The 144179-nt window shown below is 34.3% G+C and overlaps 1 protein-coding gene across 1 annotated transcript; it reads right to left on the bottom strand.

The window, feature by feature from the left end:
• Positions 1-34769: 34769 nt before the first annotated feature.
• On the bottom strand, positions 34770-36240 carry LOC130853524 (calmodulin-1). The gene has a single exon (XM_057735553.1). The coding sequence runs from the start codon at positions 36076-36078 to the stop codon at positions 35629-35631; it is 450 nt and encodes a 149-aa protein (XP_057591536.1). The 5' UTR covers positions 36079-36240; the 3' UTR covers positions 34770-35628.
• Between the last annotated feature and the right edge of the window lie 107939 nt (positions 36241-144179).

Raw genomic sequence — 144179 nt, 5'->3', positions numbered from 1 at the left:
TCTATTACTTGGACAGTAATGCTAGCATTCAATATTTCAGAATCCTCCTTGCAGCTTATTAATCTCAAAACCAAGCCCTTCTCTGGCCCAACAGCCTGAAGTTGCCAGTGCTGTGATGCTCCAGGTCAAGCACCTAACTGGGCCTGGATATAGCCCTACCCAACAGAAGACAAGTTGCATTAAGACCTGCCTGAGCCCACAGCTGACCCTGGATATGGCCATGCCCACCAGAGGGGTCAGCATCTGGCCTTACACACCAGTGGGCAGGCACTAAACCCCAGAAGACCAGGGCTCTCCAGCCACAGATCACAGGACCCAACTCTACCACCAAACTGCAGGCACCAGCCCAAAGTTCCCTGGGGCTTCATCCCACTCTCCAGTAAGCCTGCTCTAGCCTTGGGACCATCTTCACTCACCAGAGGACAGATACCAACTGCAAAACAATCAAAGCCCTAGGCCTACAGACACAGCTGACTAACCAACAGGTCAGAACCTGCCTTGGGACTGGCTGGCCCCTGGCTCCACCCACTAGCAGGCCAAGCTAAGTTTTGGAATATCCTAGACACCACAACCAACAGTGTTAGACAATGACTCCACCCACAAGCAATCTGACACCAGCTCTAGGAACTTTAGGCCCTGCAACCAGACCACAGGACATGAGTCTCCCCACCAGTAGGTGGGAACTAGACCCAGGACCTGGCTTTATCCACAAGTGGGTGGGCAACAAACCTGAAATCTTCTGGACCCTGACTTTACCCACCAGTGAGCTACCACTAGTCCCAGGACCCCCTGGGTTCTGCAGTCAGCTATCTTGTTATTCAACCCCACCAACCAGTGGCTGGAAACCTCTGCACAAGGCAAGTCCTGGCAACCAAATGGGCCAGAGACCAGCTGAGCCTACCAGACCACCTAGATAGCCAGCCTGCCACAACAGAAGAACCTATGCAACTCACATTGAGGACATCCCTAGAGCATATAGCTTTGGTGATGAGAGGGGAGTGCACTGCTGGAATATACAGGATATCTCCTAATAAAGGGCACTTTTCAATGTTGGAAAATGTAACCAACCTGCCAGATACATAAAATGAAAACAGCAAGTCAGGCAAAATGAGGAGACAGAGGAACATGTTCTAAATGAAGAAACAAGATAAAACCCCAGAAAAAAAAATAACTGAAGTAAGGACACCCAATCTACCTGAGAAAGAGTTTGGGGTATCATTTGTAAAGATGATCAAAGAACTCAGGAGAAGTGTGCACAGGGTGAGAAGTAAAAAGTTTTTAACAAAGAGTTAGAAAGTATAAAGAACAACCAAACAGACATGAAGAATACAATAACTAAAATGAATAATATGCTAGAAGGAATCAACTGTAGACTAACACAGAGGAACAGATAAGTGATTTGGAAGACAGAGTAGTGGAAATCACTGATGCTGAAGAGAAAAATAAATGAAAAGAAATTAGAACAGTTTAAGACACCTCTGGGACAACATCAAGCACACTGTTATTCACATTATAGATCTCCTAGAAGGAGAAGAGGCAAGAAAGGGACTGAGGACATAATTGAAGACATAATAGCTGAAAACTTTCCTAACCTGGGAAAGGAAATAGACATTCAAGTCTAGGAAGTGCAGAGAGTGCTATACAGAATTAACCCAAAGAGGAATACACCAAGACACATTGTCATTAAAATATCAAAAATTATATATAAAGAGAGACTATTAAAGCAGCAAGGGGAAAGCAACAGGTTGCATACAAGGGAACTCCCATAAGGCTATCAACTGACTTTTCAGCAGAAACTCTGCATGCCTGAAGGGATTGGCACAATATATTTAAAATGGTAAAAGGTAAAAACCTACAACAAAGAATACTCTACCCAGCAAGATCTCATTCAGATTTGATGGAAAGAGCAAAAGTTTTACTGACAAGCAAAAGCTAAAAGAGTTCAGCAGCACTTAACCAGCTTGATGAGAAATATTAAAGAAACTCCTCTAAGTGAAAAAAAAAAAGTCACAACTAGAAACATAAAAAATTATGAAATGAAAAAGCTAATCAGTAAACCAAATATATAATAAAGGTAAGAAATTATTCATGTACAAATGTAGTATGGAATTTAAAAGACAAAAGTAGGAAAATAATCTATATCCACAATAGGCAGGTAAGGGATACATAAGACAATTAGATGTAAAATATGATGTTAAAAACAGTAATCATAGGGGAGGAAAATTCAAATGCAGGATTGTTAAAATGCATTTGAAAATAAGAAATCAGCAACTTAACCACATTTATTTATCTATCTATAGGTAGATAGATAGAGAGACAGACATAGATGGCTATATAAAAACCTCATGGTAAATACCAACCAAAAAATTATATAGATACACACACAAAAAGAAAAAATGAATCCAAATCTATCACTAAAGATATTTATTAAATCGCAAGAGAACAAAATAAGAAAGGAACAAAAATGGCCTACGAAAACAATTAACAACAGGAACAACAAAATGTCAATAACAACACACATATCAATAATTACTTTAAATGTAAATGAACTAAATGCTGCAGTCAAAAGACAGAGTGGATGAATGGATATAAAAACAAGACCTGTATATATGCTGCCTACCAGAGATTCATTTCAGATCTAAAGACACACACAAACTGAAAGTGAGTGGATGGAACAAGGTATTCCATGCAAATGGATATCTTAAGAAAGCTGTGATAGCAATACTTATATAATACAAAATAGACCTTAAAATAAACATTGTTAAAAGAGACAAATAAGGAGATTGCATAATGATCAAGGGACAGTCAAAGAAGAAGATATAACAATCATAAATATATATGCACGAAACATAGAAGCACATAAATACAGGAACGAAATTGGGACATTTGTAGAGACATGGATGGACTTATAGACTGTCATACAGAGTGATGTGAGTCAGAAAGAGAAAAACAAATATCATATACTAACACATATATGTGGAATATAGAAAAATGGTACAAATCAACCACTTTGCAAGGCAGAAATAGAGACACAGATGTAGAGAACAAACATATGGACACCAAGTGGGGAAAGTAGAGAGGGTGGTTGGGGGGGAATGAATTGGGAGATTGGGATTGTCATATCTACATTACTAATAAGAAAAAAAATCAAATTGTACACTTTAAGTATATGCAATTTATTGTATGTCAATTTTATCTCAATAAAAGTTCCTAAAGAAAAAAAAAAGAAGAACATAAATACATAAAGCAAATACTAACAGATGTAAAAGGAGAAATCAACAGGAAAACAAAATAGTAGAGGAGTTCAACATCCTACTTACATCAATGGACAGATCATTCAGACAGAAAATAAGTAAGAAAACACTGGCTTTAAATGACAATTTAAACCATATGAACTGAATAGATATAACATTCCATCCAAATGCAAGAGAGTACACATTCTTTTCAAGTGCACAGGGAACATTCTCCATCTGCCTTCTTTGGATGAGTCACTATTTCTCTATCTCAAGACTCTTCATTAAAACAAATATCCATGAAGAGATTGTCTAAAATAAAAAAGAGTGAATGTCTTCTTCATGATACCTTCAGGTGGGGGCCATGATGTAAGACACAAAAAACAGGAAAGACCCATGTATAGTTGTCTTCTAACACTATTTTAAATGATAGGAATTGAAGGTACTTGTATCAATTGCTCAAGCCTTTACTCAATGTTGGATTAGGTATAAAGCTTTAGGTGTTTTAATTTAGAATTTCACCACCTTTAATTTGATAAAATTTGACATTTATGTATTTTTTCATTACACTTTTGCAGTTTGTCAGAATCTGTTCTCATTTATCATGAAACTATCTGTGGATGGATAAGACCATTTAGAATGGTTCACAAGTGGCAATGCAAATGGCCAGTCTAAAAAACACTGCACATCCATTCAACTGTAGCACAAACTGATGTGTCTCTTGGATGGCCTTCTATTATTTGTACCAACTGAATCACCTAATTAATTAAGATTGTAGACCTCATTTTTTATATATGATCTTAGAATGGATAAGCTTATTCTTTGTTTTCTTATAACACCTTTCCCTTTTTTACTCAGAAGGGAAAATTCTAAAGGCAAAAAAACTGGATTAATTATATTCATCAAATTAGATGTTTTTATTATACTTATATATGTATATATAAATTTCACCTAAGTTGCTAGTGACATGACAGGTCTTATGTGTAAAATACAGCATTTTATCCCATGGAAGGATATATTTTTAATGAATTTTTAAACAAGAATGCTTTAAAATAAACAAAGCCTTAAAAGAAGCAGGGAGTACATTTTCATTCATTTGCACACTGCTGAATGGAAAATTTATTCATTTAATGGTAGTACAGAAAAAACATACAAATTATGCATTGTGTGCAGAAAGATCTTGGTACAGGTGAAATTTTTTGGCCAATTGTGATCTGAAAAAAAAAAAAATGTAAGAAACTCTGGGTGGTAGGAGAAAAGGAAAGAATTGACAATGAATTGTATCCTGTTAGCCTGTAGTCTCCTTGGGGATTCTACTACTAATCTTTGCAGAGATACATTTTATTGAGTTTTCTTCTGAAGTAGAATGAAGCATTCAGTACTTCAAGAGACATAGGGATTAAAGGAAAGTGGAATATGACAACTCAGAGTGAAGAGAAAGAAAAATCACTATGGCAGTTTTTTTCATTATTTTACATATTTTTTGACCGGTTTAAGTGAAAAAGTCTTTTGGCACATAATGCAAATCAGTAGCAGTGGGAGAATATGAAGTTTCACAAATCAAACCTATAATTAGTATTATTTCAAATGGGGTGATTTTCAAAAGTACAAAGAATCATCTTAAGAATGCAACATAATAACCCTCAGTCATTTAATGAATTATGTGTGACCCAATCAGCAAATGGGTAGTATTATAAAATATTTAAAATGTAAAGCACTAAGATTATTTCTAGTTAATGATGGAGAGTTATGAATACATACATGTAAAACATAATATTCTATGATACAGTGATGTAATAATTTTTTTTTCAGTTAAAAGGAAATAAAGAATGAGAGCAAATAATGCATTCAGGAGGGAAAGAAATGGAGGAGACAATTATGGCAGTGATGAAAACAGAAAATGTTTAAAAAATAAGAAACAAAAAGAGAGAACCTACTTGCTAATCTCTTATAAGGAGGATAATTTACTGCACAGACTTAGCAAATATTTCTTCCAAGTAAAATCACTCAACTCTGATATGAGTTTACTTCTTCCCATTCCCATCCCACTCACCAATAGCATCTAAGAGAAGAGAGAAAGTCCTTTAGAGGTACAGTGGGCTCCTTTCAATATATTTACCATTTTTATTCTGAAGAAGATATAAAATGACCTAGTTCCTTTAATAGGGCATATCCTCATATGATAATCTTCCTTTTAGGTACAGTATGATATATATTTGAAAAGATCGTGAGTTATAAAAAAGAATCTCACCAAGAATGTCAGGTTCATAGTTTGTCTGCACCAGGCATTAACTGCATGAGAATTTGTACAAGTTACTAAATACTTCTGGCCTCAGTTGCCCTCAATGCATCTCATAAACTGGTGAAGACTAAATTAAATAGTAGATGCAAAGTGCTTAGAAAAGTGCCTGCAAGCTACTAAATATCAAAAATTAGTTTTGATTATAACTGTCATTATTCTTCTATAGAGACTTTTGGGGGCATAAATTGCTTTGGGGCATGAACTGTATTTTATCTTTTACTTAAGTAAAATATTTTATTTTACTGAAGTATAATATAGAAAAGATGTTTAGTAAATTTTCTCAAAGTGAATATTCCTTTGAAGCCACACCCTAACTACACAAATAAAATGCCAATTGAATTCAGAAATCTCTATTGCTTTCTTCCCAATTGTTACCATCCTAAGTTTGATTATGAGTCCTATGGCCATATATTAATTTAACTTGTTTTTATATATTATATAAATGAAATTATAGAGTATATGTTCTCTTGTTTCTGACAATATTCACTTGAAATTTATTCAAGTCAGGTATGAGTAGTATGTCAATTTGCATTGCTGTATAATATTCTACTTTGTAAATATACAACAAATTATTTATCCCATCTATGGTTGGAAAAGCCTATATTATTTCCATTTCATGGATATTGTAAATATTGTGCCTGTGACTATCTGTATATATCACACATATACATATATCAGTAAAATATGCATGGCATATATAATCATGTGTATAATTATATATTTTATCACATATATGAAAAACTATATTAAATGTATGTTATACATTGTCATATATATATTGAAAGGGGGTTCCCATGTACGTGGGATTGCTAAATCATAGCCATGTTCATGTCCAGTTGATAATGCACTCCAGGTTTCTGAAGAGATTTTCACACATTATGCTACAAAAAGCAAAAGTTTTATTTGCTTCTGTTTCTAACACTAATCTGCTATTTTCTGGCTAATTAAAAAAAATAGACTTCTGGTGGATGCAGAGTGGTATCTCATTATGGTTCTAATTTGCATTTCCCTGATGACTAACAGACTATATTGGGTATCTTTTCATATTGGCATTATCTACTTGATATCTTCTTCTGTGAAGTAACTTTGAGTTTTACTGTTTTTCTTGTGTTGACTTGTTAAAGAATTTCTCTATATATCTAAATACTTTTCTGCTCTGTGGCTAGCCTTTTCACTTTCTGAAATTTTTATTTTAATAAACACAACCTTTAATTTTAAGGCAGCCCCAATTTAATTTAAGTTTTTCTTATGAGTATTTTTGTTTCCTGCCACAAGACCGTGAAGGCTCCCATGTTATCCATTATAATTTTTATTGTTGTATCTTTCAAAATTAGATTCACAATTCAATTATTATGAAATAGGAGTCAAAATTATAAACCTTAAGTAGATATGCAATGACTTATGACAATTTATTGAAGAGTACCACTCCCCTCATTGCTACATTTTCAACTCTGTCAGATAGCAAGTTTACATACATAGGTGATTTTGTTTCTAGACTCTATTTTCTTCCATTTGCCTCTTTCTTAGTATTTGTGTTAATACTCCATCCCCATGATTGCTGTAGTTTATAATAAATCTTGATCTACTATGCAAGTTCTTCAATTTTGTTCTTCTTCAAGATTGCCTTGGTTCTTTTGGATGATATATTTTCATATAAATTGTAGGATTATTGTGTTAGTTTCTGCAAAATTCCTTGCTGTGTTGCTAAATGGAAATTAATTGAATCTAGATAGGGCATGACCATATAATCAGGCTTGCCTGGGACATTCAAAATATACTCTGTTGTCCTAGCATAATTATTAATATACCACATTTCACATTTAAAAAGTAACATAATGATAAATTATAAATTGATTTAATATCGATTATTTGACACTATTTTACATCTTTACATTGGTGTTCTAATATGTAACATATATTACTCAGTTAATTCAAGTATTGTTTAATTTCTTTCTCAATAATGGTTTAGAGATCTTTATGTGGGATCTTGCATATCTTCTGTTTGATTTCTTCCAACATATATGCTGGATGCAGTATTGAATAACATATAAAATATATGTAGGGTTGAATAAAAATAGTAATATATCATTCTCTAACTCAGGGAAAATGATTTTGATATGATATTTTCTGTAAGTCTGTTCATGTACATAACACTTAAGAAATTAAGGAATTTATTTGCCTCCTAGAAATGACAGTTATTAATATAATTTTTTATTACTATGAATTTTGAATTTTATCAAATGGTACTTCTATATAATGGAAAATCATATGGATTCTGATAATATGTTAAATTTTAGATGTTGAATTTTGAAAAATAACTCAAACTTGCATTAATGGGATAAACCCAGTTAGGGGATAGTGTATTTTTTTTTTTTTACTCATACTGGAGTAGGTTTTGATAATCATTTTATTTAACATTTCTGCATTTATGTTCATTAGTGAAATTGACCTGAAAACTCTTATTTCAAGTTTAGAAATGCTTGTCCTTTCTCTCTTTACTGAGAAATTTGTAAAATATTGCTGTAATTTCCTCCTTATATGCTTGGGGTAATTTACTGATAAAGTTATCAGGGCTTGGAGATTTATTCCAGGTGGGGAGCTCATTAAAGGAAATATTATTTGTTAATAGACTTAGAAATATTCACATTTTTTACTTAATATTTTTTAATTAAAATTTATTTATTTTATTGGCTGTGTTGGGTCTTTTTTGCTGTGCATGGGCTTTCTTTAGTTGTGGTGAATGGGGGCTACTCTTTGTTGTGGTGTGCAGGCTCCTCATTGCTGTGGCTTCTCTTGTGGAGCACCGGCTCTAGGTTTGTGGACTTCCATTGTTGCATCATACGGGCTCAATAGTTGTGGCTCAAGGGCTCAGTTGTTCCGTGGCATGTGGGATCTTCCTGGAGCAGGGGTCGAACCCGTGTCCCCTGCATTGGCAGATGGAGTCTTAACCACTGCGCCACCTAGGAAGCCCCTCAATATTGTTTTGACAAATTTATTTTTTCTGGAAATTTGTCCATTTTACTTAAATTTCCAAATGTATTAGCATAAACGTTTTCATTATCTTTTCTCACGTTCTTTATAATATCATCAAAATCTTTAGTGATAGCTCCCCTTTAACTCCCATTGCATAGTTTTCTCTCCCTCTTTCCTCTGCTTCGACCCAGAAGTTTATTCCTTTTATCCATGTTCAATTGTTATTTCAATAATTTTTTCTCTATATTATTTGGTTTCTTATACTTTGTGTTTAATTTGTCACTCCCCCTTTTTTGATATATGGAATTCAAATATTTGATTTTTCAGCTTTTCCCTTTTTATCATGTATTTAAGGTCATAAATTATTCTCTAAGAACAATAGTGCTGCAGTCAGTATAGTTGGAAAATTTAAATTTTTATCATTCTTTTTAATATACAATGTACTTTTCATTACATTTCGTTGATCCCTGGGGTATTCAGATGTATACTGAATCATTTCAAAGAAGGGATTTTTACAGTTATCTTATTGTAGATGAGTTACAGCCTACCTCTTTCATATGAGAGGCTAATCAATATGATTTTAGTTGTTGAGCTTTGCTTTTTAATACATTTCATGGTCCGGTTATATAAATGTTCCAGGTATGTTGAAAAATTATTTGTATTGTGCAGTTACTAGACATAGTGTTCACTACACATCAATTAAAAGAATAGTATTTAATATTTTCAAATATTTATATCCTTAATTTCCCCCTGCTTTTTCTATCAGTTGTTATTAGAGGGGTTTTGTTTGCCTGTTTGTTTTTAAATTCTAGTATAATTTGCATATTTGTTTCTTTCACCTTTTAATTCTGCCAATTTGGCTTAATATGCTTTGAGATCATATTATTAAATGTATACAAACATTTTTGGTTGAGTTTTTCCTTTGTCTTTATATAAAATCCTTCTTTATTCATGTCTCTGGCCTTAAATTCCTATGTCTGATAATAACAGTTTAGCTGCACCAATATTCCAGGATTTTTTTCATCTGTTTTGTTGGATTTCTAGATATTTATTTTTAGGTTTTAAATTCCCATATTTTGACTTTCAACCATTATGAATGATTTTTACATCTGGATTGAGGCATAAGTTATACATACAAATTACACATATTTAATATATACCATTTGATAAGTTTAGACATACACATATACCTGTGATACCATCACCATAATCAATCAATCAATCACCACAAACATATCAATCACCCCCAAGTATTTCCTTGTGTCACTTTGTGTTTGTTTTGTTTTTGTGGTAAGGATAATTCACATGAGGTCTAATCTTTAACAAATTAATTTTTTTTATTTATTGAAATATAGTTGAGTTACAATATTGCATTAATTTCAGGTATACAAAATAGTGATTTGATATTTTTATAGATTACATACTATACTAAGTTATGAAATATTGACTATATTATTACATTACATCTGCTATACATTGCATTTCTGTGACTTGTTTATTTTACATCTGCAAATTTGTACCTCTTAATCCATTTCACCTATTTCACACCTCCCTCCACTTCATCTCTTATGGTAACCACTAATTTGTTCTCTGTAACTGTGAGTCTGTTTCTGCTTATTACATTCGATCATTTGTTTTTAGATTCCACATGGAAATGAAAACATACAGTATTTATCTTTCTCTGTCTGGCTTATTTCACTCTGCCTGTATTATTTCACTAGCATAATACTCTACATATCTATTCATATTGTAGTAAATGGAAAATTTCATTATTTTTATGGCTGCATAATATTACATTATATATATATATAAACACTATATATATACACCACACTATATATATATATACATATTATATATATATATAACACAATATATATATATAACACTATATATATACATACATACACACCACATCTTCTTTATCCATTCACTTGTTGATGGATACTGAGGTTGCTTCCAAATATTGGTTACTGTAAATAATGCTACTATGAGCATTGGTGTGCATATATCTTTTCAAATTAGTATTTGCTTTCTTTGGATAAATTCCCAGGAGTGGAATTATTGGATTGTATAGTAGTTCTATTTTCCATTTTTTGAGGAAACTACATACATACAAGTGCACAATATGATACTATTCACAACAAGCACTATGTTGTACAACAGACCTATAGAGCTTATTCATCTCGTATATCTGTAACTTTAACCAACAACTACTCATTTCCCCCTTTTACCATCCTCTTCCAACCACTATTCTATTGTCTGCTTACATAAGTTTGACTATCTTAGGTACCTTACATAAGTGGAATTATGCAGTACTTGTTCTTCTGTGAGTGAATTATTTCACTTAGTGTAATGTAATCCAGGTTTATCCATCCTTTATAAGCAATTATCTATAAAATCTGTCTCATAAGTAGTTTTTAAATAAAGTACAATTGCTATGAATATTTTATTTTAACTGGATTATTTATCTTTCTGCTGATAAAAATTTTATATGTTTAAAGTATACACATGGAGATTTAATATACATGTATAGTGAAATAATTATTTGCTATAGTCAAACTAATTAACACATCATTTCCTCACACAGTTACCATTTTTGTGTGTGTGTGATGAAAGCACTTGAATCTCTTAGCCTATTTCTAGTATTCAGTACAGTATTATTAACTGTAGTCATTATGCCTGTACACTAGATTTCTAGACTTATTCATCCTATACAACTGCAACTTTGTACCCTTGACAAATATTTCCCCATCTTCCCCAAGGCGACTCACCCAGTCCCTGGTAATCACCATTCTAAACTCTGCTTCTATGTCTTTGAATTTTTTCTAGGTTCCACATATAAATGAGGTGATATAGTATTTGTCTTTCTCTGTTTGTCCTATTGCACTTAGCATAATGTCCACAAATTTCATCATGTTGTTGCAAATGGCAGGATTCCCTTCTTTTAAAAGCTGAATAATATGACACTGAATATACATCTTGCATTTTTTATTCATTCATCTGTCCATAAATGCTTGGATTGTTTCTGTATCTTGGCCATTGTGAATAATGCTGCAATAAACATGGGAGTGCAGATGTCTCTTAAAGAGTGATTTAATCTCCTTTGGGTATATACCCAGAAGTGGGATTGCTGGAACAGATGGTAGCTTTATTTTTACTTTCTTGATTTCTTAAGGAATTTTCATACTGTTTTTCATAGCAAAACTATTTCCATTCCTAGCAACACTGCACGAGGAATCCCTTGTCAAGATACCACACTTACATTTGTTTTCTTCTGTTTTTTCGAGAATAGCCATCCTAACAGGTGTGAAGTGATAACACGTTGTGGTTTTGATTTGCATTTCCCTGCTAATTAGTGATGTTAGCCACATTTTCATGTAACTGTTTTTATGTCTTTGGAAACTGTCTATTAAAGTCTTTTGCCTATTTTTTAATTGGTTATTCTTTTTTTTTTCCTTTTCTTGCTATTAAGTTGTATGTGTTTTGGATATTAACCTCTTGTTGGATATATGATTTGCAAATATTTTCATCCATCAGTAGTTTGCCTTTACATTTTGTTTATGATTTCCTTTTTCCTTTGCTGTGCACAAGCTTTTTAGTTTGCTGTAATCACAATTGCTTATTTTTGCTTTTGATGCCTTTGCTTTTAGAGTCAAATCAAAACAATAATTGCCAAGAACAATGTCAACAAACTTAATTTCTATGTTTTCTTATAGTAGTTATTCAGGCCTTATGTTCAAGTCTTTAATGAATTTTGAGTTTATTTTTGTGTATGGTATTAGACAGGGGCCCAATTTTATTTTTTTGCATGTGGCAATTCAGTTTTCCCAACACAATTTATTGACGAGATTATCATTTCCACAGTGTATATTCTTGGCTCCTTTGTGAAACTTTAATTGACCATATATGCATGGGTTTATTTCTTGGCTTTCTATTCTATTGCCATTGATCTACGTGTCTTTGTGCCAATACCATACTGTTTTGATTACTAGAGCTTTGTAATATAGTTTGAAATCAGGAAGTGTGATGCCTTCATATTTGTTCTTCATTCTCAGGATTGCTTTGAATATTCAAGGTCTTTTGTGTTTCTATATGAATTTTGAGAATCAAGAATTTGTATTAAAATGTATAGGGTACTTTTGAAAAAGAAAAAAATAGGGCTTTTGCTTTTATCAGAAAATCTCACACACAAAAGCTGAGTTTTCTTGAGGAAGTGATAGTGTGATTTTACCACGTGGTCATATATCCAATCTATGTTCTATGTCTCCTCAAGTCCTTTGATCCTTCCCTAGAAAGATAAAACTGATTGTACCAAGAATAAAATGGCACTTCTCTAAATTTTTCTGAAATTTAATGTTTTATTTAGCCCTTTTGTATTTCTTATTTAGTATTGCCATAAAATTGTGTTTCACTCATGGTGAAAGATTTTTTTGTTTGTTTCTTTGCCTCTCCCCAATTGAGGAAACTGCTTTTGAATTAGATATGCTGTTAAAACATGGATTAACATTATTTCTCACTCTTTAGTACAAAATAACATTGGCAACATTTAAAATCCTAGTGGTTTATCTTGCTTAGCTGATGCTCCTCTACTTGTTATTGATTATTTCTTAAGACCGGTTTTCCTCTTGTGTAAATCTTTTCTCAATCATTAAGAATAACTTACTTGATGGTTTTGGAATGGATTTAATTCTCTTTTTCAAATTTACTAAGTCTCTCAATCTCACCTATTAAAATGAAAATTGGTTTTCTCTTCCTTAGTGAAATATTTTATGGTTTAGCTTTAAGTGTTGGGAGGGGGAGTTAATAGTGCTTTGTACCTCTCAGCAATGAATTTAAGACCTATGAATAACCTAATTATTTTCTCCCAGACCTTTAACAGATAGATATTTAGCACTTGCTTTCATCATGTACTGTTTTAAGAACTGTGGATACAACAAAGCACCTACCCTTACACATACAATTATGTATTTGCTCTGTAAATATTTATATGTCATTTTTACCCAGAAAATTATTTCTAAAACCTACTATATTAAGGGTACTGTTCTAGCAACATTGATATAAAGAGGAATAAGATATGCTTCATGTCCAGATAGGGAAATCATTAAGAAGTCTAGTTGGGCAGCTCTAATTAAGTATTTCCTAAATGCAACATGGGATTTTAGAGGGGATCAATTTGTGTGTGTTTGTGGTGTGTGTGTGTGTGTGTGTGTGTGTGTGTGCATGCATGTGATGGGTTGAGTGGGCCGGGACAAGGAAAATTTGGTGGAAGCAGTTGAAGATTGGTGAAATTTCTTCCAGCAAGATTTATAAGCAGAGGTAGCAGTGTGGTTTTGCAATAAGAGAGAGAAAAAAAAAAAAAAAATAGTGTAAAAAAATAGTGTGTTTGCCAAAGGTATCTCTCCTTCTTTCTCCATGGTTCTCTCTTTTGCAACCTAGAAGTATTAAATTGTACTAGCAGAAGCAAAAACTCACCTTGCTTCCCATATTTCATATTACTTTCTATTCCACAGCAACATCATTGCTCTGAACTTTCTCAGTTCTCTGTTATCTTGCACCTGCAGAGAAATCTGAGGTCACTTTTACCCATTACCTCTGACCAAGGGTAACATCTCTACTATCCTCTTGAGTCTTTGTGATATTGCTCCCTTTACTTCCTCAGGGGCTTTGATTTGTTAGTCATGACAAATCTTTTCAGGATTCCATCCTGTTTTCTCCCTGGCTTAGTCCTTTACCTTATGTACATTCAATTCATTTCTATCTTCAAAAATGAACTATACTCCCAACTTGAATTCTTCTCTGATGATTGCACTCTTTCTTGCTTTGCACAGATAAGCTTCATGAAAGAGTAGTCATTGTCTCCATTTTACTACCTTTCATTAATAATTAAGTTAGTTTTCAAAAGACATATTGAGTGCATATGCTGTACTGGTCACTGTTCTAGATGCCAAGGGTACAGATGCTAAAGACACAGTCTGCTAGAGTGAGAGAGAGAGAGAGAGAGAGAGACAGATAGAAGACTAGATCAATAGCTTAAAAATGTCTGTTTATGTTCTTAAGGTCCAGAGAAGGGACTTTTAACCCAGATTAGATTTTTTTAGATTGAATAGCCAGTGAAGGTAGCATTTGAGTTTAGTCTTGAGAATGAGGAGTGAATAATAGGAAGCAAGATTATTTAGAACAGGCGAAAATATGCAGGAACCTAAACATTAAGTAGTATGGTATTTTCAGTAATTAAAAATAGCTATGTAATTTGAAGAACAAAATAAATAGTCAGAGTATTGGATTATTACCAAAACAATAAAATAAGTATCCATTAATTCATCTTGATGTAAATAAATGATTGAATGAATAAATAAATTAGGGAATTCTTCCCTATGGAAGAATTGCAAATAATAAATATAGAAAGGATTAGGGAAATATAAAACTATTACTAAAACACCACAATAATAATGGCTCAGGCAAGGAACACTGCTGGATGCTAAAGTTAGTGAGCAGAACTTTAAAGAGAAATAGGATATTTGCATAGTCCCAAAGGCTCTACTCTGAAGCACTTATAGCTTACTGTGGTGTTGTAACATATGTCCACACATATTTTGATACTCTTTTCTCCATAAGTGAGTGCTTATTTCTCCTCCCTTAAGTGTTACTTCTAAAATTGAAGTAAGGAAATGGGGTAAATAGTAATTTTATAATAGAGAAAAATGACAGATACTACTATAAGCAAATGATGAAAGTTAAAAATGCTACTGAATGCAGATTTGGCTGCTTGCTGCTTGAAAGCCAATGACTGAGAGGCAAGTGCCCGTAGAAAGGAAAGATGCTTTAGTTGGAAAAGCTGGCAATCTGGGGAGAAGGTGGTCTCCTGTTCTGACATGAACTGCAAAGATTCTGCTCAACCATGACAGTTTTTAAAGGGATAAAAGGGGGAAGAATCTCAGTGAATCATTGAGGCAAGAGGTATCATTCTCCATTGTGTGCAGACTGGAGGACTCTCTCTTCAGATGCTATCTTTCCTGGGTGATCTGCTTGCAGTATTGCTAAGGAGGCTGTTGGGAGTAGAGATCCTAGTCATTCTTTAACTACTTAATTCTTTATTATCACTTATTTTAATCTAGGAAAAGAATTAACAGGTTAGGCAAGGTGCAGTGTGCATTCAGGAAAGCATATGTTAGGAGTTAGGTTAAATTGCCTAGTGAGTGATCTCCTTTCTATAATTAGGTTCTTTTAAGTTTAGAGGGGAAAAGAAATGGGCAAACAGGAAAGGAACAAAAGAGCTGCCTTCAATTCCCCACTGTCAAACAACCTTCTATTTCTATGGGATTAGATGTGAAGGTCTGTCTTCTATAACTTCTTCATGCTGACATAGGGTTCCATATTCTCAGGATGGAAGATGTCAACATGGGTGTATAGCATCTCTTTGCTGACAATTTTAGTTGCCTGCTTACATATGTGGGCAGAGCAAGCTATAATTATTTTGATGCCCACAAAGATATAGATTATTATGAGCAATAATTTAATCACATTCTCTTGAGGTCAGTTCTTGGAATTGTGCTAGTCATAGATTTAGTACTGCTCATGATGGAATGGCTTATGTCATGGCTAGTTAGCTTTTTTCCTTTGGTGGCAGTTACAGTATCTGTAAAACAACTCAGGAATGTGCATCAGTGCACCAGACACTGAGTCTCTTCTCTATTGTCCTAATCATTAACTGCTTGATTTTGCATTTGGGGGGCCCTGCAGGGTTCTGCTTGAATCCAAAATCACAAGTAATAAGTTATTTTTATATTATATGTCCCCTGATGTGGTATAATGAGAAAGAAACTTTGCCTCTCTTATATTTCCCCTCAAATTTATGACACCAGTTATGAGAAAACAACAGAAAAAAAAGTTGAGAGATATTCTACAAAACACCTGACTAATATTCTTCAAAAGTATCAAATGTATGAAAAACAGGAAAGGAGTAGGAAACTGTCACAGATCTGAGGAAACTAAGCAGCCATGATAACTAATATGGCATCCTGAATTGGCTCTTGGAACAGAAAAAGACATTACTGTAAAAACTAGTGAAATCTGTCAAATCTGTAGGTTAGTTGACTGCATGTTCCAAAAGTTGGTTTCTTGATCCTGATAAACATATCTTGGTCACGTAAGATGTTATTTTGAGGGAAGCAGGATGAAAGATATACAGAAACTCTCTGTATCATACTTGCAACTTTCCTGAAAATATAAAATCATTTCAAAATATAAAAGGTATAAATAGTGGCTATGTGTAGCATAATGAGCATATGTTAAAGGAAAACATAAAAACAATAGCCTGAACAATCAAAAACATGATCCATGAGAGAAAAAGTTAGACAATTAAAATTAAAAAAAAAAAACTAAACTAAAAGTCTTTTCTGTAAAAAGAAAAGAAAAAGTGTTAAGAGAAAGAAAATACAAGCCACAGAATAGGAGAAAAGAATCACAAAACACATATTTGCTAAAGTACTGGTATCCAAAATATACAGTCCCTTTAAATATTAACAATAAGAAAACAACTCAGTTAAAAAAATAGACCAAAGTTCTGAGCAGACATCTCACCAAAGAAGATATACAGGTTACAAATAAGCATATAAAATATGTTCAACATCACATGTTTTAGGGGATTGTCAGTTAGAACACACCTATGAGGATGGCCAAAGTTCAAAACACTGATGACATTGAATGATGTTAAACACTTGGAATAACAGAAACTCTCATTTCCAGATATTGGGAATGCAAACTGGCAGAGCTATTTCAGAAGACAGTTTAAAAGTTTCTTACAAAGTTAAAGATAGATGTTAAGAGAGGAATAATTTTCCTCTACCCATCTAGGTTCTTCTGGCTGGTCTAATAATCAAATTGATATGAGGCAGATTAACAGGAGAAAATCAAACAAAGGTTTAATAACATGTATACATGGGAAAGACTCAGGAGAAGTAATTCACCAAAATGGCCAAAGCCCTCACTTTAAATACCATCTACAGCTAAGAACAAAAGAGGATGTCTGGGGTAGTGGTTTAGAAATTCAAAGGGTAGGAAGGCAGTTGACGTGAAGATGGAAAAGCAAAGGCATGGTAAATAAATGTGTAGTGTTCCATGCAGACACAATGGGACGCACAGAGGAATTTTAACAAACAGACTTTGCTAGGTTCCTCCCCATCTATAAACCTAGTTCATACTATAGCTATCCATGGCGATAGCTCCCTTCCTGGAACTGGTCCTCTATCTAAGTTTTTAGGCCACTGGGGGTAGGTCAAAGCTTCTTTCTGAGTCTTTTGGGCCTTGATGGTTTTCAGCTCAAAATAATCTGTATGCAAAAGAGACATTTTGGGGTGGCACATTTTGTTCCCCTACAGTCAATAATAATGAATTTATATTTCATCAGTTTTAACAAATGTACCATACTAACATAGGATGTTAGTGATAGAAGAAATAGAAAGGGGGTGAGGGAATTCATGGGAACTATCTATATTGTTCTGGTCAATTTTTATGTAAATCTAAAACTCTTCTAAAAAATAAAGTCTCAAAAATAATAATATTTAAGCAGGAAGTAGAGTAAGTAAAATGATGATTATTTCCCCTTGATTTTTCTCATGGATGGAGAGTAAGAGAATAAATAAGGTAAAGGTAACATTCTTGGTAGTGCTGAGAACAAGATGTGGGATTAGTGTAGTTTATGGTGGAGAGGAGTTTATGGGAGGACTTAAATGACTAATAAAAGTATAATTTTATTAGGAACAAAATGCCATGTGTAGTGCTGCCTTTCGTGATGCTATTTTCCTGTGTCTTAAACAACTCTTGTTAAAGGTTATGAACAAAACCACGTATAATATCTTGATTTAAATTTATTTGGAAATTCAATGAGCATTAAAATATGGGACAGGAAAAGTCCACCCAACAAAGAATTATCAATATCCTACTGAATATACATGTAATTGAAAAAAATACTTCTTACATTGTGCTCACCGAAAATCAACTCCATCATTTATTTTATGCCATTTTTTACATGAGTTTATGGTAAAGCTTCTGTTCTCTACAAAAGAGCACCCTTCTACTTGGCCAGTGTTTACCACCTAGAATTATAAGAATACACTTTCCCTTATCAGAGGAAAGGTCAAATTAAGGCTCACTGTGTGCTGTACTCCATTTCCAGTTGCCCCCTACAATCACGGTCAGTGATACTAAACTGGTAGCTTGAAACTGGCATCATGGAGGTATTTACACAATAGAAAATGATAAATATTACAAATTAGAGCATTACTAGCCATAGTATTAGTATTTTGGAAAGCAAAATTTTAAGCATTTACTAGAATAACAATGTTTAAAGCTAACACTAAACTTCCATCAAATAACTCTGGGCTATTTTTTCTTAACTCTTTAAATGTTGCAATTCCTTTAGCAATAAAAAGTGAGCCTCAAGCAAATAAGTAAAAATAAAAGGGTAACAGAAGATGCTTATATACTCCTCTAATAAATTATGATCCCCCTAGCAGTCTGTCAGCATCACCTCCTTAGATTTAATGAATCCACATCAGCCTCCTGGTTTCAGCAGATGAAGGAAGTGGACGGGCAAACAGAGCAAAATGGTAAGCTCCAGCCTGAAGCCAAAGGCCTCCGTGTTTGACACTTGGGGTGACTGCCCCATGACTCATCAATATATAATGTTACTGTGTTTTAAGGAGATTTCATCTATGTTTTATGCAGGTGGCCCCAGAGTTGGGACTATACAGAAGATGCACAGATTAGAAAAGGTATACCAACGTATAAATAGAAATTTATTTACTTGTCAAGTGTACAATCTTTTTTTGACTAAAAGTGCCCTTGGTTCAATGCTTACATTTTCCCAAAGAGACATATATCACCTAAAACACTAGTTTTCTCTCATTGTCATAGCAACGACTGTAAAGCAGTTTATGAGCTTCAATAATGCCTCATTAATAGAAACATTTCCTTTCCTTCCAAATTGGTCATAAGTACATACCTTAAATGGATTGAAGTGTTTTTAGAGCTTCATTTTGAGGGATTTTTCTGTTGTATCTGAATATGTCATTCGTGAGCAATGATTTCTCTAAGCTGCTCTAGTGGCTTTACATCTCAGGAATGCAGTGAGCTTCCTGGTAAATCAATTTGTGTTAGCTGTGCGGCAGAGATTTGCAACAGCATAATTCAGACTGACTTCTCCAAATAATACTTCCTCTGACAACACTTTTAAAGTAGCAAGAGAGCTTGGCAAAGTACAGAATTGTCTTGAGATATCACATCCCACAGCAGAATTCAAAATACCGCTGCAAGACTGACAAGATAGAACCTAAATTGTAATGTGATATAGTAAAGCAGCTGATAGATTGCCCTCTGCACCAAAAATTGCTAACTCAATGCCCATAAGAGAAACCACAGGACTGTAGCAACAGTAAAAGTCCTGAATTTACAGGGTGAAAAAAAAGCCAAATGAATATAAGTTGTATTTTCCAACTTTGTTAGACACTGAATGATCCTCTTTTTAAAATTACAAAGGTGGCACAGAACATTGGAGAAACTGTATGGGTTACCAGTTGAAAATTTGAAAATGCTTTTTAAATTGCCGTTTATTAAGTATTTTGTGCAATGCTAAGTTAAGCTTAAGGGAAAAGTGGTTTTAGCATGTGAATATTTAAATGTTATGTTTACTGTTAGTTGAAGCCTATTGAGAATTTACACTATCATTAAAAAAATCTTCTGCTTACTTTTGTAAATAACATTTTTTTCCACAATTAAGAATGCTCATGATATGAGGTGTTAAGCTATTGCAGAATCTTTTAAAACTATTTGAGTTTTTTTTTCCATTTGTGTGGTGGTAGAATGATTGCTTTTTTGAATAAGTGGGGAGCAAATAAATAGTCCCATGAGATGGCACGTCATAAATAAATGTTTTTGCCCTTCAGCTAATTTCAGATTTACTGCAATCTGACACTTTACATATAAAGACAATTCAAATTTCACTCAAAAATGGTATTTATTTAGTTATTATTGACAAATATTTTATTGCTGTGCAACTGAAAGTGCTTTGCTTGCTGATGTAGACATGCTTTAAGATGGATGTTCCCTTAGTTGCTAGAAATAATGCTAGACACATAGTAGATCTTTAATATTATTGATTGAATCATTGATTGGCTTCTTAAATCAGGACATGGAAAAGAATTAAAGTGAATTGTGAACCCCTAGAGGTTTGGCTTGTTTTGTAGAAGAAGCTAATGACCTTTACATCTCTCATTCTCATCTGTATTTCTTGAAGTTTTGAAAGTAGGTATTGACTACTGTTCTTAAATTCCATCTTATGTAGGGATAATCAGAGGGATGAGAATGCTTGTGTGATGAAATGTGATTGACAATTACTCTGTTTCCATCTAAAATGAAGGTTTTATCCTACTTTCTCTTGCCACCCTCAAACAAGACCATCTTAAAAATCAGGTTATCAATACATAGCTGAATTATTCCTTTCCTTTTTATTTAAAACCCATGATCTCCTACTTAGAACAATGAGTAGTGAGGACACTTTATTCCCTATCATAAGAAATTTTAGTATTCAGAGGAAAAAACTCAACTTCAGGAAGAAGAAATCATGTTTTTGCCTAAAAGAAAAGAACTAAATATTCTTATTTCTGCATTTTTAGCTTTCAGTATAGAGAACTTATTATATTTTTTAGTAATATACACATATGTGTCTTGTGTTACAGAAGGAAACAAAGCTAAGAGGGATACAGTCAACAAGATAAATGAATTATAGACGATAAAAGAAACAGTCAAAGGCAAAAAATATCCATATTGTCAAGGTAAAATAATTCCTGGGATGTGGTCAGTTGCAATTATCCATAAAGTATGCTCTTTTTTTTTTCAACTGGAGACATATAAGGGATTAAGGCTTTCTGGTAGCTGTCTACACTGAGCTGGGTGAAACTACATTCAGTGCCATCCTACAAACTGGAAATTACCTTCTCTTGCCTTAGACTTAAATCCATAGTAATAATGGACAGTCAGGATGTGTAATATTTTTAATGTGTTACCAATTTAAACAATAAGCAACAGATAGAAAGTATACCCATTTTTTAAAAATTTATTTATTACTTATTTTATTGGCTGTGTTGGGTCTCCTTTTTGCTGTGCGTGGGCTTTCTTTAGTTGCAATGAGTGGGGGCTACTCTTCGTTATGGTGCACAGGCTCCTCATTGCTGTGGCTTCTCTTGTTGCGGAGCATGGGCTCTAGGTGCATGGGCTTCAGTAGTTGCAGCAATGGGCTCAGTAGTTGTGGCTCATGGGCTCTAAAGCGCAGGCTCAATAGTTGCGGTGCAAGGGGTTAGTTGCTCTGTGGCATGTGGGATCTTCCTGGAGCAGGGATCAAATCTGTGCCCCCTGCATTGGCAGGCAGATTCTCAACCACTGTGCCACCTAGGAAGCCCCGAAAGTATACTCATTTTAACATTCTTATCGAGCCTTCTCAGAAAACTTACTGTGGCCTTTTGCAAAGTTCAGCTGTACATATCTGCCAGTTCATTATCATTGCAGTTGATTAGTTTCCTTTCCTGTTTTATCCCTTATGTTTCATTTTAAAGTCCATTATTCCCTCTAAAGTTTATTCATTGTAGATAGAGACCCTGCAACATTATGAGAATTTGCTGAAATCTACGATTGAGCATTTGTAATATTGTGTTTTTGTTAAATCATACAAATACCAGTATCTTCCTAAAGTCATCAGAATTTCTAAGGTATTGCACTGGAAACTGGAGAGTTATTTGACGTTTTTTTCTAGATGACCACTTTAAACCCTATAAAACTTTATAGACTTGCTGCATCGAAAATCAATGCATATTGAACTGTACCTGGGCACATCAGCTAAAAGAAGCTGAATAGCATGGGTTAATTTCAGCTAGTCTGGACTGACCACATGCTGATCTCCAGATCTGCTTGAAGCATGGTGGTGACCCTTGGCCAAGGCTAGAGGATCCACAAGCTAAAGAGAAATGTTTTGTAATCATGAACTTGTGAGTTGTTTTGAAGGCAGGTTGCATTCTCATGTCAGAATTGTTTGGTAATAACAACTGGATTTGTACCTGGTTTTGGTAGAACTGCTTTTAAGGCTGTGTGACCAGCCAAGAGACCTCCCCACCAGGAAATGACTTTGGGATTGCTGTTAGTGAGGTGTTTCAGGACCTGGAGGTAAAGTGTTCTCTGTGCAACCCAGTGGTAGGAGAAAAAAATTATACTTGACATTTCGAGACCCTTTTCAATGCATGCCCTTTTCTAGCTGTTGCTTTTTTTTGTGTTATTTTTTCCATTGCCTACAATAAAGCTTCTGTGCATAAAAACAGAGTCCTATGAGTCCCTTCAGTAATTTAACACTTAAGGCAATTATTGCATAATTAATGCAGATATAAACAAAAAAGCCTAGTAAATAGCAAAAAACAAAACAAAAAACAAACAAACAAAAAAAAAAACAAAGGCAGCAGAGTATTAAAGTGGACCAGCAATATGATTAAAGAAACTAGAGTGGATTGGCTTCAGGGCATTTAAAAGCATATGAATATTAACTGAGGTATATAAATTGAGGAAAGAATATTAATTAGCATAAGAAAAAAGAGGTGTTACTTGAAGCATTATGCTAGAAACCTGGAAAGGAAAAACTTGGTTGGATATCTTGGCAATGTGGTATAAATGTGATTAACTGAATAGTTTCATTTCTGGAATGAAACTAAGAGGTTCTACAGGTTAACAGTGGGTTTTCTAGAACAACTGAACTAAAACAAATTTGACTATGAAGGAGGGGGTGAATAAGAACTAATTGGCCTTTTAGAACTCCTTCCAGCTAGTCTTCTATACCTCCTTTATTTTATTAGCATATTTTCATGTTTACCACTTAATTACCTACTCTTAATACCAGAGATTACATATGTCCAAGGTGGACACCATGGGCTCCAAAGTGTTATTTAGTAACCATATGCAATTCAATTTGGAGGACCCATTCTTTTTTTATTATAGAATTATTAGAGTGTAACTCCTTCAACTAGAACATTTCCATGTCCTCAACCCTCACTGAGAAAATCAGTAAAATGAAAATCGAGTCCTTTGAATGAAGATAATAGAAAAACTGCCTGTCTTACTGTGCCCATCTGTGAACTTGGTCCTTGCTAGAAACTAACTGTGTCACCCCACAATTTTATATGTTAAGTCCTAATCCCAATGTGGTGATATTTAGAGATGGGACTTTGGGGACACTATTTGTTCAGCTTCATCGTGACAGCAAATTTAAGGCACTAGCACAAATTTCACAAATTTGATAAGCTTTATTTTTAAAAATTTTCATTGAATAAAAATATTTTCTAATATCCTTTGTAAAATTTTACCTACTATCTACGTTCATATGTTTTAAAAATTGACAGTATTTGAGGATTTTGCCAAATATCTTTACACTATTAATTCCAAATTTTATTTTATTTTGTCTGAGAGTGTGTTCTGTATGATTTCAATTATTTTACATTTACTGAGAATCATTTTAAGGTACTGAAATGTTCTATCTTGTAGAATATTCGTTCTACACTTAAAAGTAAATGTATTTTAGTGGTTTTGGGTGGAGTAATTATCAATTGGGTCAGGTTGCTTGACAGTTTTTTTTTTTTTTCATGAATTATAAATCCTGACTGAATTTCTCAGTAAGAAATTTTTACTATTGAGAGAGAAGTGTTGATATCTCCAATTGTAATTGGGATTGGTTTATTTCTCCTTTAAGTCTCTCATTTTTTCTTTAGAGTATATGAAATTCTATCATTATTAGATACATACAAATTTAGGTTTGTTTATTGGAACTGAACTAGTTCCAACAATGTTAAATGTTTGAATCCATCTGTGCCTACGTTTTTGCTAAAAATAAACTTATTTATGTAAACTGTAAAAAAAGAGAGATATAAATTGACTCCCTTTATCATGATGAAAACTACTGTTGTATAGTTGAAATATTCCTTGCTTTCAAATCTAATTTGCCTAATATTAATATTGTCATTCCAAATTTTGTATGTGTAATGTTTGAATTGTATGTCTTTTCCATTCTTTTGCATTTAACACATAAATGTCTTTATATTTAAGTTAGTTCCTTGTAAATAACACATAGCTGACATTGGTCTTTTAATTGAATGATTTGAAAATTTTGCATTTATGCACTATATTTACCAATGTTTAACACTGGACTTTTGCTAGTTGCTTTCTCTTTGTCCTACGTGATCTCAGCACGTTTTTTCTCTTATCCTTCTTCCTTTTTTTTTGTCTTTAACACTTATTTTTATTTCTATTCCTGTCATTAGCTAGATTGAATTGTTTTATATTTTTAGTGTTTTTGTTTTGTTTTATTTTTATGTTTGTTTTTGAGCTGGAAGTTTTAAAATTTTTAACAGGTTGGGGGCCATAAGAGGTGGTTCTCAAACTTCAAAATGCCTAAGAATCAGCTGGCTGCTTGTTAGAAATGCAGATTCCTAGTGTTAAATTCTAAGCATTATTTAATCTACCCTCTATTTTATGCAGAAATGGGGCAGGGAAGGCACAAATCCAAGCCAAATGCCCAAGGACACCAGCCAATCATCAGAATGAGGATTAGAATCTGGGTGTCAGTTACCATAGAATCCAGGTGTCTTTCACACTTCTCAGTTCACTTATGACAGAAATGAACAGCCAGATGAAGAGGTCCAGAAGGGTCTCAGAAAAGGAAACTCTGTTTCTGTGGAGTTGGGGTGTTCCACTCTCCCCAGATATGGCTGTGATCCACCAACTTGGAAACTCCCTGAACTTTGTTGTTTACGTGTTTTTATCAAGGTGTCATTGCAAGATTTACCATACAAATGTTTTTTAGTGATCACCATTTACTTTTAAATTGTACAATTTCAATTACAACTAAAAACCTTGCAAAAATATCCTTCCTTTATTACCCTCCCAGCCTTCATGCTATTTTTGTCACATATTTCACTTTTTAAAATATTTAAAGTGAACTATACTTGATTATTGTTTCTACTTTAAACAGCTTTATTTTACAGAGATTACAAATGATTAAATGCATCTTTCACATTTTCCCTCAAATTTAGCATTTCTAGTATTCATCATTCTTTTCTGTAGGTCCAATTCTTCTTTTGGTAACATTTTCTTGTTTCCTAAAAAACTTGTCTTTAACATTTTTCATAACATAGCTTCATACATACTTAACTTAGATGATAAGATTCTGGACTTTGAGCTGATGCTGCAGTTGAATGAGACTTTGAGGACCTTGTGGAAGAGGTGAGTGTATTATACAACTGGAATCAAAGTAAATTATTGAGGGTCAGAAGGTGACTTATGATAAACAGGTTCTAAAAGGGCTCCCAAAGTTTTCTACCTTCCGATATTTATGTCCTAAAATAACACCTCCTACTTTAAGAGTTTGACTTAGTGAACCACTTGTTTTAAATAGAATATAGCAAATGAAATGAGATATGACTTCTGAGAATGGGTTAACAAAAAACTGTGATTTTGATATTTCCCTATCTCTCTGTCTCAGAGCTCTTATTCTTGTGGAAATAAGATGCCACGTTGTAAGTAGCTCTGGTCAACATCCAGTGAGTACCCAAAGGGCTTCCAGGAGCTCTGTGAATGAATTTGGAAGTGATCTCCTAAAGCCTACCAACAACCATGTAAAGGAACTTGGAAGTAGAATTTTGAGGGCTTCCAAGAGGCATGAGAGTGAACTGGTAAGTAGATTGGGCCCCTAGACACTTGAAGACAACTGTAGCTTCAGATACTGCCTTGGTTGCAGTCTTGTGAGAGCCCCTTGGTCAGTGGCACCCAGCTAAGATATGCCCAGATGACCGATCCACGAACCCTGTGAGATTAAAAACAAAATTTGTTATTTTAAACCACTATGTTTGGGATAATTTGTGGCACAACAATAAATAACAAATACATGGACTATCTACCTTATATTTTATGATGGGATTTATTTACAATGATGCAGAAATTGACTAAATACTCAAGACTAAAGACAAAATATATTGTATTCCAGTTGGTAAATTTGTTTTTCACAAAGGCGTGTATTAAAAATTCAGAAACTGCTGTTGGAGAAAGAGATTATAAACAGGGAAGGTGTATAGGCTAGGATGACACCTAGAATGACAGTGGTGCTGGAATGGAAGCAGTATCAATACGCACTCATGTTTTAAAATATAAACACAAAAAATTAGAATGTTCCTTGGAGAACTGATTGATTCTAAGACTGGACAGGGGATATACAAAGTGAACTTGAGGAATCTGTGGTGCCAGAAGGTAAGTAAGAGGGCATATGAAAAAATATATGCACCTCAGAATTGACCTTAGAGCTACCAAGTGCCAAAACTGGAATAACTTGAACAAAAAAAATAACTGTAGTGTTGGATTTTAACCCTTCAAATGAAATAGACATTGTGAGCCTATACTGAAATAAATAAGTAAATAAATAAATAAGAAGTAACAGGTCTTCCTCATGGAAGAATTCCAATTAATAAATGCAAATGGAGTGAGGGAAATAGAAAATCACTATTATTCTACCACATTCAAAATTGCTGCAGGCAATATCTTCCAATGAATGCTAAAATGAGTAGGTGAAATTCTAAACTGAAACAGAATATTTGCATAGTCTCAAATAATTTTCTCAAAATATATAGTAATAATAATGGTAAGAATAATAAGGTCATTCTTACTAAGAAGGGTAGTTCTGACAGACACCAATAATATCCAAATGAGCAAGGTTAACATCGTTAGTACCATAAATAGACATCATGCACTCCCTAATACCATGTGCTGAGAAGAGTATATAACCTCTCTACCATCCTTTCCAACAATGTATTACCTCAGTCTAATTTTGAGAAAAACATTAGACTAACCAAAATGGAAGAGAATTATGAAAAATTATTAAAAAAAACTGACCAGTACCCTTCAAAATTGTAAAGATTAAAGAAGCATCTCTGGTTAGAGGAGACTAAAGACACATGACAACCAAGAACAATTGGGAGTCCTGGGTTGGATCATAAAACAGAAAAAAAATATGTATATTAATGGGAAAAATCACTGAAATTCGATTGTTTGTATGTTAGTAAATAACATTGTGCCAGTGGTAATTACTTGCATTTTATAAATGTTTTATTGTTATATAAGATGTTAATCTAAGCAGAAGCTAAAAGACAAGCCTGTAGAAACTCTTTGGACTATTTTACACCTTGTTTGTAAATTCAAAATTATCCCAAACGTGAAAAGAAATAGTTAAAATGCAGCAATAGCTAGGTGAAAATAACAGTTTAGAAAAATAGGACATCAATGATACTCACTCCCCAAAAAGCTTTAACAACTAGAAAACATTCTCCAAAACTGTCCTTTATTTTATACAAAGTTTTCTAACAAAAATTGAAAGTGTTTTAAGAAGAAATAAGCTGACTCTTTGGGGAATATCAATTAAAATGAAGAGATTTACAAACGTTTTTTCAGCTGCTATAAAGACCTGTTACTGTATAATTAACTAGAACAGTGCAGATTATTAATAAGGAAGGTGGCAAAGAGACTCAAGGACTTTCAGGTATAAGTATGATAGATACACAGAAGAATCATTGTGTCAATTGAAATTACTTTAGTATGGGTATGCAGAACAGATTCTAGCAATTCTTTTATAAGGATATTTGGCAGATGGTCTCATAGTGCATGTGTGTTAGTGCACAAGAGATTCTGCTAATGGACCAATAGTGCCGACAGCCGACACGTTCCGGAGATATAATGGTCCATCATATCAATGATCAGTGACCTCAAAGGCTATAAATACACTGTAACTGTCTCTTGTGTCAAGGATCTGCAAGCTAAAGGGTGCCCAAGCACCATAACTTGCAGTGGTACAGTCTCTAAATATGACTCTATGTGATGGACTGTGACGGCTGAGAATGAGCCGTCATCGTCTACTTCGTCAGTAATCGGCGTTGTTAATATTCATAGGAGTTGCACAGCAAAATCCTCCTTACCTGTCAGTAAAGGAAAAATACACATTTTGTCCTTCATTTGTCCAGGTTAATTTCAAGAAATGTCAACCACCATGTCTTGAAACACTGCTGTGAAACTTTATCAGTAATGTCTGCATTAAAGGAGAAAAAAAAATAATTCTTTATGTTGAGAAAAATCTTTCTTGCTTACTTGGACCATTCTCATAACATTTTATCATCCCAAGCTCGGCAGTTTCCAGAATAGCACTTTCCATTTGCTGTCTAAATATGCACATCATCCTTTTATTTGCACATTTAGTTATAAAAATGCAGGAATAATGGTAATCTTATTGAACAACAAACATCCATTTTCATCTCAATAATTTGCTTATCTTTTTCTGTAATAACTAGAAAATCACCTCAATCTTGTCTTTCTATTTTCATACCAAAATATAGGTTTTTCTCATGGGTACTTTAACATTATTTCAGAATGCTATTTCATCTGTTATACTCATCATTTAATTTTTCCTAGAGTTAGCAGGAGGGATCTAAAAGGATGTGTTTGGTACAATAAAAAATTAGTGTAGGCCATTGTATTGAACTCCAAATATTTTATACACATACACACACCAGTGGTGAGTAGTCATGGAAACAAAGGACTGATACTCTCAGGAACACTGAGATTAGTTGTCAAAGTGATCCTAAGAATGAGGCATTGTGAAGTACCTGGATCTTGACTGAATGTATTTGAAAGAAATACTCTTTTTCTTCTCTAATGGGCTCTTTAACTTGAATTATCTGAAAGTCACTATAACTTATTGATACCATAAAAATGTGAATTAGTGGCATCTGTGAAAACAAATATGAAAAAAATAGATAAAACAATAGAATAGGCAATAACTTAAAAACTAGGCAGGGAACAAAGTAGCTAGAATTTACGAAAATAATTGCAAAGTAAAAATGAGAGAAACAATGATTTATTTTTTTAATGTGGTATTGCATTAAATAATTAATTTTTATGGAAGGAAAAATTGCTTTCATCAGCTTACCCTTCTAAATGATTAAATATAACATCATTATGTCACAATCCTGCTTTTAGTAATATGGTAAAAGCCATTTTGACCACTACACCCTGATAAATAATTTAATGATACTTACCTAAAAATATGTGTTGTGCATGCTAAATTAGATGTTAAAAGTTCAAGACGTTTGTGAAGTCAATAGTACACAAGCTGCTTCTTCTACTCTGAATAATATGTAGGAAAACATCAAATATTTGTCAAGATAAGTATAAGACGTCTGCTTTGAGTCACTGGAAAACACAAAAGAGAATTTAAAAATAAGAATTATACCATACAATACATTATCTTTAAGGATATAAGTTATTTTCACTTAGTGTAATAAAAAGAATACTGGGTTCAGAATCAAGAACTGGATTTGAATGTCAACTCTAATAATTATGAACTAGATGTAGAGAATATTAATTTGTTCTCTTAAAATCCTTGTCTTCTAGCGTAGTCTTTCACATTTTGATATGTTATATTTTGTTTTCTTACATTTCAAATAGTAATTTGCCATGTGAGTTCTTGAGTTATTGAGATTATATGTATTACTTTCAAAATATTTGAGATTTTCAAGGTACCTTTCTGATATTGACGTCTGGTTTTAATTCTAGACATCACTCAAGAACATACTTTGCATGAATTCTTTTAAATTTGTTAAGTTTAAATTTGCTTTGTGGTTTAGAATGTGATATATCTTGGTAACTGTATCTTGTTCACCTTTAGAAAATACTTTTTTTTTTTCGTGGTTGCAGTGTTCTATGATGTCGATTAGGTTAATAGTGTTGTTCAGATCCTCTATTTCCTTACTGATTTTCTGTCTACTTGTATTATAAATAATTGAGAGAAGAGTGTTGAAGACTCCCATTTTATGTGGATTTGCTTATTTATCAATTTAATTCTATTAGTTTTTACTTCCTATGTTTTGCATTCCTGTTTTTAGGTACATAGATCTTTAGAATTGTTACATCTTTCTTAAGAATTGACTACTTTATCATTACATAATGTCTTTCCTCATTCCTGATATTTCTTGTTCGGAAGTCTACTTTAGTCATCACTAATATAATTAATCTGGATTATTTTTACTAATATTTGCATGGTATGTGAATACATATACATTTTTTCCATTATTTGACTAAATTATCTATATCCTTAACATACTCTTCCTCAATTTCTTTTCCATTTTTAAAATTGAAGTGTAGTTGATCTATAATATTATATTCATTTCAGGTGTATAGCATAGTGATTCAGTATTTTTGTAGATTATACTCCATTTAAAGTTATTACAAAATAATGGCTATAATTCCCTGTGTTGATCAGCATATCCTGTTTCTTGTCTATTTTATACATAGTAGTTTCTATCTCTTAATCCCATACTCCTCTCTTGCCCCTCCCCTCTTTGCCTTAATTTCTTGATAAGTAAACACACACATGCACACACACAGGCACCAAAAAACAAACAAAACACACACACACACACACACACATACACACACAAATGCACTTCATGGTTTTTGTGAAAGTCAAATAAAATAAACTATGTAAAGTTATTAGTTTGGTGTCTGACATATAGATAGTATTTATTTAATATTACTATATAATACAACAATGTTATCACCCTTCAATATTTGAAAGTGTAACTCACATAACAGTTGATTTTAATTACTTTAAAATTATTTATTCTAAAAAATCCTAGACAGGTTGTCTCCCTAAAGGCATTTCTAGTTCCAGTGTCTTAAATTTTCTGAATACTTTCTTCTGTCTGTCCTTTATTTCTCTCTAGTACTGTACCAAATCTCAGACCCAGTCTCTCCTAACTACTGCTTAATTATCTATTTATTCATGTCCTAGCCATTCCTCATAGGAGAAATGGCTTACACGTCATAGAATTTCACTAAATATTTGTGTGCAGTGGAAGAGAAGTTTCATATCTGTGCTGCTTAGGGTGGCTTTAATTGCTCATTAAATATTTACTCTCTTAAAAATCTTTCTGACCATCCTATCTTCATGATTTCACACAGATCAAGCTACTTCAAAGTACCATATTCATCTCCTGACAATTTGCTGTTTCTCTTTGACTTCTCACATACCTTGATCTTTTTCATTATTTTCTTTTTAGATTTCTTATAAACTACAAGCCCTGCATCCATCCATTTTGCAGAGTTAATTTTCTGACACCTACCTTCAAGTAAGCACCACTTATTCTGTATATATACTCATTCTTGTTACATTAAAAAAAAATCACTCTCTTAGTAGCACAAACTATTTACAAGCATGCTAAGTTTATAGGAAGAAGTTCTGTCTTGACTAAACTGTTTTAATATTTCAGTATGCTGGTTTTTCATTGACAATTTTGTGTATATATATATATAAATTTTAGAATTTGGGTTTAGAGGTCAAATGCAGGCAGACCCTTACATGAAAGTTATCCTCATTACTTGTTCAGGTTAAACACATTTAGATAATTCTCCAGTTGGAGAATTTTCTCTCCTTATGCTTTTATACTAATAATAATTAACCCTTGTGGAGATTGAAAAACATAGTTTCTTTATTTCTGTGAGTTGAATTGAATAATAACTTATCTTTAGTCTTCTCCACAAGTTTAACTTAATCTTTTCGAAATTTAACCCATTGTCTCTTTGTTATATTGTAATTGGGTTTTTGCAAGCTGAATTCCCTCACACCCATATATATTTGGAATGTCTATGTTGGTTACATTCAATTTAATTACCCATTTGTAAGTTAGAAAATTATCTGGAAAATTAAAGAATACATCTCATGCTCAAATTCGAAATGTAAATTTACTGTAAATTAGTATTAATTTAACATCATGCATATGCTTTTCATGTAATGCTTCATTAGGGTAGTAGTTGAGATGTCCATCACCTGTCATTTTATCTTTACTTTTAGGTTTAGTTTTTCTCCTCATCTCTGAGATCATTAAGACAAATAGGAACAAATACATCAGCCTGTGTGTTCTTGGGTTTATCAAGGTTTGTGTCTCTAGTGAACTGTGGGTGTAGAAATGAAGAATTGAATTTTCAGGGGAAGTATGAGAAGGGTATGCGAAAAAGATGCAATTTCCAAGTAATTGATATGGTACAGTGTGAAAACTGTTACAGTAACTAGGGGCTTGTTCCTTTCCAAAGTAACATTATATTCTTACTCCTCTTAGCTTTTCTTATTTATTTCTCTTGAATCAAAGGGATTTCAATTGTGTTACTGTGTGAATGAAACATAATACAACAATTCATTTTCATTAAACTCAACTTAGAAAGTGGCTTATGGAGCCTAGCAACAAGGAATAAAGAAAGAATTAACCAGAAGCTTTTCTATCACTGAATTTTGTAAGCCAAGTGTCATTAGTAGTTCACTCTGGAGAAAACCAATAACATATTTAATTCCTTTCTATTAGAACCACTTAGTGCTTAAAATAAACCTGAAATGCATGGTATGGGTAAAGGAAAAATATCTAAGACAATACATGTTCTTGAAGTAAAATCATTTTAAATAATAATAAGTAATTCAATGTGCAGCTATAACTCCCAAAAATGTATAAGAGAAACACATTGTAGTGTACAAGAAATATGGATGGCTGCCGTTTTGTGTGGATTTTGCAGTCTTGGTAACCATGCAGTCATTTCCCTCTCCAAAATATTCAGGTCAAAAAGTTTGGTAAAATAAAAGAAAATCATTAGGTTCTGGAACTCAAAATATTAATTAGTTTTTCAATGTTTTGTTCTCATTTCCTAACTGGTCTCTCTGTTTCCTGTATTGACCTGTTGTAGTTTATTATCAAAAGAGACCCAGAGTGATCTTTGAAAACAAAATCAGATCATATGGCTTCTCAGCTTAAAGAGAACTCAAGGGCTTCCCTTCACCAGCAGAATAAAACTCTACACTGTCCTCAACCATACACCACGCCAAAACTCCCAGACGTGACCTGAGCTTACCTCTCTGATCTCTAGTCTGATGATTTTCTGCTTGGCTCACTTCATTTAATTACCATTGTTTTTGCTATTTACACATGCATGTCACAGAATTATGACTTTCTGCTTGCTTTCGCTCTTCTTAGAAATTTCTTCTCTCTTCTCTTGGTCTATTTATATTCTAACAAGTGTGTTCTAGCACATAAATCAACTCAGAAGGAACTTCTTGCTACTCAGTTACTGTGTATCATGTCACTCTTTACATTTCTTGACAGTACTTATGACAATAGAAAAATATATAGTTTTTTACTTATTTATTTTCTTCTTCCCATCACTGGAATATAAAGTCTAGAGAATGAAGGAACTACGATGAGAAAAATTTTGTGAAGATGAGAGGAAGTCTTGTTGGTGTAGGACTTATGGAAACTGGCCAGAAATACAAGTGAACTTGATCTTAAAAAAATGGCATACTCAGTTAAATGTCTTCATCAACCTGTATGAAAAGAGTGACATAAGTATAGATCATAGAGACAAAAAAGGGTAATTGAGCTGGTTAGAAAAATATCCAAAGGCCTTGGAAGTGGTTGGAAATAACATGTGGCCACAATTAATGTCTCTGCATAGTGTCTACTCCCTGTTAGATATTCAAAGCCCAGTCATCATCAGAATATACTCTTATTCTTTTGTGTAAGATATTGCAGAAAATGTTGTAAGACAAATGAAAATATACTTGAGAAATATGTGACAAATATATACTGATTGAGGTCAGAGTATAGAGGAAGGCATTCAGGAGGTGGGCCTGTAATCATTTCTCTCTGGATCATAGATCATAGAAGTGGGAGATGTTCATGAGAAGGAAAGAAAGACTATATGTAATCTTCTTGTAAATATATTGATAACTGACCTCTTGATAAGTTTTAGACTAATGATATTTGCTAGAAGGTAAGTTTTTATGGGATATTCTTAGCAAGAAGTTCCTGGATTAAAATTCCTTATGGTTCATGAAGATAAGTTCTGTAGATTTATAGAACATGTCTCCCAGAAAAAGTCTGATAATCTAGGTGATTACCTGAAGTGTAAAATGAAGATATTTCATAAACTATATCCTTCTCATTGTGTGAGGTGGGAAGATCCACATAGGATGTTTCCAATTTCTCTTCCTCCTCCTGGCTTTCTTGATGCTTGTATCCTTGGGTTTATTAGTAAAAAATGTTACTGGATAAGATTTCTTTTTTTTTTTTTTTTTTAAGTTAATGGTCTTTTTATTGGGAAAAAAAAAAAAAAAGACTAGCATTTACAACTTGGAATGGACATAAATTGTCATTTCTTGAACAGCAATGTTGATGGTTGTGCTGAAGTCCACAGCCACAGCCTACTCTGCTGGCTCCAAGTCATGGTTCAGAAGGTTTTAAAAACAGAGAGTCCAAAGATGCTCCCTTGATAAAGGTTTCTTTTTAAAAATTTGTATGAATGGTGATAGCCTGACACCCATTCCGCTCTAGAACAATGCAAACAGCACTAAACCAACACACGCAGGCATGCCACCAGGGTGTGTCACGGTCACCACAGTCGGGGCACAGGGAAGTTACAAGAGGGCCATCCTGCTAGTGGGGCTATGCCTGGACAGTTTATCCTCCACAGCATCCTGAGGTAAACCAATTTTAAATGTCTCTTTTCAGTAAACCAGCTATGACAATTTATACTAACAAATTGAACTAGAACCCCTTTGAGTAGGCTTTAAATTTGTTTTTTCATTTTCCATTTTTAATACAAACGCCTGACTGTGCTCAATTGTCAAGCTGCATGCATGAAAAACTGGCCAGCCCAAACAGTGTATTAATCATGAGCAGATGGACCTGCCAGGAGTCCACTAAGTGGACTTATCATTAAGGTAGGACAAGTATTTATATCGGAAAACTGATGTGTAGCTTGATCTTTAGGGGACAGGACCACCAACCAATACATGCAGATTTTTTGTGTGTGTGTGGACAGAAGGTACTTTTGACATTCAGTTTTGCTATATAGAAACAGAATGAGTAAATGAACTTTTTTTTTTTTTGCAAGAGGTAAGTAAAAGATTCAATTTGATTCTTCTAGAGGGGGGAAAAAGGAGCTGAAAGTAGGTCTTCATTTTGCAGTCATCATCTGTACGAATTCTTCGTAGTTCACTTGTCCGTCTCCATCAATATCTGCTTCTCTGATCATTTCATCTACTTCTTCATCTGTTAGCTTTTCTCCTAAGTTTGTCATGACGTGACGTAGTTCTGCGGCACTGATGTAACCATTGCCATCCTTGTCAAAGACTCGGAACGCCTCGCGGATTTCCTCTTCACTGTCTGTATCTTTCATTTTCCTAGCCATCATAGTCAAAAATTCTGGGAAGTCAATGGTGCCGTTACCATCAGCGTCCACTTCGTTGATCATATCCTGCAATTCTGCTTCTGTTGGGTTCTGACCCAGTGACCTCATGACGGTTCCAAGTTCCTTTGTTGTGATGGTGCCATCGCCGTCTTTGTCAAATAGGGAGAAAGCTTCCTTGAATTCAGCAATCTGTTCTTCGGTCAGCTGATCAGCCATGGTGCGAGCGAAGGGAGGAAGAGCAGGGAGAACGAGGGCGGCTGCCCAAGCGCAGGCGCTGTGACCGCAGGGGTGCCTCGCCTACCGCTGCTGCTGCTGCTGCTGCTGAGGTGCGCTGAGCCCTGTGCCGCCGCCGCCGCCGCCTGCGCCGCCGCCCGACTGAGAGTAACGGCGCCGCGCCCGCGAGGCTCTCAGCACCAATGCCCAAGATTTCTTTTTTTAAATTAATTAATTAATTTATTTTTAGGCTGCACGGGCTTTCTCTAGTTGCAGCGAGCAGGGGCTACTCTTCGTTGTGGTGCACAGGCTTCTCATTGCAGTGACTTCTCTTGTTGCAGAGCATGGGCTCTATGCATGCAGCTTCAGTAGTTGTGACACATGGGCTCAGTAGTTGTGGCTCATGTGTTCTAGAGAGCAGGCTCAGTAGTTGTGGCACATAGGTTTAGTTGCTCCGCGGCATATGAGATCTTCCCAGACCAGGGACTGAATTGGTGTCCTTTGCATTGGCAGGTGGAAGTCCTGGATAAGATTTCTGTGAGTCTGATGTGATCATTTTCTCATCTGTGTTCAACCTTCTACTGTGTATTGTAAATAGATCACTCTAATTAGAGTGCTCTTGTTTGGGTAAAACCTCATCACAGACAGTTTGTTAAGCTTCTGTGACCACATATAGAATATGTTGGTAACATTTCAAGTTTATTTTGTCATTCATACTTTATACATTACTAAGAACATGCAATTACAAATGAAAGAGCTAAAACATATTGAATTTCACCTACATGTTTGAGGTTTGAAATATATATGTTATTAGGAACATTTGAGTAGGAATTATTAGTTCTAGTATTAGGTGAATCAAATGAAGTTCATCTCCCTCATTGATTTACTCAAGCCAGAGGAAAAAACAGCTAGAAGTGTAAATTAGGCACACCCTATTTATAAATCTATGTTCAAACACAATTTTATATAGATGATTCATTCTATGGGTAAATAAATAAATGTGAAGTCATTTTATTCTTAGAGTCAAGGTTCAGGCTGTTACAGCTTCATCAAATTGGAAAGTTTCATATGATTATATTTTTATAGTCTGGGTAGCTGAAACTTAGCAAAAGAAACCCAATCAGCTCAATCTACTTTATTTCTTACTGTTTTCAGATATAACTAGAGAAAGTGATTTTAAAGTGTTATTAAAGCTCATTGAGACAACAATAATGAGACTTGCAAATACACTTAGTTTGGTATAGATATACATGGCCATTATCTCATTCAGGCATATATCTTGGGCATAGAGGAGAAGGAGGAGAATTCAAATGTGAAAGAAAGCTTGAATTTTAGCTATATTAAAAAATACATAGCACATTTGGAATCATATATATATATATATATATTTAAAGAGCTAAATTCAGAAATCTGAAACATTTTACATGTTAGTTATAGTAAATCTCATATTCCTCACAAATATCACCAAAAAACTAAAAATGGAAAGAAAATTTGTATAAATTCAGAGATAATAAGAGACTTTTTTAAAATAGGAAGAACTTTTCATCTCAGTTAGTGTAACTTTACATTTTGATTAACAAATAATGTTCTTCAGTCACTAAACACTGTTCTGTTACAGGTGAAAAAAAGCTAAAATACTTACCAGGAAATTAAATGGAAGCAAATAGCAGGAAACCCTCTTAAAAAGATTAAGAAAAAAGTTAATGCTTTGCTTTTTGTAGAACTCATCAGCAGCAAGAATAATAATGTGAAAATAAAATGATTTATGTTCATAGGGAAAGTCTCAGCCAGAAGCACCTGTTTTAAAAATTTTTATTTTTGCTAAAATTATACAGCTGAATGGTTAATTCTTCATTTCCTCTGCATGCATATATACTTTGGACTATTCTAGCAATATCTTCCTTGAGGATTATCATTGTTGTGTGTACTGCTTTGTACTTAATTCTGTGAAAACTCTCAATTCTGAGGTGTATAAGATGGTGCTTATCTATGTGGAACCAAAAGTAACATGAATGTAGCCTAGAGAAAGTGTAAAATGGAGTTAAGTCTTCATGAAAGTCACAGTGATATCACATGAAATAAATAGTTGCTGACCTTACTCCTCTTTGGTTTAAGATTTCAAGAGTAAATTCTCAGCTGACAAAAAATGGGTATATATATATATATATATATATATATATATATATATATATGCTTAATATTTCAGAGCATGATATAGTTAAGAAGAATGAAAGCTGAACTGGAGCCTGGTTTTAAAGGCTTTTCTATTTGTTGTTTAAATTTGTTTTGACTGGATAAATTTAAATGGCAAAACTGGAAGGAAAATATGTAATGCAAAATTGTAGGAAATGAAATTATCTTACTATTAAATCTGAACTTCATTTAAAAAAAGAAATTAATGCTGTTTGGGAGAGTGGAAAAGGAAAATGTTTTAGGCTATTACATTCACACATAGTTTCTTCTCCACCGGAGGAATACTGAGTACACAGGTAAAAGGAAAATGTTTTAGGCTATTACATTCACACATAGTTTCTTCTCCACCGGAGGAATACTGAGTACACAGGGTAAGTCTTATATTTAAGTTTTTTTAAAATGCAGAATTACAAAGAACTTTCAATCACACCACAGTGATAATTTTGTCATTAAATGCTTACCTCTAATAAGCACTTGAAGTAAAATGTTACTTAAAAGTCTTTAGATTTCACTTGTAATGAGAAGTGGTTAAAGCATTATTTTAGCAAAGTTTGTTATGTTGTTTAGATAGATGGTGTTATATATCATTAATAATAGTTTATTGCAAATCTTACACATAGGTAATCATTATTTCATATAAACCAAATATATCTAAGTAACAAAATCAATCAGTGTGCATTTTTATTCCAGGCAAACCATCTGTTCCCAAAACACAGACCAATCTACCTCAGAACAGAAGTAGATGTTTGAAGCTGTTCTTTCAACTTGCCTAGAGCTCTTTCCATAAATTATGTCTTCTGTTTCATTGTTTGCCTTTTGGTATATAGACTTAGCTTAAAAAAAGGGTTGAGTTCCAGAGCTGTTATTATTTCTGATTCTCTATATTTTCCACTTGTCAAAAAATAAAAAAAAAATCAGTGTGCAAATAGTTTATTAGTTATTTTTTTCTGGAATTATTGGAAAATATAAACCAACAATGATAGTTGGATATTTAGTGTTTTTTTTTTTCCATTGAAGAAAAAATTCTTGTCCTCAAAGGAAAAGGATATAATTGCATATACTGATGGAAAAAGTGCCTACTTAGTTATTTCTCTGCATATACCTAAATCTCTGTTATGTCATTAAGTCAGATAAAGGTTAGTATGAACTCAAGATTTAGATTAGGGGTATGGGGCTAAGCCATTAAATATAACATATTTTTGCATAGATCTGATTTGGCAGTTGCAATAATATAAAACTTGAACAAAGATTCAATGAAATGGTATTTGTTTCTAGGTGACTGTGTCTCTATTATCTGCAGAAATGTCATAGTGGAAGGGAGGCAGTTGATGTGGCAGGATTCAGGCATATGTAGATTCCTCAGGCAAATACCACAAAAGTGCTAGGAAAATACCCTCCTCAGGACTTGGACCTGCTCTTGCACTCAGCAGTAGCTTATCAAAAGGAAAATGAGACTTTCCCTAGGTCTCTGAATATATGAAACTGAACATATCAAAAATTAGGAAAAAGGATTTTTTTTTTGCACTTTAATATTTCAGACTTTAAAATGAGAAGTACATTTCATTTAGGAACATAAACATGGTAACTGAATAACTGGATAGAGTTGATGCCTTTTAAACCTTGAGTCTTTTTACATGACTGACTTGTACATTTCTGTTTGGGTACTATGACGGACAGGATAGGTGGGCATAATTTAAGATGGAAAATGAAATCAAGAGTAAATCTTGGAAAGAATAGAATAGCTTTTGTAAATGTATTTGTTTTACACAAACCAGTTTCACATATTTCTAGAATCAATATTATGATATCAACAAATGTTAGGTGCCTTTCAATTGTCTCTTAAAACTTTTTTAAAAGATGAATTGATCTACAATGATTTTCTCATCTCCTACAGAAATGAACCCAACCCCAATCTAATGGCTATCCATAGCCTAACTACCTACAAGCCATATTAACAAATTTAATCATAAGATCTTTTTTTGGCATATGTTTAGTTTATTAATTTATGTGTACACTACCTGAAAACAACTTCCTTAACCCTACTTGGTAAGAAGAGATACTATAAGTATTTAATTTATAACTTTTTCTACTATATACATGGAATTAATACAGGCATAATTCAAGAGATATTGTGGGTTTAGTTCCAGAGCACTGCAATAAAGGGCATAGCAAACAATTTTTTTGCATTTCCCCATGCATATGAAAGTTATGTTTATGCTATACTGAAGGCCATTAATCTTGCAATAACATTATGCCAAAAAAACAATGTACATACCTTAATTAAAAAATGCTTCTTTGCTAAAAATTAGTAAACTTCATCTGAGCCTTCAGTGAGTCTTAGTAATAACATCAAAGATCACTAATCGCATATCACTGTAAAAAATACGGTATAATGAAATGTTGGAAATATTGCAAGAATTACCATAATGTGATACAAAAAGTGAGCAAACGCTATTGGAAAAATGGCACCTATAGATTTGGTCCACACAAGTTTGCCACCAAATCTTCAATTTATAAAAAGTGCAGTATCAGCGAAGAGCAGTAAAGTGAAGCACAGTGAAACAAGGTATGCCAATACTTTTCTGTAAACTCATAGGGAAAATGGAAAAACATAATACAGAAAATTAAAGCCCACATATGTTTTGCGTATTCAGTTTAAATAAGTATAATTGTTTTTTTTATTTTAACAAAATTATGGTATAAACTATCTTGCTTTGTTCCTTGAGTATTATATTATTTACATAATGTCTTGTAGTATTATAGTATTTGAACACATGATTTTAACAATTACATAAATATTTATAATATAAAATATTGTAATGTATTTTAACATTTCTCTGATGTGGGATATTTGTTAGTTTTTAATTTTTTCAAATTGTAAATAATTCCCTAGGAAACAACTTTGTATATGAATTTTGCTGCTTTTTCCTGTAATTTTCTTCATTTATTTTCTTTTCCTTAGTATAAGCATATGATGTAGTGCTTCTAAATTTCAAGTGATCTGGTTTATTTTTATTTATGACCTTTGAGAACATAGAGTTAACCCTGTTTTTTATGTACAGTCTGAATATTTTGTCTTTTAATCAGATTGTAAAATTTATTTACATATAATGTACTGAATGGTATGGTTGGAAGTCTACCATCTTGGTATGTCTTTCCTATTTGTATATTATCTGCTTTTTTTTTTTTTTTTAGTTGTTTTGTCCTTGTTGTCTTATATTCTCCCTTTTTACTTTCTTTTGGTGCATCAATTTTTTAAATGTTTCATTGAAATTTTAGATATACCCCTTTAAAATTTTTAGAGGTTTCTCAAAAGTTTAAAATATGAATATTTTAGCATATCACATTATAATTTGATAATACGATATTACTTCAGACGAAACATATAAGAATCTTAAAATACTGAAATTTATTTAGCCTTCATGATGGCTCAAATGAATAAATTTGCATGTCCACATATCAACCACCCCATGGGACCCTTGCACTGAAGAATATATAAGTTGTATACTTACCTTAATACTAGCTGAGGTATAGTGTCTCTCCTTCTTTTTCAGTGTAACATATGTTTAGCAACATGTAAAATGTTATATAACTATGACTGTGTTAAAGATGATAATATTTGTAATTCTAGAGAGGGAAGAAGATGGCCAGAAAAAAATTAGATGTTATTTTACATTCACGTAATTTAGCTTGATGTAGTTTGGTTCACCTTTTAATCTCTGAACCAAATGTCACGGCCAGAGGGATTCAGAAATAGGTTTCTAAGGCTTGTGTCATTGGCCCACTGTCACTAAAGACATAGCTAGATTTGGTCCTGCCTGAATTCCATGGGTTGATTTTCCCTTGAGAGAGCAGCTTTCTGTTGCTGAAAGAACATGGCAGAGAAGTGATGAGCAGGTGAATTTCACAGATAAGTTTTATCACTGATAAGCATAAAATTGCCAAAGGGAGGTAATAATTTTGGGGGCTATTTCTACCTTTTAGAGGCAGAATGAGCAACTTAATCTTTTTCTCTAGTCTTCAACTCTGTTGAAGTCATTTAATCTATCTTTTTAGTTTTAAATGAACACTAATACTTTACCCACAATTTTGTGCCACCACCACTTACCTCTTTTTGGATCTCTACATTGCTATATGTGTCTACTAAAATTTTCCACTTGTTACATTCCAAAGGCACCTCAGACCCAGACTGTTTAAAACAAAACTCATTATCAACCTCTACTCTATCCTCTCATCTTGAAATGTTGTCATAATACAATAAATTTCTACATCCAGCAGCTTCCGATGCCATGATGACTATTGAAATCATCTACTTCACGTCCATATCATATATCAGTTCGTGCCTCTATTAATACAATAGGCATCTAAGTTATTTCCCTTTTCCTAATGTAGCTCACCTTTTATATACTGCTCTTAGAGTAATTTTTGTAAAACACAAATAAGAGTAAATATTTCTTGTTGTTTTGGAACAAAATGTAAAGATATAAGAATCTGTTAAGTTTTTACCCTTTTCTATCTCCTTAGACTTACCTGTGCCTCTTCTTAATTATACGTGTTTTCATCATATCCATTGCCTTGCAGTTTTCCCATCAAAAAGTCCTTTGACACATTTCTTTTTCTCATAAACGTGTGCTTCTTTCTTTGCTTAAAAGTCCTTTCTCCAAACTTGTCAGTGATTGTCCCTATTTTCCCATTCGCAATGTAATTCTGAATATCATTTTCACCTGGATGATTCTCTTCACCTTCAAATCCAACATCTAGAACATCAGATAATTATGAATGTCATATGAATAAGACAAGTAAAATTTGTGTGTTTCTATCTACCGCTATTAGAAAAAAGTTTAGACATATTTAATCTGCCATCAAGGTTATTATTATGGCATGGGTTCTTTGATTTGAAGTCAGATTTTTAAAAATCATGTAAATAAGCATACAGACACACTCAAATATGGCAAAAGTATAAAGCACGGACTCATTAATGATTGACATCAGGAATCACCCTCTGGGTTTCTGTATGTGATCTTCCTGTACACTAAACTACCATATGAGTATTACTCTAATGTAATTATTCTCCAATGAGCTGTAGATTCCTTAAAGCAGATGCAGAACCTCATTCATTGTTTGCATTCACAATTCCTGCTCTATCAGAGACTCTTAATAGCGTTTGTTGAATAAATGACTGAATATGGGTGCCTTAATGAATGAACTCAGATCAAAGGCTAACTCAGTGCATTTGCCACTTTATATCTTTCTGTAGATTATATTATTTAAGATGAACTGTCACAATTTCTTGTTGCTACTGTTGCTGTTGTTTATAATCACTGTAATTTCAGCCATGCTTTTGATTGCCAGAGGGTTTTGAATATTGGGTAGTATAGTGTGAAAACAGCTATATAACTGTCTTTGAATATGAAAAAAGAGAGTGTTTCTTGGGCAGAAATGATACAATATGTCAAAACAATCTCTTACACTAATACTTATTCATTAGAAATCCTAGTTGTTTTCTCCACTAACCTCATGCTTGGATGAGTTTATAGTTTTGGCAATAAAGTCAGTACTTTTGTGTTTAACTTTGTTAAATTCTGGATCTGTCATTTCATATAGGTTATTTTTGTTTAACTGACCCAACTGCTGTCAGATTACTTTAACACACCAAAGTTTTTTCCTTCCTGGATTTAAGCTTCTCATATAATTCTTTTCACTGTATTTGGAAAATGGTATTATATTTTATCTATGGATAATAATGTCTGACAGGTTCCCAAACTCCTGTAGGAAACCTGCCTCCATAGAGTTTCATTAAAAAGATGTTGTCTAAGAAACAGACACATAGACATGGAAAACAGACTTGTGGTTGCCAAGGTGAAGCGGGGTTGGGAGAGTGATGGATTGAGAGTTTGGGAGTAGCAAAGTATTATATGTAAAATGAATAAACAACAAGGTCCTATTGTATAGCACAGGGAACTATATTCAATATCCTGTAATGAACAATAATGGAAAAGAATATGAAAGAATATATATATATGCATAACTGAATCACTTTGTTGTACACCAGAAACTAACATAAAATTGTAAATCAACTATACTTCAATTTAAAACAATTAAAAAATTAAGACACATAAAAATAACAAAACGAAGAAAGAAAAAAGACCTTGTTTATATCAGTACATGGGTTTGCTCCTCAACACTGTATTCGTCAATATAAAAAAGCATACTTTCCTTACTGAGGTAACTGCCACCCTCTCCCCATACACTACATAATCTTTATTCCATTTTATATTAGGTAATTGCAATCCTGAAGTTTTACTCAAGCAGATATGTGCAAAGCAATATAGACTCTCACCCTGCTACCATCTCCTCACTCTTCTTCCTGTACTGAAGATTTGACATAAATATAAAATACAGATTTAATTTTTTTTTCATTTTAGTTATGTGAATCAAATATATGCAAATTTTACCATGCAAAGTCCATTCTATGAGGAAAAAATTTAACTAAATAACTTAAGTGGTTTAGCAGTTCAATTAACTGTTGGTTATTTTCCATTTTTTTAATAAAAGAAAATTAAATTACTTATATGTAAGTCTACTATCTTTTTCAACCCATTAAATATTCATTATTTTAAATAGTACTAATATGAGCCAAAATCTAATAGATTTCTTATGGTTATTAGAGGATATATAATTAGTAAATAAGAAAATTATGTTGTTTAACTTCTAAAATTACTAATATTATTTTATATGAAATATATAAATGTGTTTTAAATACATACATATATAGTATTTATATTAATTTTTATTTATCTATATGCAATTTTATATGAACTATATAAAATCATAATACATTTAGCTAGTAATTATTAGATATCTAATTAGAGTAGAAGAAAAGTAGTTTAAGTATCTGTTTGGTTATTCAAGTAAAAAATACTGTATTACTCACAGCCTTAATGGATTTGTCTTTTTTATTGTTTTGGTTTTGCAGTACCTAACACCCTTCCTATACTTGGGACATTTCCTATCCTTGTTGGGGAGAGAAGTCCACCTCCTAAATATAGCTGATAAAATTGCCGTGTGTTTGATTTCCCATTTTCTCTTGCACCAGAGTGTAGGAAATTAACCTGGTTCTAGCATACAGAATACATTCACAATATTAGTAGTTGGTAATTCAAAGGAGAATATAGGGATATCTACTCTGAGAAAAGACAGTAGCAGTTACACAACAATGTCTGGAGTGCAGATACCAGAAACCATAGAAGCAGGATACAGAGCCCTCTGTTTGCTGTGTTGGCAGCCAACACGGTATCTAGAGTTCAGCAAAGACAGCAGAAATAATTTCAAGAAACAGATTTTGGGGTGCCATTTTGATTGAGACTCTAGCTGTCCTGCACCTGACCTTAGTTCTTCATTAGGACACATCTAGATTCCTTTTCCATTTCGTTAGCTAGAATCTCCTTCTTTTAGTTCCAGCTAAGAACCAGAGTCTATAGTGAACAGGACTACATTTTTTCAATGGACCAAGTCTTTGATTTCATATGATTATGGAGATTCTACTTTATTTATGTTTGGTTAACAGTCAATATAGAATCTACTTCAACTATTTCACATACTTTTGTTTTTTCCCTAAAGTTCTTTCTTTATTGCAAAGTCACATCAAATGCACTTTTACATTACATTGTAAAAAATGTACATGTACACAAAAATGTATACATATGTATTGTGCTGTGTCTTGACTTTTAAACTGTCTATAATCTAAGTTTAAGTAAATAATGGACTAAAAAGACAAATCAATTATACATTTTTATATTATAATTTCTCCTCAAAACACTTTGTACAATTCACCTTGTAGTAATTCACATTTTTTTTTAACTGAAGAGATACTCTATCCTGCCATTGGCAAGTTGCAATGGAAAAGACAATTACCAAACCAACTATTACTGATTCAAAGAAGTAGAAATTAGCTTTTAAAATAATTTACAATATGATAAATATAATTAACATTGCTGTATCATATATGAAAGTTAAGAGAGTAAATTCTAGGAGTTCTATCACAAGGAAAGAATATTTTTCTCTATTTCTTTAATGTTGTTTCTATATGACATGATGGATTTCAATAAACCTACCATGGTAATCATTTTTTGCTGCATGTAAATCAAATCACTATGCTGTACACCTTAAACTTATACAGTCCATTATCTCAAATATATCTCGATAAAACTGGAAGAAAAAAATTAAAAGTTTTAAAAATTAAAGTAAGCATACTTTAAAATATTTTGTTTTACTTACCTTGTTAAGTCAATATCCTTGTTTTCATTTTAAAAGTTAGTAACTTCTTAAAGACCTAATATTAGGCATTTGTATGAAGCTAAAATGTTGGTTAAACATAAAAAAAATTATCAAATCAACAAAAAAATTGAAAAGTGGTTTTGAGAAATGAAAGTTATTTTAAAATTATGGTTTTATTCAAATAGAAGACAGAATGTTAGTTAACAAATTCATTTGAAATAAGGTATATATTTGCTAAAATATGGGGGCGAGGAGGTAGTTTAAATGGATTAAGGGAAAGAAATATGTTTCCTAATTCAACATAAATAATTAACTGGGAAACATGAAACTACTTTGTCAAGATTTCTGCCAGTGTATATGCTGTAGCCATTCTCATCTTCCTTTGTGTTCACATAGCAGTAAGCTGCTTGTTGTAGAAATTTTATATTTTCCTTTCTAGTCCCCTGCCTCCCTTCTTCACTCTGCTCTGCATCTGCAGAGTCTGACTTTTAAGGATTACATAAACAGAGTTCTTTGCCCTTTTTATTCTGATTGGTCTAACCAAGGGAAAAACACCAGCAGTAGTTGAACTGAGCAAGAAAAGAATGAGGTCATGGTATTGACTTCTTTTTTTTAATTTAAATAATATATTTTATTTAAGCAGTTATCCACAATCTTGCCATTTCAATATGTAATCACTCCAAAAATTAGCAATGAGATATTTACGTTCTTATTTTCATGCTAAGTGGTCAAAATCTGGTGTGCATTTTATGCTTACAGCACATCTCAATTTGGATGCACCACATCCACAGTGCTGAACAGCCACTTGTGGCTGGTGGCTACCATATTGGATCACAAGGATAGAGCAATCACTGGAAAACAGCTACATTCTCAGGGACTCTATTTCCTGGATACCTTGCATCTAGGAAGGGCCGAGTGACTAAGTATTGCCAACAGCTTGGGAATAGAAGTTATGTACATCACTTCTAAACCAAGGTGGTTAAGAAGCAGGTGTGGCTGCTTCACTCTCTATCCCCTTTCACCAGCTTGATACAAATGAACATTCAACCTGTTAAAGATGGCACAAGGAGGAAGTATCACGGGTCCTTGAATCATCACTTCGAGGAAAACCTACCATCAATCAAAAATATTTGCTCTGGATGTTACATAAATAGGAAATAAACTTCATTTTTTGTTTGAACAGCTATAAATTGGGGAGCTTATTTGTTTAACCATTAGCCTACCCTATCCAATATGCCCATATGTTCCTGTACTGGTGTTAAATGAATTTTCTATTTCTTTTTTTTAAATTTTTATTGGAGTATATAATTGATTTACAATGTTGTGTTAGTTTCAGGTGTACACCAAAGTGAATCCATTATATGTATACATACATCCACTCTTTTAAAAATTATTTTCCCATATAGGGCATTACAGAGTATTGAGAAGAGTTCCCTGTGCTATACAGCAGATCCTTGGTACTGATTTCTGAGATTCCTCCTTGAGCATTCATGTTGGGTGGCTACATCCCTTTACCAAAGACCACAGGTCTTACCAGGTTATTGACTCAATATGTTACCCTGTTGAGCTATATTGACTTCTCTCTCTCCTTTCCTTTGGAGATGTACAGTGAAAACAGTTTCTTGCTACTGCTAGCTCTGAGGCCCTACACTTCATTTGCTGATTGCCCTGAACTCTGCTTACAGCTTTGTAAATAGTCCCTCAAATTACCAATTTGAATGTGCTTTATATTTTGTTATCAAGACGCTGACTGATGTAACACTGTTGTTTCCAAGCCAAATGTATTATCATTTATGTATGTTGAGAAAGAAGAACAGATGAGATTCATTACTATAAAGGCTCAGGTAGTTGAATCCAATGCACTTTATATGGCATTATTGTTTCCATCATTGTCTTACCATTATTGAGAAATTAGCAAACTTTTACTTTTTTTATTATTGAGGTATAGTTCATCTATAATATTACATGTAAATTTCAAGTACACAACCTAGTGACTCACAATTTTTAAAAGTTATACCCCATTTATAGCTATTATAAAATATTGGCTATCTTCTCTGTGTTGTACAGTATATCCTTGAAGCTTTCATCCTTTTTAATCCTCTTCCCTTATCTTGCCTCTCCCTTCTTCCCTCTCCTCACTGGTAACCACTAATTTCATCTCTATATCTGTGAGTCTATTTCTTTTTTGTTATATTTATTAGCTTGCTATATTTTTTATATTACACATATAAATTGATATCATATAGTATTTGTCTTTCTTTGCCTGACTCATTTCACAAAGTACAATACCCTTCAGGTCCATCCATGCTGTTGCAAATGGCAAATTTTTATTTTTTATGGCTGAATAGGATTCCATCGTATATATACACCTCATCTTCATCCATTCACCTGCTGATGGACACTTAAGTTGCATCTATATCTTGGCTATTATAAATAATGCTGCTATGAACATTGGGATGCACGTATCTGTTCAAATGAGTATTTTTGTTTTCTTTGGATATATACCTAGGAGTAGAATTGTTGGGTCATTATTTAGTTATCATTATTTTGAAGAACCTCCATACTGTTTTCTGTAGTGGCTGCACCAATTTACATTCCCATCAAAAGTGTTCAAAAGTAAACTATAATTCTTTAATTGCACTAAGAATTATAATACCAAAATTATTGATCCCCATACAGCTAACACTATCTCTAGGTACATAGATCTATATGAAAAGTCAAATTATCATTGTGTCAAATTACTCAACAGGGAATAGGAATGGAAGGCATTAGCAGCAATAATATGTAGTTAGTAATAATAACCACACTTCAGAATCGATTGTCTAAAGTGAACTTAAATTTATGAGTATTTCCAAATGATGAAATAAACATAATGAATTTCATAGGTAAGTTAATAGAGGATTTTGTGAAGAAAAGAGAAATATTTCTCCTTTATTTTCTAGTCCTGCCACACTCTTCTCCTTCATTCTCTCTCATTTGTTGATTTGTAGCCTTCCTAGTTTCAGAAATTATTAAGAAGAAATAAGAAAAATAGAGCAGTGCTAACTATGAAAACATCAGGGCTATGTTCAGCAATGTAGCTTGTGTTTCTGAGGCAAAGTATTTTCTTTTAGGAGGGGAAATTGTTTTACCCTTATATATACTCTTATCTACATTAGATTATTTTCTTAAAGATTGTGTCTTTGGCCAAGAAACCATCAAAGGTTGGGCAGAGTTTCTATAAACAAATCTTTTGGATATCTTTTGTAACTGACACTGAAATTGAAGCAAGAAAATGAATTTACAGAATTGGTCCTGAATAGCTCACCAGTCACAGTGGGATATGAAAAATAGGGCCTCCAGAAGAACAGGAACAAGGAATCTCCAGAGATTTAAGAAATGACAACTTGAAGACATTTTCTCAAGGACACTGGCATCAAAAAATTCCCTAATAGAGCTGATGCAAACCCCACCACTTCCCATGCCAAAGTGGTTTAACCGATGAAAATAATTCCAGTGGATATTACGTGCTCGCCACCACCCTGCTTATGGTAGAAAGAGTCTATGCTTTTCCTGGGGTTATAATTGCACCATAATTCTAAGGATGGGTAAGCGACAGTTTTTGAAGAGAGGGGATACTGAGAGGGCAAAACAACAGGTTTTCAGGAAAATAAATCTATTAAGGCCAAGAAAATGCTTCTTTTGGGAGTGATAATCATTTTACAAGAAAATTCTTATATTTCCTAATGTGTCAAATGTCCTACACATAACAATTGATTTTTTTAAAAAAGATACTTCACATAATTATAAAAGTCATATTTTTATGACTACCATGTTTGATTTTTACCATATTGGCTGCTAATGCTAATATTACATTTTATAGTGGGTTAAAGTAGATGAAAGATAGGTAATAAAATATTTCTTGATAGAGCTTTCAAAATTATGATATATTGATCTTTTAATAAATTTTGGAGGCTGAGAAATTTTATCAAATTTATTGAAGACATCATAAAATAAAAGAGACATTAGTGGAGACCTCATGTAAATTTCCTAAAGCTTATAATGATAATAATTTAAGTACCTGCATTAGTCACTTTCTCAAGAACTTTGCATGTAATGTTAAGAAATGAAAATTAATTGTAATAAAAATCTTATGAAGAGAGTGCTATTATTATCTTTTTTTATATATGAGGAAACTGAGGCACAGAGATAGTATATACATTCCCCAGGATCCTAGAGATTCCTGAGCCTGCATTCTTAGTTACTGTCACATGTACTTCTTTTCTCTTGGATAACATATTTCCAATATAAATGTCTAAATACTAAATACCAAAGAAATTAAGCTGAAACTTAGAAAAACAGGAGAAAAATATTACTATTTTCCTCATATATAAAATATAAATATATATTATTTGATGCTCACATTTTATTTAATAATATTCATCATGATTATTAGCAGTGATATGGGTAGCAGTAGTGTGCTTAGTGGGAATATTAAGAGTAATCATAGTATTAGTAGTAGCAATGGAAATAATGGTACTGGTAGTATTAATAATAGTAACTGATAATTTGTAAACATGGTCCAGCTGATGCTATATGGAGTACGTATATACATTAAGCTGTAAGAATTCAACCTTCTTTAATTAGCAGTCTCCTGTGATGGTTTTGGCTGGGCTCTCTCACGTATCTGGGACTGCCATCGTATTACCATGCTAACTGTGGCTGGTTTTCTCTCATCATCGCACAAACCAGCCACTTTTGTTCACTTGATGGATGGACAGATTCCAAGAGAAGGAGGCTAGATATGGCATTGGCAAGTACTGCCGTCACATTTGGCAAAGGATGGTCACAAATCCAATCCAAATATAAAAGGAGGAGAAGAGAATTTCAACTACTGATGGTAAGTAGTCAAGAGTCAGGTATTTACAGTGGACTCGGTATCTGCATATTCGTCCAACCATGTTCAGCCCGCGGATGCAGAATCGCAGATGTGGAGGGACGAGTATCCTTTGCCATTTTGTATAAAGGACTTGAACTTGGCGGATTTTTGAGCATGAGCGGATTTTGGTGTGGTGGGGGGCCCTGGAATCAACCCCTTCGTGGTTACGGAGGGACGACTATAACAGAGCAGGCTGAGACCAGAATTGCCCAGCTACACCCAACCCAAATGCAGCAAAAACAGTTCTCATGCCTGAACTTAATTTCCCTAGAGGTTAGGAAATACAGTCTAGCTGTGTGATCCAAGAAGGAAAAGAAATTAATTTTGGGTGAACAGTTTTCAGTCTATTAGCTTAGAGTTGGCATCAAACTAGTCAGTTGTGTTATTCGTGTCATTTTTTACCATAATCCCTACAAATATGCTATAATTTAGACACTATTATCTTCTTTTTAGGACTAGGAAAGATTGATTTAGAAGCATAAACCCACTGAAAAATGTTAATTTGGGGAGGCAAATTTTTCACAATACACTACAGGCAGACCCAGCTTTAAATTCTGGCTGTGTTTCCTGTTTTTACAGTATCCTGCCTTCACCCTTCATACTTTACTTATATTTTATTGCTTTGTTTTCCATATAAAAGTAATTTTGGGAAATAAAACCCTAAAAGAAACTTGTACCTTGATCATGCAGAGAAAATCATAGTTAATGTTTTGATAAGTTCCCTTCCAGTAATTTCTGTAGGTATGTGTATTTGCCTCAAGTAGTTTGATCATACAGTGAGTAAAGTTTTGTGCCCTGTTGTTTTTTCCAGCTAAGCCTGACTAATAGTTTTTTTATTACATCACCAAACTACTTATTTAAAAATGAATGGTGTGAATTCCTTTCTGTTCATCATTGCCTTAATTTTGACCTAACATAATGCTTTATATTTTATGTTTTTTACCATATTCATTTATATTTAGAGTAGTTTTTGATTATTGATTACTTCCTATATGACAAACCTGTATGATAAATTTTCCCTATACATTATTTCAATTAATCTTAATAATGACCCTATGCAATAGGAATTATAATTCTTACTCATAAAAGAGATAAAGTCTCTGTATAGCATCCAGTTCCCTTTATTCTAAAACTCATGTGATCCTTGTTTCTTTCTTGGAGCCCACAATTCTAAATAATGTATTTGCTATTTATTCTCAGATATGACGTTTCTGGATCAGAGTTTCTATAAAAATTTAAGGCTTAGGTAATATTATTCAAATATTTATGAGAAATTAGCATAAAATGTATGGCCTCCCATGGATCCAAAAACTTCAGTATAAAATTTTTGAATAACTATGACCTGGTCATGTTGAGTAGCTGATAAGTTAGGCTTCCCAGAATGACCTAGGGCTATGTGAAAGTTTTAGTAATCAAAAATGTCCTGGGAATTTACCATATATTGAAGAAAGTCACTAATATACTATTGTCTTTGGGTTCAACACTTTTATTTCCTATTTCTTTAGATCTATTGTGTATTCAATATTACTGAACTCTTTTAACTCTAGTTATCTCAAAAATCTAGGTATTATTTTCCAGAGTTCTTGTCATTTCCAATTACTATAAATTGATATAAATGGATTCATTTCTCTCTCAGATGAGCAACTTATTAGATATACTGAATGCTATTGCAGGATAAGAATTCCAGAAGAATCTGTATGTTTGCAGTTTCCATATTTCATTATTTTGTGTTCCTGTATTACGGTTTTTATCTGCGTCTGGGCTGCGTTATATGCAGTCTCCTTTTTTCAGCCAGTGTGTAATATTATCATACAACTATACCGCTTCTTTTCCGCTCATCTGTCTTCACGAGTATATCTCATACAGAGATTTCATCCCTAAGATGATAGAATTCCACGCAGGTTTATTATATCTTCTTAGTGTAAAATGAAACTCCACTTTACCTAAAAGCTTGTTAGTGATTTTGAACAGGATGTCTTCTTTCCACATAATAAACACAGGCATGAGAATGATATTGCCACATCTATGGATTCTAATGATATTAAAATAAGGCAACTTTACTTTTCATTTTCATGTTTGGTGAGGAATCATTACATAGTCTTTATCATCTTTCTCTTTTTTGAATTAATACAAAACTTATGTGTTAACCTAATTTCTATAGTAGAGGAAATGGCTCCTATAATATTAAATTGTACATTTTTTACCTGGATTTTATTTCTTTGGAATCAGTTTTACATGGGTTCTCCCAATTTCAGTTTCATTCCCCTTTGATCAGGTTGGCAAGCCTTTGACAAAAATTGTCCTTTCTTCCTTTTTGTGTGATGAATTCTATCCACACTTAGCATTTAATATGTAAATATAAAACATATTATTGATCATATCAATATAATCAATTACATATACATGGCTATCTTTTCCAAAGTCACATCTCTCAACTGGAAAATAGAAATGAAACTCTAACTTAACCTCGAATTCTGTGGTTTTAACTGAGTGTTTGTTTTGTTCATCCATCTATTTTTCATTCATGTGTGTATGAATGAATGCATTTCTAATTCATTAATGCACTAGTTTAGTAACTCAATTTTTTTCAACATGTTAAGTATCAATGTCTTGTTATGTGAAAAATTTCATCATTTGTATTTCCTAACCATTTTTTTTTTCCTTTGGAGAATATTTCATTCACATATTCATTAGCATATTTGTAACTGATTTGTGGTATAATTTTAAAATTACAAATATATCATAATTTAAAAAACACATTTTCTGTAATTGGTTTTGCCTCTCCATTCATAAATGGTCATTTTTTTCTGGTACTCTAACTTTAAAAGAGTTGATGATGTTTAGAGGACTAGAGTCTGGGAATAGTTCAGCAGAATATGGGATCATGAGATTGAATTTGCTGGCTAAGAGTTCTATGTGCACAATGGAAATATTGCCTTTAGTATATATACACCCCCCACACCCCCCGACACAATTACATTCCCTATAAACACAGAGCTACATAGAAATATATCTCAAAAAGATAAAAAAGGTGGCAGGTTTTTTGGGAATAGGCAATGATGGGCATTCATTTGCAAAAGCACATGAAGACAAAATCTTAGTTTATTAATAGAGAGGAAGGTTATTTATAGAATATGAAGTAATTACAAAATCATATTTTGAACATATAAAAATACCAAATATAAAACAGAACACATAGACAGGCTAATGTTAACATTTTGCTTTATAGTAGTTTGGGAATTAGATATTGACATGCATAATACAGTCATATGATTGATGAACTTTATATTATGGTAATTATAAACTGACAAAGGTAAAAAGAAAACCAAAATTTGTAGCAATATGTGTTCTCATAAGGAAAGTATGACCTGTTTTGAAGCCACTAAGTCACAATAAATTTTGTTTTCTTCCACACTACCTTGTTTAAATTGATAGCAGCAATTGTTTTTTATGTCATTTTTTCAATTTTATTTGTTATAGTTATGAGTTTCAGCAGTTCTCCAATATGTGTATTGATTCTGAAGCTTTGCCAGTGTTTTTGGCTTCTGTTACTATGCAATGAAGTACATGTTAACCTTTCAGATTATTGATCATTTGAATAGAGCAAGAGAGAAACATGTTTTATTTAGTGTTAATGTAAGATTATCATAACATTTTTATGACAATTGTTCACAGTTTAAAGTTAACATCCAAGCTTTGGGAAAAATCATCAAAAATATAGATATGTTAGGGTCCCATAAATGTATTTCCTCTATATCTCTGTTACTCATGTGTTCACAAGACGGATTCATTTTTAACAAATTCTATAGTGAATGAGCTCTGACTTCTTCAGATTATCATATTGTAAATGCCATTTGATTCAATCAAACCAATCCTTTATTGATCACAAACATGTGCCAGGCATTATGCTTAGAGATGATAAGACAATCCTACCTAAATGCATATAGTCCTTGACTTCACAGACCTTGATAATAATCCATTAATATATATCTGTATATTTGTGTCTTTATTCTTAAAATCTTTCACAAAAGCATTGTCCTGAGAGTGTAAATGCAAGATGATTTAAACAGGCCTATGATAAGAAAACATTAGAAAAATATTAAGAAATTATGTCAATTATAACTCTGGTTGCAAATAATAGAGAGCTTTTGCAAATTTGCTTCTGGAAAAAAGAAAAACTGGGTTAATACATAGAAAACCAGAGCAATAAGAGTTGGTTCTTACTGGGACCATAAAGTACAAGGTAGAAACCATCAATAATCATGTCAGACATAATTTTCATTATGTGATCTCTTGTAGCTACATTTTTTTTCTGCATGTCTGCTTTATTTTCTTTCTCTGTAGCATATTTTTTCCCCTTCTTAGAGCTTGCTGTCTCGGAGCACTAGTGGTGCAATCTGGACTGAATTCTCCTCTCCCCAATCTACACTCAAGCATTGGCTTTCCCCTTGGGCCTGTCATCATCTGTTATGATTGTGAATACATAGGATTGGGAAGAAGGATGTGAAGTAGAGTCAGGGAGTACTTGGAGGATGACCAGTCAGCCTGCATTAGTTATTTCCTATCTAGGGCTCCTTAACTGATTAATATAATCAAGAAAATGTTCATTAGTATTATCTTTATTTTACAAAATAATAAACTGATGTTTACATAGATTAAGTGATTTTCAAAAACTATGCCATTAGGAAGTGGCAGAGCCAAGTTGATCTGATTAAACTATTAACCACTGTGTTCTTCCAGCTTCCTAGAAACAGAGGGAAGGAATAAGGGCTAGAACTTAATTCTGGAATCCTGGGCAGTAAGGATGCATAAGAAGAGAAGCAAAGTCAAACAGTTTGAGGGAAATGGAAGGTGCCAAGTTGGAGCACTGGTCACTTCTTCACTATGAGCCATAAAGGGGACTTAGTACATGGTTCAGCAGGTGCAATTTTACAAGTCTCTGTGTAAATACCATAGAGAATCTCTTCTTTGGAACACTTCAAGGGAAAAATGTAACTTTCTTCTTGGCTCTTTCCCATTTTCTGTCTCCTATAGGACAATGTTTGCTTAACTTGGAACTTTTGGCAGATTCTTAGGAAGGCAGATATAAGACCCTGTGATGTGGATTCTCCTTGGAGTAGAGAAGTGGAAAGCAGACCAAAGAGATAAAATATGTTTTTGTAACATGCCAAGTGGAGGGAACATGTGGGCCTGTCCAGAGGAGATCTGCTGTGGTAATGACTGAAGTAAAGAAACAGACTTTAGTCTAATAAAGATACTGAATCAGTATTCAAAAGCATTCCAATAAAGAAAACTCTAGAACTCGATGGCTTCACTGAAGAATTCTATCAAACATTTAAAGAAGAGTTAAAATATATCCTTCTCAAACTCCTCCAAAAAATGGAATAAAAGGAAACACTTTCAAACTCATTTTACAAGGCTAGCAGTACCCTGATGTCACAAAGCCAGATAACTACAAGAAAATAAGGTTATGGGCTGGTATCATTAAAAAATTGATATAAATAACCTAAAAAAATACTAGTAAACTACACACATTACAACAATAATAAGTAGCACATTAAAAGGATCATATACCATGATTAAGTGGTATTTATTCCAGTTATGCAAGAATGACTGCACAGCCAGTAATCAAAATGGGATACACCTCATTAACAAAATGAAGGATGAAAATCATATGATCATCTCAATAGATACGGGAAAAGAATTTGCAAAATTCAATATCCAGTCATGACAAAAATTTGCAACAAATTAAGTATAGAGAGAAATACTTCAACAAAATAAAAGCAGTATATGCCAAGCCCATAGCTAACCTCATACTCAGTGGTGAAAGGCTGAAAGATTTTCCTCTAAGATCAGGAACAAGACAAGAGTGCTCACTTTCATCACTTTTATTCAATAATACTTAAAGTCCTAGCCAGAGCAATTAGGCAAGAAAAATCAATAAAATTCATCTAAATTAGAAAGAAGTAAAATTATTCCTATTTGCAGATAACATAAAAGCATAAATAAAAAATAAAGCCTAAATATTCCACAAAAATACTGTTAGAACTAATAAAAACAAATTAGTAAAGTGGCAGGATACAAATAAATATACCAAAAATCAGTCGTGTTTTTACACACTAATAACTATCAGAAAAAGAAACTGATGTGGGGAAGGATAAAATGGGAATTTGGAATTAACAGATATACAATACTATATATAAAATGGATATATATATATAATGGATAATAAATAAGCATATACTTATAGCACAGGGAACTATATTTAATATCTTCTAATACCTATAATGGAAAAGAATCTGAAAAGAATATATATATGAATATATATATGAATATATATATATAAAACTGAATCACTTTGCTGTACACCTGAAACATTGTAAATCAACTACACTTCAATTAAAAAATAAAATTTTTTAAAAAGAGAAATTGAGAAAACCTCATTTGCAATAGTTTCAACAAGAATAAAATGCTTAGTAATAAATTTAACTGAGGTGATGAGAGTTCTACACATTGAAAACTATAAGACATTGATGAAAAATTGAAGACATGCAAAGAAATGGAAAGATATTCTGTGTTCATGAATTGGAAAAATTAATACTGTTGAAATGTCCATACTACGCAAAGTGATCTACAGGTTAAATATAATCCCTATCAAAGTCCCAATGACATTTTCCACAGAAACAGAGAAATAATTCCAAAATTTATATGTATCCATGAAAAAATCTGAATAGCCAAAGCAATCTTGAGGAAGAAGAATAAAGCTGGAGGCATCACAATTCATGATTTAAACTGTATGTATTTAAAAATTGTATTACAAAGCTAAAGCAATTGAAACAGTATGGTATTGTCACAATAACAGACACATAAATCAATTAAAGAAAATAGAGAGCTCAGAGATAAGCCCAGATATATACAGTCAATTAATCTTCAACAAAGCAGCCAAGAATACATGATGGAGAAAGGATAGTCTCTTCAGTATATGGTGTTAGGAAAAATAGTCACATTTAAAAAATAAAACTGGACCCCCTCTTTCACAATAACAAATATCAACTCAAAATGCATTAAAGACTTGAACATAAAAAGTCCATCAAAGATTGAATCCATAAAAGTCCTGGAATAAAATGTAAAAGGGAAGCTCCTCGACATTTGTCTTGCCAATGATTTCTTTTTTTATTTGACACTAATAGAAAAAGCAACAAAAGCAAAAATAAACAAAAACAAAACTAAAAACATCCTGCTCATCAAATAAAGCCATCCACAAAATGAAAAGACAAGCTGTGTAATGGGAGACAATGTTTGTAAACCATATATCCAATATGGGGATAGTATCCAAAATATATAAGGAACTCATACAACTTGAGAGCAACAACAAACAAATAACAAAATTAAAAAACAGACAAAAGACCTGAACTGACATTTTCCACAAGAAGACACATACATAATAGGTATGTGAAAAGTTACTCAACACCAGTAATTATGAGGGAAATACAAAACAAAACCACAGAGAGATAACACCTGTTAGTGTGGCTATTCTTAAAAAGACAAGACATAAATTCTGGTGAGGATGTGGGAAAAAAAGGAACACTTGTGCACTGTTGCTGAGAATGTAAATTGGTACAACACCATGGAAAACAGTACGGAAGTTCCTCCAGAAATTAAAAAATAGAAATCCTATATGATCCAGCAATCCCAATTTTGGCTATATGTCCAAAGAAAATAAAACCACTATTTCAGAGATATGCTCCCACATTCATTGAAGAATTATTTACAAATGCCAAAGGTATGGAAACAACCTATATTTCTGTCAGCAGATGAATGGACCAAGAACATGTGGAATATAAATATATTGGAATATTATTCAGCCTTACAAAAAAGAAATAAAAGGCAAACTCTGACATTTGCTGATACATGGATGAATCTGGAAGGTATTATACTAAGGGAAATCAGCCAGAAAGAGAAAGACGAATACTGTATCACTTATATGTGGAACCTAAGACAAGACAAAACAAAACAAATCAAAACAACAAAACAAAACAAAACAAAACAAAACAAAGGTTGAATCCATAGAAACAGAATAGGAAAGTGGTTTGTAGGGGCTGATGGGTTACAGAGATAAGGAGAGATTGATAAAGGGTATAAACTTTCAATTATAAGATGAATAAAATCTGAGAATCTGATGTATAACATAGTGACTTCATGTGATATCACTGTATTATGTAATTGAAATTTGCTAAGAATAGAACTTAAATAGTTTCACAAAAAAACAAAAAGGTAAATATGTGAGGTAATGGATTTGCTAGTTAACTTTATGGAGGGAATCCTGTCAAAATGAATACATATATCAAATCATCACATTGTATACTTTAAATATCTTACAGTTTTATTTGTCAAATAATACCTCAGTAAACAGAAAAAAAGGAAAGAAGAAAAAGAAAGAAAGAAAGAAAGAAAGAAAAGAAAGAAAGAAAGAAAGAAAGAAAGAAAGAAAGAAAGAAAGAAAGAAAGAAAGAAAGAAAGAAAGGAAAGGAAGAAAGAAAAAGAAAAAAAGAAAGAAAGAAAGGAAGAAAAAGAGAAAATGTAAGTGAGGGCCAGTTCATGACACATTTGAAGAGTGACTGCTTGGGAAGTTTGAATGACTGAGAGTACATTGATGCATTCAAAACTAATTCAGAACATGGGAAAATAAATTTTAAATAAAAAGAAGATGATAATCATGAGCTTGAAGATATTTGAGTTTGAAATGTGTGCAGGGCATTTGCAGGAATATTTGAAGTAGTAATTCTTTAGAGATATGGAGATGGACTTTGGGGTAAATCTCAATTCACAAATTGGATGGAAAAGGAAAAGAAAGCTCATAGAATAAATTTATGTAACAGACTCACTCCTTCCCTACTGGCCAGGACATTAGAGAAGAGAATGAATAGCCTTGATCGGAACTCTTGTAAATGTGCTAATTTTATTACTAATGAAAATTTAACTGAGGGTCCTTCTAAAAAATACTTTTTATTAGTATATATTTAATCCATCTAGATTGCCTGCTATCAAAATTATGAATTTATGGGGCTTGGCTGTCTGAGGAAAAGGAATTTTCTCTATGAGAAACTGGGGAGCTCAAAACTGAAACAACTTTTTTCAGGAACAATGCAGTAGCCCCCCCGACCTTCTGGGTGGGGGGTATATACATTCCAAAATCCTCAGTGGATGCCTGAAACCGCAGATAATAGCAAATCCTGTATATACTATGGTTTTTCCTATACATACATAGCAAAGATAAAATATAATTTGTAAATTAGACACAGTAAGGGGTTAACAACAATACCTTGAATGCAATACTTGAAGACAACTACCGCCATACTGCAAAAGTTGACCTGATAACCAAAACAGCTACTATATAGCACATATACCTCGTGGATACCCTGGACAAAGGGATGATTCACGTCCTAGGCAGGAAGGAGCTGTATGGTACAAGATTTCATCAAACTACTCAGAATGGCTAGCAATTTAAAACTTATGAATTGTTTATTTCTGGAATTTTTTATTTCATAATTTCAGACCATTGTTGACTACTGATAACTGAAATCATGAAAAGTGAAACCTCGGATAACAGGGGTCTACTGTATTTTTGCACATGTTGTTCAGAACTCTTCCATTGTTCTGAAACCAATCTGAAAGCTGTGTCTAACAGATATGAACCTCTACAGAGGGAAAATCTGTATCTGGCTTTTTACATTATTGATATAGTTTGATACGGGGTATTACCTATGATTTGTGTGATTCTGCCTTGACAATCCAACACTTTTGGTGAAACTGTAACATAGTTAGGACACTTGAGTTCCATTGAATAGGGGGAAGAGTGAAAAGATCTGAACATATTGATAACATGGAAGAAAACTAGAGGATGGGCAGATCTTGGGGGAAAAATTAAGGGTTAAAATGTCAATTGTCAAATTCTGGAGTAATTGCTGAGGAAGAGGACAGATAAAAGATTAAACATGGTAAAGGTATTCTATATACTGATGCTAATTAACACAATTACTTGCCAGCCAATATACTTTATTTGGGTTATCTCATTTCATTGATTTCACCAGCTTTATATAGTAACTACTGTGATTAATCTGTTTTCAAAGTTGAAGAAATTGTTTCAAAAATTATATAACTGCCCAAGATTACAAATGTTGTGTATTTCAGAGCTAGACTCAAAACCCAGACACTGTCTACAAAGTCTTCAGTCTCACACCTGATGCAATACAGGCAAAGCAACATTGAAATTTCATTTATGTCATTTGGACTTAATAAAGAAAGACAAGAGAAATCAGAAGATTGTTTAACAACAGAGAAAATAGGGAGGTAAATGGCAAATAGCCTGCTAGATGGGAATTAGAAGTGAAAAAAATGAAAGTATACATGATTTTGATCAAAAAGGAAATTTCACAACTCAAGCCCCAGAATCTTTTGAAAATTTTAAGCAATAACTAGGTTGGGTTGATTATTGAGGAAGAATCCTTGCAAATCCATAAATCTTGCTTTCACCAGTTCAAATACTGCACACTTGAGAATTATATCAACCAAATAAGGCTAACTGTAGTAACAGGTGGTTGGGCATGAAAGCTTACATCCAGTGGTTTTAAAGATTGTATAAGAAGAAAGGGAAATAATGGTAAAATAGATTTATCAGTTGGCTTCCTTATAAGTTTGGATTTTGAAAATATTCTCTGGCACAATTGTACTAAAAGTCACTACAGAAGAAAAATCTGGATGCATTAGACTGAAGTTTGTCTTAGTCTGCTTGAGCTGCTATTAAAAAATACCACATATATGCATTAGTGTACAGTGTTTGTTTTTCTCTTTCTGGCTTACTTCACTCTGTACGATAGACTCTAAGTCCATCCACCCCACTATAAAAAAACTCAACTTCATTCCTTTTTATGGCTGAGTAATATTCCATTGTATATATGTGCCACATCGTTTTTATCCATATATATGGAATCTAAGAAAATGGTACTGATGAATCCAGTGGTAGGACAAGAATAAAGACACAGACATAGAGAAGAGACTTGAGAACGTGGGGGTGGGGGAAGGGGAAGCTGGGACAAGGTGAGAGAGCAGCATTAACATATATACACCACCAAATGTAAAATAGATAGCTAGTGGGAAGCTGCTGCACAACACAGGGAGATCAACTCAGCGATGGGTGATGACCTAGAGGAGTGGGATAGGAACAGTGGGAGGGAGGCTCAAGAGGGAGGGGATATGGGGATATTTGTATAAATACAGCTGATTCACTTTGTTCCACCAGCACAACAGTGTAAAGTGATTATACCCTAATAAAGACCTGGAAAAAAAAATACCACAGACTGGGTAGCTTGTAAACAATAGGGATTATTTCTCATAGCTCTGGAGGTGGAAAGTCCAGGATTATGGTACTAACATGGTTAGATGAGGACCCTCTTCCTGATTCATTGCTAATACCTTCTTGTTACGTCTTCACATAGTAGAAGTGGCTAGGGATCTCTCTGGAACCTATTTTAATCAGGCATTAATCTCATTTATGAGAAGTCCACCCTCATGTCTTAAGTACCTTCCTAAGGCTCTAACTCCTAATACCAGCATCTTTGGGGCTTGGGATTTCAACATAGGAATTTTGTGGGGACACAGTCAGACACCCTCAGCATTTAAGAGTAATTCATACAGGCTGGGCTATTTTGTCCCTGCATTTCCTGCAGCTTGCTGTGGTGTTGATTAGGTTCTTAACCTCTTGTAGTATTTTTATTTCTTTAAATGTTAAACACTGGGATTACAAAAACTATCACTAAAGACATGAGGGTATTAAAAGAAAAGTTGTATGTAATTTTGTGGCACATTGCCAGACGTATACTATCTGTAGTACACTATAGTATTAATATTATTATTTCAGGTGCTTTAAATAAAAATATTATATCTATCTTCTCATTAATGACTTTTTAAAAATCTTTATTTTTAAAATAGTTTTTATACTACCCTGCCTAAATTCAAAGCACAGAAAAGCATTTGTTCACTACAATTTTATCCTATTATATTAGATTTTCCTGTACTATCCATCCCTTTCTCCTTTACTTTTCTTAAGGAGCTATTACCTTATCAGGAGCCATTAAGATGTCAATAGTCCTGCATTAACCTTGTTTTGATTGTTTCATATGGGATAGCTATTAGTACTGACTGCTCGACAACTAAAATGACTCCTTTTTTTAAAATGCAGTTGTTTGTTTAAAAAAATGTAAGACGAGTAAAAGAAATCAATTTGAAAAGCTGAGAGCAGAATGTTAAAATATTGCTTTCACATTGAGGCAAATTTAAAGAGAGTGCATTTATTTATTGTGCCTGGAATTCTCTATATAACTGCATTGTATTTTCCATCTCCTATTTGTGTATGAATAAAGTCTCGCCCTCACTACACAGGCCATCCTCTCTTCTATTAGACCTTGGGTTTGAGTTATAATAGTAGATTAAGTTTTAAGTGCAGACATAAAGCTGTCTCCCTATCTGAAAGCATAGCTTTATGCATGGAGTTTCACCATGCAACTTTCAGTATCTCTTTATGCTTCAATTTTCCTTTTTTTTAGAATTCTGCAGGTGCTGAATGTGATTGTTTGTATGAGGTATATTTGGTCAGTGAGGCATGTAATGCATTTATAAATTACATAGTCAAGATTTTGCACAGAATAACTCTAGGTTTTATTCATAGCACTTCAAAAAATCACACTGTCATAAAATAAGATTAGGATTAAACTACCAAATAGAAGAAATAACATTGAAACTAGCTGAAAGCCATGGATCTTTTTATTCTCTTCTCTTTATAATTTACCTCTGATACTAGTACCTAACCTTAAGCCTGATTACATATGTTCTTTGTGCCACTGACAAAAACATGTAAAATCGCTTGAGAAATATTTGTAGTGGGTGGGTGGAGCGTGTAATAGTAACACAGCTTTAAGTGCTTTATATTATTTCACTTAATTCTTACAACAATCTGATAGGATAAGTATTAGTATTATTACCTCTATTTTATAGATAAGAAAAGTAGTGTTCAACAAGTTTAAGAACTAGACAAAATATACTTCTCTAGTAGGTAGCAATCTAGATACGAACTCAGGTAGTCAGGTCTGGAGCTTACACACTTAACCAGCTAGTGTGTTGCTACATATTCAGTAGAAGTAATGATGATATGTATTTCAGAGCCTACTGTGTGCCAATCATTTATAATATATTCTTTTACTTTATCTTTGCAATAATCTTAGAGTGGATTTATCATCTACAGATAAAATCCTCAGAGAGGTTAACTAGTCACATCATTACAAACAGACAGAACTCCCATTTAAATCTCAAGCTATTCCACTCCAAAGAGAATAGTCTTTTTATGGCTTTTGTAATGAATGGAAAATCCTTGGATATGTATGTGCTTGACAGGTGAAAGGGATCTCTTTGGGACATGTGGTCTAAAGAAGGTAAGAATACAGAAATATGAAAATCGACAACACAGTGCTTTCAGTTAGGCCCAGCTGTTCCAGTTCTGTTGATTTTTTTTTAATCCAGAAATGGCTTTTTTGCACATTATACTCCAGTGTGCGGTAATACCTTTTCTTGTCTGCCAAGCATGGCTGGGTCAGGGAAAATTTCTTGAGAATGGATCAATTTTACATTTAGCCATCTCAGATAAACTGACAGTGAGTTTGAGAAAGGATTTTCTTTGCTCCAGAGTTCCAGAAAGCTTGTTATTTTATCTTGGAGAGTGTATATGGTGATTAAAGAGTAAAACTTGCAATAAAGGAGTAAAACTATATTTAATATAAACAACCATACCATGTGAATATAAGGTCTATATTACAGTTCTGTTGTATCTCTGAGCAATCATGTGAATGAAAGGAGCACTTTACCTCTCTGAACCTCTGTTTTCTCAGCCATAACATGGGATAATGAAATGCTGGTCTCTAAGAAAACTGTCAGCTCTATAGTCTATAAAATCATGGAAGCAGATGAAAAAAGCATACAATTTTTACAAGAAAATATTGATATGAAATTAGACTTTTAAGAAACATGCTAATGAATGTATTTGTTAACTGATGCTAATACTTGCTGAGGACCAAAGGTGTCAAGTGTTCAGGAAATACAACAAAGAGAAGGCAAAAATCCCAGTCTCTAATTTGTGAGTGTTTTTCTGGAAAATAAATTATTTGTCATCCAATCAGAAAACTTCAGCATGAAAAAACACATTAAAATAAGTGTCACTGTCCAAGGGACATTTGCAACACTTATTTTGCCAACAGGCATTATTTTTATGATTTTATATTTTATAATCATGTACAGTCATCAAGATATACAGTCACTTCTGCTATAATGCTTGGTTTGAAAAAAAAAAAAACTTTATATCCCATGCAATTGATGTATTAGTTAGAAATCTGAATATAATGGAAATTTTGTCAGTTTATGAATAATTTTGTTCCTGAGAAACATTGGGTGAACAAGATAACCACATCCAGCTGAATTGTGCTTTGTAGGAATACAAACACACACACACACACACACACATGCATAGACCTCAAACATCTACCAGCTACCTTGGTCTGGTTCACTGTGTGTTATTGAACTAGGTTGTATTGTGCTATTTTCTCACATATGTATTTGTGAGATTATATATATATATATATATATATATATATATACACACACACATACACATATCATGCCATTCAACATTAAAAGCATGAATAATCCTTCTGTCCAAAACAGCAAGCAGTGAATGAAAAAGGAAATCTTTAGGTATTGAGAAGACAGAAATAATAAAGTGTTTTGGAAGAAACTATAGAATATTTGATATCTCTTCAGCTATGAAGAAATCTATATTGTAGAACATTATAAACGATGACAAAAAGTAAAAGAAAAACTTCAAGTTCTGCAAAGTCATAAAACATGATCTTAAGAAAAAGAATGGTAAGACATTGAGCATATAGATTGAAGAACAAACAGTAAAAAATTCAAAAACAACCTGTTGCACAATCAAAAAAAAGCATTATTTGTATGTGAAGATGTTATTGCCCTATCTTGTAGAAGTGGCTTATTTTAGTGCTTTAGTGGCTGGTTTAGTGATTTCAAACATTGCCATAATTTCTAGAATCTTCAGCTATTGGGTGAAGCCACTAGTACATATGAGAAATTTGAAGGGAATATTTTTTTCCAGCCAGGATATAGAAACTATTTGAAATAGAATGTTACACATTAGATGAATTTCTCAATTTTTCTGAAAGAGGTACTATTGGAAATGCATCCCTCAAAGCATCTGCATCTCAACGGATGAGAAACATCTCAGGATTAAGAATGAGATTGATTTGTAACTCTGATGTTTGGTGCCAGCGTGGTAAGGAAGACACTGAGTCACCCCCATTCACAGCTGGCATTATAGTTTTACATCCAATTTCAGATAACGCTCCTTCTAACACTTGACAAGTTGCCTGCTGCTGACACTTGTCCTAGAAGCAAGTGTCGAGGCTTTTTCAGGATAAACTGACATTTATTGTAGTATTTATGCATTTCTTAACCATTTACCATATGTAAAACTGTGTTACCATTTTTATTAGGTTTCTATCTGTTTTAGAAGTGTGTCAGTGAGGAAACTTTGGAGTGTTGTTTTTCCATACTTCCATAATCCCTGTGGTTTTTATTGTGAAACTTTTGCATAGCAAGGCAATTTAAAGAATACATATATCACATTATGGCAGAACTGATTGTATATTCAGTTGAGGGTAAGATGGCTCAGCTGCTCTTTTCTTTTCTTCTTTCTACTTTTTCTCCTCCTTCTTTATCTTCTTCCACAATTAAGAAATTAATGTTTGTTGAAAAATTTTTAAATCATAAAAAATTGTGTAAAGTTAAGAAAAAATTTTAAACAAAAGAAATTCACCACAATGACTTCTTCACCCTTTAGTCAGGCCTTTGGACTGTGATTATAAAACTAGATTAAGATATAAAAATCAAAGTGCATTAATTGTTAGTTCAGGTTTAACCCCATTGTTCACATGCAAGCAAAATCTGCTGTAATAAATATCATCAGTAGTTAAAGAAATAAGGCAGTATATCCATTTACTACACTTTCCAGTGGCCATATACACAATTAGTCTACAACCACAGATAACTGATTCATCTATATCATATCCAGATAAGTTGAGAGGATAAATTGTAAGTATTATTTAAACCAGTGTTTCTGAAAGTATGCTCCTGGAACAGCAATCTCAACATCACCTGAGAATTTGATAGATACACTAATTCTCTGGCCAAACTGACTGATTGAAAATCTCTGGGAGTGGGGCCCAGCAATCAGTGTTTTAATAAGCTTTCTACATGAATCTGATGCATGTTTATGTTCATATGTGGTAACCACTGGATTAAACACTCTCAATGGTAATTTAGGGCTAGAAACTTTGGGATCAGATTACCTGGATTCAAAAGCTAGGTTCTGGTACTTTCTGTTAATCATATAACCGTTCAAGTTACTTTAAATGCTGTATGTCTTTGCTCAGCTCTTTGAGGATTACATTAAATAATTAGTACCAATAGAATACTTAGAACAAAGCCTAGACCATAGTAAGTACTCAGTAAATGTAGCATAACATTTTAATCTCATTCTAAGCATCTTCTCTTGTGAGCATTTAATAGGCTGAATAAAGAAATGCTCAATTTATGTGATTATGATCCTAATCATGTTAATAGTATTTGAGTCATAAGTGATCTTGAATAATAGAGTTCAGTGATTGAGAATGTGAGAGGAACAAAAAAACCTTACCAAATATCGCAAGTTGGGGTTGCTTGAAAAAATACTGAGATGGACTCAGTAAAATACTGAGATCAACAGTTGTGGAAGGGAGAGGCAGGAAGTAGCATCTGGCAATAGGAGTAGTTATAATATTGACCGGATGACAACCTCAACCAGCTTCATGTGAAAGTCAAGCTAAAACAACCTCTTACAATTGTCCTTTCCAGTGTCAAAATGATCTGACATTTACACACCCTCATCCATCACTTATTTGATGTGAGCTGCTCCCTGAAGGGCATGACTTTGGGTGAAGTTCTCCGAAGCTGAAGTCATCCCTGAAGGTGCTGCCAGCTGAAGCTTGTCTGCCAATGGCATCACTTGCAGCTAAGACAATAAACCTTCTTAAAGGAAAATTTAAGCAACAAGTAATTTTTAGAAGGGACAGGTGAAAAGGGCATCACCATGGCTGCTGCAACTTCCCTTTCTCTTGTCAGGAAAGACAAGAGTGCAATTAAGGGTGGATCTTTGGTTATGCATACAAAAATAAGTAAAATTTATAATTTCCATAGAGGAAAAAGGAATGTAAAGTGAACAATAACAACAAAATATATTTTCCCAAATAAGTCATAAGTGTGTTCAAAACAGGTAGCATTATTTATATAATATAAAGCAGAGGGATCCTTTCTGTAAGGGAGGTGGGAGCTTAAATTTCAAAAAAATGCGTGATGTTGTGCTTTGTTCTGCTGTAGTCTGGAATGGATTTAAGATGGTGGAAACTGTATGATGAGTTGGTACTGCAGTTATATCTCTTACAGTAACTGAAAGTGAGGTCTGGCTGCTTGCCACTCTGAAGACAATAAAGAGGCAAGTTTGGTGGAAAGGAAAGTTTGCTTCATTTTGGATGCTGCAACTGGGGGAGGGGGAGGGGAGGGAAGACTCCTGTCCACAGGCTGATTCCTCTCCATCAGCCTCTGACGATTAGGGGGCGAAAGATTTTCTAGACAGAGAGAGGGGGCTACATGCAGAAATAGCACAGTCAGCTATGACAGTCATCTTGAAATTGGTCACCGGTGGTCTGACCAGTGTCATCTTGATTGTTTTAAGTACAATTAATCTTTAGTTCCAGGGTCGATTTGTTCCCATTTCCTTGAGGCCAATTCTTGGAGTTGTGGCAGCTTATGTCATGGCTACCTCTGGTCATTGTGTAGTTAACTTCTTCTGGTGGGGATTTCAGTATCTATAAGACAGTTCACAGGATGTGGCTCAGAATATCATCTATAGCTCTTGAGAAGGAGCTAAAGGTCCTTAACTTTGCTTAATGACTAAACTATTATTATTTAGTCTTGTTGGACTGTTTTCCTTTGTTTCTGTATTTTCTCACTTCTCTGATTAAACTTATTCTTTGGCTAAGGTTTTTCCATAGACAAAATGCAGGCTGAGGACATGGGGGGAAGGACCATGGGGTCCTGCTCCATTCCACTACCATAAGTAAATCAAATTAAACACTGTAGTAAAGATTTACATTATCTCTTTCTATTTCAAGAAAATAAGCCATTCCTTAGATGTGACATTTTGATTATATAAAGAGAGGGAAATCAGGATAATGTTTTACTAGATATTAAACAGTATAAAATACAGAAAAAGATAAAATTTCTTCCAAAATACCATTATTTAATTAAAAAAAAAGTTTAAATGTCTATGGCTTAGTAAGTTTAGGTTTATATAATAAAATTTAAAGTTAGAGAAAAATCATATTTCTGTATTCTAAGCACTTAGCTCTCAACTGTCTTATAGTCTATGGTCTTTGTCAACATCTTGACCTAGAGCCTAAAGGTGAGAGGGCTACATATTATGTTTGTATTCCCAATCCCCAGGAAGCAATTCTCTGACAATTGTGGTCTGACCCATATAGAACCTAGACATTAATTTGTGAATAATTCCACTGTATTTTGAACTTGGTGCTTTTGATTAGATGTTGCTGTGAAAAGGTTATCTTATCAAACTAATAAATGAACTGCTGAACAAGCTGACAGCTTGTGGCTGGAAATGGCTTTTGCCCCATGGCTCAATTACAAATCAGCCAATAGGAAGGCAGAAAAGAGCACTAGAGGTGATTAATTGATTGCAGTGTCACAGTGAGCAAGTTCACTCTCACTGCCCTAAATGTAAGTTGACACTATAAATGAGAATAGGGGAGAAACAAAACAGTTAGGATGAAAGCTATCAGACTACAACGGAGAACCATTGAGAAACAAGTAAGGGCTCAATTAAAGAGAAAAAGGACATGCCTCCAAAAGAAAACATTTTCACCCCCTTTGATTTGATAATACTCCCTGTCTTGGCCCTTCCCTTTCTCTGTGTTTCCTACCTTATATAATTTCTAGCATGCTAAAAAAATAGATTTCCCAAGAAAATTACTTGAAAAATAAATCTAGAAATGTTTAAGTTATTGAATGAATTTTTATGGGTCTCAAAAAATCTTATGGGCAGAATTATAACTGTCAGAATATGAAGAGATAGTTTCTCCCATCTAGTCCATAAAGGAAGAAGGATCTGGGAGCAGCAGCCTACTGTTTTGTTCTATAAAAGGTGTCCTTCTTCAGACATTCCTATTTCTCTACTTAAAATGAAATCTGATTTCCAAATAGTAGCCAGATCAATGTGAACTACCTACTGAGTAATCTGGTGTCAATGTAAGGAGGCATTTGGAATGAAAACCTAAAGGTAAAAAAAAAAGAGGAGAAATGAGAAGAAAGGGGAAGAAAAGGGATCAAAGCAAGGTTAGAATGCTGTGTAAAGCAGAATAGAGAGGGGATGTGTTAAAAGCCCTTTATAATAGGTAATTTTTTTTTTTTTTTTACAGCCTGAACAGAATGGGGAGGAAGCTGCCAAAGAAACGGCAAAAGATGGTGACAATGAAAAAAAAAAAGGAAAAGAGAAAGATTTAAAGCCTCTTCAAAATACAAAGACAAGGAGGACAACCTGAGAACAAAAATTTAAGCTCCTGTTATATGAATTGCATGGAACTCAGGTTGTTCATTCTTCCTATACCCATATATCAGCTCAGGTTTTGACAATGGGAAGTAGAACAAAAAGAGGAAATAAACCATCCACTTTGTGATTAATACATACAGATCTAAGTTCCCCAGAGCATGAGACTCTCTGCAAACATTTATCAGGTACCAGCTTTGTTAGGAAATGAAAAAGAGTCAAACCACTTCTTTAATCCAGAGCCAGTGAAAAATTAGGGAGACTCTTGGGGAATGAAGACTAAGGAAGAAAGAAATTTTGTTTGGATGTACCTTCATTTAAATGTTCACTGGGAAAATAACCTTATCCATAATTAATACTAGAGTTACTTTAAATCCTTTTGTGAACCCATGGCTGGTTGTCTGTTTTAAACCAATATAATTTAAACTAGCCATATTATTTCATATTAATCTAAACTATGTAAAATATTGGGGAAAAATAAAATGCTAATATATTGTGTTTCTTACCTACTGCTGAGGATTACCAGTTATTGTGTATAGTCTGAACAATCAGCATTTTATTCTGTCCATCTTCCATTCAGTTAATACATAATCATGGCTTTGGTCAAAAGGCATTTTTCAAGCAAATCTTTCATTTTGTTGCAATGTGGTTATTAGTTTAGTAAGCTGTGATTTTTAGAGCAATATACAATGACTAAAATTATTCTAAAGACTGAGGAATATGAATAGATGTTTCTACCATATATTATTATACTAATATGTTGAAAACATTATAATTTGTAAATGAATATTTTCATATTATTTATATGTAATCTGCCCTAAACTATTGCCAAAAAAAGATGGAATTTTAAATTAAGCAAATAAATTAAACATTTTATCTCAGAAACCTTTTATTTTAGTAAATAAGAACAATGAACACTATGGAATGCATGTACAAAGTGGTTTTATGAATAATCATTTTTCAAGATAATTTATCTATTCATTGCATGTTCAGTGCAAGAAGAAGAAACTTCACATAGAGACTCATTAGTAGCTTTTTTGATAGTGCGTTGCAGATATGATTTTCATTTACCAAAGAAAATTTGAATTTGCCATATGTAGTGATACATTTATAAATGTTCTAACAAAAAAGACAAGCAATAACTACTAGATTATTTTAAAATTATTGTTTAGGGTCAATTCATAGTATAGTTATTCAATCAAAGATAGTATTATATAAAAGTAGAAAAGTCAACATGCCTTCTTTTGCTTCTTTTCCATCTTATTAATAATTTGTTAACGTGTCAGTGAATTATTGCAAATAAAGAATTATCATGAAGGTAAAAAAAATTGAAAGCATTCAAATGCCCATCAATATATATATGTCATATATATATGATATTGTAAAACATATCTGATGAGGTTAATATCTAAATCATATAAGGAGCTCAATAGCAAAAGTACAAGTAAATCAATTGAAAAATTGGCAGAGGACCTAAACAAACATTTTTTCAAAGAACACATACAACTGGCCAACAGGTACATGAAAATGTGCTCAACATCACTAACAACCAGGGAAATGCAAATCAAAACCACAATGAACTATCTATGACCTCACAACTGTAAAGATGGCCATTAACAAAAGACAGGAGATGACAACTGATGGTAAAGATGAGGAGAAAAGGGAACCCTTGTGCACTGCTTGTGGCAATGTAAATTGGTGTAGCCAGTATGGAAAAAAGTATCAAGGTTCCTCAAAAAATTAAAAATAGAACTACTGTATGATCCAGCAGTCCTACATCTGGGTATATGATCAAACAAAACAAAGTAAGTATCTCAAAGAGATAACTGCACTTCTATGTTTATTTTAACATTCATTTTACAACAACCAAGGTGTGGAAAGAACTTAAGTGTTCATTTATGGATGAATGGATAAAGAAAATGTTGGGCATAAATATTATATACATAGTATAATAATATATATGTTGTATAAATACATATAATGAAATATTATTCAGTCATAAAAAAAGGAAACCCTGCCACTTGTGACAACATGAAAACATGGATGAACACAGAGGGCATTATGCTAAGTGTAATAAGCCAAACCAAGACAAATAGTGCCTGATGTAACTTACATCTGTAATCTAAAAAAGTCAAACTCAAGGAAACAGAGCCTAATGATGGTTGCCAGAAGCTGGAAGGTGGGGTAAATGGAGAGATGTTGGTCAAAGGGTACAAATTTTCGCTAGTGAAATGAATAAGTTCTGGAATCCAATGTACAGCTTAGTTAATAACACTGTATTGTATTCTCAAAACCTGCTAAGAGAGATCTTAAATGTTCTCACCACACACACACACACACACACACACACACACACACACACACACACACACACAAGGTAACTGTGTGAAATGATATATGTGTTAATTAACTTGATTGGCATAATCATTTCACAAGTATATATATGTGTGTATATATGTGTATATGTATATCATATCACATTGGACAACCTAGATTGATACAATTTTATTTGTCAGTTATCCCTTAGTAAAGTTGGATAATTTTTTTTTAAAATAGTATCTTTTGATAGCATAACAACAAGAAAATTGGATCTTTAAAAATTCAGTAGAGGCTAAGAGAAACTAAAGAAACTTGCCATGATCACATAGTTACAAGTTATAAAATTAGAAACTTTAAGATATGTTTTTACCTCAGTCCATTCAGTTTCTAATTTTAAAGTGAATTCTATATGTGTTACATATAGTCACAACAGAAACAATTTTACTAATTATGTTCTAATATATTAATACAATGTTTTCATCAATGTAAGCCTCCATATTCTTAATGCATGTTTGACATTTATTTAACATGACCCAATAGTATCAAAATAAAGTCAAAAATAGAAAGAACAGACAATTCTTTAAATTAATGTTAGAAAGAGGTTTCATCAGATTTTTAAACTAAATACTCTGTTTTTGCCTCATTCAGAAATAGTTAATGCTTACTCTATTCTGGTCTAGAATAAACAAAAGAACATATTTACCTAATAATAACACAATGTTCATCCAGTCTCAAAATTACAAAGTGACAAGCATGCTTTTAGACCCTGGGATAGACCCCAAAATAAATATGTGTCTTTAAGATATTCAATTCAATTTCAATAAAATGTAATTGCACTCCAATAAAGTATGCATCAGATATTCTCAGGATATGTAATTGTGCACACTAAACTCAGTTTTATATGGTTAGAAAAACTTTTACAGAAGAAGTGATATGGGGATTTTGGGAAATGGGTAGGAGTAAACAAAGTAATTTGAAAACGGAAGAAACTCCAGTTCAAAGGCCAGCAACATAGGAGAGTATGATACGTTCCAAAGGAAAATGCCTTTTCACCAGACACTCAGGTCTCCACTGGGATCTAAGTTCCATGGGCAGAGGTTTTTTGTTTTTTGTTTTTTTCTTTTCTGTATTGCCATGTACCAGGCATTTATTTAATACTCAATAATTTGCTGAATACAATTTGAGGTCAGATATCATTGTAAAGCAAATATACTGTTGAGAAACAAGAAATATCTTTATATATAAAGTTTGTTTTTCAAACTTTCTTTTAAACTTTGTGTTTATCTAAATATGACTCCCCTCCCTTTTAGTCCCTGTAGAAGAGTAAATATAATAATCACATTTTTCTTTATTCTCTCTTCTCCACATACTGCTAGGTCTACAGGCAATATTGTCTTTAGAGCTGTTGAAAAAAATACATAACACAAAGCAGAGTTATTGGGAAAGTTTTCCTCTATTCTTATTTTACAGAGACTTATTTTTCAGCTCAGCCTATTCAATTGCCACTTTGAGACTGAAATGATTGTCAGTTTCTGTTAACAGTACAAGGAAGAAGGTAGTATCACATTGGCTGTCTACCTTTCTCTGGGTACTATCTCATGTCAGTCATTGGGCTTTCCATTTGCTCTTTCATAGCTGGAAGTCTTTACCTAAGCTTATCTATCTCATCCCCGAATTATCCTTTGTTGTCTTAATGTAGAATTATGGCATGTCTTTTTTTCCTTTTTCCTATTTTAAGTATTTAATATTATCTAGACAGCCTGCCTGTAGAATGTAATGGTGAAAACATTAGTTAACATACTTACTAAACTTGTTATATTTGTATTTTAAATATGTTATATAAGCATGCTGCTACAGATAAAAATATTAAACGATATTTATTGATAGCATAGGGACAGTTACACTAGTAGATAAGGAACCTAACAATATCATTTATCACCATCAAATTCACTTGTCCATCCAATATAATGCAAATCTCTAAGGTACTTTCTACCTGATAAAACTCCCTCTTGAGAATAGGGCTGAAGTGCCAGTGCTTCATTATAATTTCTAATTCTGGAAATGATTTTAGTAGGCAGAGACTCATATAGGGAATGGATCAGGTTTTCATTGTGGCATTGCTGTGACATAATATTGACCAGAACACTGAGGACAGAGTAGGTGTGAGTTCAAATTATGTTATGGGACAAGGTGTGAGATTTAACTTCTTTATGAAAACATATAAATATAAACATACAAGTGTTTAAAACTATGAATATTTAACATATAAATGTATAATACACACACACACACACACACATTCAGCCTTATAGAAATGTTGATGGTGATCACTCTTTCAGTTTCTCTATATTGGAAATATGGTTATGTTCAGCCTCACTCAGAATTTATTACCTACTTTAATTTGTTTTCCCAAATACTCAAACTCTCAGTAGAACTAGGCATGTATCTGAATATACATTATGGATTTCACAATCGATAGGCCATGGTTGGATCAAAGTTTAGGGACATCACTAGTGATATGAAGTAAAAGTAAAAGTGTGGCCCAAGCCAATAAGTTATAGCTTGCAAAATTTTACTGCCTTTTGTTGGCATTTTCATGTTTGTGTTACACAAATGTAGATGAATACCTCAGAAAACACTGCCACAGTAAGGCTTATGCTTATTACTTCTTCATCATTGTATTCCAGGGGTGTTTTCTTTGTTTTTTGTTTTGTTTTTTTTTTAATTTTGGTCAACTGCAGCTCACTAAACAAAGACAATAAAATAAATTATCAGTAATTAACTGATTGTTGAAGTCTTTGTTGAATTTCAAGGAAAGTAATTACTAAGTTTCAAGTGAACTCCTAGGTGGAGATAATATTGCTTGCCTATTAATTCTATTCACAGTAGAATCTGATATCAAAGGCATAGATTCTACAAGAAATATTATCCTTACTATTGGAATCTGGGGAAAATGTACTTCCCTTTCATTTCTTTATTGGAAGCTTGTAACTCATTGGCTTATATTGAATCACATTGCTCTTTTTCAGTTAATCTCTGAAAACAGATAAGTGGGGATCATTCCTAAAATGGAGGGTGGAACATCTTCCCCTGAGATCTATGGATGACACCAGGAAAGAGGCTCTATTAGGAAGGAGGAGAATGAATGTTGGATAGGCAATCAGTAACGTCCATTAATGTTTGCTGTGGCTCAGACAATACTATACATTATTTTTTTTAGTTCAGCATTGGAAATGGTTCCAATTATTTATATATTGACTACAACAATTTTAAGCCTGTCATGTATAAAATTAAAATACCTGTTGATCATAAAAGCCTGAAATGCAAAATATCATATTTACTGATAAAGTGTTTAAAGAAAATTCTGAGGAAAATTGCTCCATAAATATTCATATACATTAAAATAATACACAAATATGAACTACTAAAATATAAACTATTTTATATTTTAAGTGGATGCAAAAAAAAAAAATGGCACGAAGTAGAATGACATGGAATGCATCCCTCTCCACAGATGCATTAGGAATACATCAAAAGATGCAATAATTCCCATAAGAAAACAAGCTAAACACCAGCAGAAGACCTTGGACACCAGAAAGGACTGCAAAGATCCTGACATAATTGGGTAGGACAGAGGGAAAAAAATGAGAAAGAGGAGGAAAAGAAAGGAAAGGGATGGGTCCTACACCCTGGGGCAGGGGGGAGCTGAAAAAGAGGAGAGATTGCCAAATTAGGGGAAACCTCCCTTATCTGATGGGGAAACACCCTTAGCAATGGGCAATTTGATTGGGTCAGAAGGGAGACATTTGGGACTGTCCAAAGAGGGTTAAGTGGCCAATCTGTGGCAGACAGGAAAGAGTGAGAAACACACAGAGGGTCCGTGCCATGGCTCTGCATGTCCCAGACTGAAACGTGGGTTCACAGCTGTACAGGGGGTCTGTGAGCTAGAGGGTGGGAATCAGATAACTGGTTCAGGGTGAGAAACATTGTTTGCTGTGGGGAGATGGACTGAGGGGACAGAAGGGAAGAAATCCATAGAGGAGAATGTCTACCACAGAAAGCCGGGCAGTCATGGTGGTGGCTCACTACTACTGACTCACAAGCAGAGGAGAGGAGCCATGGTTGTAGCCTCTCTCTTGGTGCCTGCGATGAACAAAGGGAGGCCCCTCTGGGCGTGGCTGCTGCAGTCAACAAGGGCCCCCTGATGGGATGTCTTGGTGTGCCTGCAGCTGAGAGCCAGAAGTCAGCAGAGTGGCCCAGCTCTGGAGACATTCTGCTTACACCTGAGCCTGCCAGCTTCCATCTGCAATAGGTACTGCCACCACTGGCAGGGCTCCTGAGACCCAGGCAGGTTGCTGCTGCTCACTCACACCCAGGGGAAGGAGCTACTATTGTACGCTCTCTCTCCCCACACACCAGCACCTACAGAGGAACAAAAAAGGAAGCTCTGCTGGTTGCAGAGTAATACAAAAAGCCCCCAAGGGCTGCCATTCATGCACCTTGCAGTGGGCACCAGTAAAGAACCACATTAAGGCCAGATTTCCTACACCCACAGCTGTCAGCATTCAACATCATCCACAGGACTCCTGTGATCCAAGCACGGTGCTACTGTTGAGTCACATGCAGGGAGAGGAGCCAGTATCAAGGCCTCTCTCTCCCCACACACCTCCATCTACAGATGAACAATAAAGGAAACCCTCACAGAGGCAGACCCAAAGAGTTTCAAGGCATCCTCAGGACCAGACTCTGGTGGTTAGGCCACATGCAGAAGCAGGGACAAAATCAAAGCTGAACACCAGGGATGGGGGACTAAGTAAGAGGTCCTAAAATCTTTCCCTCAGATATGCATGTTGCAGACTAAATCCCCATGATCAGCTAGGTAGACGCTATGTCTTTAGAATATCTGAGTAAACAATGAATGTTCCCACAAATGAAAAAGGTCTAGCTCTAGCAGCTGTGGACTATGGGAGCAAGCACACACAGGAATTGGGCCAGATCAGAGCTTAAGTGGACCCCATAGGACCCACAGCAGTTCCAGAGTCCAACCCAGAGGCAGAGGAGGGCATCTTGGGGAGGCAAAGATGGCCTGAGGCCCAAGGTGGGTACAAGGACACCTATAGCTGATACCCCCAAGGAAACAGAATTATTATTATTAATTCTAATGATCTGATCCATTCTGTGGTCAGTTCTAGCTTTCTTTTTTCTTTTCTTTTTTATAATTATGATCTTAGTCCTAAGGGATCTTCATGTCTTAGAGCATATTTTTTTATTCTATTTTTATTTTTAGGCTTTTTATGTATTTCTCTTTCTAGCCAGCTTTTTTGTAGTGCTGAGTTTATCTCCCCTACCTTCTTTTCTTCTTTATCTTTCATACATTTCTATTTTTTTTCTTTTTATATTTCCAGTCATACTACACTCTTCTGTTGCTCTGTGTTCTATCCCTTTTTAGTTTATTTTATCTTATTACACTTTGAATCAATATTATTGATCTGCTCTATTTCCTTGCTTTATTCCTCAGATGATGCACTGCTTTGGTTTTTGGTATTAGGTCTTATTTTTATCTTAGTTCTAATTATAATTGTTTGATTTCATATGGGGATCTTCAGTCTGTCTGGTTGTTCTCTTGCTCTTTAGTATATTTAATTATCATTTTCATAATTTCACTGGTTTTGTGTTTTTGTGTGGGTTTTTTTTTTTTTTTTTTTTTTGAATTTCATTGGTTTTCTCTTTGATTGTCTGATTGCATTCTGGGGTTCTTCTATCAGGTTGGTCCACGGCTTTATGTTCTGTTGGGTTTGCTTTTTGTGTTTCTTCTGCATGTACATCCTTCCTTGATTTAGTATTTGTTTCATTTAACATTTTGCCATTAGTCTGGGGCTTGGATAGTTTTTTTTTAACCCCCTGTATTGCCAGGACAAGCGACCTCTGGAGTCTGGATTCCTCAACCAGAGATCAATTTGGAGGATATGGGGAGGGAGCACTGAGTCCAGGACACTAGTCCATTAGAGAGTCCTCAGTCACAGGGAAGATTAACAGCAGAGAACTCTCACAGAGGCCTCTATCAGAGTTTAAGACCCTGCTTTGCCTGACTGCCTGCAGCTGCCAGTGCTGGATACCTCACACCAAACTAAAAACAAGACAGGAACACAAACACACATATCAGCACACAAATTACCTAAAGCCATATTAACATCACAGATATTCTAAAACACATCACCTGACACAGTCCTGCTAATCAGAGGGAAAAGACTCAGATCCACACAGCTGAAAGCAGGCATCAGACACTACTACCAGGAAGCCTACTCCAGACACTGGACCAATCCCACCACAGGGGGCAGAGAGCAGAAACAAGAGGAATTACTACTGGGCAGCATAGCGAAAGGAGACAGCAAGTACTATAAATTAGATAAAAAGAGAAAACAAAGAAACACCTTGCAGGCAAAGGAGCAAGATAAAAACCCACAAGACCAAATAAATAAAGAGGAAATAGGCAAATTGTCTGAAAAAGCATTCAGAGTAATGATAGTAAAGATAATCCAAAGTCTAAAAAACAGAATAGAGAAAATACAAGAAACATTTAATAAGGACCTAGAAGAACTAAAGAGCAAACAAACAGTAATGAACAACATAATAACTGAAATTAAAAATACTCTAGATGGTATAAACAGAAGAATAACTGAGGTAGAAGAATGAGTAAGTGAGTTGGAAGACAGAATGTTGGAAATAACTGTCACAGAGCAGGAAAAAGAAAAAAGAATAAAAACAATGAAAGACAGTCTCAGGGACTTGGTGACATTACACATATCAACATTCAAATCATACACGTCCCAAAGGAGAATAAAAAGAGAAAGGGTCTGAAAATATTTCAAGAGGTTATAGTGGAAAACCTTCCCAACATGGGAAAGGAAATAATTAATTGAGTCCAAGAAGTGCAGAGAGTCCCATACAGAATACACCCAAGGAGAAATACACTGAGGCACATATTAATCAAACTAATGAAAATTAAACACAAAGGAAAAATATTAAAAGCAGCAAGAGAAAAGCAACAAATAACATATAAGGGGAAACCCATAAGGATAACAGCTGCTCTTTCTGCAGAAACTCTGCAGGCCAGAAGGGAGTGACAGGATATACTTAAAGTCTTGAAAGAGAAAAACCTACAGCCAAGAATACTCTACCCAGCCAGAATCTCATTCAGATTGGACAGAGAAATCAAAAGCTTTACAGACAAGTAAAAGTTAAGAGAATTCAGTACCACCAAACCAGCCTTACAACAATTCCTAAAGGAAATTTTCTAAGCAGGAAACACAAGAGAAGGAAAAGACCTACAAAAACAAACCCAAAACAATAAAGAAAACGGTAATAGGGACATATCTGTCAATAATTACCTTAAATGTAAATGGATTAAATGCTCCAACTAAAAGACACAGACTAGCTGAATAGATACAAAAACAAAACCCTTCTATAGGCTGTCTACAAGAAACTCACTTCAGACCTAGTGACACATACAGACTGAAAGTAAGGGGATGGAAAAAGATATTCCATGCAAATGGAAGTCAAAAGAAAGCTGGAGTAGCAATACTCGTATCAGACAAATTAGACTTTAGAGTAAAGACTATTACAAGAGACAAGGAAGGACACCACATAATGATCAAGGGATCCATCCAAGAAGAATATATCACAATTGTAAATATCTATGCACCCAACATAGGAGCATCTCAATACATAAGGCAAGTGCTAAGAGCCATAAAGGGGAAATTGACAGTAGCACAATAATAGTAGGAGACTTGAACACCACACTTACATCAATGGACAGATCATCCAAACAGAAAATAAATAAGGATACACACATTTTAAATGACACATTAGGCCATCTCGACTTAATTGATATTTATAGGACATTCCACCCCAAAAGTATAAAATTCACTTTTCTCAAGTGCACACAGAACATTCTCCAGGATAGATCACATCTTGGGTCACAAATCAAGCCTTGGTAAATTCAAGAAAATTGAAATTATATCAAGCATCTTCTCTGACTGCAAAGCCAGGAGTTGTAAAAAATGCAACTGTAAAAAAATACAAATACATGGAGGCTACACAAAACATTATTAAAAAACCAAGAAATGACTGAAGAAATCTAATAGAAAGAAAATCTAGAAACAAATGACAATGAAAACAACAAACTAAAGCCTATGGGATGCAGCAAAAGCAGTTCTAAAGAGGAATTTTATAGCAATACAGACCTACCTCAAAAAAGAAGAAAAATCTCAAATACACAACCTAACCTTATACCTAAAACAATTAGAAAAAGAAGAACAAAAAAAAAATCCCAATGTGAGCAGAAGGAAATAAATCATAAAGATCAGATCAGAAATAAATGAAAAAGAAATGAAGGAAATAATAGCAAAGCTCAATAAAAGTAAAATCTGGTTCTTTGAGAAGATAAACAAAATTGATAAACCATTAGGCAGACTCATCAGGAAAAAAAAGGGAGAAGATGCAAGTGAACAGAATTAGAAATGAGAAAGGAGAAGTAACAAGTGACATTACAGAAATACAAAAGATCATGAGAGACTGCTACCAGCAACTATAGGTCAATAATTGGATAACCTGGAAGACATGGATAAATTCTTAGAAAAGTGCAATCTTCCAAGTCTGAACCAGGAAGAAATAGAAAATATTAACAGACCAATCACAAGTATGAAAATTGAGACTGTGATTAAAAATCTCCCAACAAGCAAAAGCCCAGGGCCAGATGCCTCACAGGCAAATTCTACCAAACATTCAGAGAAGAGCTAACACCTATCCTTCTCAAACTCTTCCAAAATATAGGAGAAGGAGAAGCACTCCCAAATTCATTCTACGAGGCCACCATCATGCTGATACCAAAATCAGGCAAAGATGTCACAGAAAAGGAAAATGACAGGCCAATATCACTGATGAATATAGATGCAAAAATCCTCCATGAAATATGAGCAAACAGAATCCCACAGTACATTAAAAAGATCATACACTATGATCAAATGGGGTTTATCCCTGGAATGCAAGGATTCTTCAATATTTGCAAATCACTCAATGTGATACATCATATCAACAAATTGAAGGATAAAAACCATATGATCATCTCAATAGACGAGAAAAAGCTTTTGAAAAAATTCAACATCCATTTATGATGAAAACTCTCCAGAAAATGGGTGTAGAAGGAAATTACCTCAACATAATAACAGCAATATTTTACAAACCCACAGCCAACATCATTCTAAATGGTGAAAAACTGAAAGCATTCCCTTTAAGAACAGGAACAAGACAAGGGTGCCCACTCTCACCACTATTATTCAACATAGTTTTGGAAGTAGCCACAGCAATCAGAGAAGAAAAAGGAATAAAAGGAATTCAAATTGAAAAAGAAGAAGTAAAATTGTCACTCTTTGCAGATGACATGATATCATACATAGAAAACCCTAAAGATTCTACCGGAAAACTGCTAATACTAATTGATGAATTTAGTAAAGTAGCAGCATACAAAATTAATGCACAGAAATCTCTTAAATTCCTATTCAATAACAACAAAAGAGCAGAAAGAGAAATTAAGGAAACTCTCCCATTTACCATTGCAAAAAAAGAATAAAATACCTAGGAATAAACCTGCCTAAGGTGGCAAAAGACCCGTATGCAGAAATGTATAAGACAGTGATGAAAGAAATCAAAGATGATACAAACAGATGAGTGGCATACTGTGTTCTTGGATTGGATGAAACACCATTGTGAAAATGACTGTACTATTGAAAGCAATGTACTGATTCAATGCAATCCCTATCAAATTACCAATGGTATTTTTCACAGAACTAGAACAAGAAATCTTACGATTTGTATGGAAATGCAAAGACCCCAAATAGCCAAAGCAATCTTGAGAAGGAAAGATGGAGTTGGTGCATTCAGGCTTCCTGACTTCAACCTATACTACAAGGCCACAGTGATCAAGACAGAATGGTAATGGTGCAAAAACAGAAATGTAGAACAATGGAAGAGAATAGAGAGAGCAGAGATAAACCCATGCACATATGGGCACTTTATCTTTGACAAAGGAGGCAAGAATACACAATGGAAAAAATACAGCTTCTCAAGAAGTGGTGCTGGGAAAATTGGACAGCTATGTGTCAAAGGATGAAATTAGAACACTTCCTAACACCAGACACAAAAATAAACTCAAAATGGATTAAAGACCAGACACTATAAAACTCTTAGAGGAAAACATAGGCAGGACACTCTATTATATACATCAAAGCAAGATCCTTTTTGACCCACCTCCTAGAATAACGGGAAAGAAATCAAGAATAAACAAATGAACCTAATGAAACTTAGAAGCTTTTGCACAGCAAAATAAACCATAAACAAGACAAGAAGACAACCCTCAGAATGGGAGAAAATATTTGACAATGAAGCAACGGACAAAGGATTGATCTCCAAAATATACAAGCAGCTCATGCAGCTTAATACCAAAAAAGCAGATAATCGAATCCACAAATGGGCAGATGACCTAAATAGACATTTCTCCAAAGAAGACATGCAGATGGCTAACAAACATATGAAAAGATGCTCAACATCACTAATCATTAGAGAAATTCAAGTCAAAGCCACAGTGAGGTATCACCTCACACCCGTCAGATTGGCCATCATCAAAAAATCTAGAAGCAATAAATGCTGGAAATGGTTTGGAGAAAAAGGAACCCCCCTGCACTTTTGGTTGGAATCTAAATTGTCATAGCCACTATGGAAAAAAGTATGGAGGTTCCTTAAAAAACTACAAATGGAACTACCATATGACCCAGTAAACCCACTACTGGGCATATACCCTGAGAAAACCATAATCCAAAAAGAAACATGTACCACAATGTTCATTGCAGCACTATTTACGATAGCCAGGACATGGAAGCAACCTAAATGCCCATCAACATATGAATGGATAAAGAATATGTGGCACATATATACAATGGAATATTACTCAGCCATAAAAAGGAATGGAATTGAGTTATTTGTAGTGAGATGGATGGACCTATAGACTGTCATACAGAGTGAAGTAAGCCAGAAAGAGAAAAAAAAATATCATATGCTAACTTATATATGGAATCTAAAAAAATGGTACCAATGAACCCAGTGACAGGGCAAGAATAAGGATGCAGATGCAGAGAATGGACTTGAAGACATGGGGTGGGAGGGGTGAAGGGGAAGCTGGGATGAAGTGAGAGAGTAGCATTGACATATATACACTACCAAATGTAAAATTGATCACTAGTAGCAAGTTGCTGCATAACATAGGGAGATCAACTGGATGATGTGTGATGTCTTAGAGGGCTAGGATAGGCAGGGTGGGAGGAAGTCACAGGAGTGAGGGCATATGGGGATATATGTATAAATGCAGCTGATTCACTTTGTTGTACAGCAAAAACTGGCACAACAGTGTAACACAATTATATTCCAATAAAGAGCTTAAAAAAAGTAGATGCATTTTATGCAAATGCAATATTATATGTTTCTAGAAACAAAAGTATTTCTAAAAAATCTTAAAAGCTTCATATGCAGATTAATAAATCAGTTGAATGTAGACAAAAGAATTATATTGTTATATTTATGAGAAAACATAGCAAGTAGAGGGGTAAGTTATTAAAATATTAGAAAAGAAGACATTTTGAGGATAGTGCATTTTAATAAATTTGGAATAAAATATGTTATTAGTTTTCCTAAGTAGCTAGGTTTATAAAAACATTGTATCCAAAACATCACAGATTCTGGCATTAAGAAATAATGGTTGATATGCTGAAGCTAAGCTAAATCCAAAGTATTGTTTAGCTATCTACAAACAGGATGTATTTATATGTAATTATAGATAATTGACATATTTCATAGGTTGTTCTTCAATTAAAAATCAACATTGAAAAGTGAGAGGTAGGAAGAATACAATATAAGCAGAAAATTGCTTTTATCAAAGTTTAGGAAGTAATTAGTTAAAACTGACATCTTTATAAGTACAAAATCACAAGAGAAATTTTTGAAAGCAGCCACATCAATACCATTTATACATGCAAATTGCAGATTATTTCCCAAGGTGGTAGGTGTTTGTTTCTGGGCTCCCATGCAACTAGTTAATCTTTTTTTTTTTTAATTCATAACTGTATTAGCATGCTAGAAGCAGAACATGCACAGTTGTCAGAGATGAACATATCTATCAATACTAACATTCCTATGTACCTACACCTAATTGCTTCCAACTGCAAGCATCTGTGTCTTTGACTGAGGCCTTCCCTTAACTGTTTGACTGCACTCTGCCCTCCCATCAACTAAGTGGGAAGTGTTAAGGAGTTACCACTCTTTTGAAGTAGCTATTAGCCAGTGATTAATAGGTTTTCTTGTCAATTATTTGTTACCTGGTCTTTCAAAATTTTACAGTGAGATGAAGCACCAGTTGCCTACATGGAAAACATATGCAAACTTTACACTTTATAGATTTATTTCTCCATGCCTCTAGCTGAGGTTAACAACCAGATACCAACTTGTATTCACATTGTTATCTTAAAGTCCATTTCTGGGGGAACTCAGCCAAAGATATTTACTGCCGAGACCAGCTCGGCAACTTGAGGTGAGTGACGGGTGCCGCAAGCTTGAAGAACACACAGACACAGACTGAAGAGAAAAGTGGGACCGGGGGGCTCAAGACCTCTCGGATCAAGAGCCCTGCTGACTCATCCCAGGTTGCTTTTATTGAGTTCGTGGGCTAACATTCTCAGGTTACACCCATAAACAATCAAAGGCATCACATGACTGCGGCAATTATCTTTGTTTACTTCCTGGGTCCGAGTTGAGCAGGTGTGGATTTGAGCTGGGGGTGGAGAGCAAAACAGCCCTGGGGGCAGGAGACCTCTCTCAGATATTGGGGGTCTGTGCCCCACCCGTGTTGGCCCCTCTGTGACTGTGCCTGTCTTAGGTTGTTCCTCCCTTGAGGAATCTTACCCGTCTCTGGCTAACCAGTCATCCTCCAGGGCCAAACAGGGTGATATAAGGAAGGCTCTATGCACCACCCCTGTTGGCCCCTCTACGGCTGTGCCTGTCTTAGGTTGTTCCTCCTCTAAGGAATCTTACCCATCTTTGGCTAACCAGCCGTCCTTCAGGGCCAAACAGGGTGATATTAGTCTCCATGCCCCGCACCCTCAGCTCCTCCACTGCTCAAGCAGGACATTCTGAATCCCATCACTCGGCCCACATACTTTAACATTTTCAAGGTTTCAGAAAGGTTCCCGAATGTCTTCCCACAATTTACTCTTATTTTTATTTGGATAATATCCCATTTGCATTCTTTGCCTGTGATTTGGATGGGAATAACCCTGCCATCAAGTCCTGGGGTAGGTCATCACTCAAGCAAATAGTAGCAGCACAATTTCCTGTTCAGAGTAAATGGTGTAGGAATGGCCAAGGATTTTGGATAATAGGAAAAAGTAAGCATGAGCATTAGTGTAAAGATATCATAAGTGACTATCAGTGATTTCTTCTCCAATATGATTGGTATGGGGATGTTTGCAGCTGTCAAAACACTTTTGTAACAAGAGAAGTTGGTGGAAATGGACATGTTGGTGGAAATGGAGAGGAACATATATGGCATCTGAGAATAAGGTTGAAATAGTAGAAGGCAGGTGATGGGATGGCATTTTGATGACATTGACCCACTGGATCAAGCTTCTCTTGATAATTGCATTTTCTGATATTTAACATTAATTCTTAACATATTCTTAGACAATAATTATCCTATATTTTATGAAATTTAGAACTAGATTTTCTGTCTTTTGCAAGTTAATCAGTCAAGTCCAGAATAGTTTATGAGAACCCCAAATAGAGTGGTATAAATATTTATAAATATTAAACCAATAATATGAAACCAATAAGTGAATTAGGTTTCCTCTAAGAGACAGGTTAAGTTAATGCTTGAAACTGGATGTTAAGAGCCAAAAGTTCAGTCTGTGTTTCAAACTTCTCCTTCATTATGTTTACAAAACATTACTATGGGTGAGACAGAAATTAGAAAAGATTCTGTATTTAACCTAGAAAAAGAAACAAATAGTTAAATGATGTGCCAAACATTCAAAATAACTATCGTATTGAATTTCTGAGCAAAGTCTGTGAGGTTTTAGTTTGAACGTCACCAATATATAAAGTTAAATGAATATCAGAAAATTTAAATATAACTTGATTAAATTTTACCATTGGGAGAGCCCTCAGACCCTGGTAACCATCATTCTAAGCTCTGTTTTTTTTATTTGGCTGTTTTAGATTCCACACAAAAGTTAGGTCATACAGTACTTATTTTTCCCTTTCTGATTTATCTCAGTGCAATGCCCTCAAGGTTCATACATGTTGTCACAAATGGCAGGATTTCCTTTCTTCTCATGGTTGAGTAATATGCCATTATACATGTGCATGTACTTTACCCATTCATCCACTGATGGACACTTAAGGCTGTTTCTATATCTTGGTTATTTTAAATAACACTGAAGTAAACATGGGAGTGCGGACATCTTTTCAGTATCCTGTTTTCACTTCCTTTAGATATATATATATATACACAGCAGAAGGACTGCTGGATCATATAACTCATAGTTTTAATTTACTGAGAAACCAACATACTGTTTCCCATAGTGACTGGACAAATTTACACTCCACCAAAATGCATAATCATTTCCTTCTCTTCACATCTTCACCAATACTTGCTGTGTCATATCTTCTTGATGACAGCCAATCTAATAAGTATGAGGTGATATCTTACTGTAGTTTTGATTTGCATTTCTCTGATTATTAGTGATTTTGAGCATCTTTTCATGTACTTATTGGCTAGTTGTATGTCTTCTTTATAAAATTGCCTATTCAGCTCCTATGCTCATTTTCTAATCAGATTGTTTGTTTCTTTGTTACTGAGTTTATGAGTTCTTATAAATTTTGGATATTAACCCCTTATCTAAGAGATGGTTTGCAAATATTTTCTCTCATCCTGTAGGTTGCCTTTTTATTTTGTTCATAGTTTCTACTGTTGTGCAGAAGCTTTCTAAGTTGATGCTATCCCACTTGTAAATGTGTGCTTTTTTTGTTTGTGTCATTTTGTCTATATCCAAAGAAATCATTGCCAAGGCCAATATCAAGAAGCTTCTTCTCTATATTTTCTTCTAAGATTTTTACAGTGTCATATCTTGTGTTTATGTCTTTAATCCATTCCAAGTTAATTTTTGTGAGTGACATAAGTAGAGATCAAGTATGCTTTTCCTGCATGTGGTTATCCAAGTTTTACCAACATCATTTATTGAAGTGACTATCATTTCCCTAATGAGTGTTCTTGGCTCTTGCCAAATATTAGTTGACTGTATATGCTGGGATTTAATTCTGGGCTCTCTTTTCTGTTCCATTGTCCTGTGTGCTGATTTTTATGGCAGTACCATACTGCTTTAATTAGTATAGCTTTCTAGTATAGTTTGAAATCAGAAATTCTGATGCCACCTGTGTTCTTTCTCATTACTACTTCGGGTATTCAGGATCTTTTGTGGTTTCATACAAATTTGGGAATTGTTTTTTTCTATTTCTGTGAGAAAATACTATTGGAATCTTGATAGATATTGCACTGAATTTATAGATGCCTTTGGGTAGTATGAACATTTTAACAATATTGACTCTTCTGATCTATAAACAGGGGATAACTTTCCATTTGTTTGTGTCTTCTCCAATTTCTCTCTTCAGACTCTTGTAGTTTTTATTGCACAGATATTTCACTTATTTGGTTAAATTTATTCCTAAGTATTTCATTGTTTTTGATGCAATTGTCAATGGGATAGTTTCCTTTCTTTATTTTTCAGTGATTTAACTGTTGGTGTACAGAAATGTTACTAATATGTGAATATTAATTTTATATTTTGAAACTGTACTGAATTCATTGATTGGTTCCAACAGATTTTTGGTTGAGACATTAGGATATTTTTATATAGTATCATTTGCAAATAATTAAAAATTTACTTTTTCCTTTCCTATTGGGTATTTTTATTTTCTTCATCTTGCCTAATTGCTCTAGCTAAGACTTCCAATACCATGCTGAATAAGAGTGGTGAGAGTGGGCACACTTGTCTTGTTCCTGATCATTGAGAAAAAACTTTCAATCTTTTATCAAGTATGATGTTTGCTGTTGTTTTGCCTCATATGGCTTCTATTATGTTAGGGTATTTTCCTTCTATAACCAATTTGTTGAGGGTTTTGTTGTGAAAAAAAGTTATATTTTGTAAGATGCTTTTTGACATTTATTATGATGATCTTAAGATTTTAATCTGTCATTCTATTAATGTGGTTATCACACTTATAGAATTGTGTATGCTGAACTATCTTTGCATTCCAGGAATAAATCCCACTTGGTGATGCTTATGATCCTTTTAATATGCTGTTGAATTTGATTTAATATTGTTGATATTTTTATGTCTATATTCATCATGAATATTGTTCTGTAGTTTTTTTTTTTTCTTGTAGTGCCCTTATCTGACTTTGGTATCAGAGTAATGCTGGTTTTGTAAAATGAGCTTGGAAGTAATCTCTCCTCCTCAATTTTTTGGAAGAGCTTCAGAAGGACCAGTATTAATTAGTCTTTAAATATCTGGCAGAATTTGCTAGTGAAGTTATCTGGTCCTAGGATTTTATCTGCTGTGAAGTTTTTGATTACTGATTCAGTTTCCTTACTAGTATTTGGTCTGTTCAGATTTTCTATTTTTTACTAATTCAGTCTTGGTAGTTTGTATGTTCCTAGGGGGAATTTATTTATTTCTTCTGGACTGCCTAAATGTTGACATATAATTGTTCACAGTACTCTTATGATTCAATGTATTTCTGTAGTAACAGTTTTAATGTCTTTTCTTTCATTTCTGATTTTATTTGAGTCTGGCCAAAGTTTTGTCAGTTTCATTTACCTTTTCAAAATGTCAGCTCTTAGTTATCATTTTCGTTTTTTACAAGGTTGTTTCTGACTTCCCTTTTGATTTCTTCATTGACCCACTGGCTTTTTGAAGTGTGTAGTTTAGATTCCATGTGCTTGTAAAATCCCCAGCTTATTTCTTATTGTTAATTTTTAGTTTCATACAATTATGGTTGGAAAAAATACTTGGTATGATTCCATTTTTCTTAAATTTGTTAAGACTTGTTTTGTTCCCTATCATAAGGTCTATCCTGAAGAGTGTTTCATGTGAACTTTCATGTATGACAAAAAGTGAGAGATGGTTGGAACAATGACAGTACTTGAAATGTATCAGCTGCAGCAATTGGCACAAGTAAATTAAATTTTGGAACATTTCCTTTGGGTTGATAACTATGAGATCATTGTTAATGAGAGTTAATGATGCTAATTTTAGGCAGAAGAATTTGGAAGGAGCACAGGTTTGATTTCAGAGGTTAGACAGGTTAAGGTGAACAGCTTCCCAGACTATACTTGATACAGAGTTTCCTACTGTTCACTAATTTGCCCATAGACTAGAGCTACTTACAGTTGTCCTGCTACATCTTGAGGCACTTCCATCTGGCAACACCTCCAAAGCCAGCAAAGTTAAAGAATGTAGGTGGTTATCCTGTTTCCTCACTTCCTTCTCAGTCTCACAGTATCTAGCTTGGATTACTGAAATGGATATAAGTAATGATGGGTAAACATAGTTTAGAGACATTTTAATCTTAGATCTTACTTCATTGCTAACTAGTTTTAAGTTAAAGCCCTTCATAATTGGGGAAAGCTTAGGAATCATAGTGAGGATTTCAAAATTTCAACTCAATACAGCACTTCAGGAAAGAGGCTTGTATTTGGGGCAAGGTAGCAGATCTTCAGCTAGTCTGATGTGATAAAGAGCTAAATCTAATCTCATAGACTGTAATGATAATAGTTATGGAAGAAAGAGGGTAGGTAATGGTGCAACATGGAATTTGCAATCAATTGGACACCAGGTTTACTGTTTTATGTAATGACAGCTCCAACATTTTTATATAGGAGTTAGTTATGTGTTCTGATTGTCAGTTGAGTAATGTCTAGAATTTTATAGCATGCCCAATGTTTTCACAAAGAATAGACAATTTTCCTCTTGAAAAGATGCTAAAAGAAATAATAAACATAAGCAATAAATGCACATAAAATTTTATCAAGGTCATATTGTTGATTCTTATCCTGTTATTTAGAATGTAAAATCTGAAAATATTTCTCATGCTGGGACTTGTGACAAATTAGCTGGGCTGCAATTTATTTTTTGTTAAATTCTGAATGCCAAGAGGAAAAATTTGGCAAAATCTAATGATGATTTGGGAAAAAAGTTGATAAAAGTTATTGTGAAATAAAACTTATAGGAAAAATTAAAAATTGTGAAATTAGCCTGGAGTATTAAATATATGTTTATGGAAAGAATTCTTATTAGAGATAATTCACTGGCTCTTGTAATAAGGGAGTGTAGACTACAGATTAAGCTGCAAGGGAAGCTGAAAACGCTATTACTCTGGTACCTTAAAAATCAAAACCCCCAAATATTCATATTTTGTTATTAAACATGGTCTTGCCTGGGTGACATAACCAGTAGATAGGTTATCAGTTTCCCTTTGAAATCAGGATGCAGTTGACAGGCCACACTGTATTACAGAAATCTGAGGAGGTAAAGACTGCTGAGAGATAGATATATGGGCCTTTGTGAATGAGGTTTTAGAAAAGAAAATGGTTTTTAAATGTTGGAAAACCACTAAAATAAATTTTATAACATCATTGCCATTAACCTGGTCTAACTTATGTAAACATGGGCCAACAGCAGGGTTCAGAACATGTAACAAAGAAAATAAAAGAAGAAACTAGTCTAACAAGCAAACTGATTGTTTTTGATTATTAAAGCAAACAGGAGCTCATTAAAATTAAAAAGAAAGGAAGAGAGAAAAAAGAAAACACAGTCTGGGAAACTTTACCTACCCATGGTTATCTTTTTCAGTAGATGCAATTAATTGGAATTAATTAAAATTCTCTTCTTGTTTCTTAATTATATAACATAAAGCATATCCCAGTTTTCCTGTGGGGAGCTGATTAAGATTCTTCCATGTATGTGAATATACAAAGTAAATGCTCAGAAAAAGTTTAGACTTATTCATACTGAGAGAAGGAGAGAAATCGAATGGGCTAAAGAAAGTGTGAGGTGGGAGTGGAAAAGTAATTTTTATATGTAAAAGTTCAATATAGATTTTTAAAGAAAAAACATATTTATATTTCAGTAGTAACTTAGAGTAAAAGAAAGTTCCATCACTAGTCTGGTTTTCTGTCATTGGAACATTGAAACTTGAGAAGAGTCACATGAAAGAAAAATATAGAGAATTTTTTGATGTTTTCTCTATAAAAAAGAGGTTTCTACATTTCAAAACATGCTTCAACTCTTTTACCTAGAATTCTTCTAGATTATGGTAAAAGTTTGGATCATTAGTTCGAGCTGGAAGGAGAGAAAGTGACTTATAACCCACATGAGCCTACAGACTATGACTTTAAAGTGATACCAATTTGCTTAAGTCTATTGTTTTCTGTAGGAAGAAACAGAGAAGGCGAATTGTAGTGGTCTTGCAGGAATGTGAGGTGATTATCTGTATATTGCAAAATCATGGTGTATTGGAAATGCTTCAGAAAGTTTGGTAGAGACAATTCATTTAGGGTTGAGCCAAGGTAGAGAAAAATAAATGGAGACAGTAAGAGGGATAGAGTATCAAAAAGGAGAAAAACAAAGGACTGGGTATCTCAATTATGTTTTTATTTCCCCCAGGGAGTTTGATATTTTAGTTTAAAATTGGATGAGGTCAGATATTCCAAATGACAAGATCCAGCAGGTTTTCATAGGAACAAATGCCTGATGAAGTATAAAGACAGATAATCAAAGTGGAGGTGTATATATAAATGGATATGAGTTAAGGGTATGTACTTTAATATGGTTGATAATTTTAACCACATCTTGCAAAATGTTGTTAAGTTCAGGTGACATTTTCAGCTAGCTAGCATTTCTTTATGGATGACACAGTGTGTAGACTCACACTCAGAAGTGACCTCTTTGACCCGAGTAGTGAAACCAGAAAGCGGTCCAGTCACAGAAGCTGCTCTGTCTGTGCATATACTGACACAAATGACCAATTCAGTTTTCCTGATATGTAATCATTCAAAAACTTGAATAGTTCTGCAGCTGTGGTGTTGTTTGGTAACAAAAGTGCACATAACATATCCTTATGCACAACCTTCTGAAAAATATGTCATGCAAAACAAGCATTGTTGCCTTGTTGTCAACATTGGTAGACTCATCAACCTGGATTGTGTACCATGGTGACTCATTAATATTCTCTAACAATTGTACTTCAATATCCCCTGTTATTTCATCAATTTGTCTAGTCGTGGTGCTAGCCAAAGGAGAAGCATGTGCCACCATTTGAACTGCAGCCTCTCCTTAAATTTCATGACAAACATCCTTGCAGGAGGCAAGATCAACTATTCAGCAATAGTAAAGGGCTTCTTAGCTTTAGCAATACAGTTAACCATTAAGAATGATGCTCTCGGGGGAAAAAGATGGCGGCGAAGTAGAGAGACACAGATGTATTGGGAATGCAGGGAAGGACAGAGTAATTCCCACAGAGAACCAGCTGAACACCAGCAGATGGCCAGGAACACCAGAAAGGACTGCGGGGAGCCCAACATAGCCGGTAGGGAGGCATCTACTACGGCTCAAAGAGGGTGAAGCGGTGGAGCTGTGGCAGATGGGAGGGAGTGAGAAACATACGGAGGGTCCGCAGCGCAGCTCAGCATTCCCAGACCGAGACATCGATCCGCGGCTGAACGGAGGGTCCAGGAGCGGGAGCGTGGGAACCAGAGAGCTGGTTCAGAGTGAGAAACATTGTTACCAGTAGGGTGACGGACCAAGAGGACAGGAGGGAGGAGGTCCGCGGAGAGGAGTGCCCGTCCCTGAGAGCTGCCCGGCCATGATGGCGGCTGGAGGCTGCAGGCTCACAGGCAGGGGGGAGGAGCTGTGCGCATAGCCTCTCCCTCTCTTTCGGCGCCTCTGCAACAGGCAGTGGAGAGACGCCCTATGGGCCACCTAAGGTGCTCAGGGATAACAAGCACCCTCAGGCGCTCGGGCGGGGCTAGATTAAAACCCCTTGCAACGCCAGCAGCAGGGAGGCTGTGAGAGAAAAAAAAAAAAAAACAACAGCAACAAGAACAAAAAGAAAATGCAAGAGAGGCCCAACTCTAAGACTTTCTGTTTATGCCTGAGACACTGGCGTCCCTCTGCAGCAGGCACCTCCAAGCCCAACTGAAACAACAGTGCGCCACTGCTCACTCACTCCCAGGAGAAGGAGCCACTATTGTACCCTCTCCCTCCCCACACACCGAGGCTTACAGACGAACAATAAAGGAACCTCTGCTGGTCACAGAATAACGCAAAAAAACCCAAGGCAAGGAGAAGGACACTTACAGCTGAGACACTAAGGAAACAGAAATAGTAGTATCAATACCTATTGAACTGGTCCATTCTGGGATCAGTTCTGGATATTTTTTTTCTTTTTCTCTCTCTTTTTTTTTTCTTTATTAAATACAATCTTAGACCTAAGGGATCTACAAGTTTTATAACATAATTTTTTAATGATATTTTTTATTCTTTTTTTTTTATGCCTTTTTATATACTTCTATATCTAGCTAAGCTTTTGGTAGTACGGACAATATATCTCTCATACTTTCCTTTCATCTCTATCTTTTATACATTTCTATTCTTTTCTTTTTATTTGCATATTTCCAACCACAGTACGCTCTTCTGTTCCCCTTTCTTCCAGCCATTTTAAGTTTATTTTATCTTAATATACTTATAAGCAACACTATCAGTCTGCTCAGACTCCTTGCTCTATTCTCCAGATGACGCACTGCCTTGGTATTTAATATTAGGCTTTTGTCTTTACCTTAGTTCTTAGTACAGTTGTCTAATTACATTCTGAGAATCTCCATTCTCTCTGGTGGTACTCTGGCTCTTTTCTATATCTGATCCTAGCTTACGAAATCTCTCTGGATTAATGTTTGTATGTGTCAGGTATTATTTGTTTGTTTGTTTGCTTTTGCTTTTGTCTCTGATTTGTTCTGTTTCAATTGTCAATTTCTGTTGGGTTTCTCTTTGAATATCTGATAGCACACTGGGGTTCTGTCAGGTCTTTCTAGAGCCTTATGTCCTAACAGATTCAGTAATTGTGTGTCATACACATGTATGTGTTTCCTAGACTTAATATTCGTTTAATCCAATACTTGGACATTAGTCTGAGGCTTGGACAGTCTTCTATAAACACCTCTATTGCCAGGACAAGCAACCCCAAAAGTTTGGACAACCATGAGGAAACAAAGAAACACCATGCAGGCAAAGGAGCAGGAAAAAAACCCACAAGACCAAATAAATGAGGAGGAAATAGGAAAAATGCCTGAAAAAGAATTTAGAGTAATGATAGTAAAAATGATACAAAATCTCGATAACAAAATAGAGAAAGTACAAGAAACAGTTCATAAGAACTCAGAAAAACAAACAGCAATGGATAACAAAATAACTGAAATTAAAAATACTCTAGATGCTCTAACCAGCAGAATGACTGAGGCAGAAGAACGAATAAGTGAGTTGGAAGATAGAATGGGGGAAATAAATTCCACAGATCAGGAAAAAGAAAAAAGAATAAAAAGATTAGAAGACAGTCTCAGAGACCTCAGTGATAACCTTAAACATACCAACATTCGAATTATAGGCATCCCAGAAGAAGAAGAAAACAAGAAACGGTCTGAGAAAATATTTGAGGAGGTTATAGTGGAAAACTTCCCCAACATGGGAAAGGAAATAATTCACCAAGTCCAAGAAGCACAGAGAGTCCCATACAGAATACACCCAAGGAGAAATACACCAAGACACATATTAATCAAACTAACGACAATTAAGCACAAAGAAAAAATATGAAAAGCAGCAAGAGAAAAGAAACAAACAACACATAAGGGAAAACCCATCAGGATAACAGCTGACCTTTCTACAGAAACTCTGCAGGCCAGAAGGGAATGGCAGGATATACTGAAAGTCCTGAAAGAGAGAAATCTACCACCAAGAATACTCTACCTAGCAAGAATCTCATTCAGATTTGAGGGAGAAATCAAAAGCTTTCCAGACAAGCAAAAGTTAAGAGAATTCAGCACCACTAAACCAGCCTTACAACAAGTGCTAAAGGAACTTCTCTAAGTAGGAAACACAAGAAAAGGAAAACACCTACAAATACAAACCCAAAACAATAAAGAAAATGGTCATTGGAACACACATGTCAATAAGCACTTTAAATGTAAATGGATTAAATGCTCCAACCAAAAGACACACACTGGCTGAATGGATACAAAAACAAGACCCTTCTATATGCTACCTACAAGAAACCCACTTCAGATACATATAGGGATACATATAGATTGAAAGTGAAGGGATGGAAAAAGATATTCCATGCAAATGGAAGTCAAAAGAAAGCTGGAGTAGCAATACTCATATCAGACAAATTAGACTTGAAAGTAAAGACTATTAAAAGAGACAAGGAAGGACACTACATAATGATCAAGGGATCCATTCAAGAAGAACATATCACAATGGTAAATATCTATGCCCCCAATATAGGAGCACCTCAATACATAAGGCAAATGCTAACAGCTATAAAAGGGGACATCGACAGTAACACAATAATAGTGGGAGACTTGAACACCCCAAAACATCAATGGACAGATCATCCAAACAGAAAATAAATAAAGACACACAAGCTTTAAATGACACATTAGACCATCTCGACTTAATTGATATTTATAGGACATTCCATCCAAAAACGACAGACTACACTTTCTTCTCAAGTGCACACGGAACATTTTCCAGGGTAGATCACAACTTGGGTCACAAGTCAAACCTTGGCAAATTCAAGAAAATTGAAATCATATCAAGCATCTTCTCAGACCACACCGCCATGAGACTAGATATCAATTACAGGAAAAAACTGCAAAAAATACCAACACATGGAGGCTAAACAATTCACTCTTAAACAACCAAGGAATCACTAAAGAAATCAAAGAGGAAATAAAAAAAAATCTAGAAACAAATGACAACAAAAACACAACAACCCAAAACCTATGGGACGCAGCAAAAGCAGTTCTAAGAGGGAAGTTTATAGCAACAGAGTCCTACCTTAAGAAACAAGAAAATGATCGAATAAACAACTTAACCTTACACCTAAAACAACTAGAGAAAGAAGAACAAAGAAACCCCAAAGTGAGCAGAAAGAAAGAAATCATAAAGATCAGAGCAGAAGTAAATGAAAAAGAAAGGAAAGAAACCATAAGAAAAATAAATGAAACTAAAAGCTGGTTCTTTGAGAAGATTAACAAAATTGATAAACCATTAGCCAGACTCATCAAGAAAAAAAGGGAGAAGATGCAAATCAACAGAATGAGAAATGAAAAAGGAGAAGTACCAACGGACACCTCAGAAATACAAAACATCATGAGAGACTACTACAAGCAACTATATGCCAATCAATTGGATAACCTGGAAGAAATGGATACATTCTTAGAGTAGTACAATCTTCCAAGACTGAACCAGGAAGAAATAGAAACCATGAACAGACCAATCACAAGTACAGAAATTGAGGCAGTGATTAAAAATCTCCCAACACACAAAAGCCCAGGACCAGATGGGTTCACAGGAGAATTCTATCAAACATTTTGAGAAGAGTTAACACCTATCCTTCTCAAACTCTTCCAAAATATTGCAGAAGGCGGAGCACTCCCAAACTCATTCCATGAGGCCACCATCACCCTGATACCAAAACCAGGCAAAGATGAAACAAAAAAAGAAAACTACAGACCAATATCACTGATGAATATAGATGCAAAAATCCTCAACAAAATACTAGCTAACAGACTGCAACAGCACATTAAAAAAATCATACACCATGATCAAGTGGGGTTTATCCCTGGGATGCAAGGATTCTTCAATATACTCAAATCAAGCAACGTGATACATCATATCAACAACTTGAAGGATAAAAACCATATGATCATTTCAATAGATGCAGAAAAAGCTTTTGACAAAGTTCAACATCCATTTATGAGAAAAGCTCTCCAGAAAATGGGCATAGAAGGAAATTACCTCAACATAATAAAAGCCATATATGAGAAACCAAAAGTCAACATCATCCTAAGTGGGGAAAAACTGGAAGAATTCCCTCTAAGAACAGGAACAAGACAAGGGTGTCCACTCTCACCACTATTATTCAATATAGTTTTGGAAGTTTTAGCCACAGCAATCAGAGAAGAAAAAGAAATCAAAGGAATCCAAATTGCAAAAGAAGAAGTAAAATTGTCACTCTTTGCAGATGACATGATATTATATATAGAAAACCCTAAAGACTCTACCAGAAAACTGCTAGCACTAATTGAAGAGTTTAGTAAAGTAGCAGCATACAAAATTAATGCACAGAAATCTCTTGCATTCCTATACACTAACAACAGAAGAGCAGAAAGAGAAATTAAGGAAACTCTCCCATTCACCATTGCAACCAAAAGAATAAAATACCTAGGAATAAACCTGCCTAAGGAGGCAAAAGATCTGTATGCAGAAAACTTTAAGACATTGATGAAAGAAATCAAAGACGACACAAACAGATGGAGGGACATACCATGTTCCTGGATTGGAAGAATCAACATCGTGAAAATGTCTGTACTACCCAAAGCAATTTACAGATTCAATGCCATCCCGATCAAATTACCAATGGCATTTTTCACAGAACTAGAGCAAGAAATCTTACGATTTGTATGGAAACGCAAAAGACCCCGAATAGCCAAAGCAATCTTGAGAAGGAAAAATGGAGTTGGTGGAATCAGGCTTCCTGACTTCAAACTATACTACAAGGCCATAGTGATCAAGACAGTATGGTACTGGCACAAAAATAGAAAGGACGATCAATGGAATAGAATAGAGAACTCAGAAGTAAGCCCAAACATATACGGGCACCTTATCTTTGACAAAGGAGGCACGAGTATACAATGGAAAAAAGACAGCCTCTTCAATAAGTGGTGCTGGGAAAATTGGACAGCAACATGTAAAAGAATGAAATTAGAACACTTCCTAACACCATACACAAAAATAAACTCCAAATGGATTAAAGACCTACATGTAAGGCCAGACACTATAAAACTCCTAGAGGAAAACATAGGCAGAACACTCTATGACATCCATCAAAGCAAGATCCTTTTTGACCCACCTCCTAGAATCATGGAAATAAAATCAAGAATAAACAAATGGGACCTCATGAAATTTAAAAGATTTTGCACAGTGAAAGAAACCATAAACAAGACTAAAAGGCAACCCTCAGAATGGGAGAAAATAATTGCCTATGAAACAACGGACAAAGGATTAACCTCCAAAATATACAAGCAGCTCATGCAGCTTCATACCAAAAAAGCAAATAACCCAATCCACAAATGGGCAGAAGACCTTAATAGACATTTCTCCAAAGAAGACATGCAGATGGCCAACACACACATGAAAAGATGCTCAACATCACTAATCATCAGAGAAATGCAAGTCAAAGCCACAATGAGGTATCACCTCATACCTGTCAGAATGGCCATCATCACAAAATCTGGAAACAACAAATGTTGGAGAGGGTGTGGAGAAAAGGGAACTCTCCTGCACGGTTGCTGGGACTGTAAATTGGTGCAGCCACTATGGAAAACAATTTGGAGGTTCCTTAAAAAACTACAAATAGAACTATTATATGATCCAGTCATCCCACTCCTGGGCATATACCCAAAGAAAACCATAATCCCAAAAGAAACTTGTACCATAATGTTTATTGCAGCACTCTTTACAATAGCCAGGACATGGAAGCAACCTAAATGCCCATCAACAAATGAATGGATACAGAAGATGTGGCATATATACACAATGGAATAATACTCAGCTATAAAAAGGGATGAGATGGAGCTATATGTAATGAGGTGGGTAGAACTACAATCTGTCATACATAGTGAAGTAAGTCAGAAAGAGAAGGACAAATATTGTATGCTAACTCACATATACGGAATCTAAAAATGTTACTGATGAACTCAGTGACAAGAACAAGGATGTAGATACAGAGAATGGACTGGAGAACTCGAGGTATGGGAGGGGGCGGGGGGTGAAGGGGAAACTGAGAAGAAGCGAGAGAGTAGCACAGACATATATATACTACCAACTGTAAAATAGTCAGCGGGAATTTATTGTATAACAAAGGGAGTCCAACTCGAGGATGGAAGATGCCTTAGAGGACTGGAGCGGGGAGGGTGTGGGGGGGGGAGTCAAGGAAGGGAGGGAATACGGGGATATGTGTATAAAAACACATGATTGAACCTGGTGTACCCCCAAAAAATAAAAAATAAAAAAAAATTAAAAAAAAAAGGAATGATGCTCTTATACGGGGATATGTGTATAAAAACAGATTATTGAACTTGGTGTACCCCCAAAATAAATAAATAAATAAATAAATAATAAACAAATAAATAAATAATAAATAAATAAATAAATAAATAAATAAAAGAAGAATGATGCTCTTGGTGCAGACACATTTGATGAAGTGGCGGCCTTCAAAATTTGCTTCTGTTTTTCATGTTCACATTTTTTTTGTTTTGAAAGACTCCAAAGGCTTGTGTCTTAATGTAGGGTGTTTGGTCTCCATGTGGCAAAGCAGTTTTGAAAATTTCATGGCTTCCTTGGAAAGCCAGTTGCCACATATTATACAAAGCATGCTTGGAGATTGTGAATCACCTGTTGCAATGAACCCATAAGTAGGACTCAATATTTTCTTTTAAATGCAGCTTTCTTTTTTGTTGGCATCTTTAGAGTTTTCTGCTGCCTCATCATTGGGTCTTTCCCTCTTTTCAAAGAAGCTCTCCAGCGACATTTGTATTTTACTCATTTTGGCTAGGGTTAGCTTGGGGGCTTACCAAAACTGTGACTGAGATAAGTGTGTAGTGTGGGAAAGAGGCACAGATGGAAGTGGTAAATAAAATAATGGGTGGGCCACGTGCAGACTAAAATAAGTGTTGGATTCTGACTTAAAATCTGCCACCAGATGCAGCTGTGCAATTGAAGTACATCAACTCACTTGCCACTATAAGGCCTGCCACCATTTGCAGCTTGTCACTTGCCACTCACTGATATGGTTTTGATACAAGTCTGCAAGCAATTGTTTTATTATGGTCACTGTGCATTCAAACCTCTCTGATAATGATGATTTGCAGCTGCTCCCCAGCGCTAGCATCACTACCTCAGTTCCACCCCAGATCATCAGGAATTAGATTCTCATAAGGAGCACACGACCTAGATCCCTCACGTACACAGTTCACAGTAGGGTTCGTGCTCCTATGAGAATCTAATGCTACCACTGATCTGACGGGAAGCAGGGCTCAGGCAGTAATGCGAGCAATGGGGAGCAGCTCAGATGTAAATACAGATGTAGCTTCACTCATTCATCCACTGCTCACCTCCTGCTGTGCAGCCCAGTTCCAAAGAAGCCACGTTCCACCACCTGTACTGGTCCATGGACTGGGGGTTGGGGACACCTGAGTTAGATTAAACTTGTCCAATTTGTCCTTTGAGTCATGTGAGTTTTGTTTTTATGGTCTATAACAGAAGGAGAAAGTTAAATCACAGATTACCTTTGTCTGAGATTCCACTTGGATGCATGCCCATGAAATAATGTCATTCTAAGTTGCTGTACTTCAACTACTTGAAATAATAGGCTGACTGGATGGAGTTATTTTCAGTGTGAGGGTAAGAATATGATGAAAGATATGCCACATCTTCAAAGTTATGTTACTTTGCTCATGTAAAATTTAAATTAAAATGGCTCCAAATAAGAATTATTCAAACAATATACTATTGCTGTAGACAACAAAAATAAACTATGTCCTTATTTTTATATACAACTTAAGGAGAAAATTCTTAAGTGGCTAATTCAAGCAATTTAATATAAATGTGTAGTCTTTGGAAACCACGTTTTAATAGACATCCTTATTTTAGAATTAGAAAGCAGTGAATAGAATATGCAGTATTAAACTTGAATGAGATTTATGAAATAAGAGATTTTTTCATTTTCCACAATGTACACAACCTATTTTATAGACAAATTGGTATAGATAAAAATGAGAGTTTAAATTCTTTATCACACACAAAAAAGGAGGTGCATTAAAAAAAAAAAGGAGAGCAATCTAAACAAGTCACTGTACAGCATAAATACAAGGAAAGGTTACGTTCTGACATTTTTCTTTGAAATCTGAATCTACAAAGACTTTGCATTTAATTGGATCAAATATGAAAAAGCATATCCCTCGGGCTCAGTGGTTAAGATAGAATGGTGCAATTTGGTGTAACTGGTTGCTGTATTCTCCACCCAAAAAAGTAAAAGTTTTTAAAGACGTGTATTTCTTTAACAGAAAGAATATTAATTTTATGATTAAATAGAAAAACATTCAGAACTTACCAGAGCCATTCAAGCTGAAAAGAAAATACACTAAAAAAACCCTACCAACTTTCATATTTCATAATTGCAGAGGCAAACAACAAACAATGAACCTGACTGAATTCCAGAAATCCATTTAGATATACATCATGGCTGACAGTTTAAGAAAATTGATTTAAGCTTCTCACTGACTATATGCCAAATATGTGAATTCCTTGAATAATTTCATTTATTTACCATACCATTTTTAGGCTCCCAATTATTAAAATTGCACAGATAAGAGGAAAAGAGAAATAACAAGACATCACACCAGCTGTGCTGAGCTATTTAGGATTACACTGCTTGAATATTAAATTATCCAGAAGGTGAAACTGTGCAATAAACATGAAAAGTATATTCTCTCAGAGACTCAAACCACTTTCAGAACTAATAATGATATTTCTGCACATCTCTGTAGTTAATGAACAAATCATTTCCTAGTGTATACAACACGTATAGAGATTCATCCTTCATTGGATGTGTAGCACAAAAACATTAGCTGAAGAATAAGATTCTCACAGAGTTTTAACTACACACTGCTTTAAACTAAGAAGCTTTTGGAAGTTACTTTTAATCACAATGATCATCAGGGTATCAGCTTATTTAATATAAGAAAGTAATAAATTGTGCTATGCTCTGATTAAAGAATTGTTTTGGAAGATAGTGTGATGACCACCAGTGTGCTGAATAGGAATCTGGAGAATAGAATTAGTGAAAACATCTTCCAAAGATGTCTAATTTACAGCAAGGGAGTGCTTTAGGCACAGGAAGGATAACTGCAATTATAAACAGGAAATAGTGAAATTTCATTATGCAATTCCTTATTGGGGTGGTAAGGGTAGAATAGATAGCTCAATTAAGAATAAAACCTTTTTATAACTATGTTTGCCCCCTTTAGAATGAGTCTTATTTTACATGTCACTTTGCCTTTCTATTCATATTTCTGTTCTTACAGTTTGCAGTGCTTTGTGTTCATCTTCATACTCAGCAGGAGGAAAGACTGAAGCTGGTTCAGTAGGAGAGGGCAAATTGCTTCTCTCTAATCTAGTTGAAGGTGCTGAAACATAACAATTGCTGAAATTCTGGATTTTCCTCAGGTGGGTCTTAAGAGCAAAGAACATTAAGAAACAGAAGAAGCTATGAGGCCACCATCACTCTGATACCAAAACCAGAAAAAGATACTACAAAAAAAGAAAATTACAGACCAGTATCACTGATGAATTTAGATGCAAAAATCCTCAACAAAATACTAGCAAACAGAATCCAACAACACATTAAAAGGATCATCCACCATGATCAAGTGGGGTTTATCCCTGGAATGCAAGGATTCTTCAATATATGCAAATCAATGTAATACATCATATTAACAAATTGAAGGATAAAAACCACATGATCATCTCAACAGATGCAGAAAAAGCTTTTGACAAAATTCAACACCCATTTATGATAAAAACTCTCCAGAAGGTGGACATGGAGGGAACCTACCTCAACATAATAAAGGCCATATATGAGAAACACACAACAAACATTATTCTCAATGGTGAAAAACTGAAAGCATTCCCTCTAAGATCAGGAACAAGACAAGGATGTCCACTCTCACCACTGCTGTTCAACATAGTTTTGGAAGTCCTAGCCACAGCAATCAGAGAAGAAAAATAAATAAAAGAAGTCAAAATTGGAAAAGAAGTCAGTCACTGTTCACAGATGACATGATACTGCACATAGGGAATCCTAAAGATGCCACCAGAAAACTACTTGAGCTAATCAATGAATTTGGTAAAGTTTGAGGATACAAAATTAACACACAGAAATGTCTTGCATTTCCATACACTAACAATGAAAGATCAGAAAGAGAAATTAAGGAAACAATCACATTCACCATTGCAACAACAACAACAAAAATACCTAGGAATAAACCTAACTAAGGAGGTAAAAGACCTGTACTCAGAAAACTATAAGACACTAATGAAAGAAATCAAAGATGACACAAACAGATGGAGAGATATACTATGTTCTTGGATTGGAAGAATCAACATTACAAAAATGACTATACTACCCAAAGCAATTTACAGATTCATTGCAATCTGTATCAAATTACCAATGGCATTTTTCACAGAACTTGAAGAAAAAATCCTAAAATTTGTATGGAGACACAAAAGACCCCAAATAGCCAAAGCAATCTTGGCGGAAAAAAATGGAGCTAGAGGATCAGACTCCCTGACTTCAGACTATACTATAAAGCTACAGTAATCAAGACAATATGGTACTGGCACAAAAACAGAGATATAGATCAATGGAACAGGATAGAAAGCCCAGAGATAAACTATGGTCAACTAATCTATGACAAAGGAGCCAAGGATATACAATGGAGAAAAGGCAGCCTCTTCAATAAGTGGTGCTGGGAAAACTGGACAGCTACATGTAAAAGAATTAAATTAGAACACTCCTTAACACCATACACAAATATCAACCCAAAATGGATTAAAGGCCTAAATTTAGAGCCAGACACTATAAAACTCCTAGAGGAAAACATAGGAAGAACATTCTTCAACATAAATCACAGCAAGATCTTTTCTCATCCACCCTCTAAAGTAATGGAAATAAAAACAAAAATAAATAAATGGGACCTAATGAAACTTCAAAGCTCCTGCACAGCAAAGGAAACTATAAGTAAGACAAAAAGACAACCTTCAGAATGGGAGAAAATATTTGCAAACGGATCAACAGACAAAGGATTCATCTCCAAAATATATAAAAAGTTTATCTAGCTCAATATCAAAAAGCAAACAACCCAATCAAAAAATGGGCAGAAGACCTAAATAGGCATTTCTCCAAAGAAGACATATGCATGGCCAAGAGACACATGAAAAGCTGCTCAACACCACTAATTACTAGAGAAATGCAAATCAAAGCTACAATGAGGTATCACCTCACACTGGTTAGAATGGGCATCATCAGAAAATCTACAAACAGTAAATGCTGGAGAGGGTGTGGAGAAAAGGAAACCCTCTTGCACTGTTGGTGGGAATGTAAATTGATACAGCTACTCTGGAGAACAGTATGGAGGTTTCTTGCAAAACCAAAAATAGAGTTACCATATGACCCAGCAATCCCACTGCTGGGCATATACCCAGAGAACATCATAATTCAAAAAGACACATGTACCCCAATGTTCATTGCAGCATTATTTACAATAGCCAGGACATGGAAGCAACCTAAATGTCCATCAACAGATGAATGAATAAAGAAGATGTGGTACATATATACAATGGAGTATTACTCAGCTGTAAAAAGGAACGGAACTGGGACATTTGTAGAGACATGGATGGACCTAGAGAGTGTCATACAGAGTGAAGTGAATCAGAAAGAGAAAAATAAATATCATATATAAACACACATATGCAGAATATAGAAAAATGGTACAAATCAACTGGTTTGCAAGGCAGAAATAGAGACAAAGATGTAGAGAACAAACATATGGACACGAAGTGGGGAAAGCAGGGGTAGGGGTTTGCAGGGAATGAATTGGGAGATTGGGATTGCCATATGTACATTACCAATAAGAAAAAAAAGTATCAAATTTTACACTTTAAATATATGCTGTTTCTTGTTTGTCAATTTTATCTCAATAAAAGTTCTTGAAGAAAAGAAAACGAAACAGAAGAAGGAGGAAAAAAGGAGGAGGTTGTGGAGAAGAAAGAGAAGATGAGAATGAATCTGAATAAAACAGAAAAGGAAACAAAGAGAAGAAGGTGAGTAAGATGAAGATCAGAAAAAGGAGGAAGTGGAGGTGGGAAGGGAGGGAAGGTACTAAGTAGTCTGAGTTACTTTTAGATCCAGAAAGAAAAAACTTCAATGGAAGGAGAGGGGCCAGTAGGCATAATGTTGACAAATGTGTCATGTCCTTAGTCTGGAACAATCCTCCCACTGAGGTCCTTGGATCACAGCTATTTCACCCATTTACCTTCGTTAACTCTTGCATAATCTATAAATATCAGCACGGAAGTTTCTTTCTCTGGAAATCCTTCCTCACCCCTCAAAAATGGGATTAATGATCTTATATTCTTATTTTTTGTGCCCCTACTAGATTTTATTTACCTAAGGGAAGGGATTATGTGATTTTTAAAATGTTACATCCTCAAAAATATTATACATTTCCTTGATCATACTATTTATTCCTAAATGCCATTAGAATAAATGATTAAATAGAGTCTCAGAAAATCCAAATATTCTTATAGGTCATTTGTTTTCCTATTGATTTTGTGGAACCATAGTCTTTTTTTTAAAAAAAAAAAAAAAGCTCTTTATTGGAATATAATTGCTTTACATGCTTCTATCAGTTTTTGAGGCACACCAAAGTGAATCAGCTCTATTTATTCATATATCCCTATATCCCCTCCATTCCACGACTTCCTCCCACACTCCCTGTCCTGGCTCCCTAAGGCTTCACCCATCATTGAGTAGATCTCCCTTTATTATACAGCAACTTCCTGCTAGCTATCTATTTTACAGTTGGTAGTGTGTATATGTCTATGCTACTCTCTCACTTCATCTCAGTTTCCCCTTCACCATCCCCCCAACTCCGTGTCCTCCAGTCCATTGTCTGCATCTACATCCTTATCCTTGCCCTGTCACTGGGTTCATTAGTAACATTTTTTTAGACTCCATATATATGAGTTAGCATATGGTATTTGTTTTCTTCTTTCTGGCTTACTTCACTCTGTATGACAGTCTCTAGGTCTGTCCCCCTCATTACATATAGCTCCTTTTTATGGCTGAGTAATATTCCATTGTATATATGTGTCACATTTTCTTTATCCATTCATTTGTTGATGGACATTTAGGTTGCTTCCATGTCCTGGCTATTGTAAATAGTGCTGCAATGAACATTGTGGTACATGTTTCTTTTTGGATTATGGTTTTCCTTGGGTAGATGCCTAGGAGTGGGATTACTGGATCATATGGTATTTCTATTTTTAGTTTTTTAAGGAACCTCCAAACTGTCTTCCATAGTGGCTGTACCAACGTACATTCCCACCAACAGTGCAGGAGAGTTCCCTTTTCCCCACACCTTCTCCACATATTTTGTTTCCAGATTTTTTGATGGTGGCCAATCTGACTGGTGTGAGGTGATATCTCATTGTGGATTTGACTTGAATTTCTCTGTTGATTAGTGATGTTGAGCATCTTTTTATCTGTTTGTCAGGCATCTCCATGTCTTCTTTGGAGAAATGTCTATTTAGGTCTTCTGCCCATTTGTGGACTGGGTTATTTGCGTTTTTAGTATGAAACTGCATGAGCTGCTTGTATATTTTGGAGATTAATCCTTTGTTGCTTCATTGTCAAATATTTTCTCCCATTCTGAGGGTTGCCTTCTTGTCTTGTTTATGGTTTTTTTCACTGTGCAAAAGATTTTAAGTTTCATTCAGTCCCATTTGTTTATTCTTGATTTTATTTCCACTATTCTAGGAGGTGGGTCAAAAAGGATCTTGCTTTGATGTATGTCATAGAGTGTTCTGCCTATGTTTTCCTCTAGGAATTTTATAGTGTCTGGTCTTACATTTAAGTCTTTCATCCATTTTGAGTTTATTTTTGAGTATGGTGTTAGAAGTGTTCTAGTTTCATTCTTTTACATGTTGCTGTTCAAATCTCCCAGCACCACTTATTGAGAGGCTGTCTTTTTCCCATTGTATATTCTTGCCTCCTTTGTCAAAGATAAGGTGCCCTTATGTGCTTGGGTTTATCTATGGCATCTCTATTCTGTCCCATTGATCTTCCTTTCTATTTTTGTGCCATTACCATTCTGTCTTGATCACTGTGGCCTTGTAGTATAGTTTGAAGTCAGGAAGCCTAATTCCACCAACTCCATCTTTCCTTCTCAAGATTACTTTGGTTATTCGGGGTCTTTTGCATTTCCATATAAATCGTAAGATTTCTTGTTTAAGTTCTGTGAAAAATGCCACTGATAATTTAATAGGGATTACATTGAGTTTGTAAATTGCTTTCAGTAGTACAGTCATTTTCACAATGTTGATTCTTCCAATCCAAGAAAATGATATGTCCCTCCATCTGTTTTTTTTTTTTTTTTTTTGTCTTTGATTTCTTTCCTCAGTGTCTTATAGTTTTCTGAATGTAGGTCTTTTACCTCCTTTGTTAGGTTTATTCCTAGGTATTTTATTCTATTTGTTGCCATGGTAAATGGGAGAGTTTCCTTAATTTTTCTTTCTGATCTTTCATTTTTAGTGTATAGAAATGGAAGAGATTTCTGTGTGTTAATTTGTATCTTGCAGCTTTACCAAATTCATTGATTATCTCAAGTAGTTTTCTGGAGGCATCTTTATGATTAGAGATTTCTGTGTGTTAATTTTGTATCCTGCAGCTTTACCAAATTCATTGATTAGCTCAAGTAGTTTTCTGGAGGCATCTTTAGGATTTTCTGTGTGAAATATCATGTCATCTGCAACAGTGAGTTTGACTTTTTATTCCAATTTGGGTTCTTTTTATTCCTTTTTCTTCTCTGATTGCTTTGTCAAGGACTTCCAAAACTACACTGAATAGTAGTTGAGAGAGTGGACATCCTTGTCTTATTCCCGATCTTAGAGGGAATGCTTCCAGTTTTTCACCATTGAGAATGATGTATGCTGTGTGTTTGTCATATATGGCCTTTATGATGCTGAGGTAGCTTCCCTCTATGCCCACCTTCTGGAGAGTTTTTATCATAAATGGGTGTTGAATTTTGACAGAAGTTTTTCTGCATCTGTTGAGATGATCATGTGGTTTTTAGGTTTTTATCCTTCAATTTGTTAATATGATGTATCATATTGATTGATTTGTGGATATTGAAGAATCCTTGCATTCCAGGGATAAACCCCACTTGATCATGGTGGATGATCCTTTTAATGTGTTGTTGGATTCTGCTGGCTAGTATTTTGTTGAGGATTTCTGCGTCTAAATTCATCAGTGATTCTGGTCTGTAATTTTCTTTTTTTGTAGTATCTGTGTCTGGTTTTGGTATCAGGATGCTGATGGCCCCATAAAATGAGTTTGGGAGTATTCCTTCCTCTGCAAAGTTTTGGAAGATTTTGAGAAGGATGGGTGTTATCTCTTCTCTAAATCTTTGATAAAACTCACCTGTGAATCCATCTGGTCCCAGACTGTTGTTTGTTGGGAAATTCTAATCACAGTTTCAATTTAATTACTTGTGATTGGTCTGTTCATATTTTCTATTTCATTCTGATTCAGTCTTGGAAGTTTATACCTTTCTAAGAAACTGTCCATTTTATCCAGCTTGTCCATTTTATTGGCATATAGTTGCTTGTGGTAGTCTCTTATGGTGCTTTTTATTTCTGCAGTGTCTGTTATAGCTTCTCCTGCTTCATTTAATTTTATTGATTTGAGTCCTCTCCCTCTTTTTTTTTATGAGTCTTGCTAGAGGTTTATCAATTTTATGTATCTTCTCCAAGAATCAGCTTTTAGTTTTATTGATTTTTGCTATTGCTTTTTTTGTTTCTATTTCATTTATTTCTGCTCTGATCTTTATGATTTCTCTCTGTCTACTAACTTTGGGTTTTGTTTGCTATTTTTTCTCTAGATTCTTTAGGTGAAAGATTAGATTGTTTATTTGGAATTTTTCTTGTTTCTTGAGGTAGGATTGTGTTGCTATAAACTTCCCTCTTAGAACTGCCTTTGCTGCATCCCATAGGTTTTGGATCATTATGTTTTCATTGTCATTTGTCTCTAGGTATTTTTTGATTTCCTTGTTGATTTCTTCAGTGATCTATTGGTTCTTTAGTAGCGTACTGTTTAGCCTTCATGTGTTTGTGTTCTTTGCAGTTTTTTTTCCCTGTAATTGATTTCTAATCTCATAGCATTGTGGTTGGAAAAGATGCTTGATATGATTTAAATTTTCTTTAATTAACCAAGGCTCGATTTATGACCCCAAATGTGATGTATCCTGGAGAATGTTCCATGTGCACTTGAGGAGAACATGTAATCTGCTGTTTTTGGATGTAATGTCCTATAGACATCTATTTAATCAAGCTGATTTATTGTGTCATTTAAAGCTTGTGTTTCCTTATTAATTTTCTGTGTGAATGATCTGTCATTTGGTGTAAGTGGGGTGCTAATGTCACCCACTGTTATTGTGTTACTGTCTATTTCCTCTTTCACAGTTGTTAGCATTTGCCTTATGTATTGAGGTGCTCCTATATTGGGTGCATATATATTTATAATTGCCATCTCTTCTTCTTGGATTGATCCCTCAATCTTTATGTAAAGTCCTTTCTTGTCTCTTGTAACATTTTTTATTTTAAAGTCTATTTTATCTGATATGAGTATCGCTACACCAGCTTTCTTTTGATTTCCATTTGCATGGAATATCTCTTTGCATCCCCTCACTTTCAGTCGGTATGTGTCCCTAGGTCTGAAGTTAGTCTCTTGTAGACAGCATATATATGGTTCTTGCTTTTGTATCCATTCAACCAGTCTGTGTCTTTTGGTTGGTGCATTTAGTCCATTTACATTCAAGGTAAATTATTGATATGTATGTTCCTATTTCCATTTCCTTAATTGTTTTGTGTTTGTTTTTGTAGGTCCTTTTCTTCTCTTATGTTTTCCACTTAGAAAAATTCCTTTAACATTTGCTGTAGGGCTGGTTTTGTGGTGCTGAATCTCCTAGCTTTTGTTTGTCTGTAAAGCTTTGGATTTCTCCATCGAATCTGAATGAGATCCTTTCTGGGTAGAGTATTCTTGGTTGTAGGTTCCTCCCTTTCATCACTTTAAATATATCATGCCACTCCCTTCTGGCTTGCAGAGTTTATGCTGAGAGATCACCTCTTAACTTTATGGGAGTTCCCTTGTATGTTATTTGTCATTTTTCCCTTGATGCTTTTAATAACGTTTCTCTGTCTTTAATTTTTGTCAATTTGACTACCATATGTCTTGGCATTTTTCTCCTTGGGTTTACCCTGCCTGGGACTCTCTGTGCTTCCTGGACTTGGATAGCTATTTCCTTTTCCCACGTTAGGGCAGTTTTCAACTATAATCTCTTCCAATATTTTCTCAGGTCCTTTCTCTCTCTCTTCTCTTTTTGGGACCCCATAATGCGAATGTTGGTACATTTAACATTGTCCCAGAGGTCTCTTAAGCTGTGTTCAGTTCTTTTCATTATTTTTTTCTTTATTCTTTTCCACATCAGTGATTGTGAACATTCTGTCTTCCTGGTAAGTTATTCACCCTTCTGTCTCAGTTGATCTGCTATTGGTTCCTTGTAGTGTATTGTTCATTTCATTTATTGTGTTGCATATCTTTGTTTGTTCTTTAATTCTTCTAGGTCTTTGGTAAACTTTTCTTGCAACTTTTCGATCTTTTCATCCAGTGATTTTTCAAAGTCCTGGATTGCCTTCACTATCATTATTCTGTATTCTTTTTCTATAAGGGTGCCTATCTCCTCTTCATTTCATTATTTTCATGGGGTTTTAGCTTGACCCTTCATCTGGTACAAAGTCTTTTGCCTTTTCATTTCCTCTATGTTTCTGTGGCTGTGGTTTTCAGTTCCATAAGACAAAATACTGCTGATAATGCTTGATACTGCTGTCTGCCCTCCTGTGGAGGAAGCTATCTAGGAGGTTCATGAGTGCTTCCTGATGGGAGGGACAGATGGTGGGTAGGGCTGGGTGGGTGCAGCTCAGTTACACTTTAATCTGCTTGTCTGCCAATGGGTAGGGCTGTGTTCCCACATTGTTGGTTGTTTGGCCTGAGGCTGCCCAGCACTGGAGCTTACAGGCTTTTTGGTGGGGCTAATGGTGGACTCTGGGAGGGCTCACACCAATGAGCACTTCCCAGAACCCCTGCTGCAAATGTCCCTGTCTCCTCAGTGAGCCACAACTGCCCCCCACCTTTGCAGGCAACCCTGCAATACCAAGAGTTAGGTCTGTCTCAGTCTTCTATGGGGTCACTGCTCCTTTTCCCTGGGTCCTGGTGAGCACAATTTTTTGTGTGCCCTCCAAGAGTGGAGTCTCTGTTTCCCCCAGTCCTGTGTGGGTCCTACAATCAAATTCTGCTAGCTTTCAAAGTCTGATACTCCGGGGATTCCTCCTCCTGTTGCTGGACTCCCAGGTTGGGAAGACTGACCTGGGGCTCAAAACCCTCACTTTAGTGGGTGGACTTCTGTGGTATAACTGTTCTCCAGCTTGTGAGTCACTAAGCAGCATTTATAGGATTTGATTTTAATGCAATTGCATCCTTCCTACCATCTCAGAGCAGCTTCTCATTTGTCTCTGGATGTGGGGTGTCTTTTTTGGTGAGTTCCAGTGTCTCTCTGTTGATGACTGTTCAGCAGTTAGTTGTAATTCTGGTGCTCTTGCAAGAAGGAGTGAGCACATGTCTTCCTACTCCACCATCTTGATCCTCTCTCTGATCATATACTTTTTGTATGTGAGTGTACAATTTTTTTTAGTGTGCTGTTGGATTATGTTAGCTAGTATTTTTGGAGGATTTTTGCATCTACATTCATCAGTGATATTGGCCTGTAATTTTGTTTTTTTGTGACATCTTTACCTGGTTTTGGTATTAGGTTGATGGTGGCCTTGAATAATGAGTTTGGGAGGGTTCCTCCTTCTGCTGTATTTTGGAAGAGTTTGAGAGGGATAGGTACTAGCTCTTCTCCAAATGTTTGATAGAATTCGCCTGTGAATCCATCTGCCCTGTTCTTTTATTTTTTGGGAGATATTTAATCACAGTCTCAATTTCAACACTTGTGAATGGTCTATTCATATTTTCGATTTCTTCCTGGTTCAGTCTTGGATTGTACTTTTCTAAGAATTTATCCATGTCTTCCAGGTTATCCAATTTATTGGCCTATGGTTGCTTGTAGTAGCCTCTCATGATCTTTTGTATTTCTGTGGTGTCAGTTGTTACTTCTCCTTTTGCATTTCTATTCTCTTGAGTTATATCTTCTCCCCTTTTTCTCCGGATGAGTCTGGTGAATGGCTTATCAATTTTATTTATCTCCTCAAAAACCAGATTTTAGTTTTATTGATCTTTACTATTGTTTCCTTCATTTTTTTTTCATTTATTTTTGACCTGATCTTTATGATTTCTTTCCTTCTGCTCAGTTTTGGGATTTCTTTGTTCTTCTTTCTCTAATTGTTTTAGTTGTAAGGTTAGGTTGTTTATTTGATATTTGTCTTGTTTCTTAGGGTAGGAGTGTATTGCTATAAACTTCCCTCTTAGAATTTCTTTTGTTGCATCCCATAGGTTTTGGGTCATTGTGTTTTCATTGTCTATTGTTTCTAGAGATTTTTTGATTTCCTCTTTGATTTCTTTAGGGATTTCTTTGTTGTTTGATAGTGTTGTTTGGTCTCCATGTGTTTGTACTTTTTACAGCTTTTTTTTTCAGGTATTTGATACCTAGCCTCATGGCATTGTGGTCAGAGAAGAAGCTTGATATGATTTCAATTTTCTTGAATTTACCAAGGCTTGATTTATGACCCAAGATGTGATCTATCCTGGAGAATGTTCTGTGTGCACTTGAGAAGAAAGTGTATTCTGTAATTTTTGGATGGAATCTGCTATAAATACCAGTTAAGTCGAGATGGACTAATGTGTCATTTAAAGCTTCCGTATCCTTATTTATTTTCTGTTTGGATGATCTGTCCATTGATGTAAGTAGGGTGTTAAAGTCTCCTACTATTATTGCATTACTGTTGATTTCCCCTTTTATGGCTCTTAGCACTTGCCTTAAATATTGATTTGCTCCTATGTTGGGTGCATAGATATTTACAATTGTTATATCTTCTTCTTGGATTAATCCCTTGATCATTATGTGGTGTCCTTCCTTGTCTCTTGTAATAGTCTTTATTTTAAAGTCTAATGTGTCTGACATGAGTATTGCTACTCCAGCTTTCTTTTGACTTCCATTTGCATGGAATATCTTTTTCCATCCCCTTACTTTCAGTCTGTATGTGTTCCTAGGTCTGAAGTGAGTTTCTTGTCGGTAGCATGTATAATGATCTTGTTTTTATATCCTTTCAGCCAGTCTGTGTCTTTTGGTTGGAGCATTTAATCCATTTACATTGAAGGTTATTATTGACATGTGTGTTCCAATTACCATTTTCTTCATTGTTTTGGGTTTGTTTTTGTAGGTTTTTCCCTTCTCTTGTGTTTCCTACTTAGAGAAGTTCCTTTAGCAATTGTTGTAAGGCTGAATTCTCTTAATTTTTGCTTGTCTGTAAAGCTTTTGATTCCTCCATCGATTTTGAATGAGATTCTGGCTCGGTAGAGTATTCTTGGCTGTAGGTTTTTCTCTTTCAAGACTTTAAGTATATCCTGTCACTCCATTCTGGCCTGCAGAGTTTATGCAGAAAGATCAGCTGTTGTCCTTATGGATTTTCCCTTACATGTTATTTGTTGCTTTTCTCTTGCTGCTTTTAATATTTTTTCTTTGTGTTTAATTGTCGTTAGTTTGATTAATATGTGTCTTGGTGTATTTCTCCTTGGGTGTATTCTGTATGGGACTCTCTGCACTTCTTGGACTTGATTAATTATTTCATTTCCCACGTTGGTGGAGTTTTCCACTATGATCTTTTAAAATATTTTTGCAGATCCTTTCTGTTTTTCTTCTTCTTCTAGTATGCCTATGATTTGCATGTTGGTGTACTTAACGTTGTCACCAATGTCTCTGAGACTGTCTTCCATTCTTTTAATTCTTTTTTCTCTTTCCTGCTCTGTGGCAGTTATTTCCCCCATTCTACCTTCCAACTCACTTACTCGTTCTTCTGCCTCATTTATTCTGCTGTTTATACCATCTAGAGTATTTTTAATTTTGGTTATTTTGTTGTCCATTTCTGTTTGTTTGCTCTTCAGTTCTTCTAAGTCCTTATTAACTGTTTCTTGTAATTTCTGTATTTTGTTATCAAGATTTTGGATCATCTTTACTATCATTACTCTTTCCTCTTCATTTATTTGGTCTTGTGGGTTTTTTTCCCTGCTCTTTTGTCTGCATGGTGTTTTTTTCTTTTCTTTTCTCATTTTGTCTAATTTATAGTATTTGATGTCTCCTTTCCCTATGCTCCCTAATAGTAATTCCTTTTGTGTCTGCCTTCTGCCCTCTGTGGTGAGGTTTGTTCAATGTTTTGAGTTGGCTTCCTGGTGGGGGTACTGGTGCCTGCTTTCCGATGTGTGGCTCTGTGTCTTTTCTCTCTGATGAGCCGGCCCAAGTCAGGTGGTGTCTTTTAGGGTTTCTGTGAGCTTAATATGGCTTTAGGTAGTCTGTGTGCTGATGGGTGGTTTTGTGTTCCTGTCTTGTTTTTAGTTTGGTGTGAGGTGTCCAGCACTGGCAGTTGCAGACAGTTGGACAAAGCTTGGTCTTAGAGTCTGATACAGGTCTCTGTGAGAGTTCTCTGCAATTAATCTTCCCTGCGGCTGAGGACTTCCTAGTATTCTAGCATCCTGGATTCAGTGCTCCCTCACAGAGCCTGCTACATGACTTCTGATGGAGTTGTCCAGACTTTAGAGGTTGCTTGTCCCAGCAATAAAGGGGTTTCAAGACTACTGTCCAAGCCCCAGACAAATGGTAGTGTTGAGTCAAACAAATACTAAATCAAGGAAACACATACATGCTCACGGCACACAAATACTGAATCCAGTAGAACATAAGGCACTAGAAAGACCTAACAGAAGAACCCCAGTATGCAATCAGACAATGAAAGAGAAAACCAACAGAAATTCAAAACCAAACACACACAAAAAAACAAAAGCAAAACACACACACTCACAAACACAAATCCAGGGAAATTTTGAAAGCTAGGATCAAATATATTAAAGAGCAGGAATGCCATCAGAGAGACTGAAGATTCCCAAAACAAAATCAGACAATTATACTTAGAACTAAGATAAAGACAAAACCTAATAATAAAAACCATAGTAGTGTGTCATCTGGATAACAAAGCAAGGAAACAAAGCAGAGCATTAATATTGATTATAAGTATATTAAGATAAAATAAACTAAAAAAGGATAGAAGACAGGGCAAGAGAAGAGCATAGTGTGACTGGAAATATGAAAAGAAAAAGAAAGAAATAGAAATTTTTAAAAGATAGAGAAGAAAAGAAGGTAGGAGAGATAAAGTCAGCACTACAAAAAACTTAGCTAGAAATAGAAATATATAAAAAGGCTACAAATAAAATCAGAAGAAAAAATGAAAGAAAAAATATGTTATAAAACATGTAGATCCCTTAGGACTAAGATCCTAATTTAAAAAAAAAAAAAAAAAAAAAAAAGCTAGTAGTGACCCCAGAAAGGACCAGATCAATAGAATTAATAATAATATTTCTGTTTCCTTGGGGTCTTAGCTGTAAGTGTCCTTCTACCTGCCTTGGGTTTTTTGTATCATTCTGCAACCAGCAGAGCTTCTTTTATTGTTCTGTTGTTCATCTGTAAGTGCCGGTGTGTGAGGAGAGAGAGGGTACAATAGTGCCTTCTTCCCCTGGGAGTGAGTGAGTAGTGGTGCCCTGCCTGGGTCACAGCAGCTCAGTCAGTGGTGGTGGCGCCTGCTGCAGAGGGATGCCAGCAGCTCAGGTATAAACAGAATGTCTCCAGAGCTGGGTGACTCTGCAGTCTTTTGGCTCACAGCCACAGGCACTCTAGGTCAGCCCCATGCAGGGGCCTTTGTTATCCATGACTGTGATAGCCAGGCCCAGAGGGGTCCTTCCTTTGTCTGTCACAGGCACTGAGGCATTGAGAGAGAGGCTACACCTGTGGCTCCTCACCCCTGCTTGTGAGTCAGCAGTATGGAGCTGCCGCCATGGCTGCCCATCTTTCCACAATAGGCATTCTCTGCTGTGGATTTCTTCCCTTCTGTCCTCTCAGTCCATCTCCCCACTGCCAACAATGTTTCTCACCCTGAACCAGTTCTCTGGTTCCCACATTCCAGCTCCCAGACCCCCTGTTCAGCTGTGAACCCACATCTCAGTCTGGACATGCTGAGCTGTGTTGCAGACATTCTGTGTTTTTCTCTTTCCTGTCTGCCACAGATCAGCCGCTTCACCCTCTTTGAACAGTTCCACATGTTTCCCTTCTGACCCAGTGAAATTCCCCATTGGAGAAGCGGTTTCCCTCTCATATAAGGCATGTTTCCCTGAATCATGCAATCTCACCTCTGTTTCAGATTCCCCCATCCCAGGGCGTGGGACCCATCCCTTTCCTTTCTTCTCCTCTTTCCTTTTCCTTTTTCCCCTCTGTCCTACCCAGTTTTGTTGGGACCTTTGCAGTCCTTTCTGGTGTCTGAGATCTTCTGCTGGTGTTCAGCTGGTTCTCTGTGGGGATTATTGCACTTTTGATGTATTCCTGATGCATCTGTGGAGAGGGATACATTCCACGTCCTTCTACTTTGCCACCATCTTTCTCCCTGTCCCTGGTACCATAGCCTTTTCTAGATTTGTTTTTAATTTGTAATTGCTTAATATAAAGTTTTAGTTTTAAAATTATTTTAGATGTACAGAAAAGTTGGTGAAATATTATGAAAAAATCCCTTATACTTCAATCTTAATTGCGCCAAATATAAGCATCTTACATTAGTATAGTACATTTGTCACAAATAATGAACCAATATTGTTACATTATTATTAACTAAAATACATACATTTTTCAGATTCCCTTAGATTTTACCTTATGTCATTTATCTATTTCAAAATTTCTCTCCAGATTACATTATAGTCATCATGTCTTCTTAGACTTCTATAGACTGTGACAATTTCTCAGACTTTCCTTGTTTTTGATGACATTGACAGTTTTAAAGTGAATTGGTCAAGTGCTTCTACAATATAATGCCTGTGGTTTGTGGTTTGTCTGATGTTTTTGTCATAATTAAGCTAAGGTTATATGTTTTGGGGAGGAAGATCTTAGAGTTAAAATGTCATTTTCCTCATATCTTATTAAAGATGCATGCTATCATCATGACTTATCACTGTTGGTGTTGACCTTGAGTTCCTGATTGAGGTAGAGTTTGTCATGTTTCTCCACTCTAAAGTTACCCTCCCATTTTCATACTATACCATTTGGAAGGAATTCACTATGTATAGCCCATAATTAAGGAGATTCTTTTTGTTTTAGATTTTCAGGTATTTCAATATAGTTAGTCCTGTGATTATGAATGAAGCCATTTTTTTAAATTTCCAATTTCTTTAACTTTTAGGTATTTTTCCTTTGCCTTTTTGCACTAGCTAGGATTTCCAGTTTGATGTTGAATAGAACCTGTGAGAGGACATATTTGCATTATTCCTGATGTTGGAGAAAATGTATTCAATCTCTCACCATTAAGTACAATGTTAGGCATAGGTTTTCATAAATTCACCTCATTAGATTAAAGGAAATTTCTTCTAATTCTAATTTTGCAAGGTTTTATCATGCAGGGGTATTGAATTTTGTCAACTGCTTTTCTGCAGCTATTGATATGATCATATGTTTTTTTTTCATATTTATTCTACTGAAATGATGAATTACATTGACTGTTGTTGAGCCCACATTGTTTCTTGGAATGTAATCTGCTTGACTGTAATGTACTAGTCTTTATTATATACTGCTGGATTCAGTTTGGTATGGATTTTTATGTCTAGGTTCATGAAAAATTATGATGTGTAGTTTTCTTTCTTGTGATGTCTTTTATCATCTTTATCTTACTTAAGTATTAGAGAATTGCTGGTCTCATATATTTTCATATTATAGTATTAGGTGCATACACATTTAGGATTGTTATGTCTTCTTGAAGAATGATATTACCCATGTTTATCTTTCATAATCTCTCCTGTTTTGAAGTCTGTTTTGCTGAAATTAATATAGCTGCCCCAGCTTTCTTCTGAATAGTGTTAGCAAGTTACACCATTCTCCATCTCTACTTTTAACCTATTTGAACCCTTATAATTAAAGTGGTTTTGTTACACATGATGTAAAATTGACTCTTTTTTTTAAATCCATTCTGATAATCTCTGTTGTTATTTGGCATATTTTGACTATTCACTTTGAAAATGTTTATGATTATAGCTGGATTAATATTTATCCTCTTTGTAACTGTTTATTATTTGCATTTGTTGTTAGTTCCTTTTCCCCTCTCTTTTTTTGGAGGGGGACATCTCTGCTTTTAATTGAACATTTTATGTTTCCATTTTTTCCCCATCTACAGTGTTGAAAATTAGTGGCTATTTATTCTAACATTCAAAATATATGTGGTAAATTATGTAACTGTACCTTCAAATAATATGAAAAAATAGCTTCACATGTAGTATACGTTCCTTATAGCAAATTATTCCCAGTCCTCTTTCTTGTGCCTTGTGATGTTGCTATCACTTATTTCACTTGTTTTTATATTATCACAGTATAAATAGCTATTAATATGAATTTAGACTATTATCATTCAGATTAAGTATAAGAAAATTAAAATATTTTATTTTACTTTAATTTATTCCTCTAACATTCTTTCTTTATGTAGTCTCACATTTTTTACCTATTTTATTGTTCTTTTGTCTGAGGAAAACTTTTAACATTTCTTGATTGTCTAAGAGAAATATATTCCCTCAGTTTTTGTCTGAGAAAATCTTTTTTACTTTTTAATTTACAAAGGATGATTTTACTGAATTTAGAATTTTAGGTTGGTGTTTTCTTTTTCATTTTTTCTTCCTTTCAGTACTTTAAGGTTTAACTTCACTCTCTTTTTCTTTGTAGTGCTTTTGAAGAGGTAAGTCTTCTATAATATTGTTCTTGTTCCTTAATGGTTATGATTTTTTTCCCCCTCTAAGGTGACTTTCTTTAAGATTTTATCTTTATGCATTATTTTCTATAGTTTGAATATGATCTGTCTAGTGTTTTGGTTTTGGGAATTTATGGTGCTTGATGTTCTCTGGGCTTCCTGAACCTGTGGTTTGATGTCTGTCAATAAATGTGGGTAGGTCTCGGACATTATTAATTAAAATATTTCTTCCTTTTGGTTTTCTCTTTCTTTTGTATCTGACCTTAAAATTAGGTGTTTGCTATACCTTTTGATAGTGTCCCACAGTTCTTGGATATTTTTCTCTTAAATTAATTTTTAAAAAAGCTTTGCATTAGAGTTAGAGAAGTTCCTACTGAACTACCCCTATTGAACTACTTTTCTATTGAACTATTTTTCATGAGCTTATTGAAGACATTCTTCATTTATGATATTATGGTTTTGATTTCTAGCATTTCCTTTTGACTCTTTCTTAGAGTTTCCATCTCTCAGTTTATCCATCTGTTACTGCATGTTTTCTACTTTTTCCATTATAGCATTTCATATATATCATAGTTCATTTAAAATCCTTATCTATAATTCCAACACCTCTGTCAAATCTCAGACTGAATCTAATGATGTTTTGTCTATTTATTTGCATGCCTTGTAATTTTTTGGAAAGTTTGACATCTTGAATTGAGTGATAGAAACTCAGATAAATAGGCCTTTAGTGTGGAGGTTTAAGTTAACCTGGGTAAAAACGTGCTGTATTATTATTGTAGCTATAGGTAATAGAGTCTTTCAATTGGTCTCATGTGGCTTGTTTGTTTGCTTGTTTGTTTTTTCTTGTGCCCCTCTAAAATCTGTGCCTTGCAAGTCTTTCAGTTGCAATCCACAGCTGTTATCCTGGAAACCTTTTCATGTTTTAGTAAGATGTGTGTGAGAGTGAGCATTCTATAATCTTCTAGTTAAATCTAACCATATTCGTGGACCTGTCTCAGGGCTGTGACCTGCTTAAATGTTTCCCTTTGGTTATACTTCCCCCTGACCCCCACTACTTCCTTACCTGGCTACAGTACCTGCAGTCTTTCTTTGCGGTCCTGATTCCTGTTGACCATGTTTTTTGTTTTGTGTTCTTTTGTTTTTCCCCTTAAGTGTCAGAAGAAGACTGGAGGGAACTATATTGGGAGATATTCCTTTCTTCCACTTGGGATATAATTTTAGAATTACACCCTGTCAATATCCTTTACCCTAGAAAACAGACCTTTTGTTTTAAATGTTGAAGGCTTTAGTCTTATTTCACAAAGACTACATTCCCCCTCTCTTCACCAGAGCCATGCAGGGATCTTTCTCGGATTCTTACAATGGGAACCTGCTGGAGCTACTGGAGGAAAATCCCTTGAAAGTGAGAACACCTGGCTAAGACTTTAGTCCTAAGGAGTTTATTGATCTCATACAACTCTACACTCAGCGGATACTCCTCCACACATGAAGGTCTCTGATGTTGTGTCCTTCTGAATGATCACATGTCTCCACAACTCAGGGTATCATCTGTACTGTGAATTCTATCTTTTGATGGGTACAATAAATCACTGCTTTTCAGTTTGTCTAGTTTTTCTTTTCTTTTTTTGAAGGACAGTTTCCAAGCTTTTTACATTTTTACATGTTGGAGCTGAAACTGGAAATATCCTCGATTTGTTTTTAGAAGGAGAAAAATTCCCACTTCTCTTCATGAGTAATACCTCATTTATGTATGTTGCTGTAGAGTCAAACCCTGTGTTTATGAACAATTATTGATTTTCCACTAATAGACACAGGGCTGCTCACAGGTGATGCCATGTTATCCCCAGATAGAAAGTGGCTGAAGACGGCAAAGATTTAACACATTTTGTATTTCAAATGAAGTACAGAGCCCATTATAATTTTCTTATGGTATTATGAGTGTTCACAGGGTGAAGATGTTTTCCCCACTCTATCAAAAGTTTCTCATTTGATCTTTCCTTTGATCTCCCCTTTGATATCAGAATGAACTGTCTTGCTATTCATGAGAGAATTTCATAGGAGGGCTGAGGAATAAGAGATTAACTGCCTTCCAAGCTTTCCAGAAAATTGTTCTTCATTGACAACTAATATAAAAAATATGCTTTAAAAAGTTAGAATGCATCTCCTCACCACATCCTATAGTCTATTTATTTAACCTCAATTCAGTTATGATTGCATTCAAAGACCAACACTGAATGCACTAATGCATTTTTACTGGACTGCAGTGACTTTCTCTTACTAATAACAGATATAATAGATAGCAAGTCTATGCTAATATTATGAAATGTTGAGTTAAGGGAAATGAATAAAATATAACTACACGAGATGGTAAAGGCTAAAATAATCTCTGTATAATGAGTTAAAACTTGGCAAGCATATGTAATATGCTTTCTATACCCTGAAAACTGGTATATTGTTGAATGCTAGATTATATTTTGAAAGCTAGATTATTATGCCTTACAACATAAAGTGTTAGAATGCATAGATTTTTATACCAATTGTTGCCATTTGTATATATACATACTAAACTAGATTAAATACATACACACACTTTATCAAATGTTGAGCATGTGAAGATATGGATTCTGATCATGCTTTTACCATTTGTCACCAATTATGTCTCAAAAGAACAATAATAAGATATATTGCACCTTTTAGAATTTTTAGTATGTATCTATTAATTTTTTACACATATAATTTCATTTTCATCTCACACTAGCCCTGTGAGGGAATTAATATGATTTTCACTATTTTACAGATGGGAAAATTGAAACTTGGATTTTGAACATGTGTTAAAGTGTACCCATCTAATAAGTAATAAAGTATAATCAGATTTACTATTAGGCCTGATTGAAATCCATATCCTCATCTTCTCAGAACTCAGAAATAAGGCCAATTGTCAGACATGTCAGTAAAGGAAATGATTTAAATTCATCTACATAAAGAAAAATAGCATTCTACATCATATGTTGTCAGGGAAATATAAATTAAAACAACGAGAAACCACTACACACATATTGGAATGACCAAAATCCGGAACACTGACAACACCAAATGCTGCAAAAGATATGGAGCTACAAGAATTCTCATTAACTACTGGAGGGAATGCAAAATGTTACAGCCACTTTGGAATTCTGTTTGGTAGTTTCTAAAAAAACTAAATATATTCTCACTATATGATCCAGCAATCACACCTTTTTGTATTTACCTAAAGAAACTGAAAACTTACATCCACCCAAAAACCTGCATGAGAAAGTTTATAGCAACTCTATTCACAATTATCAAAACTGGGAAGTAATCAAATTACAAAGTAATCAAATCAAATCCTTCAAAAAGTGAATGGATATCCATCTAGGTCTTCTGCCCGTTTTTTGATTGGGTCATTTGTTTGTTTTGTTATTGAACTGTATGAGCGGTTTGTATATTTTGGAAATTAATCCCTTGTCAATCCCATCATTTGCAAATATTTTCTCCCATTCGGTAGGTTTTTGTTTCATTCTGTTTATGGTTTCTTTTGTGGTGCAAACAAACCTATCTTCTCTTTATTTGTCTCTGAACCTCATCATGGAATATTTTATTTTTTTCAAAGAAAAATTAAATTGTATTTCAGTTTCAAGTACTGTACATTTTTATGTAGTATGTAAAAATCATTGTCTTGAAGTCAATGTAACTCTAACTCAGTGAAAATGGATAAAACTTTATATTGAAAATAATAAGGATCAATTATCATTAGAAAAATTAATGTTTTATTTCATGAAGTTTTGTATATACCAAATGATATAACGTATAATATGATAAACATCAATGAGCTCATTAGCCAGTTTAAAATGTAATGTATTATTATTATTTTAAAATTCATATTAATTGAAAGTTTTATGCACCCAACAAATGTTTAAAATATACGTTAATATTTAAAAACCTATTTGGGAATTTTCACTTTGTCAAAAAGAAAGGAGAATAGGTTTTCATTCTCATGACTTGTATAGATCTCTTCACACAAGGGACATATGGTTTTGTATGGTAAGGGTCAAATTGACTCTTCTTGTCAATTTAGGAAATTACTATTTGAAAATTTACTATTGACCATCTGTTTCATTGACAGAATGGCAGGTGTTCCTATTTTGCTTTACCAAATCTTAATCATTTATTGGACAGCTTAATGACATTTATGGAGATATAAAGAATTCTTCTTGTTTTGGTTTGGTAGTTAGAGAACATAGCTGTTCTCATTGGGAAAATCTACCTAATACAATTCTAATATGATTATCTAACTTCAATCAGCCTGTTAACATGCAGAAAAGTCGATTTAATCATTTTAAATGGATGTTTAATATATTATCCCAGTTTTTAATTGGATGTAAACTGAAAAAATAACATGATTTCTGGAAGAATATATCTATAATTTCTCTGCATCTATATTTACATTAATTATGTGATTCTCTGAGAATTTTATCACACTATTTTACAATGTTTATAAATGTAAATTGTCATGTATATAGCTCTCTGAAGAATAAGTAGACATATAACAAGGAGAATTTCTTTTCAGAGTACACTGAAATTTTACTTAACCACCAATGTTATTTTCAGGCATTAAAATTTGCACCATCTTGTTAAAATCCATAATTTAATTAAACCATTTACCTGCTGAAATTGTTATATATTACAGGATTTTTCAGTAGCCATTAATTAGGATTAGGGTAATATTTCCAACAATAGAAAGTAATTTTACAAGTGACATACTGCAAACTTAGTGTCATCACAAAAGGATATGCTACATATATATATATATATATATATATATATATATATGCTCAGTAGAAATATTACAGATAACTCTCCTTTGAAAAGGTGTACTTTCTAGATTGGGAAGCATACTGGCTCCTCGAGAGAAAACTCTCATGCAGTTCAATTGGTATGTCTTTTATTTGACTCACAGTAACAGTCTTTGGTTTAAAAAAAAAAAAAAATCACCCCTGAGGACAGGTTCGATTTTGCCCCTTCTCTGAACCTTTTGAATTGAATGTTACAATGACCATTATGACAGCATTAACTACATTACCTAAGACAGGGAGAATATAAATCATGTACAATATGCATACATTAAAGCTTTATTTCAGGGATTGCTGTAATGTAAAATAAAGGCAAAGATTACGTGACTCAAATTCACCTCTATTCACTTTCTCTTCTGTAAGCCTTCTAACATAAAGAATGCTGCAATACAATTACCTATGTATGAACTGACAAGACTGTATAGTAACAAAATACTTTAAGATGAAATAAAACTTTGCCATGACAGTGTCCAGAAAACTGGTCAACACAATATGGTCTGTCTTGTCCCTGGAGTAGTTTTTTGTTTGTTTGTTTGTTGTTGGCATTCATCAATCTTAAAATACCTTGGGAAACAGAAGGTGAGTTTCTGATTTATTTATTATCCTCCACTGTTCTTGCTGCATATTGATAAATGGCACTGGCTGACAGATTGACAAGTTGTCAATAAACTTTGATATACATGAATTTACACAAAACTGTAGTTGCCATTATAGGGAGATTAGAAGCAACATAGCATTGAATGCCCCCATTAGACTCATTAAAATGAGTTTGTGTTTCACATGTATAGAAGGAGAATGATTTGAAGAATTTACAATGCAAGGCCCCCATCTCCTGCGCATCCTTGTTTCCCAGAGTCCATGCCACCAGTTCAGGCAGTTGGGGTGCTCCAGTCTCATGCATTCAGAGTTGAAATGGTACTACAGTGATGCAGAAAGTTACTGCTCAGGTTGAGTTTCTTTAAATATTTCACTCATACTCAAGGGTTCAATGATTTTTTTTCTCTTCATGTTATTGTTAACTATGATTAATTAAATACAGAAAATAAAGAAAACATTTTCCATTTTTTAAATTTAGTATCTATATGAGATGTTGGATGTTCACTAAACACTGCGATAATCATTCCATGATGTATGTAAGTCAAATTGTTATGCTGTGCACCTGAAATTTATACACTGCTGTATGACACTTACATCTCAGTAAAACTGGAAGAAAAGTTAAAAAAAAAAAAAAAACTGTAGTTGCCAAAGCATGAAGAAAGGGTGGCCACCATTTAGAAAGATGATATATGCACATAGTATTTTAAAAAATATACCATCTTAAAATAATATTCTCTTACACAAAAAAATAGATTAATCTTCATTTTTTTACACTTGCTTCATTTACCCCAGACCCTCTTATATTTGCTAAAACACTTTAAATATTCATATCATCTTAGTCCTAGACACTTAAATATTCATTAATGAAACTATGGGTGTTTTCTCCTTGACTATAATTATACATAAAATTAATAATGCATTTTTGAATTATCTAATATCAAATCCATATTCAAATACTTATATTGTTGGGAAAATGTCCTCTTACAATTTTTTTCTGGAAATCAGGTCTAAAACAATGTCAATATCACATGTGGTTATTATTTTTCAAATCCTTTTTAATCTCCAGCTGCCCTTTTCTCTTTTTTCCATCCCATTATCTTGTTAAAGACACTGAGTTCATAGTAGAAAAGCCTAGTTTCTGGATTAGTGTGTTGGTTTCCTTGAAATGTCATTTCACTTGAATTGTTTCTCTATCTCTGTATTTATAGACAATTGAAAGTCATCTCTAAAGACAGGAATACATTCATGCTCAAGCTTTTTTTTTTCTTTTCTTTTTTTTTTCTTTTCTTTTTTTAAATCCCACTCTCAGGGCTACTAAAACTGTGCAGTGAGTCAGGGACTAACTGTCAGATCCTTGCTTTGTAAACCCCCACACACTAAATTTTTTTTCTAAGGATTTGCTTACTAATGATCTTTAGCTGAATAAAATATTTCATTTAAACTGAGATGTTTATTTCTCACAAACCAATACTCCAAACAGTTTGCAAAATCTCTGCATTAGGCAACTAATCAAGATTTCCCCTTCTTGACTATTTGAGGTAAAACATCCTCAGCATGTATTTCTTTTATCAAATAATCAGACATGCACACATCTGCTATCTGGCAGGCACAGAGCAATTTCAAACCTTTAAAATATGAAAATGCTGTATGTCCCTCTCCAAACATAGACTTATTCATTCTTAGGTATCCTGTCTAGAATGTTCACATGCCATTTTATTATCTGCAAATTGCAGTCTCACAAATTGGACCCTAGACCAAGTTATACTGGTATTGACTATTTTGACACATTTTTATTACCTTATGGAGAAATCTGTAAGTAATAATAAATATCGACCTTTCCATTGCCTTTGATTCTCTGTAAAGCAATAATATATCAACTAAGCCACCTGATGTAAACAGGCATTCACCAGTAAGGGCTTTCAAATATCTTGCATCTCAATGCACAGTAAAATTGGGAGTATTTATTAACTCACTCTTTAGTATATTTAACTAATATTACTGAAGTATTTAGTATAGCAGGAACTGGAAATACAATAATGAACAAAGCACAGTCATTTTCTTATCTGCAATGGAAGTGATCATTTGATGGGTAAAAAGGCAATTTAATATCAATGTGGTAACCACTATAACAGGGGCAAGAGTCATCTGTATCATAACACCTAAAAGAAGCACTTTAGAAGACTTTAGGAGATAGTGGTAGTTTTCCTAACGATGTAGTGTCTAAGCTAAATGTTGAATGAATTAAGTTGAAGGAACTAGGAGTGGTCTTGCAGGAAGAGACAGTTGCAAATACAAATACGTGATAGAAACTAAGGCATTGTGCTTAATGAAACAGAAAACAGTTTTCTTAGTCCTGATCACCCCTGAATAAGAAATGGGGCATAATGAGAGATGAGGCTGAATGGGTTGTTAGTTATTTTACCTTTATGGGGCAAGGTGGCACATTAAAACATCTTAAGCATTAGTCTAATTTTTATTTGAGGAAAAAATACACTATATAGCATGTGAAGAATTAGCACAATTAGGAGCTAAAACTTATCTTAGTTGGCAACTAGCTACATTATGTAAATACTGCCAAAAAAGCAGGTCTATAGGTTAAATATTTTCAAACAATATAAATCTGATAGCCATCTACCTTTAGCTAATTTTTGTAACTAATACTACATAGTGAATTAAGACATTCAATCAACTAGACATATACTTTGTGATGATGTCACTTGGAGAGTACATAAACTCACTGTACAGATCAAATTGAAAGTGTATTTCACAATGGTAATTTACTAAAATAACTATCTTAGTTGTTTTTAAATTTTAAATAATTTATTTTTTAATAGCAGATATGTTTACTGATCTCTTTCACATTTTTTTTCAATGTTAACATGGTTTTGTTTTTTTAAGGCTTTGAATCTTGAAGTCTTGACCATGCTTAAACATATACTGTGTGTAAACCCAAACACCTGTTTTGTTTGTGTGCTTTTGATTGAGAGATGGATAATACATTCCAAGCTGCTGGTTTTGGAGGGCTTCCTGCATATTATATTAGAAGGTCTCAAATTTACTTGATTTCAGCTCCCTCTCCTCATCTTTAGGTGATGATAAGAAAAACTATCTTGTAAAGTTGTTATGAAGATTAACATAGAAAAAAAAAAGCCAAGGAAATTGTTTAGCATGGTGCTTTGCATAGAGTAAAATTTCAGTGAAAAATTTTAAATTGTCTTTCCATAATCATGAGTTCCGTATCAGTGAATTCAACCAAAATCAGATTTAAAAATATTTGAAACAATTCCATAAAGTTCCAAAACATAAAACTTGAATGTGCCATGTGCAGAAACTATCACACAGCATTTATTCTGTTTTATGCTTTGCAAGTAATCTAGAGATGATTTAAACTCCATGTACAGGAGGATGTGCATAGGTTGTATGCAAATACTAGGCCATTTTATATAAGAAACTTGAGCACCCATGAAATTTGGTATCCTAGTTAGGTGGTGGTTCCTGGAACCAATCCCCTTTGGATATGGAGGGTCAACTGTATTTTATCATAATTATGATTATTTGTATGTTAAGTATGTGACTGTGATTCCTTGGAAACAGAATAGTTATATTCTTAACATTGCTCAAATGCCTTACCTCTTAAAAGTCATTAATAGCTTGGCAGTGATAATATATATGAAAGATTGGCTAAATAATATCTAGTCTATTTATCCTTCTAAATAAAATATGGCACATATATTTTATCTCATATGGAAACTGAAACCAGTTAGTATTGGCTGCCTAGTATGGTGATGAGAAAGATTATGAGTCCAGGCTCAATTTCAGAAGGAAATAGAAAGGATAGATGAAAAACATGTTTGTGTATGTCATTATAATGTCCAAATACTCCAGAATGTGGGCTTGTGTTAAATAAGAAAAGAATGGAACTACATACCTGAGTTTTCTTATTTTGGAAAGAGAAGAATTAATTTTGCTGAACTTACCTAAAACCCGATGCACTCGGCACTAAGGAATAGGCATTTCCAAGAATAGTTCTAGGTGACTCATTGCTATATTTATTGGAAGAAAGGTTATGAGGACATTGTTCAGACATTTATACAATATTTAGCTTCATTACAAGCCTAAGGAGAAATGTCTTTCTCATCTTGTTGCCAGGAGTTACTTGGCTTATCCTGAGTAATAAAGTTGATTCTAGAAACTCTGTGAATGCTGATAATACATCCTTTCTTAAATTTTTACTGTTAGAAATTTTAGAGACAATTTTTTTGTTTCAATCCTAGTAAACATAATAGAGGAGTTTTACTGATACAGAATTATTTTTGTCTTTTCATTTTATTCTTGACTTCATTTTCTATTCTTTTTTCTATTTCTTTATCTTCCTTTTTGGTCTTTTTCATCATTTGTCTTTCCTCAATGCTTTCAGTCTTTATTGTGTGTGTGTGCATGTATGTGTATATGGCCTTAATTTTTCCTGGAAGAAGATAGAGTTTTATAAATAAATGCAAAATAAGTAATTTTAAATGCTTGGGAATTGTGCTGCAGTCATTTTTCCACATAGCATGGCTTTTAATAACTCACACTGAAAAAATTTTAAGTACTTATTATTTTTCAGGTAATTTTCCAGATATTGGGGAACTGAGAGTGACCAAGAAAGACACACACACACAATAGTAAAAAGATGATAGCAATTGAAGCTAATATTTGAAGAAATAAAATGAACTTTGTAGGAACAACTATAACAATGGATGCCAATTTGATAGAAATATATATGTATATCTCTGTCAATAGGCCTAGAGAAATTAAAACACTGTAAAAAGAAAAGCTGTTACTTTTGTGCAAAAATCCATTATTAACCAACAAAGATGTGTGGAAATGTATTTAATTTTGTAAATAAAAATTATGGCCATATTAAAGGAATTACTAAATGTGAAATAACATTATTATGAGTATGAAACTGTCTAGCTTTTGTTTTTTTCTTATTGGAACATTTTAAACCCAGTTTTGATACAGTGCTGCTTAGGAATGCAACCATCATATCACACTGTGAACAAAAAATCTATGAAATACAGGACCACTTTGGGGGAATTGTTACTCAGTATAAAGATACCCTAAGGGGAAGGTAAAAGACTAAAATATTCAACTTGCCTTTTCAATTTAATAATTATCAAATTATCATTCCATTATGTTAGGTATACTTGGGTAATTTTTCCTGTTAATTTTTAAATTTTTCTTTTGGAATAATTTTAGATTTCCTAAAAAGTTGCAAAGATAGTATGGGGAATTCTCATATACTTTTCATTCTGTTTCCTTTAATGTTAACATCTTATGTAATCATGGTACATTGCCAAAACTAAGAAATTAACATTGGTTTTTTAACTGCTATAGACTTTATTCAGATTTCCATTAATAGTTTTTGTTCTAGGAGCCAATCACATTCCATATAGACTTGAATCCTTTTTAGAAAGTAGAGTGAGCATTTGAGAAAATGGAATTTATATCAAACAAACCTGGAGTTCAAGTTCTGGTCATGGCCTCCATAATCTCCACTTTTGGACAAATAGATTAACTACACTGAAATATGTTTTCTTCATTTGCAAAACAGAAGGATATAGTATGTAATTGTATCAATGAGCAATGTAAACAATGTATACATTGCCTGACACTTGAGCTCTCAATAGATGTTCAATCCTTAGTGGGATTTTAAATTTTCTTTTCCCAAATTCTTGACTACTAGCTCCAAGCTTCCTACAGAGATTCCCAGCTCATGCAAAATTTTAAATTCTGACAGCATGTGCTAAGATGCAGAATGATGGTGTTAAAATATTAAACGTGTGTGCAGCTTTGGCTGCAGTGGTCTGTGAAATTATTCATAAAGGTAGCATGATAAATTGAGCAAAGCTTTTCAACTGCACTATGGAGGGTTTAAATGGTAATTTCTATTTTTATATGGAATGTCATTCAGTGGACAAGGATAGATTACAAGCAAAATCGTCAAAATAAACACACTGCATAGTCTTATTTTGTTGTATAAAATTAGCAATGCATAGACCTGAACTTTAAGAGTAACTTTATTTGTGATTTGGAAAGAAATTCATAATTAAGGCATTTGTTCTCTGTCTTTTATTGTGTACTATACTATCTAGTTTAATTTTAGGAAAGTTGATTTCAAACACAGCAAAAATTATAGTTTCTAGATTTTTCTAGATTATAGCTCCTTAAATAAATCTGATAAATGAAGGATTAAATTAATTGTTTTTTTATTTCAGTTATTTTATGATTCACCTGCATAAAAGCAAGATAAGTACAATTCTTAAAACTTAGCCTTCTAATGGTACATTGAATTATTACTTAAAATTCCAAAATTTCCTTTATGCTTTCACCTCAAATCTGAATCACATAAATGCCCCTTATTTCATAAATGTCAATATTTCTTAGGTCAAAACTTTACAGTTAATCAAAACTGTGTTCTTGCTATATTATAAATGAAGTTGATGGTAACATTTATTCTTTCACATGCTTTTTCATCTTTCTATTGTGAATTAGAAGTAATGTGTTTACATACAGATGAATTATTTTATCAGAGTAAAAACTGAATAATCACAAGATGTAGAGAATCACTTGCTGATTGTACCTTCATCCTCACTGGGTTTAAAGAATGTTTCAAGAGTCTATTTGAGGGATGATATTGCAAACAACAGATGAAAGTTGCTACTATAGGAGTGATCTAATAATGGGTGAATTTAGAGAAATAATTCATTATTTGATCAAAATAAATATTCCATTTATAATTCTAATATAACAACTAAATGAAAAAACAGTCCTCATTTATTTGCAATAGTACTCTTATGCTAGCAATTTATTCAGAGATGAAGTTACAAGCTGAACCTTGGATTTTGCACTAAAATTTGTTCTATATGGTGAATTGTAAAATTGCTACTTTGAATAAAAATACATTTTTGCCTTCCATAAAACTAGTAGTTATTATGTCAACATAGCTGCCTATAATAATCTAGTTCCTTTTTAACCCCTTAGTTATACTTGTTTTTACTTTTTTTTTTGCTTTATCACTTTGAAAATCTTTATTTTATGAAAACTATCCAGATTTTAACAGATACATGAATTTTATTATATTAGAACCCATTATTGAGTGATTTTTGAACATTTCTATTTATTCAAAAATAACAAATTGAACATTTATTCATATGAACAGTGATCACATGGACATTTTTACTTATTCAAAAAGTTTGTTTGAGCTAAGACATTTACCAAAAAAGTTGTTCTTGTGATGAATCTATTATATATTGAGAATGACAATAAATAGTGCTTTGGAAAAATGGGGAAGGTAGTAGTCATACAAGGAATATTATGAGAAGCTACCTTCTAACAAATATCAGAACAAAGAGGGAGGGAACTTGTGAGCAAACTATCTGAAAATATTGCTTCAGGAGGAAATGAAACATGATAGTATTACATAAAGAAATTATAAAGAAACTCCTAGTTACTCTATACGTATTTAATTTTCCACTCAATGTTAGTAGGCATATTAGAATCCAAATCTCTAAACTGGAGATGGTAAAGTATCTATTTATTTTTCTTTTTATACTTTTATATTTTTGAATTGTTACTTTGATCAATTATTGTCTTTGTAAAGAAAATGATATCACAAACATTCTCTTTCCAACAAACAGGAGTTTGTGATTACCTGTCAGAGATGCATTCAAAAATATTCCTAAAGTCAGGAAATTGCATTGTTACTTTTATAAAAAAATAAATTTATTTATTTAGTTTTATTTATTGACTGTGTTTGGTCTTCATTGCTGCACACGGGTTTTCTGTAGTTGCGGAGAATGGAGGCTATTCTTCATTGCGGTGGCAAGGGCTTCTCATTGCAGTGGCTTCTCTTGTCGCAGAGCACAGGCTCTAGGCACGTGGGCTTCAGTAGTTGCAGTGCACGGGCTCAATAGTTGTGGCTCATGGACTCTAGAGCGCAGACTCAGTAGTTGTGGAGCACAGGCTTAGTTGCTCTGTGGCATGTGGGATCTTCCCAGACCAGGGATTGAACCCACGTCCCCTGCATTAGCAGGCGGATTCTTAACCACTGTGCTACTAGGGAAGCTCCCATAAGTTACTTTTTAAAAGGCTCTTTTCTAATTGAAGATTTGAGTATTCTGTGTTTCTTTTTTCTGCAAAGTAACAGCAGCAGAAAGAAGAAATTTTTCTGTGGTGATCAGTGATGTGATTATTTATTCATTACTGTATCCAGCATTTTCACATAAGTGAAATTCACATTTCGTATTACTGTAGCCAGCATTTTCACTATACCAGATGCTGTGGGGATGACAATTAACAAGACCAACCACCCAGTTTGCAGCTTGTTCACAATGTGAAAGAATAGGCTTATGACAGAACTATATAAAGTTTTAAAACACATAGACACAATAAAATGTATTATGCAAATATTACTTGGTATTTTCTAGCTTGTTAGTACATAGATATCAGAAATAAAGATTAAAATATTCTTCAACCTCATTCACACACACATTGTTACTCTAGGCAACACTACAGAGTAAGAATTGCTTGAGTTAAGAGGTGATTAAATTTATTAAGAACTATAAATCTGATTTTTAAAAGCAAATAGGAAAAGCATAATTTTACTGTAGCTTTTTCACTAGTACATTTAAGGAGTGAAAAAAATGAAAGGGGAATGGTTACCATAGAACACAAGTTTTAATAGAGCTTATCTAGATCTGGAATCGCCTTTGATCAGTGAAACCTTTCTTGTTCCGTGTTTCTTGCACTTCAGTGTTTCTCTTTCACACTCATTGTAGTGATGTGCTAGGACAAGGACTGGCTCTCCTTGGCTATGTCACAGCTATATCTTCACTTTGTAGCACAGTACCTAACTGTATAGGCACTAAGTTAATATTAAATGATTGATTGAGCAATGAAACACACAGTTTGATACCACTAGCACTAAAAATTGAACAAATGTCTAACTTTCTTTGCTCTGAGTCTGAGCTCACTGATACAAACCTTTGATTAAAGTATGTCTTCCTATTGGAATTATTTTTCTTTTAATTAAAAAAAATTGGAGTATAGTTGCTTTACAATGTTGTGTTAGTTTCTACTGCACAGCAAAATGAATCAGCTATTCTTTTAGGGATAAAAAAATTGTTGAAAACTGTATAATATGATTATCAAATTTATCTACTAGTAGAAATACATTAAAATTATAGTTTATACATAAAGCACTTCTAAGTTTACATGAGGTAAAGAACATTGTAAGAAATCAAACATCTCTGCTTGCAAAGACTAAATCTCCTCTTGTATCTGCATATTCCAGGACCAGCTCTGGAAATGTTCTAGCAAAAACATTGTCACTCTTGAGAGCCCAGTTTTATCACAACTATTTGGAGTCAATATCTATTTTGACAACCTGAAGAAAGCTCTTGAAACTCTCACTAGGGAAAAAAAGTTTTCCTATACAGATACACAAATGTACATTTAAGTGTGCATGTTTGGAAGGACTTTATAAATTCACTGACTGTAATCTATAGAAAATCCTTGATGCAACATATTAGAAAATGTTATTATCAGAAATGGGGCTAATTATGTTTAGTTTGATGAATATTCCTTTAAAAACAATAATGCCTTAACAGTGTAAGACACAATGTAAGTGTGAGGTTTGGAAGTAACCTTGCATATTGAGAAAATACAGCTCTAGAACTGTGAAGAAATAAATTTCTATTGTTTAAGCTACCCAGTCTGTGGTTTTTGGTTTTGACAGCTTCAACAAACCAATTTGATAGCCTTTACTTTTTTTAGGCAAAGTTGTTAAGGAAATGATCATAACAGATTTCTAATAGATGATTATTCTGTTACTGAATTTGATTTAGCTCTTCAAATATTTTAGGAAGGAGCCTAATATGTGCTTACTTCACATGGAATATTTACAAGTTGTAAGCAATATAAAATTCTACTCCCCAAAGGTAATAGAGCACTTGTATTTATAATAGCATATAAAAAATAATAGAGTATATTCTAAGAGTCAGAAGAACATTGTGGATCCTTTCCTTTATTGTGGTGGATTCCTATACCATGACAGGATTTGCCTTGAATACAATATCCAGAAAAACATTGGATTTGGAAATGGAAAAGGAGGTTTATTTCTCTGGAGTCAAGGAAATACCTTCCTATGTGCAAAGTAAAGGTGAAAATATGACCATAGAAATTGACTAGAAAAAATTGCTAACCTTCTTTAAAGTCTCAAAACTACTTCCTTCACTATTTTCTTATAGATCTATCCAGACAAATGGGAATAAGGAGGACTTTATTGGTTTGCAATATTTCTTTAGATTTGCCACTTTGTATTGTTTTAAACCTGTCCTCTAACTTATTTATGCAGGTGTCTTGAATTATTTGTATTGTTCTGTTTGCTCACAGTCTACCCACATCATTTCAAGGTTAATCTCTCTGAATTCACTAATGTTTGTGTTCAGAATAATCATTTTTGACTTCCCAATTGTAGCCAAGGAGCTGTACTGTTTCTTAATGTCCATCAGTTTCACATTTCTTTCAGCCTTTTTAGGAACTGCTAAGGAGATTGAAAATAGCAATGATTGCAGTCTTCTAACACTATTCATTGCTCAAGGAAACATCTTCAACTACCAGAAATTCCAATTTTTCTAGGTTCCCTGCAAAATGCATATTTCAAAGAGAAATCTTTCCAGATGGGTTGAAAATCTACATTTAATATTTAATCCATTAATTGATTTAGCAAATATTTACTGAATACCATTTTTTGCAAGAGATACTGGGTCATGAAATCAGAACACAGGAAAACTATCCCAGTCTCTGGCCTCAAAAACAGTTACAACAGAAAGACAACAAGGAAGTGGCTGCCAGTGTTTTAAAATATTATGTTACTTTCAAATTATGTGTCAAACTATTAAAATGAAGGAAATGATTTTTTTCTCAGTAGTCTCTCTAATTTTTGTTATTAATAAAGTATTATGAGTTTTAATAAAGTAGCTTGACTTAGGGTTGTCTTGATTTTTGAAGTATTTACAGCATAAATACTCTAGCTGTTCTATGGTAACTGATTTTATAACTATAATAAGATTTATCTTCTTTGAAAAATGGAAAATATAGTGGACTTTTATTTGGGATAAATGATGTTATATGTATATATATATATGAATATATATGCGTGTGTGTGTGTGTGTGTGTTCATGTACATTCATACAGTACACTGTGATATTCTGGTAATCGTTTAGCAACGTACTCTCCAGGAAAAAAAGGCCCTATGTGTAGTGTTAATGATTTCCATGACATAAAGATTCTGTATGACTAATTTATTTTTTTTTAATTAATTAATTAATATTTATTTATTGGCTGTGTTGGATCTTTGTTTCTGCGCACGGGCTTTCTCTAGTTGCAGAGAGTGGGGGCTACTCTTCATTGTGGCATGCAGGCTTCTCATTGTGGTGGCTTCTCTTGTTGTGGAGCAGGGGCTCTAGGTGCTTGGGCTTCAGTAGTTGTGGCACGTGGGCTCAACAGTTGTGGCTCACATATTTAGTTGCTCCACAGCATGTGAGATCTTCTTGGACCAGGGCTAGAACCCATGTCCTCTACATTGGCAGGCAGATTCTTAACCACTGCACCACCAGGGAAACTCCATGACTAATTTCAAGTTATCAACATATCTATCAGTTTGCAAAATCTCTGGAAATCTACAAATCGGTTTTGTAGATCCAGTACAAGCCCTTCACTGTGCCACTTAGAATACCACTTGTAACACACTAGATGTCTGCTAAATGATACTTTTTTCATAACTGAAATATGTACATGTTTAGGAAGAAGGAATACATTAACATTTATCTGCCCTTTGTTTGTTCATTGTGATGTGAAACAGAAGACTTTTGTCTGGGCACTCACAACAATGGTTTCTTATAACAGCAGGGGTTGGGGTAGGTTGGAGAGCTTTAGAAGAGACTATTTTTCAATGATTAAACATAAGGTAAAAATGTTCTCAATACCTAAAGGGTGCAACATTGACAGAGAAATATTAAATGATAGATATGCTTATTATTAAGTAGGGTTCCCAGCCAAAAAAAAATTAGTTTTAGTAGAGTTTTATTTTTGTTTTTGCTTTTTGCCCAAATTTTAGATTCTACCCTCTTCTAAGAGCCATATGAAGTAGGTTATGGCATAGAGCCTGGTGAGAGCATTATCAGTAGTACAAAGCCCATTGTAGATAGTTATATTGTTAGAAGAAGGGTGGGCATTTGAGTTTATGTGTAGAAGATACAAAATAGCAGTGATATGGTTTCATATAAGAAATAGCTGTATTAGAGGTTTTAAGAAAAACTGACAAGGAAGAGCAAACTGTATTCAATGGGAAAAGGCAACCTAATTATCTTATTTTGGGACTTTGTTTCCCCTAAAAATACATTTGGAAAACATTGTAAACTGAAAGAAACAAACATGTCCTGTGGAGAAAGTTGTATTGTTATCTGTTCAAGATACACTCGTGTGTTTATAAATATGAGGATAAGAGGAATGAGGTGAAGAGGTTTCTGCAGAGAACCAGTTTGGTTTCCAAGCTGTAAATTTTTTCTGGCAGTTTCAATAGGAGTTGTGGCTAGCAATTTAAAGTTTTTCATTGTGTGGGAAAAAATAAATCCTAAATAATGTACCAGGGTGGGGAGAGGACCATTTGAAAACAGAAGGGCAGCAGAGAGCAGATCACATGTTGCTTAGAACTCAGTTTATAGATTTCCTCCTCACAGAAATAACTCCTAGTCTTCCTACGTGGTGTCCCTCATGTATGAACCCATAAAATCCTGTCTATATTGCTCTCATTGCATTAATTAAACTTTATGAAAATTACTTTTTTAATTAATTTCTATCCTGCCTTGGAATGAATCGCTGGGGAGAATAAGGCCACTCATGTTGGGAGTAAGGATGGAGGTTGTTTCTAGCCAGGAGCCAACTAGATGGTAGGTTAGTGGAAAGTCTACAAATTCTGCTTTCCTCCTCTCCCCATGTTTCCTCCCAGTGTTCATTCCCTTTCTCTTATAGACATATGCAGCCACTAAGGTTAGTGTCTGAGGGATAATAGGATAGCACAAATGTCTGTCATGATGAGGAACTGATGAAACAGGTTCTGCCCTTAAGCATCACCTCCACACTGTGTCCCCCTGAAGCCCAGGGTTATATATCAAATTTTAAGTGACCTGTCCACTCTCCCTGTTGCTTTCTTCTAGTGATACAAAAGTAAAAATCTATCCTATCTATAGTCTTTGCTGGCCAAGTTATTAGCAATGGTTCTCTGATGCCTGAAACACATTGCCTAAGAGACAATATTTAAGTACTTTTAAATTCAGTGGAAGGGAAAAAAGCTGAACTTGTCTATCTTTTAGACCTTGTATATTTGTCTTTTACAAAGTAACTGATGCCCTAAAGAAATGTAAGCCCAAAGACAAAAATCCTAGATAACCTTGGAGTGCAACTAGTGTATGAAAGACACAACATGCCAATTAACATGTAATGATTGATAGAAATAATAAAAGAGATAAAATCATTTTAAATAAATTGATCTGATGTGTTTAAGGCTATAAGGCAGGTTATTAACATGTAAGAAGAACAAGAATCTTTAAAAAAGAACTAGGTAGAACTATTATGTCTGAAGAAATTAGAGTTTAAAATGAAATTGTTTGAAAAAAATAAATGAATACATACCAGGGTAGGTATAGTTTATCTTGCATATTCTGTTTTCACTGCTTCTAGATCCACTCTCCATGGTTATCCACCTTGTACTCATACCATGAACTGTTCATTAAGAAAAATAACTTGCAAGAAACCCTCCTACACTGTTGGTGACAATGTAAATTGGTACAGCTACTGTGGAGAACAGTATGGAGGTTCCTTAAAAAACTAAAAATATGGCTACCATGTGATCCAGAAATCCCACTCCTGAGCATGTATCTGGAGAAAATCATCATTCAAAAAGACACATGCACCCCAATGTTCATTGCAGCACTATTTACAATAGCCAGGACATGGAAGAAACCTAAATGTACATCGACAGATGAATGGATAAAGAAGATGCAGTACATATATACAATGGAATATTACTCAGCCATAAAAAAGAATGAAATAATACCATTTTCAGCAACATGGGTGGACCTAGAGATTATCATACGAGTGAAGTAAGTCAGGCAGAGAAAGACAAATATCATACAATATCACTTATATGTGGAATCTTAAAAAAATGATATAAATGAACTTACATACAAGACAGAAATAGACCCACAGACATAGAAAACAAACATATGGTTACCAAGGGGGAAAGGATAAATTAGGGGTTTGGGATTAACATATATGCACTACTATATATAAAATAGATAACCCACAGGACCTACTGTATAGCTATAAGGTAAAAGAATCTGAAAAATAATATATATACTAACAATTATTATATACATAACAATTACTTTGCTGTACACCTGAAAGTAACACAATGCTGTAAATCAAATATACTTCAATAAGAAAATTAAATTTAAAAAAGAATGATTGGATACATGAAATACTGTATAACCATCCCTAGGTGTTAAAAATTATTAAGGTAGGGATGTTTAAACCCTGAACTGGATATTGGATTACATTAAAAACTTAAAGTTATGTTTAAAAAAAAAAAGAAAAAAAAAACTTTCTCTCAATTTTTGTCAGAATGGGTCAGTGGGTTGCACAGCAGGAGATCAGAGGAAGAAGACATCATTCATTTATTCGCATGTTGCATTCATGGCCCACAACAGTTGTGCAGTGTCTGCTTGTCTCTGTCAATTAGATCTAGTTCCAGTAACTGCTCCCTACACTTGTCTCTTGAGGTATTGAGTGGTAGCAGTTAGATGTTACTATCTACTACTGGGCTGCTTCATCAGACCTTACTGCTGTCCCTTAACCCTGCCAACACCTCTGAAAATAATCCCTACATTAAACCCTTTTCAATCACCCCTTCTGTAACTATACTTCTGCTTTTGAACCCTGGTCAGTATACTCATTGGTATCATCACTGGCCCAGGAAACAGACCTTGACAATAGAATTTGGAGATTGAAATGTTACATATAAGAAGAGTTGCATGGATTATTTTTTAGTTGGGGAAAACGGAGAACTATAAACGATCCACATCATGCAATGAGATGAAGTACCGGTGGGAGGCAAAGTGATGGGAGACGAAGTAGCTGAGGCAGTTAGGTGCTATAGCAACACAGTGGTTTCAACAACTGTGGTGAATTAGTGAAGCATATGCTGGCCCTAAAGAGTACATAGAGTAAGGCACGTGAACATCATGATGATTTCATGGCTTCGTAGACCGTCTGTGGTCATCTCTTATAGCTGTGGGATGGGCATGGCTGAGGATTATGTCTTATAATCTTTTTACCTAAAGGCTGAACTCAACAGGGGCCTAAAGTTAAAGATGATAAAATGTCAGATACTCTCCAATGTTAATATGTTAATGTGTCTATGAATTACTGGTACCCATCGCTCGTCTTGATCCTGAGAGTCTTCATTTCTAACAAGATCTCAGGGGTTATCAATGTTGTTGATCTACAAGTCACAAAACTGTAGAGAAAAGAGTCTAACGGTTCAAAAATTAGAAGTGTTGAATTGAAACTTTCACATATCATCTGCTCAGTTTCCCCTCCCTGGAGCTCTCAGGAGACAGATACTTCACCACAGCATTACAAAAAAAAAAAAAAAAAAAAAAAAAAAAAACTTAACTGAAACAACAGCATCCTTGGAAAGCTCTTGGATGGTGGCCTCTGTGGGCTGGATACAAGATTGAATATGCTGCAGTGAAATTGGACTCAGTGTTTATGGGGAGACAAAGTAGAGGCCGGAATGCTGCACTTGATCACCAGAAACAAGTCATAGGGACAGAGTCTTTTGACTTAATGGATACCTATGGTAAAGGCTATTTGATTACAGGGCCTTTAGAAATGAATCAGACAGGCAGCTGGCATATATTAGTAGGAAACCAATCTGGGAGCAGACATTTACTTGGAATCAGGCTTTTAACTCACTTTCCAGAAATAAGTATGACCTAAAACAAACCCCTTAGTTGACTAGAGGTCACATCCCTCTGATGATAATCTTGAAACTCTGTAGATGTATATTATGTGACTCTTCTTCCTAACTCTCTTCAGAAGGATGAGTGACTCTCTGCTAGAGTGACTTTGTACTAGAACTAGGGAAATACTCAGACTTTCTTAGCAATCATAGATAATGGCCCTGTGCTATGACTAACTCCTAGAGACATGGGTTAGATTTTAGATTATGGATAGAATATTAACCAGCATGTACCTCAGTCTATTTAGTAAGAAAAATGTCTATCCCTTTATTTTTCCAGTTCCAGAAATTATACACACATACACACACACATATATGTATATATAATATAAATTACATACTGTATATTATATAACATATCCTGAATATATTATCTGGAATAATTGCCTCATTGATAACAACCCACAGAAACAGACAGACAGACAACCACCATGGTGAGAGAGGACAATGCAAACCTCTGAGAGAAGTGTAAACTTACCCACTAACTAGATATGCATTCTCATTTAATTTATTTGCAGGTTCAAACACAAGATGAGACTTGAATGACTACAAATGATCATACACCTTAATCCGGAAATGCTCATTTCCACTGCCATTCCAGATTTTATTTCTTTACTGGAGCAAGTCAAAGAACCCGTTTTATGCTACTATTGCCCTATAAAATGCATTGTTTTCAATTCCCATCAGCAAAGGTAATCAAAAACATTTTGCTTTCCTGTGTTAGGGATTGCAGCGTATCTTTACTATTATACCCATCATTTTGGTTAAGTCTTTTCTCTTTCTGATAAAAAGTCGGGAGGACCTTCATCATTTTTGATCAAAACAAACCATTCTGATCACAGAAGTGAAGGCAGTAGTAATTATGTTTAATGGTAATTTGTTATATTACTTCCCATATCCCCAACAATTTATATACAAGTACAGTGTTTTAGGTTTCAGCTGGGAGTGTAATTGAATTATTGTCACTGCATGATATTACAAGCGCTGATAGGACCTAGTGTGCTTCCTGTGTTGGAAATACACATTTTCACTAGACAAAAACAAGATGAATATTCAAGGACAAAGGGTTGGCTATGCTGAGTAGTCTCTGTTTGCCCATCTAGATCCTCTTTCTGCCCTTCTCTAACCTAAAAGTGAAAAGTAAACAATGATGGATTTGAAAGTTTATTATATGTGTCTATCCCATGCAGTTTGTGCAGATTTTTCGTGATTGCCTCATCTTGAAATTTTCCAAAATGAGTCATAGTTTAACTACTTACCTTTCTCTCATCTTGGCAATATCTCAGATATCTCTGCCTCACTGAATTACTTAAAAAATCATCTTTGCTCATAGCATGTTCTACTATACATGGATATATATTATATGTGATATATATATATATATATATATTTTGTGTGTGTATATATGTAATGTTTTAGACTAAAGACAGAAAGAATGTGGATGACGAAAGTAGGTAATAACCATGACACCTAAGATTACATGTTCAAACATGAAGATCTTAGCTAAGTAAGGGAATGATATAAGCAGGTCTTCTATGTTCTGGAACCAATTTAAATATGTGTTGAGGGGCAGTTTCTTCAGATGTCCAACAAGCAATTCTTGGGGCATCAACCTAGGTCCTACAATTCAACTCAACTCTGACACTATCTACTTGGAGACAGCATCAGA

This window comes from Hippopotamus amphibius, chromosome 5, assembly GCF_030028045.1.
Source record: "Hippopotamus amphibius kiboko isolate mHipAmp2 chromosome 5, mHipAmp2.hap2, whole genome shotgun sequence".
In the NCBI taxonomy this organism is placed as follows: domain Eukaryota; kingdom Metazoa; phylum Chordata; class Mammalia; order Artiodactyla; family Hippopotamidae; genus Hippopotamus; species Hippopotamus amphibius.
Note: the sequence above shows the minus strand (reverse complement) of the source record. Positions and strands in the feature narration are given on the sequence as shown.

What these genes read in the sequence shown, in the direction of transcription:
- LOC130853524 (XM_057735553.1), bottom strand. Translation starts at nt 36,078, where the DNA reads ATGGCTGATCAGCTGACCGAAGAACAGATTGCTGAATTCAAGGAAGCT.